Source organism: Brassica rapa, chromosome A01, assembly GCF_000309985.2.
Source record: "Brassica rapa cultivar Chiifu-401-42 chromosome A01, CAAS_Brap_v3.01, whole genome shotgun sequence".
In the NCBI taxonomy this organism is placed as follows: Eukaryota; Viridiplantae; Streptophyta; class Magnoliopsida; order Brassicales; family Brassicaceae; genus Brassica; species Brassica rapa.
The window spans coordinates 11,752,297-11,866,416 of record NC_024795.2 but is presented as its reverse complement, the minus strand read 5'-3'; the positions used below and the strand labels follow the sequence as shown (position 1 = coordinate 11,866,416).

The window sequence follows — 114,120 nt, the reverse complement described above, 5'->3', positions numbered from 1 at the left end:
ACCAAGAAATCCAAACTGAACCAGAATCGAAAAACCGAATGGATACCTGAATATCTAAAATACAATTTTTATACCTAAAAAATATTGTTTATATATGTTTTTGAAATTACTAATACTCTTAAAAATACTACTTAAAAACTAAATTATAAAAAACGAATTACCCAATTATTTTTATATGAAATATTTATAATTATTCGAATTACCCGAAAATTAGATTACATGAATAATTTTAATCAAAAATGTTTAATTTTATCCAAATTACCTGATATTTAATCCGATAAAATCGAAAATCCATTTTTACATGAACTATCCATAATTATCTGAAAATGGAACCGAACCGGAACCGAATTGGAAACAAAATTTTAGTGGATATTAGTAGATTCCTTATATCGTTATCCAAACCAAACCGAAATAGAACCAATTTTTTTTCAATAACCGAATGGTTCCTAAATTTGTAAAATGAGAAAAAACCGAAAGAAGCGAACCGAACCAAACTAAAAACCAAACGTGCTTACATATATGAATTAGTCATTACCATATTAAAAACTTTGCCAAAAAAAGTAACTTTTATAAAGAAAATTGTATATGTGAGAATTAGATTAATGCATGTCATTATTTTTTTTTTATTGAAATTGAATAAGATGATAATACATATGCAAATCAGTTCACAGATAATGTTTAGGGGAGACAATGATCAACTATGGGAAGTGAACTCTAGTCTGGTGTAGAAACTAGAAACCCCGTTTACCAAACCGAATTGAGTTGCCCAATTTAAATTTAAGCACAAAGGCCCATACTTATTAGACCAGCCTATTATAAAACGACCTAAAGGTTGACGACATCGGGGGATAATGGCTTCTTCGGCAACTATCAGATCTGAAATTTACGACCGAGAAGAACGCAAGCAGTTAAATCTTCCTTCTCTATCTCTCCCTCACAATCGATTATGTCTTCTTAGTCTTTTGTTAATATCATTGGTCTCTTCCACAGGCAATACCAAGCGCACATTCGTGGCCTCAACGCTTATGAACGACACAAGAAGTTCTTGAAAGACTACGGTACCCTTCTTTCTCCTTGCTCTTTTGTAGCTTCTTTTCGTATTAGGAGGTTAAAAGGGACAACGAATTGGGGGTAAATAAGAGAGCTTTTCTATTTATCCGAATCCATATTGTCCCAAAATCAAATCTTGGTTGATGAACAGTCTTCTCCTCTGAGCTTGGAAGGAGGCTACAGTCAGCCTTACATCTTCTTCTTTTTTTCTTAGTACCCATTAAGAAAAGATTATTCCTTTTTGTTGCCTTGGAATAGCTACTAGTTGTGGAGTCTCATAGTATATTTACTTTGCAGTTCGTTTCTATGGCAAGGACAAGCCGACAGAAGTCAAGCTTCCGGTTAAAACCGACCACGACACACTTAGAGAAGGTTACCGGTATGGTGCAATCTTGTATAAGTTGTTTCTTGTTGAAACTCTCGCCTCTGTTTTTGATTAGAAAATGGTTTCTTGCGTTTTATTTTTGAATCTTTTCATCTCTTGGAGACTTGTCTGTATGTTTCCTCATAAATCTTGGGGTTTTTACTTGCAAAGGTTTATACGTTCTGAAGAAGATGATTTAAACCCTTCTTGGGAGCAAAGGCTGGTGAAGCGATACTATGATAAGCTTTTTAAGGAGTATCCTTTACCACATTAAGCTGCTGATACGTTTTAGGTATCGATTGATCAAGAGAAATACTGATTATAGATTGATAATAAAAGTGTTTAGAAAGTAACTTTGAGAGAATTGCTTGAGAGTACTCTCACCTCTCCATGAACATGAGTGATCTAATCTCTAGATAAAGCTCTCTCTAACTCTAACCTCTCCTTTTATACGAATGCTTAGATTAGGTTAAACCCAGCCCACATACTCTAGCCCATTAATCAAATTGCCACTCAGCTAAATGGGCCACGTAACAGCTGCTTAGATAGCCTATTCAAGTTACAAGTACTTTTTTTTGTTGTTGTTGTGAGTGTGTGGATGAGTTCATGTATTGTGTATCTCCTTGACTGATTTAAGATACTGTATAGCTGACATGTCAAGATACAAGACTGGTCAGGTATAAAATTCTGGTGTATGGATACTTCATCTTAGCTTGTTTTCCTATAGTACTTTTTGTTCAGTTGGCTTATTCTGAATGCTTGTAGATGGGTTTAAGATGGAGAACGGAAAAGGAAGTTATGTCAGGCAAAGGTTTATATTACTTCAGATTCTAATTTTTTCATGGACGTTTCTTTGATAAGAGTTTTTGAGTTTAAATGCATTGCATCTCTGTCAGGGCAGTTTATGTGTGGGAGCAAACAGTGTCATGAAATAGAAGGGTTAGCGAGCTATGAGGCATGTATCTTTAGAAAATCTCTAAATTACTTTTTTTTTATGTCTCTGTGTGTGTCTGATTATCTCATTAAGCTTGTTGAATATGCAGGTGAATTTTTCTTATCATGAAGCTGGAGAACACAAACAAGCCCTTGTTAAACTCGTAACTTGTGAGAGGTACTAGAGTCACTCATTATACAGCCTGTTCATCTCTGTTTTTATATTGATTGTGAAGAAAAGTTTTGGTGGTGGTTTTGGAGATTAAGTACCTACGGCAATGATCAATACTTATTTTATTTATATGCTTTTGTATACCACTTGCTTGGTCTCAGTAAAGCCTGACAACCCTCTTTTCTATTTCTGTAATGTCACTAGATGTGCTGAGAAGCTTTACTACAAAAGAAGAAAGGATGCTGAAAGATCAGAGAGTAAAGAAAAGAAAAAGCAGAAACGTAAACGGTATGGCTAGAGAAATCAGTATCATAATTACATCTAAAGGTTATGGTTTTCTGTTAAGCTAAATACTTTCATTTGAAACAACTCAGGAATCGGTCAAGCAGTGAAGATGACACAGAGGAAGAGGAAAGGCAAAAAGGTGTGAATTTACCAAGCTTGATATATTATGTTTCTAGTCTATTGAAGGGAGATTAGGTTCAGATTTTTTGATAGGTTATGGATAATAAAAATCTCAGAAGGGAATGAACAAAGTTGTCTTTCATAATGGCAGGAAAAAAGAACAAGTCCAAGCTGGAAGGTGGTGAGAGAGAAGGCAAGGATGATGAAAACTTCGACGAATTCATGGAAGGAATGTTTCCGGGGAAGGGTGATAATTAGAGTTTCAGAAGTTAAACCCTGTTTGTATCATAACCTAAGACTTAGTTTGGGACCATAACATCAATTACTTTTATTTTTATTTTAGTTTGGTGTTGATACCTAAGTATATACAACAATAGGACTTCTCACATTGTGTGATCCATCCGACCAAACCAGAGACGCCGACACAATACCAGAAATTTGTGCAAGACTCTTGCCGGAGACGGTAACAGTGAAACTCTTCTTCTCCCAAGATGACTTAAAAGAGAGTGTCTGTGGCTCAACCGTGATACTGAGTTTAGGGTTCCCAGTCAGTTTTGCTCTGTAAGTGGATATATTTCTCCCAACGTTGGTGACCGTTCTTGAAAATGTGATATCTGAGGATGATGAAGAAGCTGAAACTTTGGCTGTCATTGAAGGGTAGTTGAGATCTCTCATGGTCAGCTTCGATTTCTCGGAACAAGTAAAGTCTACACCGGCGAGAGTACTAATGCCTTTGGCTGAGTAGTCCAAAGAGCAGAGCATGTTTAAGTAATCCTCTTTGGCTATGTCGTAAACAAGCCCTGGATCAACTGCCGCTGTAGGGTTAACATGTCCTGATCCGTATGCAAACTCAGCTTCTGCATTTTTCGAAGCGTTCATCGCCCAAGCTGCAACAAAACAAAAAGGGTCGGTTCAGGTGTCACATCACTTGCATTCTTTCTTCAGGGAAATATATTGATAATTACCAGTAGTCATGATAGCAGATTTGACAGCAGAAGCAGACCAATCAGGATGGAATGTCTTGACACATGCAGCTACACCCGCGGCATGAGGGCAAGCCATAGATGTTCCAGACATGAAATAGTAATCCACGCTTTGTCCAGGAAGTGCAGTTTGACCCAATGGTGAATATGCTGCTAAGATATTCACTCCTGGAGCTGTTATATCAGGCTGCATACATATTCACCTTTTAATGCCCAACAAATGTAGATTTTACGACGCAAAGTTATGTGAATTTTTGTATCGAGTGGTACCTTCAAAATGTCGCTAAAGAGAGTGTTTGGACCACGAGAAGAGTAGGAAGCAACAATCGGAGCATTGTTGTCTTTAACTGTCTCAGTCTTCAGTATAGTTCCTTGTGGGTTTCTATGTTAATTTATATCCGCAAGTGTTAACTATCTTCAAAAGAGTCTAATCACAGAAAGTTATATGGAAAAGATTCTTACGGTGAGGAGAGAACGTAAGATCTGAATGCATCATAGTTGGTATCATCTAAGGTTGCGACCGGAATTGGACCAAGACCCGGAGAATCAACATCAGTTACATGTAGGATAACTCCAACAGCTCCCATTGATTTAGGTTCCATAACATTATCTGGAACATCGCACACAACGATCTTTCCCTGCACCGTGTTCAGGCAACCACTGGCGCAACCCCTAAGCATAGGATACACATATAAATAAAAGAAGAGATTTTCAATTACAGTAAAGTTCCATCTAGTTCTTGAGTCGCAAGTTAGGGTCAATCCTTGAGGTACAAGTTACCGTGCTAGCTCCTCTGTACAGTTATTTGAAGCAGTTTTTCCATATGCCAAAGGATACTTCTTTCCCTTTAAGTCGAAGTCATTGATCGATCTTCCCTGTAAGATTCATATTTTAATCAGCCTGGACATATGTAAGTGACACACTGACCTATGGTTCCTAAATTTTTATGGGTTAAAATATAAGTATAGACCCCAAAATTTCAACAAAAAAAAAAAATCATTACAATTTTAAGTTTTTACTAGATTGTCTTTACTCCCTAAAATGTAAAGACCAACCTGCATTCATAGACCAACTGAATAAATTAAGAAAAAGAAAATCAGTTCTTACATGAAGCGTCTTGCCATCTCCATTAACCACATCAGTAACAAATCTTCGATCAGTTGTACCTGCAGCCACGGATATGAGCCATGGTGCAAGGTTAGACGCTAGTCCAAGTTTAGAACCGTCGTTCCCTACAGCTACCGTGGTAACAATCCCTTTGGTCATGGCATGAAATGATCCAATAGCTATAGGGTCAACATCGACTTTAGTAACACCTCCTCCCATGGAAATGGTTATAACATCGACTCCATCGGCTATAGCATCATCAAATGCAGCTAAAATACCTTCTGCGTTGCAACCTGCTGGCTCGCAAACTTTGTAAACGGCAACTCTACCTAGAGGCACACCACCTCTAGCCGTTCCTTTGGCCACACCGTTTACACTCACTCCTTTTACTTTGTTTCCAGCTGCTGTTGAAGCCGTGTGTGACCCGTGACCATCATCATCTCTCGCCGAGTCTTGTACATAGTGTCGTGCTCCAATCAACTTTCTGTAGAAATTTGGATTAGGGTTAGTTAATCTCTCGTTTAATCTTTGCTTTGCACGCAAGAAACTTGGAGAAGAGGTTAGAATATGTTGTTAACTTGTTGCATGTGAAGTTAGTTCCTCCAGCGCAAGTTCCTTTCCATTTTTTTGGTATAGGGCCAATGCCTTCGTCTGAAAAGCTCTTGGATTCAGGCCATATTCCTCCGTCTATTACACCAACTATTGTATTGGTCTCCACCTCAGGAACTTGCTTGCTCTTGTCACCAAGTCCCATGAACTCGTAAGACCTTGTCGTAACAAGCTTATAAAAGGTGCTTGGGAATACCGAAACCACACCTTCCATGCCTTCACATATATCACACATAACATCATCAATACTGAAATAGCCATAATAGTGAGTTAAATAATCTTTTTTTTTTAAATATATAAACATATATCTCACCAGAAAGGTTGTCTCTTTCAGATTCAGTGAGTTTGGCTGTAAAACCGTTGAAACTTCTTCCATAACTTCTGACCAAAGAATCTTCTACGGAACTGCAGAACAAAAGAGAAAATAAAGACAAGTGATAAACGATGACGTATACAATAAATGATAAGGCTGACAGAGTCTTAAACCTTGATTTGACAACTTCTTGAAGGATATTATGATGGTGAGACATAGGAGTGTAAGAAGCTTTTGAAGGAAGAGCTCCCATGTAAACAATATATACCTGCGTCAAACAAAATGCTATAACGATGAATAGGCTAATAAAAAAAAACATAGATATTTAAAAATATGGTAACGAGACATGGCGGAGGTAGAAACAAAAATCAATGGGGTCAAAATCATATGTGTAGAAATTTATTAGAGATTTCTTAAAGAAACAAGGGGGTCAAATCCTTAAAAATGATCCACTTATTCAATATATTCTAAAGTTATAGGCTTAATTTAAACAAAATTTAAAAATTGATAGGGGTCAGTTGACCCCCCTACTCCTTCACTGCCTCCGTAATATAACAGCAATTGCTTGCCTTTCTATCATCCTCAATAGCTGTAGGAAGCTGACAAAGGCTCATGAGAAGAACCGAGGAAAGATAGAGGATCAAGCCAAGGGTAGCCATTATTCAGACGTTTATTTGCCAATTTGAGTTCTCAATAGGTGAAGTGTGAATATATATATACATGTCTGTATTACATATATGTTATCCAGATTTATGTATTTGATTATGAATTGATATCTATTTCATTTTATGGCCACTTATTTCAGGAGGAAATTTGACTGATTAGTGTTTTCATTTTTTTTAAAGAAAATCTGTTACTGCTTTTTTTAGTAAATCTAGATTTCTATACGTATTTTATATACAAGGAGTTATCCATTTTTTAATTTTGTAATGAACTTTAATTTTAAACACAATACTAGTTACACAGAATGATTTTGGCTAGTATTATAAAACAATATCTCATTCTTAGTCTCTCACAAAATTACCTATAGTTTTTTTTTTTTAAATGGGATAATACCATTATAATTTAGATTGGTAAGGAAATGAATCTTGTGTTTAAGAAGATTATGATATATTTTTATTAATTTCATTGAGATATATTGTTATTAATTGCAGGGTGACTTGGAAAAATGACCCAAAATTTTTGGTCAAATATATAGAAGACTAGGTTAAGACATATATAAATTATTTTTAAGTATTATATATTTTTTTACATATTATGAAATAATAAATATATATTGAATAATTAAAAATTTGGTAGCTATTACATATATAATTAAATTGGTACAAATACTTAAATAAATTTTATTAATCCAGACATACACTTTTCTATTTTATATGTTATAAAATTAAGTTTAAATAATATTAATATTGATATATAGTACATTTTAATATTGACATCTGTTAAAAAATATTTTATATTCATATTATTTTTGATCGTTTGTATTTATTTATAACACAAATTTTAAATCAGTGATAACAATAAAAAAAATTGTGGGATGTTTAATAGTTTTAGTAATTTTTAATTTTAAAAAAATTCAATGTAAAGTTTAAAACTAAATATTAAGTTGTCAATAATTGTTCAAAATGTTTATCAAAAAATTTCAGAGCAAATTCAAAATTGAAATACTTATGTATTTTATATGGTAAATAATTTATTTAGAAAAATATTAATATACATATATATAATATTTATTAAATGAGGCTGACTACTTATGTAATTTCGTTATCATTTGTATCTTGTTATAATACATATTTTAAACCATGAATCACAAAAAATTCAATATGAGATTTTTAACAACTTTAATCATTTATATATGTTTTTTAAAATTCAAAATATAACATATACGAAAAAATCTAAATTTTTAATTAATGTGGTTGTTTAATTTATTTTAAAATGAATTAATGATAGAGAATAAACTGATTTTTATCAAATCTTTATTATTCAAAATCATTAATTGTCATATATACTTTAGCCACATTAGGTAATTCCATGATTTTTATTTAAGAAAACAATGAAGAACATTTATGATTAATTTATGGTTATTCTAATAAAAAACTTATTATATATTTATATGGACCAACATATTTTTCTAAGGATTCTAAAAATGATTGTAGTGATGACATGTGGCTACAAAAATATGTTGTAATGCTTCTATTTTAATATATAGGGGATTTGCCCTTTTTTACCTTACCATATTTTCCTGTTTTTATCCTATATCATCTATAACATATCAACTATTTTTTGGTGTAGTATAATATAACATAAAAATCAAGTCATTTAAGAATATCATTTTGTCTTTTTTTTTCGACAACAAACAAATATCTCAAATAATTTTTTTAATAACGAGATAATATCATTACAGTATATATTTAGTTAACTTACTAAAAAAATAAGGAATTTATAACATCTACAAAAATATGACAACAAAAAATATAAAAATTAGATTTGCCCTTTTTCACCTTACCATATTTTGCTATTTTTATCCTATATCATCTGTAACATATCAACTATTTTTTGGTGTAGTATAATATAACATAACAAATCAAGTCAGTTAGGAAAATATCATTTTGTCTATTTTTTCGACAACAAAAAAATATCTCAAATAAGTTTTTTTAATAACGGGATAGTATCCATACAATATATCTTTAGTTCACTTACTCATAAAACAAGAAATTTATAACTGTAAGAAAATATTTTATAGTGTTAAGGAAATGAATCTTCTGTTTAAGAGCACTACTATAGATTTTTCTTAATTGCATTTGGATATATTGTATTAATTTCAGGGTAACCTGCAAAAATAACCTTCCTTTTTTTGTCAAACATAAGGCTAATAATTTTTTTACCTCACTATATTTTGCCATTTTCAACCTGTATCATCGCTAACATATCAGGCTATTTAAGAAAACCTCATTTTGTCTATTTTTTTTCACGAAACCAAAAGTGTCTCAAATAGCTTAAACACTTTTAATTATGACTTATTCTTAGATTCACCAACCAATAGGATTGTGTTATTTTATATTCGATATCTTTTATAAAAGAAAACAAAATACTGTCAAGTTATATTATGTTTTTAAAATAACAAAGGTAAAAGAAATAAATTAAAATAGTAGTTATAGAAAAAAGTTTTTTAAAAAAAATTATTTTTAATGTCGTCAACAAAACACTAAACCCTAATCCCTAACCCTAAACCTTGGATAAACCCTAAACTCTTGGATACATCATAAACTCTAAATTAAAAACACTAACCACTAAGGTTTACGATTTAGGGTTTAGGGTTTTAGTGTTTAGTGTTTTTTTATTTCGAGTTTATGATTTATCCAAGGATTTAGGGTTTACCCAAGGGTTTATGGTTTACCCAAGGGTTTAGGGTTTAGGATTTAGGTTTTAGGTTTTAGGGATTATGATTTAGGGTTAGTGTTTTGTTGACAACATTAAATATTTTTTTTAAAAAAAATTTCTATAACTACCATTTTTTTAAAATATTTTTATTTAAAAAATATAATATAACTTGACAATACTTTTTTTTCTTTAATAAAATATATCGAATATGAAATTACATAATCTTATTGGTTGGTGAACCTAAAGGTTCACCTGGTGGGTGAACTCAAGAATAACTATTTAATTATGAGTTATTCTTGGGTTCACCCCTAGGGTGAACCTCTAAGTTCACCAACCAATATATTTCATTATTTCAAATTCGATATCTTTTAGAAAAGGAAACAAAATATTGTTAAGAAATATTATGTTTTTAAAATAAAAAGGTTAAAAAAATTAGAAAAAAATAGTAATTAGAGAAACACGAATTAAAAAAAAAAACTATTTTTATCGTCGTCAGCAAAACACTAAACCCTAAATCCTAATCCCTAAACCCTAAATCATAAACCCTATAAACCCTTGGGCAAATTCTAAATCCTTGGATAATTTATACTCTAAATAAAAAACACTAAATATTAAAACCCTAAACCCTAAACCCTAAACCATAAACCCTTGAGTGATTAGTGTTTTTGATTTGAAGTTTAGGATTTATCCAAGGGTTTAAGCTTTACCCAAGGGTTTAGGATTTAGGGTTTAGGGATTAGGGATTAGGATTTAGGGTTTAGTATTTTGCTGAGGACGTTAAAAATATATTTTTTTTAATTAATATATTTTTTTAATTTATTTATTTTACCTTTTTATTTTAAAAATATAATATAACTTATAGCTTGAGAAAATATTTTGTTTCTTTTTTTAAAAGATTTTGAATATAAAATAATACAATCCTATTGGTTGGTGAACCTTCACCCCCAAAAATAAGTCTTTAATTATTTAGGTAAATACCTTCACCATTAATTTTGCAAGTTACTACGAACAACCAAATTTAATGCTCTAAATTATTATAATCGATTTGTTGTCTCTTCTTCTCTCATTCTTTACACACACAACTCTATTATCTTCTATTTATTTTCTTTAATTTCATCCAAAAACCTCAACTTTTTTGTTTTTCAAAATCACAGTTTACTTAAACTCACCATGTTTGAGTTTGATGATTCTTGGTTATTAGCGACTAAGTATCTTTCATTCAGCTAAAATTCAAAATCCGAAGTGCTTGAAGAAGCTTAAACACGAACTCTCACTTGAACTAAATAACTATTAACTTAGTTTCACTTCTTTTTCAGTTATGTATTGCAAAATCATAATTCAAATAAAATCTTCTCCTCCGGAAATATTTCATGTCAAGTATCAAGATAAACATGTATGTTTGTTTTGAAATTGACCATTTTGTGTTCAGTGAAGATTTCACATGAAATTGCTATTTATCATTTCTAAACATTAAAAACCGAGTAGACTTCTTGTAAAGTCTCTGTTACAACGGATTAATTTTGCATATGACCAAAACTTTTATTTTTTGACAGCAGATTTCAGGAGAAGTTTTTTTGAATGGAGACTACACATGAAATTTATTTAGCTACCACATGAAGTCTCCACTATGTCAAAAGAAATATGATAATGTTAATTTTTTGTTTAACAAAATTTTCAATATATTTAACCCAAAAAATAAAAAATCAAATAGAAGACTTCGTGTGAAATCTTCTATTTAAAAATAAAGCATATTTCAGTCGAAACCTTCTGTTAATTTATTTCAAGATTTTAGTCTAACGCAAAACTAATCCCTAGTTTTGAGAGCAGTCTTCACATGAAATATTACATTTTAAAATTTCATGTAAAGTCTGATATAATAAAGTCAATTATTGCTGATTGCAAAAATAATCTGTTATTTTTGTATATACTTCATTTGAATTCTACTCCGGAAAGTCTAATTTTGGTTAAGTCAAATACAAACGTAACATGACTATCATAGCATAATTCATACAAAGACTGCTCATGTATATATACTTAATAAGTTTCCTCAAGTAAGTATTAATTGTATATTTTGGTAAATTTTCATTTTATTAAGTCTCCTCGAGCAGCCTTTGAAATAATTCTTCCTTTTTTATTTTGTAAATTTTCATTTTCTTCATATTCGTAATGAATTTTAAAATTTTGTTTGTTCCTTCATGTATGTGTGTTTGTGAATTGTCTTGCTTATGAATAAATTTTACAAGTTAATAAGTTAATTTATGGAATAGTCATATTTTTTTTATTTCGTTAGACTTTTAGCTAATGAGCGGATTTTTGGTTTGAAGTCTACTTAATATTTACGGAGCAGACTTCGTGTGACAACTGTTTGATAATGTTAGTTATACATTACATGGATGAAATAAAATAATTTTTCTATGTAGAAGGTGATTTCCAAAATAAAGTCAGTCCCAATAACTGAATCATCTTGATTAAATAATTTCATGTTAATGTTTTCGAATGATAAAATTTGAAAGTAACTCCCAATGTCGCGATTAAATATGTGAAAGTTAAATCTGTATTCCTTGAAAAATAATAATATCTTGTTTATCTATTCAATTGATTATTATCCTTCTTACTCTAAATATGAGAAATTTAATTTTTGTTCCTTCACACATAATTATCGCTTATTTATCTACTTGATTGATTATTATCCTTCTTAATTTATTATCTTGATTAGGATTTTTAAACATTTGGATGAAACATATAAAGTTAATGTTTACTAGTAGCCTAAAAAGTTACAAGTCAATATTTAAAAGCACATACAAGTTAAATTCAAAATAACTTGTAATCAAATATTTATAATGAGAATTTGTTACAAAAAAAAAATTGATGTTAAAATATTTGGATGGAGTTTGCTATATTTTCCGTAATCTTGATGACTTAAATAAACTATCCTAGTAAATTCTGCAAATAAATTATGCTAATGAAGTATATTATTGCGGGTTCAAGACTAAATGTTTTGATGACGTGAAATATATATAGAAAACACAAAACACAAGAACAAATATTTCATTTGAAACTAAATTTTAAGATATGATTAAAATTTATATACAAAAATTACAGATATGCAATAAAAGGAAATATAATTGTAACACAAATTTAAACAAATTTAAAGTGAAGAATGAAACTTACCAGTTAGGGCATTATGCATTTTGGACGACAAACTGAGTATGCTAATGAAGTCTGTTGTATCTGGTTAAGATTTGAAAGCTTTGAAGATCAGATAAATTTGTGTATCTTAAAACATTAAATGCAGCATCCATTCTTAAAAGATTGTTTAGAACTATATTTTTCAGCTAAAATAATAATAAAAACTACATCTATAATCTATATATCTAAATCTTAATTTTGGGAGGGAAAGATCAAACAATGAAAATAAAATACATGCAAAACAAGATAATTATGAGGAATACATGAAACATAAAGATGAACTAGAGTTGGATCCGCACACCCGTGCGGGTGTTTGATTTAATTTATATCGATTAGTATTTGTTTTATATAGTTGCTAGTGTATATTTTTAACATTACATATATTAAATTGTTTTTAATATGAAACACAACAATTTTATAGTTTATATGGATTAATTAATTTATTTTCCAAACCATCAATTGTATTATTCATTTTTATAATATCTTTATCTTATTGAATTTGCATTTGATTATTTGTCATACGAAAACATAGATAAAAAAATATGCGTGTGTATGTGTTTCACGAGTATGTAGCTGAAGAAGGAGATCTCAACCAATTATCTGGAATAGCGATATTTAGTAGTTTGCCAAAAAGGGATATTCAAATTGAATTTAAAACATTCTGGTAAAATACAAGCTAGCAATTTATAATTATTGTAGCCGAATCCTATTTAGTTATAGTTGTTTTAGCAAATTGATTTTGAAAAGATAAAGAATAATTAAAAGATTTGTTTATTAATTACTTCAGTGACAGTCACTTGTAAATAATTTGTAAGTCTTTAGGTTAGTTTATATTTGACTTCTATTTTAATAGATTAGATATGTTTGAGTAAAGAAGCTAGATATATATTAGAGACTTTAAATTAAGATAAAAAAACTAGAATTGTGTTCGCCCGTTTAAGAGAGATATAATATCTATATATAAAAAGGAGAGTTATCTCTCTCCTTAGGCTATCCAGCTCAGCAAAGAGGGAGCGGCGTTTTTCGCTACGTGTCGACCCGGTAGGTAGGCAGTGTGTCTCACGCGTTATGCTTTGATGTGTGCGTGCTTTATTGTCCGTTGTTTTTTTTTTGCGTAAGTGAGTTTCACTCAAGTGGCTTTGAGCTTCTTTTGTGATGTGGGTTTAGTGTGTGTTTTATAAATAGCCCAGTCTTAGGCCCAGATGATCAGGGTCGTTTATAGCCAGCGTAGATTTAGGGTTCTTCTGTGTTCTTCTTCTTCAGGGGATTCTTGACATCACAAAGTTTCACCGACACAACCCACTCCCTTTCCTAACCGTAACGTCTCATATCTCCTTTAATATGTAATTTATTTTACTTTTTTCCTTGATTACTCCACTCCTCTTTCATTGAGTTTTCGGCGAGACTTTTCGTTAGCTCTAAAACTGCCTGGATCTGCAGCTATACTCCTATCATGAAAACCTCAGCTCAAACACCAAATCTGAAACTCCAACTCAAAACATTCGATTTCCAAGCGACCGATTCAGATGGCTAATTCGTACACTGTTCTTGCTGATTTGAGGGCCGGGAGATGTTTCAACACGGCGGAGGTCCGCCTCTTGAGGTTCTGGGAGGCGAAAAACATCAACAAAAGGGGACAGCAGATGAGCGTTGAGATGTTATTAGTTGATGAGCATGTAAGTATCTTTTGCCACTATTATAATTATCTTCTCGGTTCAATCTCTTGATATTTAGAAAATTCTTTAAATTTTACAATCACGTAATAAGTATTTCATGATTTGTTAATTGTTCTTAATTTTTGCCTTTTCTTCATATGAACAGTCGACGTTTATCCAAGGGTCTGTTCCTGCGGCTATACAACTTATTAATTACAGTTATAGAGAGACACAATTTTGTTTACTCTGATTCATCCTCTCCATTCGCAGGCTACGCTTATTACAAGGGTCGATCAGCGTTCACCGGCTAAACACCTTCAGACATGTCTTGCAAGAAGGCTCTGCTTATGAGCTAAGTGTTTTCGATGTGGCAAGAAGCAACCCGAGCTTCAAGTTTGGGGATTCTCTTGTGTCTATTAGGTTCACCGAACATACCGTCTTTGTTGAGCTCACTTAAACCAATGAGGCAATGACCTATCCCGAGGAAGAGTTCTCGGTTCTGCAATTACGACCGGCTTTTCGCACTTGCCAACACGAATACTGAGTGGCCAGGTTTAAATCGTTAAACATCCTTTATAAGGGATCCATAATTTTATTATACAATTCATTGGCAGGTTCCATAATGTTGTCTTGGTTGTGACAGATACGTTGGGGAAGTTGGTTATATTAGAACAGTTTACAACAAAGAGACCCATAGTACTCAATGCCATATGGCAACTATAAGGCATGATAGGTATGTCACGACAACCACGACTAGCCTTTTGCAAATTTATTTCCCTCCTTAAACATATGTGTGCTTTCTCCGTTTGGTCAAGTATCAATAACTGGGTTTTCTTCACTCTGTAGGGACACTCCTCTCTGTCTGAGTGTATTTGACGGCTTGCAGCGCTCCTGGATGCTTGGCTCTGATGTTGAACCAAAGGTTGTTCTTGCAAATAATATTAAATCTAACTTAGTTAGAGTTAAGAACCAACTCTACAATGACTAGGGTCTCCCCATTAAGCTGTTGGAGTGTTGGATACATTAGAGGAGAAATTAACATAACTCTACAATGACTTTGAGGAAAGTCATGGCACATGCTATGTTACTGTATATAGTAGCTTGACATCAGTGTTGGTTAGCATAGCCATCACACATTATATTTATTTTATGTTTGGCTTTGATTTCAGGATGCCTCCCCATTTTTATTTTGATCATGACTTTGGAGCCAGCAGCAGTTACCTTAATCACATTCATATCTTCAGCGGCACCTAATCCCTAAAATAATGTTCTCATAGAGTTTGTGGCAACGACGAAGGCTCCTCCTCCGCTCCTACAAGGTATGGTGGGGTATAAAGTTGGATACATTGTGAACCATATTGTTGGCTTCTTTTGTTTTTTTTTCTTTCTTTTTTTTCTGTTTTTGAGATTTGTGGAAACAAACCCAGATTCATAAACCAGATTAATATGAAATACATTTCTAAAACTCTTTAAGCATTTAACGCTGTTAATTCCATCTTAAAGGTCAGTGTTCCAAATATTTGTCGAACAAAGACCCGGGTTAAAAAAGAAACGAAGTGCAAGAAATCACAAGATTCATATCGGCGTCTAAATATCAGAAAATATTTTTAATGAAGTGGAGAATCGTGGGGGTGTACGTTATAAAACGGTGCAGAATTGTTAGTGTCTTATATATTCAAATTAAAATGGCTAATAGGTAAACTTTATTCATCCACTAATTACTCTCCAGTAATTAGAAAAACCGTCTTACAAAAGCAATACCAAGACAAGCAGATATTCTCAAAAACTAATCTTACCATTCTATTCTCAAGCAGATAGGTGGAAAATACAACAAGGGTACGTATTAAAGATCAAAGAAGGAAAAAAAGTTCCCAAATACCCTAGACTGGGAACACCCACTACCTACATCCGAGTGTTGCTGGAGGAATATTAAAAAAATCTCAGTGTGTATCCTATTCAACTGGAGGACGTATATCTAAAAAACATGGCTAGACTCAAACCTTCCAAAAGTTGCGATCTCCAAAACATAAATCACCTAAATAAGAATTGTTACTACTTCTTAAGAGTTGAGAAATTTGTCGATTACATTGCTCATAGATAAAATAAAATATGTCATTATTTCCTTTGATTTTTAAAGACAAACCTCATTTTACATTTCTTCTATCATAAATAAAAAAATCTTTAATTTGTTTTTTCCTTTACTTTTAAAATATATTATTACTCTCTCCTGTACTGACTTCTAAAATTAAAGAAATAAATAAAATCCTTTACATACGTAAACCAAAAATCTGTATCTAACCCATAAGTAATTTTTTTTTTATCATATCCACTCAGCAAGAGTCAGAAACGCATTGACGTAACATCTAAAGATTCTCATCAAATCAATTATTAGTTCAACACCCTCAAATCTTTTTTTTTTTATAAAATAGGCATGACCCTCAAATCTTCATTGGCAAGAACTAACAATTCAGACTCACTTGGACTAACAGATGAAAATGAAACTAATAGAATTCAAAAGAGAAACCAAACGTCTGAACCCGGCGCGTAGCGCCGAAATTCCCCTAGTGTTTAATTATAAGATTAAGTTATGAAGTAGGCTTCAAATAAAGTCCAGTAGGCAGATTTCATTATTACATTAAGACCTCTCAATGTTTTAATCCTCAAAGTAGGTTAATGTGTTTAATTATAAGATTAATGTTTCACTATCTTATAGATAACTTTCGCATTTGATTGAATTAATTATTCAAATTTGTATTTCAAAGAAAATTATGAGTTAATTTGGGAAGTTTTCATTAACTGAATTTGGACTTAATTATAAGAGTCTTTAATATAATTTAAAAGTAACTAGAGATTGCCCCGCAGGCCCGTGCGAATGTTAATTTTTCCTTTCATATAAATTGATATTTTATTTTGCAAACCACTAAAATAGAAAGTTGTGTGTATCTTCTTACAAAAGGTGCACAATTAATACAAAGGGATTGAACTGCAGTAGTCACAATCAAGATCAACATGATTGAGCGTACGCGTAAAGAAACAAACGGTTGGTACCACATGGGTGACTTTGGCTTTCCTGTTGGAGGCGGATCCACGTGAGTGGCCTTATGCGGTGACATAGCAGACCGTGTCTAGCCTTCTGCGATACAAGAGGCATCAGCAACTCTTACCCCCAATGATGCAACCTACATTCGACTATACTACTTATGATTATCGAATAGTCTAGTAACACCCAAACTGTAATTTTCCCTTGACCACTCTCGCATTCGGGAAACAGAAACAGAAGGTTGTTTTCAGAGAAGCAAACAATCAACATTGATAATTTAGAATGACAACAGCCCAGACATGTATATTGGAAAGGTGAAACAGTTTCGATAGTACCTTACAACGCTTCGGTTGATGACCCCGTTTGCGCAGATCTGCAATTTATTGCAGAGGTATGTATCAATTTAAAAAACTAGAGCAGGATTTCGGTGAAAAAGATATTACGGTGGTTTAAAGCTCTTAAATCGAACTTACCTCCCTTGATGCCTTCGCTTTCCCGTCTGAAATCGGCATGCCACGCCACTTACCACCGCCTTTTGTACCCGAAATCCCACCGCAATTCTGCCAAAGGTTAACTCTCTCCAAATATTTCTTCTTTGTCGCTTTGTTAGGGTTAGAAAGCAAATGGAAACTGTTCAGTTTTCTGGATAAAGAAAAATGGAAGAAGCAGTGGGGCCACGCTTGCTCACGCGCAGGATGGGGTATTATTGTCATTATACATAAATATGGTTCTTATATAGTAGCCTAACATATAATATGATTAGAATCTTAGTTTCGTATTTTGCTATTGTTATGCGTTCAAATTTCCCATATAATATATAGGAGAAAAATTATAAAAATGGAGTTTCAAAAAATAAAAGAAATTATAAAAACTGGGGACAAAATAATTTAGAAAGAAAATTGTTGGTGACACAACAATTTTGAAAGATAAGTGCAATGAGATGAATGATGACTAATCTATAACTCCATTCAACGTCTGCCAACACTTCTCAACTTACCCATGAATCGTAAAGCCACGACCAAACCCTCGATTCTCTCTCTATCACCCTCCCAGCCCGATTTTATTAGGGTTAACGTGATTTTCATAAACGACTATGTGATCTATTTTGTTTTTCGGGTCAATGTCGGGTTAACAATTGGATTTTTATCAGGGTTAACGTAATTTTTAACACGTTTTTATTAGTAAATCACAACTACAAAAGAAAAACCAAATTGTGGAATTAAATAAAAAAAATAGTTTAGGGGGTTTTGAAAGAGGTATGAAAAAAAGAGGAAGGATGCATATGATGATCGGTTGAAATGTAGTTTAAATTTTGTGCAGCACAAAGTACAATTTTGTCTGTATAACATTGTTAGAGATGTAACTGTTGTAGCTGTATAATAAAATATTATTTTAGTAAGTTGGGACTTTATAACCAAATTTTATTTTTATGGTTGCAATTTTTTCAAATTAACTTATATCATAATTGACCATTTTAAAGATTATTGATATACAATGGAGCAGTTGAAACTCTTATTCAACAATCGAAACCATTGTAAAAGATAGTTGAATTTTTTTAAATGCATACTTGGATAAAATGGAGTTGAAAAATTCAACTACACATGTCATTTTCTAAATGTTTTTCATATTTTCATATTTTTTTTCATAATTATTTGAAATCAATAACCTGATTATTAATTAAATAATCTATTTTTGATATTTTTATTTTCTAAATGGAGTATAAAAATTAAATGTATATTGAATGATGATGTGAGAAAAAGAGAAGATAATGTAGAATGTTAAGATATAAAAAGATGTTGAATGTTGTAATTGTACACAGGGTCTAAATGGTTCAAACGCAGTGAATACGGTTGCGCTTACGGGAGTTTGCAGATGCGGGTGGTTGCGGTTTCTAGCGGTTTTAAAAGATTTATACGGCTAGTACTGCGGTTAGAAATTGGTGCATTTGCGGGATACTTATGATGGTTAACTACCAAATACATCAGCAGTTAAATAATAAATTAACAATATATATTTTATATAATTATAAAAATATCAAAAATCATAATATTATAATAAATATAAAAATTATATTTAGAAAGTTCTAGTTTTAATTTTTTTTTAAATCATAGAAAATATTTTTTGTTAAAAATTTATAATATTAATTAAATTAGAATTTTTATAATTCCAATTTAAAAATTTTACTGAATGTTTTTTTTTTTTTTTTATATTGTTAAAAAATAGTCACCCTCCTGCAACCACATGCAACCGCAAATGCTAGCTGAAACCAGCTTTTGAATTTAAGAGGTTTTGAGCGGTTTGAATCGGTTTTGAACAGTTTGAGTGATTGTTGAAAAACGCCAACAACCACTACCAATCGTAAAATTTGAGTTTGCGGGTAGTAGCAGAAAAACCAGGTCATGCCCATAGTCTTAATAGTTAAAGCTAAAAAATATCTATAGCCCACCTAATCACTTTGTGTATTCATATACAATAAATGTTATTTCACTCATTTTTTGGCATCTATCTTAATTTCACTCTTTTTGGCATCTATCTTAATTTTACTTATTATATCAATAAATGTTAGTTTCCTTTGCATCCAAAACTTGTGAGAACTCTAAACGTGATACTTGAGTTTTTCTATGCAGCTGCTTGTAAATTTATTATTTTATTATGAACATTAACATTTGGGATTTTAAATCTATAGTTCCTTATTAGGATAACCAAAACCATTGCTCAATGTTTCAAATCTGAACATGTTGTATTTAAAAAGATTTCTTTTTTTTTGGTATTATTGATTATTTACAAAACATATGAGAAGATGATATTTAAAAGTTGCGAGCTTACTAAAAAAAATCATTGACCAAAAAGTTAGTCTCTGCCGAATTAACTAGAACCCGTTGGGCAATTTTTACGTTTTAGTCAAAGGTTTTAAATTAAAAACCATAACTTTTGTTTCTTTCTCAGCCTCCTCGACCTTGTACCCATATAAAACGTTTATCTATCCTCCTTCACAATCAGTTAGCTCTGTATTCCTCTCTCTCATTATTTCTCTTGTTGGTAAAAATGGAAGTGAAAGGTCAAGTGATGTGCGTGTTGTTGATGTGTTACATCTTTGGTCATATAATAACAAGTCATAACTGTGGCTTTATCGAAGCCAGGATCTCGTCTAAATTCGGAGATCTAGAAATCGAGAAGAAGCTAAGGACAATTAACAAACCCGCTGTCAAGATCATCAAGGTTAATTCATAATCTTTTCGTACGTACATATACAAGCATACAGCTAAATTTCATATAGTAAACTCTATATTTATGGTTGGAAATGATAGACTATTCATGGAGAAAAATACGGATGCGTGGATTTCTTCAAGCAACCAGCATTTGATCACCCTTCTATGAAAAATCACACATACCATTACAAGGTACAACTTTGGATCTATCCGCTATAAATGTAAATTCTTTGAAAATTGTATTTGAAGAAAAACACTTTTGTGTCATGTCTTAGATGCGTCCGATATCCCATTCCGTAGAAAAGAGAAAAAGAGAGACAAACAACACTGGATTTGGTTACTTATGGGAGAATGGTGTGGGTTGTCCCATTGGTACGGTCCCTATACGAAGAATCACCAAAGACGATATCTTGGGATTAAACTCGTTAGAGGATATATATACACCTCGTAGTTCTTACAACACTAGTACCGTAGGTACTAGTGACCCGTATTACGACCAACATCATGTAAGTTACTTCGTTTAGTTAAATAACCTAATTACCGAATGAATGTTTGATGTATATATATATTTTTATAATAATTAGTATGTTTGGATACTGAGTGAAATAATTTGGATTAGTTTGCGGTGGGTCGCACACCGAACAAAGGAATGGTCTTCAATGGAGCAACAATGGAACTGTGTATAACCGCCCCTAAGGTTAAGCCTAGCCAATTCAGTAGTGCTCGGCTTCACATTCAGATGGGAGACGATTTCATACAAATGGGTATAACTGTAAGTTATTTACTTTTCCACTATATAGTACGTACGCTACAAGCCCCAGTTACTAAAGCTATTTGTATTTTGTACTTTGATAAATAATTTTTAAACACACTATATATGAAGATGAAGTTGTCAAAATCTCTAACCGTTTTGTTATCTTGTAGAACGGTCCGTACGGGGCCTGAAGATGCAACGGATTTCGTTTCGACGATATTCCGAGGTGTGGATTGTCTATCAACGTCACGATTTAATGTGACTAAGTTTCAACTTTCCGGCTTTGCCGTGAACTTTACTTCGACGCATTCGAGCCTTACTCAGAATTCGCTGTCAATTTATCCGAGAGCTTTCTCTACTCTTATCTTTTCTGTTATATTGTCGCTTTGTACTGTTGGTAGAGCCAGGTTTATTCCTTCAAAGTGTAGTCCGAATGTTTAACTTTTAATGAAAGTGGTGTTTCAAACAAAAAACACACTATATATGTATAATGTATTCAGGTAAATCCATTACTGTACAAGGATGACCAACCTCGGCTTTTCGTCTATACAAAAGTAAGACCCAGGCCACGTACGGCCAGCCCTTGTTAGTAAATTCTCGTTCATATATATGTGACGTGACAAATATGTATATCGATGAGACAGGCCGGTGGACAACAATGTTACAATCACCAATGTGACGTAGGAATGATAAGTGTTCGTCAAGATTATCCAATGGGCCTGTCAATGCTGCCAGCTTCTGAACGTGGTGCTAAGACAAGTTATTTCAGCTCATTCGGCCTAATCAAGGTTGGCTTCATTCTTAGATTATGCTTCTGTCTTTTTATTACATTATTCATTCTCATTAACTTGTTGTTAGCTGTCAATACGATTCATAATTCAGTCTGTATAGTTACTCTGTCTACTAATCATTTTGTTGGCACCAGGACAAAGCAAATGGGAACTGGTGGTTTGAGTTTGGTACAGACGCAGAAGAAATTGGTTTCTGGCCGTCGAATTTGTTTCGCCAAAGCTCTGGAAACTACGTCGAGTGGGGAGGAGAAGTGTTCACCGCATCACTACCTGGTCCTCAAATGGGATATGGAATTTTTCCATTTGAACAAGTACGTTACGATGCATATGTCAAACGTGTCTCCATACTCGATGTTAATTATAACTTTGATACTAAAGTGGATTATATGGAATCATTTTCGGACGATAATGGAGGATACAAAGTGAACGACTTCGTAAAGTCTGAATTCCAAGATGCCGGTCATATAATCTTTTATGGTGGTTCAGGACTCAATCATTAATTAAAAAGTTTGGTCTATATTGTATCTATAATGTATTCTTGAAAATGTAGCATAAAATAAAATTTTCAGAATACTTACTATGCATCTCTTTTGAATCCTAAAAGAAAAATTGCTTGTATACACAAAACTCTCTCCACATTTACAAACTTTCTTAAAAAAAAAAAATCTCTTCAAATTTGACGAATCTATCTATATTATTAAAACTGAAGTATAAATGAAAATTGTTTGGAAACATAGATAGTCGTATAAAAGAGAATCGTTTGAAAACATGACTAGCAATATAAAATAATACTTATCTACTTTTAAGTGATCTTTTAACCGTTTTTCATTCCATTTTAATCACTTCTAACCATTTCATTTATTATCTTTATTAAATAAATTAACATTATTTATTACAGAAGTACAAAACAAAACTTATTTGTTTTCAATTTTTTTTTATCTTTTACATTCATTTCTCACTTTTTAACTACTTCATTAATTATATTTACTATAATAATTCGACATATTTGAATAAATTTACTCTATTTGTGACAAGGATTCAAAATGGTTAACATTTTTTTTTATTTGTTTACATAGTCAGTTAGACATAGACATGGGTAACTATTCAGTTATGAGTTATTTCTTTTGGGTATCATGTTTTTTGAGTTTTGAAACCAAGCTTCACTCTTATTAAAAAAATTCATGTGGGTTCGAATCGGGTCTTCTCAAGTCCAAATGAATTCAGTTTTGATAAATAGAAACCTACAATTATCCAAAAGTAACAATATTAACCGATTTAGTTCGGGTATTTTGAATTCAAAGTAAAATTAACCTAAAAATAATTAAATAACCAAAAGTAACCATATTACCCTACTTGATTCGGATTCGATTCTGATGTATAGAAACCTAAAAATATTTAAATACTTATATGATTAATTGTATTATGACACGTATAAAATATATAATACTAATCATGAAAAAATATCAATTTATATGAAAGGAAAAATTAACATTCGCACGGGCCTGCGGGGCAATCTCTAGTTACTTTTAAAATTATATTAAAGACTCTTATAATTAAGTCCAAATTCAGTTAATGAAAACTTCCCAAATTAACTCATAATTTTCTTTGAAATACAAATTTGAATAATTAATTCAATCAAATGCGAAAGTTATCTATAAGATAGTGAAACATTAATCTTATAATTAAACACATTAACCTACTTTGAGGATTAAAACATTGAGAGGTCTTAATGTAATAATGAAATCTGCCTACTGGACTTTATTTGAAGCCTACTTCATAACTTAATCTTATAATTAAACACTAGGGGAATTCCGGCGCGTAGTTTGGTTTCTCTTTTGAATTCTATTAGTTTCATTTTCATCTGTTAGTCCAAGTGAGTCTGAATTGTTAGTTCTTGCCAATGAAGATTTGAGGGTCATGCCTATTTTATAAAAAAAGAAAAGATTTGAGGGTGTTGAACTAATAATTGATTTGATGAGAATCTCTAGATGTTATGTCAATGCGTTTCTGACTCTTGCTGAGTGGATATGATAAAAAAAATTACTTATGGGTTAGATACAGTTTTTTGGTTTACGTATGTATTAAGGATTTTATTTATTTCTTTAATTTTAGGAGTCAGTACAGGAGAGAGTAATAATATATTTTAAAAGTAAAGGAAAAAAAAAATTAAAGATTTTTTTATTTATGATTGAAGAAATGTAAAATGAGGTTTGTCTTTAAAAATCAAAGGAAACAATGACATATTTTATTTTATCTATGAGCAATGTAATCGACAAATTTCTCAACTCTTAAGAAGTAGTAACAATTCTTGTTTAGGTGATTTATGTTTTGGAGATCGCAACTTTTGGAAGGTTTGAGTCTAGCCATGTTTTTTAGATATATGTCCTCCAGTTGAATAGGATACACACTGAGGTTTTCTTAATATTCCTCCAGCAACACTCGGATGTAGGTAGTGGGTGTTCCCAGTCTAGGGTATTTGGGAACTTTTTTTCCTTCTTTGATCTTTAATACGTACCCTTGTTGTATTTTCCACCTATCTGCTTGAGAATAGAATGGTGAGATGAGTTTTTGAGAATATCTGCTTGTCTTGGTATTGCTTTTGTAAGACGGTTTTTCTAATTACTGGAGAGTAATTAGTGGATGAATAAAGTTTGCCTATTAGCCATTTTAATTTGAATATATAAGACACTAACAATTCTGCACCGTTTTATAACGTACACCCCCACGATTCTCCACTTCATTAAAAATATTTTCTGATATTTAGACGCCGATATGAATCTTGTGATTTCTTGCACTTCGTTTCTTTTTTAACTCGGTCTTTGTTCGACAAATATTTGGAACACTGACCTTTAAGATGGAATTAACAGCGTTAAATGCTTAAAGAGTTTTAGAAATGTATTTCATATTAATCTGGTTTATGAATCTGGGTTTGTTTCCACAAATCTCAAAAACAGAAAAAAAAGAAAGAAAAAAAACAAAAGAAGCCAACAATATGGTTCACAATGTATCCAACTTTATACCCCACCATACCTTGTAGGAGCGGAGGAGGAGCCTTCGTCGTTGCCACAAACTCTATGAGAACATTATTTTAGGGATTAGGTGCCGCTGAAGATATGAATGTGATTAAGGTAACTGCTGCTGGCTCCAAAGTCATGATCAAAATAAAAATGGGGAGGCATCCTGAAATCAAAGCCAAACATAAAATAAATATAATGTGTGATGCCTATACTAGCCAACACTGATGTCAAGCTACTATATACAGTAACGTAGCATGTGCCATGACTTTCCTTAAAGTCATTGTAGAGTTATGTTAATTTCTCCTCTAATGTATCCAACACTCCAACAGCTTAATGGGGAGACCCTAGTCATTGTAGAGTTGGTTCTTAACTCTAACTAAGTTAGATTTAATATTATTTGCAAGAGCAACACTGATGTCAAGCTACTAATCGATATTATAATTATCAATAAATGTATTCTAGGGTCTCTGTGAACATTTGTACACTAGGGTCTCCCCATTAAGCTGTTGGAGTGTTGGATACATTAGAGGAGAAATTAACATAACTCTACAATGACTTTGAGGAAAGTCATGGCACATGCTACGTTACTGTATATAGTAGCTTGACATCAGTGTTGGCTAGCATAGCCATCACACATTATATTTATTTTATGTTTGGCTTTGATTTCAGGATGCCTCCCCATTTTTATTTTGATCATGACTTTGGAGCCAGCAGCAGTTACCTTAATCACATTCATATCTTCAGCGGCACCTAATCCCTAAAATAATGTTCTCATAGAGTTTGTCGCAACGACGAAGGCTCCTCCTCCGCTCCTACAAGGTATGGTGGGGTATAAAGTTGGATACATTGTGAACCATATTGTTGGCTTCTTTTGTTTTTTTTTCTTTCTTTTTTTTTCTTTTTTTGAGATTTGTGGAAACAAACCCAGATTCATAAACCAGATTAATATGAAATACATTTCTAAAACTCTTTAAGCATTTAACGCTGTTAATTCCATCTTAAAGGTCAGTGTTTCAAATATTTGTCGAACAAAGACCGAGTTAAAAAAGAAACGAAGTGCAAGAAATCACAAGATTCATATCGGCGTCTAAATATCAGAAAATATTTTTAATGAAGTGGAGAATCGTGGGGGTGTACGTTATAAAACGGTGCAGAATTGTTAGTGTCTTATATATTCAAATTAAAATGGCTAATAGGCAAACTTTATTCATCCACTAATTACTCTCCAGTAATTAGAAAAACCGTCTTACAAAAGCAATACCAAGACAAGCAGATATTCTCAAAAACTCATCTCACCATTCTATTCTCAAGCAGATAGGTGGAAAATACAACAAGGGTACGTATTAAAGATCAAAGAAGGAAAAAAAGTTCCCAAATACCCTAGACTGGGAACACCCACTACCTACATCCGAGTGTTGCTGGAGGAATATTAAGAAAACCTCAGTGTGTATCCTATTCAACTGGAGGACATATATCTAAAAAACATGGCTAGACTCAAACCTTCCAAAAGTTGCGATCTCCAAAACATAAATCACCTAAACAAGAATTGTTACTACTTCTTAAGAGTTGAGAAATTTGTCGATTACATTGCTCATAGATAAAATAAAATATGTCATTGTTTCCTTTGATTTTTAAAGACAAACCTCATTTTACATTTCTTCAATCATAAATAAAAAAATCTTTAATTTTTTTTTTCCTTTACTTTTAAAATATATTATTACTCTCTCCTGTACTGACTCCTAAAATTAAAGAAATAAATAAAATCCTTAATACATACGTAAACCAAAAAACTGTATCTAACCCATAAGTAATTTTTTTTATCATATCCACTCAGCAAGAGTCAGAAACGCATTGACATAACATCTAGAGATTCTCATCAAATCAATTATTAGTTCAACACCCTCAAATCTTTTCTTTTTTTATAAAATAGGCATGACCCTCAAATCTTCATTGGCAAGAACTAACAATTCAGACTCACTTGGACTAACAGATGAAAATGAAACTAATAGAATTCAAAAGAGAAACCAAACTACGCGCCGGAATTCCCCTAGTGTTTAATTATAAGATTAAGTTATGAAGTAGGCTTCAAATAAAGTCCAGTAGGCAGATTTCATTATTACATTAAGACCTCTCAATGTTTTAATCCTCAAAGTAGGTTAATGTGTTTAATTATAAGATTAATGTTTCACTATCTTATAGATAACTTTCGCATTTGATTGAATTAATTATTCAAATTTGTATTTCAAAGAAAATTATGAGTTAATTTGGGAAGTTTTCATTAACTGAATTTGGACTTAATTATAAGAGTCTTTAATATAATTTTAAAAGTAACTAGGGATTGCCCCGCAGGCCCGTGCGAATGTTAATTTTTCCTTTCATATAAATTGATATTTTTTCATGATTAGTATTATATATTTTATACGTGTCATAATACAATTAATCATATAAGTATTTAAATATTTTTAGGTTTCTATACATCAGAATCGAATCCGAATCAAGTAGGGTAATATGGTTACTTTTGGTTATTTAATTATTTTTAGGTTAATTTTACTTTGAATTCAAAATACCCGAACTAAATCGGTTAATATTGTTACTTTTGGATAATTGTAGGTTTCTATATATCAAAACTGAATTCATTTGGACTTGAGAAGACCCGATTCGAACCCACATGAATTTTTTTAATAAGAGTGAAGCCTGGTTTCAAAACTCAAAAAACATGATACCCAAAAGAAATAACTCATAACTGAATAGTTACCCATGTCTATGTCTAACTGACTATGTAAACAAATAAAAAAAAATGTTAACCATTTTGAATCCTTGTCACAAATAGAGTAAATTTATTCAAATATGTCGAATTATTATAGTAAATATAATTAATGAAGTAGTTAAAAAGTGAGAAATGAATGTAAAAGATAAAAAAAAAAATTGAAAACAAATAAGTTTTGTTTTGTACTTCTGTAATAAATGATGTTAATTTATTTAATAAAGATAATAAATGAAATGGTTAGAAGTGATTAAAATGGAATGAAAAACGGTTAAAAGATCACTTAAAAGTAGATAAGTATTATTTTATATTGCTAGTCATGTTTTCAAACGATTCTCTTTTATACGACTATCTATGTTTCCAAACAATTTTCATTTATACTTCGGTTTTAATAATATAGATAGATTCGTCAAATTTGAAGAGATTTTTTTTTTTTAAGAAAGTTTGTAAATGTGGAGAGAGTTTTGTGTATACAAGCAATTTTTCTTTTAGGATTCAAAAGAGATGCATAGTAAGTATTCTGAAAATTTTATTTTATGCTACATTTTCAAGAATACATTAAAGATACAATATAGACCAAACTTTTTAATTAATGATTGAGTCCTGAACCACCATAAAAGATTATATGACCGGCATCTTGGAATTCAGACTTTACGAAGTCGTTCACTTTGTATCCTCCATTATCGTCCGAAAATGATTCCATATAATCCACTTTAGTATCAAAGTTATAATTAACATCGAGTATGGAGACACGTTTGACATATGCATCGTAACGTACTTGTTCAAATGGAAAAATTCCATATCCCATTTGAGGACCAGGTAGTGATGCGGTGAACACTTCTCCTCCCCACTCGACGTAGTTTCCAGAGCTTTGGCGAAACAAATTCGACGGCCAGAAACCAATTTCTTCTGCGTCTGTACCAAACTCAAACCACCAGTTCCCATTTGCTTTGTCCTGGTGCCAACAAAATGATTAGTAGACAGAGTAACTATACAGACTGAATTATGAATCGTATTGACAGCTAACAACAAGTTAATGAGAATGAATAATGTAATAAAAAGACAGAAGCATAATCTAAGAATGAAGCCAACCTTGATTAGGCCGAATGAGCTGAAATAACTTGTCTTAGCACCACGTTCAGAAGCTGGCAGCATTGACAGGCCCATTGGATAATCTTGACGAACACTTATCATTCCTACGTCACATTGGTGATTGTAACATTGTTGTCCACCGGCCTGTCTCATCGATATACATATTTGTCACGTCACATATATATGAACGAGAATTTACTAACAAGGGCTGGCCGTACGTGGCCTGGGTCTTACTTTTGTATAGACGAAAAGCCGAGGTTGGTCATCCTTGTACAGTAATGGATTTACCTGAATACATTATACATATATAGTGTGTTTAAAAATTATTTATCAAAGTACAAAATACAAATAGCTTTAGTAACTGGGGCTTGTAGCGTACGTACTATATAGTGGAAAAGTAAATAACTTACAGTTATACCCATTTGTATGAAATCGTCTCCCATCTGAATGTGAAGCCGAGCACTACTGAATTGGCTAGGCTTAACCTTAGGGGCGGTTATACACAGTTCCATTGTTGCTCCATTGAAGACCATTCCTTTGTTCGGTGTGCGACCCACCGCAAACTAATCCAAATGATTTCACTCAGTATCCAAACATACTAATTATTATAAAAATATATATATACATCAAACATTCATTCGGTAATTAGGTTATTTAACTAAACGAAGTAACTTACATGATGTTGGTCGTAATACGGGTCACTAGTACCTACGGTACTAGTGTTGTAAGAACTACGAGGTGTATATATATCCTCTAACGAGTTTAATCCCAAGATATCGTCTTTGGTGATTCTTCGTATAGGGACCGTACCAATGGGACAACCCACACCATTCTCCCATAAGTAACCAAATCCAGTATTGTTTGTCTCTCTTTTTCTCTTTTCTTCGGAATGGGATATCGGACGCATCTAAGACATGACACAAAAGTATTTTTCTTCAAATACAATTTTCAAAGAATTTACATTTATAGCGGATAGATCCAAAGTTGTACCTTGTAATGGTATGTGTGATTTTTCATAGAAGGGTGATCAAATGCTGGTTGCTTGAAGAAATCCACGCATCCGTATTTTTCTCCATGAATAGTCTTATCATTTCCAACCATAAATATAGAGTTTACTATATGAAATTTAGCTGTATGCTTGTATATGTACGTACGAAAAGATTATGAATTAACCTTGATGATCTTGACAGCGGGTTTGTTAATTGTCCTTAGCTTCTTCTCGATTTCTAGATCTCCGAATTTAGACGAGATCCTGGCTTCGATAAAGCCACAGTTATGACTTGTTATTATATGACCAAAGATGTAACACATCAACAACACGCACATCACTTGACCTTTCACTTCCATTTCTACCAACAAGAGAAATAATGAGAGAGAGGAATACAGAGCTAACTGATTGTGAAGGAGGATAGATAAACGTTTTATATGGGTACAAGGTCGAGGAGGCTGAGAAAGAAACAAAAGTTATGGTTTTTAATTTAAGACCTTTGACTAAAACGTAAAAATTGACCCAACGGGTTCTAGTTAATTCGGCAGAGACTAACTTTTTGGTCAATGATTTTTATAGTAAGCTCGCAATTTTTAAATATCATCTTATCATATTTTTTGTAAATAATGAATAATACCAAAAAAGAAAAGAAATCTTTTTGAATAGAACATGTTCAGATTTGAAGTATTGAGCAATGGTCTTGGTTATCCTAATAGAATCGATGTTTATAGACATATTTGATTATCTAGAAGAAAATAAACATATTTAAAATTTTCAAAATCATAAGAAACTATAGATTTAAAATCCCTAATGTTAATGTTTATAATAAAATAATAAATTTACAAGCAGTTACATAGAAAAACACAACTATCACGTTTAGAGTTCTCACAAGTTTTGGATGCAAAGGAAACTAACATTTATTGATACAATAAGTAAAATTAAGGTAAATGCCAAAAAAAAAAGTTAAAAAAAATAGAAATGAGTGAAATTAACATTTATTGTATATGATTACCCAAAGTGATTAGGTGGACTTTTAACTATAACTATTAGACTATGTACAACAGTTACAACATTCAATACTATTTTTTATATTTTAATATCCCACATTATCTTCTCTTTCTTCCATATCATCATTAACATACATTCAATTTTTACACTCTATTTAGAAAAAAAATAAAAATATCAAAAACCAATTACTTAGTTAATAATGAGATAATTGGTTTTAAATAACTATGAAAAAATGAAAAATATCAAAAACATTTAGAAAATGACAAGTGTCTGGTTGAATTTTTCAACTCCATTTTATCCAGTCAAATAAAATCTTCTCCTCCGGAAATATTTCATGTCAAGTATCAAGATAAACATGTATGTTTGTTTTGTAATTGACCATTTTGTGTTCAGTGAAGATTTCACACACTACAAGAAATATGTACATTGTTAGCGCGAGAAATATGCTATAGTAGATGTTTGATAGCGAATTCATAAATACTATGTATGCGGCAGTCATCATAGGTACCCCTCCTATAATAGCGTTTTCTGAACGATACGAAATATACCAATAAGATAGCAACACTTATATGATATTATCCTCCTATAACAGCGTTTTCTGAACGATACGAAATATACCAATAAGATAGCAACACTTATATGATATTATTAACTTAACTATAGCTTCTGATTCATGTTATGATGTACATATAATAACAATGATATAATGCTATAACTAGAAATATAACAATTAAAAATTATTTTGAATATTTAATTAGGATTAACTAGTTAAAAGTTAAATAATTATAAATTAAATCAAAAATTATTTTGTAACTGAAAATAAAATAAATTTTATTAATAAATTAAATTTGGTTTACAGATTAATTCTGGTTTACAAAACTAAACCAGAAATTAAAAAATAAAATCAGACCACTACAATTTAGGACACTTAACCAGACCTAAAAACCTAAACCTAAAGAAAAAACTCCTGCCGCCTCCTCCATATCCTTGTCCCTCTTCCAGCAGCCATGAACTTTGATTCCTCCAGCCGCCACGAGACTTGCATACTCAAGCCGCCATGAACCTTGCTTCCTCCAGCCGCCATGAACCTTGGCTCCTCCAGCCGCCATGAACCTTGGCTCCTCCACCTATCTTTACCAAAAACAAAACAAAACAAAATCAGATTCGTAATAGAGGAACAGAGAGAAGGAGATACACAGATACGAAGAGAGAGAGAGAGAGAGAGAGAGAGAGAGAGAGACGTCGACCGTGGTGGTGGTGAGACAAGGGGGGAAAACAGTGGTGGTGAGACGAGGAGGAGACGCGGTGGTGGTGAGACGAGGAGGAGACGCGGTGGTGGTTAGATGAGAGAGGCGTTGAGAGAGATGGGAGAGAGGCGTTGAGAGAGATGAGAGAGAAGATATATATGAGATATGAGAATGAGAGGTTAGACCATCTCCAATGGTTCACTCTATTTTTTACTCTAAAATAGAGTATGAGTTTGCTCCAATGGTACTCTATTTTAGAGTAGAAAATAGAGTGATAAACAAAAAAAACAAATTACTCTATATTTGGAGTAAACGTATTTTTTATTCTATTATAGAGTGAGAAATAGAGTACCATTGGAGCATTCTTTACTCTAAACTCTATTTTAGAGTGAAAAATAGAGTGAAGTTAGAGATGCTCTTAGAGTGGAGAAGAGAGAATTGGAAAAAAAAAAGCAGAGAAAGAGATGAGAACTGTCGTGAGAGAGGGAGGGAGAGAGAGAAGAAAAAAATAAAAATTAAATTGAATAAATCTCTACCTTTAGATCTAAGTTAATCCAATGGTTAAGAGTGTGATCTATGTATTTGAATCTGATTGGCCAGAAATTTTGTCTTTCTTTTTCTATTTTTATTTTTGTTTTATTTTTAAATATTTGATAATTTGTTTTCTAAGTAAATTTTCTTAGTTATATCTTATATAAAATTTTGTATTTTCGAGTTTATAATTTAAGTTTAGAGTTTTCTTTTTTGAACTTAATAAGTTTATATTTATTTTAAGAATTGATGTTTAAGTTTGAAAATATTTGATTAATATCAAGACTATGATTTAAGATTTTGGATCAGAGTATGAAAATATTAGATTTGAATATTAGGTCTAAGATTTGTAGTTAAATTTTTCAAATTTTAGTTTTGAAGTTTATATTTAGAGTATTGTATGTATAGTAAAGTTTAGTGTATATGGAATATAAAGTTTTGAGTAAGGGGATTTGGGTTGAAGATAAGATCTAAAAGTAAAGTTTAATATTTAAAATTTTAAAATATAAGATTTTATGTTTATATTTATGATTTGGGGTATAGTGTTTATGTTTATAGTTTAGGGGTTGGAATATAGTATTTGGGGTTTAAATTATGATTTGAAATTAAATTATGAATTTAATTTTAAGATTTAAGTTAAATTATGAAAAATAATAGAGTTTTAAGGTTTATATTTAGGGTTTAGGTTTTAAAATAATTTTAGGGTTTAGGGTTTTAAGCATGTACAAAAAAGACCGTGGCATTTCGTGGCTATTTAATAAAAACTTACAAAAAATTTCGTAGCTAAATCGTAGCAAGAAAATACTCTTTATAAATTGTCTTTTTTTTCCTTCAATCTTTGATGATTTGTTTTGTAAATAATTTTTCTTACTTATATCTTATTTCAAAATTTATATTTTGTACTTTGGAATGTAAGTTTAAAGTTATTTTTTAACATAATAAATTGATATTTATTTTAAGAATTAATATTTAAGTTTGGAAATATTAGATTAATATCAAGATTATCATTTTGGTCATCATTTAAAAAGTTGTATGTTTACACAGAATGTATAATTTATGTTTGAAGTTATGATTTAGGATATAAAGATTGATTAAAGATTAAGGATATGTGGTTAGGAAATTATAGTTTAAGATCAAGAAGATTAAATTTTAAGTTTAATTTTTAAGATTTGAAGTTATAATATAAAAAGATTACAGTTTTAAGGGTTGTATTTAGGGTTTAAAACCATGTTTAAGGTTTAGGGGTTCAAATAGCTTTTCTTAGCATTATAAAAATGCTATTTTAAGTCTTTCGTAGTTTTATTAAGCCGCTTAAATAATATTTTTGGCGCTTAAATCTAAATTTTCGCTAAGTATTGGTGAAATGATGATTTTATTTTTCCCGCTCACGTAATTCTTAAAATAGCATTAATTAAGTAATATGTTTTTCTCTATCATAGCGTTTATCTAATGCTATTATATAATTCGGAAATTTCTAAATCATTTACGATAGCAGTTCAGTAAAACGTGCTATAATAATATGCTATCAATGTAGACTTTTTTTGTAGTGACATGTACTTGCAATTTTTTTTTTTTTTGAATTTAATGTTAAATTGAATTCAAAAAAGAAAATACCGTTACAAGTTTGTTTTTCGTACTTTGCTACTCCCTTTTAAACAGAAAACTCAAAACTCAAGAACATCTACTCTTTACAATCAATCTATCTGTTCGAAAACCAGAATTGAAGCCCACCCTCAAGCTTCTTATCCTTCCTCCTCTGAGCTATCGAAAATCTGTTTCGCATAGTCTTCTCAAACAATTTGGCTAAGAGATCAGGGGGGGAAGCTGTCTCTCCATGTCGTCTTCTGTTTCTTTCCCTCCAAATTTCATGAACCGATACCTGGAATAGATATCTGATAGTGAAGAGTTGAAGCTTATCTTGCTTCTCATCCATTAAGACCCTTATTATCTCAGACCAGTTTGATGTGTATCTCTCCCTCATTACACTTCGCGCCAGATTCCTCCATATCTGCTCAGAGAATGGACACTCAAAGAAAAGATGACCCACTGTCTCCATAGGTGTTTGACAGAAGATACAAGAGGCGTCAACGTTTGCATTCCATTGAACCATTCTACTCCCGGTTGATAGCCTGTCTCTCATTGCGATCCAAGTCACAAAAGCATACTTAGGCGTCGCACTTTTAAACCAGATAGCCTTATGCCAGTCATATTCTTGGTGTTTTTCTCGGATAACCTGCCACGTCTCTGTTGTTAAAAACTTCCTTTTGTATTTGTCGTTCCCACTCCTCCATAGATATATATCATCCTCTTCAACATTTCTGTTCTCCTTAAACTTCTCAATCTCCATCTCAATCCTATTGAGCAGCACAACCCGATGGTTCTTCCTTCTGTGGTGAATACAATCCTCAACCTTAGCATTCATTGTTATACCCATTCCCATACATCCTCCATTCCCCAATAACTCCTTTAAACAGCCAAGAGATGACCATTTATCATACCAGAATGCAGCTTTCTTACCATTCCTAATCTCCACTTTATAACAACTTTTCCCCAGCTCCCGATACTTGAGTATTTTTCTCCACATCCAAGATCCCAGTTGTGAAGTATCTTTTACCGACCATATTGAGTTTTTCCGAATGAGATATAGCTTAACCCAACAGACCCATAGAGAGTTTGCCGAAAGGATTCTCCAGAGTAGCTTCAGAACGCAGACAATATTCATCTCCTTCAAAGATCTTATCCCCAACCCACCTTCTTTCTTTGTTCTACACACCTCCTTCCATGAGACTTTAGCCTTCCTATTATTCATCTCAACACCCGACCACAGAAATGCTGAGCAGAGCCTTTCTATTTCTTTTATACAACCACTAGGCAAACGAAATGCAGCCATCCAGAAGTTTACTAGACTCATAATGACAGAGTTTATCAGTTGGAGCCTACCAGCATAGGATAGGAAACGCCCCGTCCATGACCCAATCCTCTTCCTTATCTTCTCAACTAGCGGTAAAAAATCAGTCACAGTAATGCTCTTTGTTAGCAGTGGGAGTCCAAGATATCTGACAGGTAGCTTACCCACTTCAAATGGAAACCGGTTAAGAATCTCTTCTTTTCTCTGTACAGAAAAACCAGCCATAAACATTGTTGACTTCTCCAAGCTAATTTTCAGACCAGACATTCTATCAAAATCCTCAAACACTTTCAGAATCCCTTCCACAGATCTCTTTGTACCTTCTGAGAACACCATTAAGTCATCTGCAAAACATAGGTGTGTGAGGCCTATGTTCTTGCATTTGGGATGGAATCCAATAAGACTTCGTGAGGCAGCTTCATCCAACAACTTCAAGTACTTGCAATTTATCCTTTGTAAACATAAAAAAATCGAGTAGACTTCTTGTAAAGTCTCTGTTACAATGGATTAATTTTGCGTATGACCAAAATTTTGATTTTTTTACAGCAGATTTCAGGAGAAGTCTTCTGAATCGATACTACACATGAAATTTCTTTAGATGCCACATGAAGTCTCCACTATGTCAAAATAAGTCTGCTCATGTTATTTTTGTGTTTAACAAAAATGTCAAAATATTAAACCCAAAAAATAAAAATCAAATAGAAGACTTCGTGTGAAATTATCTATTTAAAAATAAAGCATACTTCAGTCGAAATCTTATGTTAGTTTATTTCGAAATTTTAGTCTAACACAAAATTAATCACTAGTCTTGAGAGCAGTTTGCACATGAAATATTACATTTTCAGATTTCATGTAAAATCTGATATGATAAAGTCAATTATTGTCGGTTGCAAAAATAACCTGTCATTTTCGCATATACTTCATTTGAATTCTACTCTTCAAAGTCTAATTCTTGCTTGGTCAATTACAAACGTAACATGACTATCATAGCATAATTCATGTAAAGACTGTTCAAGTAGATATATTTAATAAGTTTCCCCGAGTAAGTATTCATTGTACATTTTGGTAAATTTTCATTTTCTTAAGTCTCCTCGAGCAGCCTTTGAAATAATTTTTCCTTTTTTATTTTGTAAATTTTTATTTTCTTCTTATTCATAACAATTTTTTTTTTAAAATATTGTTCCTTTATGTATGTGTGTTTGTGAATTGTCTTTCTTATGAATAAATATTACAAGTTAATAAGTTAATTTTATGGAAAAGTCATATTTCTTTTTTTGTTATACTCTTAGCTAATGAGCGGATATTTCGTTTGAAGTCTACTAAATATTTACGGAGCAAACTTCGTGACGACTGTTTGATAATCTTAGTTATACATTACAAGGATGAAAGATAAGAATTTTTCTATGTACAAGGTGATTTCCAAAATAAAGTCTGAGTCCCAATTACCGAATCATCTTGATTAAATAATTTCATTTTAATGTTTTTGATTGATAAAATTTGAAAGTAACTCCCAATGTCGCGATTAAATATGAGAAATTTAAATTAGTGTTCCTTGACAAATAATCATCTCTTGTTTATCTATTCAATTGATTATTATCCTTCTTACTTTAAATATGATAAATTTAAATTTGTGTTCCTTGACAAATAGTTATCTCTTGTTTAGCTACTCAATGGATTATTATCCTTCTTACTTTATGATCTTGATAAGGATTTTTAAACATTTGGATGAAACATATAAAGTTAATGTTTAGTAGTAGCCTAAAAGTTATAAGTCAATATTATAAAAACACATATACAAGTTAAATTCAAAATAATTTATAATCAAATATTTATAATGAGAATTTGTTACAAAAAGTTTGATGCTAAGATATTTTGGTGGAGTTTGCTATATTGTCCGTAATCTTGATGACTTAGATAAATTTTTACTCCCTCTTATAAAAACTATTCTTTTATAGAGCTTATGCTGTGTATATAACATTTTATTTGAGAGATCAATAAATTTGAAATTTTATTAAAAAAATTATCCTGGTGAATTCTGCAAATAAATAATGCTAATGAAGTATGTTATTTCGGGTTCAAGTATAAATTTTTTGATGACCTGAAAAATATATATATATATATATATATATACAGAAAACACAAAAAAAAAACAAGAACAAACATTTCATCTGAAACTTAATTTTGAGATATAATTAAAATTTAGATAAAAAATTATAGATATGCAGCAAAAATAAAGATTATTGTAAATCAATTATTAAACAAATATTTAGTGAAGTACGAAACTTACCAGTTTTGGCGTTATGCATTTTGGACTACAAACTAAGTAGGCTAATGAAGTCTGTTGTATCTGGTTCAGATTTCAAAGCTTTGAAGATCAGATAAATTTGTGTTATCTTTTTTTTTTTTTTTTTTTAAATTTGTGTTATCTTAAAACATTAAAAGCAGCTTCCAATCTTAAAATATTGTTTAGAACTATATTTTTTAGCTAAAATTATAACAAAATCATAAATGATTCTATTGTGTCTAAAAATAAAATTTCACTTTGGTCTGCACAAACAAGTAAAAGTACATCTTTAATCTATATATCTAAATCTTTATTTTGGGAGGGAAATAGCAAACCATGAAATAAAATACATGCAAAACAAGATAATTATAAGGAAGACAGGAACCATGAAAAATTAGAATTGTGTAAGGCCATTTGAGTGAGAGAATATGTCTAAACTTTTGATATAAAGAAGTACTAGGTGACCGGCCCGCACCCTGTGCGGGCATAAGAACATGACCGGCCCGCACTCTGTGTTCCCTCTCGATCCGCACTTCACGAGAGGGAACACAGTAACGTTAGTATGAAGAGGCATATATTGTGTGTATGTATAATTGCAACGTCACAAAATATTTTGTGTGTTTACGAAGATACTTTCATTCAAAAAATAGAATAAAGAGTGTATAGTTTTAGAAATAACAGATTTTATATTATCATTAATTAAAATTGTATTGTATATGTGTCGTAATTCTTTATTTTCGGTGAATAATATTATTTTTCTATAAATAATAAACAAACATTTATGTAGACATATTAAAAGAAAATATAATAAAAATCAAAATATTATCCATAAATAATATAAATTATGAAGTACATTTCTCGATAAAGAAAGCAAATTCAATTAGAAACCTGCAAAAAATTATATCTACCAAGCTCTTCTGCTTACATGTATTTTGTCTACCACGTTACTCAATCGAGGTATTTTTTTGGATGTTATTGTTACTAAAATTACATTTTAAATATAAAAAAGAGAATATCTCGGGAGTAGTTTACACTAATGATTTAATTAACAAATCTTGTCCTTAAAGTTTAAATATTAAAGCATGAGATTAGGAAATAAGATATTATTTCAGTAGAGAAAATACCATCCTACTATAGATATTTTAAAAATATAATTGATTATCCAATTTTGATGTACAATAGAGAAAATACCATTCTAAGTGCACATCTTTTGCAGGATCGGAATGGTGAACTCTTAGAGGTCTGAAATATGACCACTTCTCTCAAATCATCTCTGAAAAAAATATAAAACAAAATCACAATCAGCAAACCAGAAAACAAATATGTGTACATATAAGCTTATAATTATAAACAATAATATAAATCTACAAATCAAAAAAAAAAAAATATTCGCAGCACAAAAAGATGCTATTGAAATGATTTAGCTGAGAGATGTTATCAAATTGAGTAAAATTTTTTTACCAGATTGAGGAACAAAGATGTTATCGAAATGATATATCAAAGAGGTGTACAATCAAATCATATATAGCTTCAGTGGAGAAATCGTCATAATAGAGTATCTGCATATAAACCAAAAGAAAAATCAGCTCTCATGAAATATAAAAGCTTAATGTTCTAAAATAAGAAGAAAAAAAAAGTTCAGAACATTATTAACATTAAAAGTTCAGAATACAAAGTTCAATTATTTCGTTTCTTCTACTGTGAATGTCTTATTTATAGTAAATTGGTAGACGTTTCTCATTGATTTAGCTTGCATTATAAGCTAAGAAATAGAATATTCTTTAATAAATTCTCAATAAATCTTATACTTATAAGGTAATATTATTTTTGGAATATCTTGTTAATAAAGCTAAAGGAGAACATCTCGTGAATAGATTGCACCAGAATTTTGGTTGACAAGTCTCACCATAAATATTAAGTTTTAAATGCATGATTTTAGGAGAGAAAATATCTTGTCAATTAATTTCGTTTCTCTAACATCTAAAATATTTAGTGAGTATTTAATGAATTAAACAGAGAAATGATCGCAAAAAGATGTTCTTTGAATCGAGAAAACACAAAAGTTAAGTATTAAAGTGATTTCATTTTTAGTAGTATCGATGATTAAAATAAATCGAAAAAGAAATTCTAAAAAATAATCAACAAAATCAAGAGAATTCTTTCCATTTGTAATAAGGAAACTAATTATTACATGTATTAACTAATATTGTTGCGCAAGTAATGTTAATAGAGGGATTAAATTATTTTTTCCTTTTCAATCAGTATTCAATGTTACTTTCCTTTTATAGGGGATCGATGAATTAAAATAAATTATTTGATTTGATAAAATGACTTTATATTCTAATATATCTATAGACTACATAAAATAATAAACCAAAATATTTACTTGAATTGATAAAATGACTTTATATACCATACTTTCGACAATTAGTTACCATAAATAGTTATTAATAATATTATGTAAGTCATTTAGAATCCAAAATATTTATTTGAATTAATAAAATGGATTTATATACCATACTTTCGACAATTAGTTATCATAAATAGTTATTAATAATATTATGTAAGTCATTTGGAAAGTGATGTTAATTGGTCATTAAATTATGTTTTCCCTTGCAATTAGTATTCAATGGTACTTTCCTATTATAGTGGGATCGATGAATTAAATGATATATCGAAATTACAAAATAAGGTAAGTATTTAGAGGGTTTTCCTTTTTAGTAGTGTCGATGGAAAATATAAATCAAAACGAAATTCAAAAAAATATTTAACAATAAACAAATATTCAATATAAAGTAAATTTAATTTTATTAATAATTTATAACATTCTGTAAATTATTTTAAAATTATGATAAATTTATTCTTTAAACAACGATAAATAATTTAAAAATAATATTAATAAACATGTTTGAATTTTTTAATATTTAAAATATTCAAAAATACCTTCTTCACTGACTGAAAGTTATATTTTTAAATATAAGAAACTTGAGAAATGAAAATTTTAATTTTTTTTTTCAAAATCTAAATATCCGAACCAGATCCGAAATAACCGAATCCGAACTAAAAATACCCAAACCCGACCCGAAGTACAGAAATACCAGAACGGGTTCTACACCTCTATACCGAAATACCCGAAAATCTGAAATACCCGACCCGAACCCGAACGGTTACCCAAGACTAAACTAAATCGATAATTATTATCCTCTAGCTATATATGGGCTTAACGAAATCGACAATAGTTTTGGGCTTGTCTACATAAGTGATTGATTAAAATAAATGAAAAAGAAAAATTCAAAAAAACCAGCCAATATATAACGTTTTTCCTGAGAAGCTCTATATGAGTGCCACCTCAGCAGAAATCACTAAAGTGACTTCTCTTTTAATGTATAGGAGGATTTTTAATTAGGTCAAAACTTTTTCTTCGCCAGACTTCTTAAAGAAGTCGATATAATCAAATATACTTTTTAAAGATATCTACTTGGATAGACTTCACATAAAATCTTCAAAATAATTAATTATAAATATAATATTTTAAATTTAATAATAAAATTATTAAGTATGAACTAATTGTATTAAATTTTCAGTAACATATTTCAGAATTCTTTATATATATGATTTAAATATTTTTATTAAATTATTTTCCTAAATTTAGAATTTTTATATAAATCATGGTTCTTCAAAGTTTCCAATTAACATGATTGCGACACATGTCAATAAATGTTCTAAGATTGTGACATGTATTCAGAATTATTTTATACTATTATTTACGAAGTAAATTTTTGGAATCGAGCTCTCACGTTAAAAGTTAGAGTGGTTAATATCGTTTATACCCTTAATGAATAAAATGTATAACTAAATTCAAAAATAAAAACGAAATTTTAAGTTATTTGATTAGATAATTAATTAAAATTAATAATAGTATGAATTATTCAACATCTGAAAATATAATTTTAAAAGAGATAATTTATGTATATATTGTACTGTTATATGAAAAAGTCTTTTAGTAAAAAGTTAAAAACATGAATTATATATAAAAATTAAAAAACATGACTATATAACTAATTATTAATTAAATAAAATTCTTAATTATATAATTAAAATAGAATATTGAATTATCCAAAATCTAAAAATATAATTAAAAAAGATAATATATATATATATATATATATATATATATATATATCGTATTGTTATCTGAAAAAGTATTTTAGTAAAAAATCAAAACATAAATTATATAATTAAATATTAATTAAATAAAATGTATAACTAAATTAAAAAATAAAAATGAAATTTAATTTAAATTTATTTGATTAGATAATTAATTAAAATTAATAATAGTAAGAATTATCCAAAATATGTAAATATAATTTAAAAAGAGAGATAATTTCTGTATATATTGTATTGTTATCTGAAAAAATCTTTTAGTAAAAAGTTAAAAACATGAACTATATAACTAAATATTAAAAATATGAATTATATAAATAAATATTAATCAAATAAAATGTATAACTAAATTAAAAAAATAAAAACGAAATTTTAATTTATTTAATTAGATAATTTATGAAAATTAATAATAGTATGAATTATCCAAAATCTGAAAATATAATTTAAATAGACATAATTTATGTATACATTATATTGTTATCTCAAAAAGTATTTTAGTAAAAAGTTAAAAACATGAATTATATAACTAAATATTAATCAAATAAAATTCTTAATTATATAATTAAAAATATAATATTGAATTATCCAAAATATAAAAATATAAATAAAAAATAGATAATATATATATATATATATATATATATATATATATATATATTGTATTTTTATCTGAAAAGGTATTTTAATAAAAATTTAAAAACACAAATTACATAATTAAATATTAATCAAATAAATTTTTTAATTATATAATTAAAAATATAATATTAAGTTATTTTAAGATTTATTTTAGTATAATGAATACAGTGTACAAATAACTTTTCAAAAATTATGAAAATGTTTAAGCCCGCATCGCGGGCAAAACACCTAGTCTATACTATTATTTGTGAAGTAAATTTTTGGAATTGAGCTCTCACGTTGAAAGTTAGAGTGGTTAATATCGTTTATACCCTTAATGAATAAAATGTATAACTAAATTCAAAAATAAAAACCAAATTTAATTTAATTTATTTGATTAGATAAGTTCTTTCAATTAATAAAAACAAATATATATATATATACTATTATTTGCGAAGTAAATTTTAATAACGAAGCTCTCACATTAAAAGTTAGCACGGTTAATATCGTTTATACCTTTAATGAATAAATTAAATAAATTAGATAAAATAAGAAACAAATTTTGTTTATTTGATTAGATAAGTGCTTACAATTAATAAAAACAAATATCCATAATTTAAAAATATATTTAAAATAAAAAGATAATTTCTATATATATTGTGTTGCTATCCTTTTTTGAAACAATATTGTGTTGTTATGCAAAAATATATATTTTAATAAAATGGTTAAAAGTTTAAAAAGAGAAAATACATTACTAAATATTAAGTAAAATTATTAGTTCTAAGAGTTAGTATTAATAAAGAAAAAAATTGTATATGGTTTGATGAACATAAGATAATTCTTTTTTAAATAAGAACGTGTTAAAAAGAGAGTTAGTGTTAATAACGAAAAAAACATGTATGATTGATATGTGTTTAAAAGTCATCAAAGACGAAGACTCATAAAAACAAAAAGTGAAGAACATAGTATACAAAGAAATCTTCTACCGCCTCCACTCCCATGAGAGTAAGTAAAACTGAAAACTCAGGATCTCATGGAAGGTTTCTTAAGTGGTTATCTATCTAATAGTTCACATTTATCTGCTATGCAGTACACCAGCTATCAACATTCAATGGTTTTTTTTTCCCTAACACTATTTTACATTATACAAAATTTAGACAAACTATATTTATATACTTATGATTTTCTGCTTAACCATTTTCACAGTCAAAAACCCGGGCGTAGCCCGGGAACACACCTAGTTTTAAATTAAAATATCAAAACTCCATGCAATGCACAGGACCACAGGTACATATCTAGTTTAATTATAAGATTAAGTTATGAAGTAGGCTTCAAATAAAGTCCAGTAAGCAGATTTCATGATTGCATTAAAACCTCTCAATGTTTTAATCGTCAAAGTATTTTTTTTTTTTGCATTAGTTTCACTATGTTGTAGATAATTTTTGCATTTGACTGAATTAATGATATAAATTTGTGTTTCAAAGAAAATTATGAGTTAATTTGGGAAATTTCCATTAACGGAATTTGGATATAATTAGAAGAGTCTTTGATATAATTTTAGAATTAATAGATTCGTCAAATTTGTAGATTTTTTTCAGAAAGTTTGTAAAGTGGAGAGTTTTGTGTATACAAGCAATTTTTCTTTTAGGATTCAAAAGAGATGCCATAGTAGTATTCTGAAATTTTTATTTTATGCGACAATTTCAAGAATACATATGCCAATAACAGTAAAATTATAGATACAATATAGACCAAACTTTTTATTTAATGATCGAGTCCTGGACCACCATAAAAGATTATATGACCGGCATCTTGGAATTCAGACTTTACGAAGTCGATCACTTGGTATCCTCGATTATCGTCCGAAAATGATTCCATATAATCCACTTTAGTATCAAAGTTATAATTATTATCGAGTATGGCTACACGTTTGACATATGCGTCGTAACGTACTTGTTGAAATGGGAAAATTCCATATCCCATTTGAGGACCAGGTAGTGATGCGGTGAACACTTCTCCTCCCCACTCGACGTAGTTTCCAGAGCTTTGGCGAAACAAGTTCGACGGCCAGAAACCAATTTCTTCTGCGTCTGTACCAAACTCAAACCACCAGTTCCCATTTGCTTTGTCCTGCGGCCAACAAAATGATTAGTAGACAGAGTAACTATACAGACTGAATTATGAATCGTATTGACAGCTAACAACAAGTTAATGAGAATGAATAATGTAATAAAAGACAGAAGCATAATCTAAGAATGAAGCCAACCTTGATTAGGCCGAATGAGCTGAAATAACTTGTCTTAGCACCACGTTCAGAAGCTGGCAGCATTGACAGGCCCATTGGATAATCTTGACGAACACTTATCATTCCGACGTCACATTGGTGATTGTAACATTGTTGTCCACCGGCCTGTCTCATCGATATACATATTTGTCACGTCACATATATATGAACGAGAATTTACTAACAAGGGCTGGCCGTACGTGGCCTCGGTCTTACTTTTGTATAGACGAAAAGCCGAGGTTGGTCATCCTTGTACAGTAATGGATTTACCTGAATACATTATACATATATAGTGTGTTTAAAAATTTGTTATCCAAGTACAAAATACAAATTGCTTTAGTAACTGGGCTTTGTAGCGTACGTACTACATAGTGGAAAAGTAAATAACTTACAGTTATACCCATTTGTATGAAATCGTCTCCCATCTGAATGTGAAGCCGAGCACTACTGAATTGGCTAGGCTTAACCTTAGGGGCGGTTATACACAGTTCCATTGTTGCTCCATTGAAGACCATTCCTTTGTTTGGTGTCCGACCCACCGCAAACTAATCCAAATTATTTTCACTCAGTATCCAAACATACTAATTATTATAAATAAATAATATATATATATATATATATATATATCAAATATTCATTCGGTAATTAGGTTATTTAACTAAAAGAAGTAACTTACATGATGTTGGTCGTAATACGGGTCACTAGTACCTACGGTACTAGTGTTGTAAGAACTACGAGGTGTATATATATCCTCTAACGAGTTTAATCCCAAAATATCGTCTTTGGTGATTCTTCGTATAGGGACCGTACCAATGGGACAACCCACACCATTCTCCCATAAGTAACCAAATCCAGTGTTGTTTGTCTCTCTTTTTCTCTTTTCTTCGGAATGGGATATCGGACGCATCTAAGACATGACACAAAAGTATTTTTCTTCAAATACAATTTTCAAAGAATTTACATTTATAGCGGATGGATCCAAAGTTGTACCTTGTAATGGTATGTGTGATTTTTCATAGAAGGGTGATCAAATGCTGGTTGCTTGAAGAAATCCACGCATCCGTATTTTTCTCCATGAATAGTCTTATCATTTCCAACCATAAATATAGAGTTTACTATATAAAATTTAGCTGTATGCTTGTATATGTACGTACGAAAAGATTATGAATTAACCTTGATGATCTTGACAGCGGGTTTGTTAATTGTCCTTAACTTCTTCTCGATTTCTAGATCTCCGAATTTAGACGAGATCCTGGCTTCGATAAAGCCACAGTTATGACTTGTTATTATATGACCAAAGATGTAACACATCAACAACACGCACATCACTTGACCTTTCACTTCCATTTTTACCAACAAGAGAAATAATAAGAGAGAGGAGAGCTAACTGATTGTGAAGGAGGATAGATAAACGTTTTATATGGGTACAAGGTCGAGGAGGCTGAGAAAGAAACAAAAGTTATGGTTTTTAATTTAAGACCTTTGACTAAAACGTAAAAGTTGCCCAACGGGTTCTAGTTAATTCGGCAGAGACTAACTTTTTGGTCAATGATTTTTTTTTAGTAAGCTCGCAATTTTTAAATATCTTCTCATCTGTTTTGTAAATAATATCAATAATACCAAAAACATAAATCTTTTTAAATACAACATGTTCAGATTTGAAATATTGAGCAATGGTCTTGGTTATCCTAATAGAATTGATGTTTATAGACATATTTGATTATCTAGAAGAAAATAAACATATTCAAAAATTTCAAATCTATCTATCTATCTATAATAATAAAACACCTTAGCCCTCCATATCTTTTTTTAGGAGTGGGCATTTGTTGACACGTGTCGCCTAACCAAGCCCCCGCGTTTTTTCCTTCTATTCGGTTCTCGACATATGCTTATTTGAACCGGGCTTTTGTTACAATTTCATATTGAGTCCAATTCTTTAGTCCAATCCCTAGAACAATTTTTAGAAGCCCCCCTGGCATCATGTTTCTTCTTGCTTCTTCCTCTAATGTCTGCGACCTCCCCGACGAAAATACACCGAAACTTAAAAGCGTCGATCGATCTCCGTAAAGTCCCCACCATCCATAAATCCATTCTGTACTCTGAGTTTTTCCTTGATTAATCAACTCCTCCCACCTGAAGCATTCAATCTATCTACCTCTTTGTATCCTACAGTAACCGGCGGAAGCATTCAATCTACCTCTTTATTTAACAATCGATTCTTTTTCAGCTCGCTTCGTCTCTTTAAGCGATCACTTCCTTTTCCCAATTTCCTTTTTCAGTTACACAGATTTCATTTCACTTCGTCTCGCTTAATAATGGAGTTAGAAAGGCAGATCAAACGATTGTGATGCTCTTTTTGGCTGCTGAATCTCGTGCTCTGTCTGGAAATTAAGGGATCTATTCTGCAAAAGCATCTTTAGCCATGCACATCACCGACCTAAGTGTGATAAGTAAATCTATATCTGATAAACAAAGCTCATTTTCAATCGCTAATTGGTAAGCATATATTATTTGTCTCATCCCGCAACTAAGAAAACCTTCTCTTCAAAGAATCAGGAAAATACCGGCTGTTGTTGAATGTGTATTCAGTGGAGAGACGCAGCTAAGCTATCTATGTAATGAGACGCAAACTCATGCAGAGAGATGTCGAGGTAAGGAAACACAGCTAAGCTTACATCTCAGGTTTCTATTCTTCTCTATGGTTTGTTAAAAGTACTCTGTTATAACCTAATAGAGATTGAAGTTGAAACCGTGGATTGAATCGGTACGTTCTTGGATCAATGTGGGAGTTGAAGCAACTATTCTTGAACAGGCAGAGAGATATGCTACAAACCAGAAACTGAAGGTGACAAGCAATACAAATGTCTTTAGTAAAAGCTAATCTTCTGTTTCACAACGTTACTTGCTAAATATTTTGTTGACCATTTACAGATTTGGGAGAATTATGTTAAAGGACAAGAACTATCAAATGGAAGTACAGCCTTAGAAACCAAACAAAAAAGAGACCTCTGTGAATATCTCTCTTCAGCACTACTCAGATAGTTTTAATACATGTATAAAATAAGCAGCAATCCATTCAAGTTTCCTTACATTGTGTATGATAATAGGTTGCTGTCACAGATGTACTTGGCGGTGGTCGATTCTATGTTCAGTCGGTTGGAGACCAGAAACTAGCTTCGATTCAGAACCATTTTGCATCCATGTGTGTTAAACATGATCCCATCATCGCATCCTTCAACTCTAAGAGAGGTGATATCGTTCTTGCACAGTTTCTCCTTGACTACTTCTGGAACCGTGCAATGGTAATTTCCAGTCCATCTTCTTAGTTTCTGTGCTTTGTTTTGCTTCTGTTTATTCATTTGATTGATACCTATTTTCAGATTGTGAGTGCACCACGAGGAGCTGTTGAGATGATAAATTTGAAGTGTTCTACATCGATTATGGAAACCATGAAGTAGTCCCTATAGCGCAATACCACCACTCCACCAGTAGACCCTTCGGTATCATTAGCACCAGGGCTTGCTTAGCTCTGGAGACTTGTCTACATTAAGGTTCCAAGCTTGGAAGAAGATTGTGGTCCTGAAGAAAAAAGTATCTTCACTTCTGATTTTGAGATGAAGAACCGAGACGCCGTAACCTTTCAGATGATACCCGCTTCGTCTAATGCTTGCTGCAATCATTCACATGTTGATTGGAATGTTTCACCGACTCGCCCCTCATTGGCCATTAGTGACTTAGAAAAATTGTGAAAACGTTTAAAGAGTAAATACGAGCTAAAGAGAAAGCAGAGTAAACATAGTACTTTTTTTTAGCACATAATAAACATAGTAGTTTATTCTCTTTACGAAGAAGCTCTCCGTAATTACTAATAGACGAACAAATGAAATATCTATATTTTCCCAAAACTCTTTCGATGAAGAAGGCTGATTTGGACTTCTCTCTGCTCTAATGTATTTAAATGGCGTTGGGTTTCTTAGTATTAAATAATTATACATATCATAGAAAATAGCATGAACTGAAATCTTAAAGAAAAATTCCAGCACAAGTTGATCCATTAATAAGTATTTGAAAATAAATTCTGCATCAAAGTTTTTTAAGATATAGAAAAATAGTAAAATGATTTAAGATATAGAGAAAATGGTCAAATGATTTAATGTGGTAAACTAGATTTTGACCTGCACTTTGAAAGCGCGGGATTGAATTTTAGTTTAAATATTTTTATGTAACAAAATTATAATTTATATAATTTGTTTTTTTTTTAGGTTTGTATTTAGTTATAAAAAAATTATATGTACAATTTATTATGCTTTTTTCTTAGGTGAACTAAAATTTAGTAAATTTAAAATTATTCAAAACCGTATTATAAGTAATTTATTTATTTAATTTTTTCATTGATTTTGTTTTAATAACTCATACCTTTTATTAATCAGTTTAGATATTTATTTTATAATAAATGTTGTGTTAAAATGTTGGTTCAATCCGTCTTAATTTAAATATTTTTATTAAAATGCAATCTTAGAATTAATATGTAGGAGTCCTTTTTAATTATTTTATTTTGAGTGATCGAAATGTTTTGTGACCAAGTTTAATATAACAACAATTCAGATGAATACATGGAAGTATATTTTCAAAGTAATAGATCTTAAATTTCAAATAATTCAGCTAATTAAATAACATAAAATACAATTCAATTAAAAGTAACATCTAACATCCGTATACATACAGTGTAATATAATATGTATACAAAATAATATGTTATTTCACTCTATGTCTATAATAACTAATTGTTATACATGAAAGAAAAATAATAATTATTATAGTAAAATATGTGTAATATACACCCGTAACAAATGTTTTGATTAGGACCCATTTTTCTATTGGTAGTAATGTATTATTTTCTTATATGTGGACGTGAGATCTTGATAATAGGTGTGTGAATTATTAGGCATTTGTTTAATTAATGAATAATTATGTTGAGATTTTACGGTTAATGAACAATCGGTTATCCCCTATATATTATTTGAGAAGCATTACAACTTCTTTTTGTAGCCACATGTCATCACTAGGATGATTCTTAGAATCATTAGAGAAATATGTTGGTCTATCTAATTATATAATAGGTTTTTTTATTAAACTAACAATAAATTCATTATTAATATACTTCATTATTTCCTTAAATAAAATTTACGGAATTGCTTAATGTGGCTAAAGTATATATGACAATTAATGATTTTGAATAATAAAGATTTAATAAAAATTAGTGTATGTTCTATCATATTGGTTTAATTTTAAACTATTAAATAAATTAAACAACCACAATAACCATATAATAAAAATTTAAGATTTTTCTGTAAACGTTATACTTTGAATTTTGAAAAACAACTATAAATTACTAAAACTGTTAAAAGTCTCACATTCAAATGATTACAAAATTATATAAGTAAAAAGTATAATTTAATTAATTATTAAGATTGATATATATATATATATATCGTTTTAAATTAAACTATAAACCATATAAAATACATAAATCTTTTAGTTTCAAAATTTAGTTTGAACAATTTTTTGGTAAAAGTTTTGAACAAACATTGACAACTTATTTTTTAAAATTATAAATTATTAAAACTATTAATCTCACAATGAAAATTTTGTTATCAGTAATTTAAATTTTTTTCTATAAAAGATACAAATGATAAAAATAAATTATATGAGTAGAAATCATCATTTAATAGACATTAATATTAAAAGTATACTAAAATATACTATGTATGTTAGTATCATTTAAATTTAATTACATATCCTATCAAATATTAAAACAAAAATTGGATTAATAAAATTGATTTATATTTTCAGACCAATTTAATTATATATGAATAGTTACTGACTTTTAATTATTCAATATATATTTATTATTTCATAATATGTAAAAATATTTAATACATAAAATCATTTTTATATATAATGTTCATCCCGCGCAAGGCGCGGATCTTAACCTAGTAGCCATTATTTAGGAATATTCTTTTAGTGAATTAAAGTGTTTTAGGCAATATAATTAATTATATTAAACAAAAATTTATGAGTGGCACACTATTGTAAATATCTAACAAAATAAGAGCAGAATCCTACGAGGGATTTTGCTTTAATAGTATAGATTATCTTTTTCTTTTTTGTAACAAAAACTTTCTTGGTGTTTTCGATTATGACAACAAATATGTCCAATTGTAATTAGATTAGAGATCTTGATTACGTTTAAGGCAAAAAACCTGCTCTGCTAAAATACAAGTTCCACTTTATTGTTAAACTAATCTTTTTTTTTTGACAAAATGCATTCTATTTAAAATATAACAAAAAAGTAAAGCCATAGAGCTTGAGAAAGTTTTGAGAGCAATGCATTGTTAAACTAACCGCCAGTTTAATGATTGCAACTTCTTCGATTCTTTCTTTCAAACCATGCGTGTATATGATTCATTTTGTTTCAACAATTTTTTTTTGTGAGAAAAACAAATAGTATTTTATAATTAGTTAATAGAGAAAAGGAAAAAATTGTTTAACTCATCTAACAAAAAAAACATAGAAATGAACAAAAAAATGGCGAAATCATTTTAACAGTAATAAAAAGGTGAGGAAACAACCAAACTTATGGTGTCTACGAAATAAATATTAGTCCCACCCTTTACAACAACATTATACCTTTTTTTTTGTTAAAGCATTTATATTTAATTTTGATATATACTTCCACCGCTATAGCTTAAATTTGCCAGCATGTAATTTTTTTCAGCATGAACAACTGTCCTGTTACGGATATACATGAAATAAAAAAACCTTTAATAAAATATCAATTATGACCACTTTATTTGACAATACCACAGATCAAATCTAAACAATGAACGTGGATTTCAATGTTGAGTACACAAACATAGTGAATGAAATGTAAAGTAAAATATAGTATAGTAGCTTAAGCAATAACAAACTCAATACCAACCTATAGAAAGAAAATAAGAGTACCAAACACTAAAACAACACACACATATGACTTACAATTTCTTCACCAAGCATCATAATTTTTGTCTAACGTTGATATTTATCTATACGGTATACTAATATGAAAAATATACCATGATTCTTTTATTAAAATGGAAGTAAAAAAATTAATATTTGCATAGTTTGGATGAACTAGGAAAAATACAATAACCAGACAAAAATACATTGTTCATAACTTAAAGTAAAAGAAACAAATAAAATTAGTTTTTCCATTATTTGTTCGTTTATTATATCATTTTCAATCTACACTGATTTTTAAGAGTTAAATAAATTAATATATATATTTATAAAATAATTTTTAATATAACTTCCCGTCCGTAAGGCGGACCAAACTCCTAGTTCATAAGAAACTATAGATTTAAAATCCCTAATGTTAATATTCATAATAAAATAATAAATTTACAAGCAGTTACATAGAAAAACTCAACTATCACGTTTAGAGTCCTCACAAGTTTTGGATGCAAAGAAAACTAACATTTATTGATACAATAAGTAAAATTAATATAGATGCCAAAAAAGAGTGAAATTAAGATAGATGCCAAAAAAATGAGTGAAATAACATTTATTGTATATGAATACACAAAGTGATTAGGTGGGCTGTAGATATTTTTTAGCTTTAACTATTAGACTAAGGGTATGACTGGTTTTCCCGCTACTACCTGCAAACTCAGATTTTATGACTGGTAGTGGTTGTTAGCGTTTTTCAACAATCACCCAAACTGCTTAAAGCCGATTCAAACCGCTCAAAACCTCTTAAATTCAAAAGCTGGTTTCAGATAGCATTTGCGGTAGCAGGTGGATGCAGGAGGGTAATTTTTTTAACAATATAAATATAAACATAAAAATATTCAAAAAAATTTTAAATTGGAATTATAAAAATTAATTAATATTATAAATTTTTAACATAAAATATTTTCTATGATTTAAAAAATTTAAAACTATAACTTTCTAAATATAATTTTTATATTTATTATAATATTATGATTTTTGATATGTTTATAATTATATAAAATGTATATATTGTTAATTTATTATTAACCGATGTTGTATTATGTAGTTAATCATCATAAGTATCCCGCAAATGCACCAATTTCTAACCGCAGTACCAGTCGTACAAATTTTTTAAAACTGCTAGAAACCGCAAACTCCCGCAAGCGCAACCGCATTTGCTGCGTTTGAACCATTCAGACCCTGTGTACAGTTATAACATTCAACATCTTTTTATATCTTAACATTCTACATTGTCTTCTCTTTCTCTCACATTATTATTCAACATACATTTAACTTTTATACTCCACTTAGAAAATAAAAATATCAAAAATAAATTATTTAATTAATAATCAGGTTACTGATTTCAAATAATTATGAAAAAAATGAAAATATCAAAAACATTTAGAAAATAACATGTGTCTGGTTGAATTTTTCAACTCCATTTTATCCAAGTATGCATTTAAAAAAATTCAGCTATCTTTTACAATGGTTTCGATTGTTGAATAAGAGTTTCAACTGCTCCATTGTATATCAATAATCTTTAAAATTGTCAATTATGATATAAGTTAATTTAAAAAAATTGCAACCATAAAAATAAAATTTGGTTATAAAGTCCCAACTTACTAAAATAATATTTTATTATACAGCTATAACAGTTACATCTCTAACAATGTTATACGAACAAAATTGTACTTTGTGCTGCACAAAATTTTAAACTACATTTCAGCCAATCATCACATACCCCCTTCCTCTTTTTTTCATACCTCCTTCAAAACCCCCTAAACTATTTCTTTTATTTAATTCCACAATTTGGCTTATTTTTGGTAGTTGTGATTTCCTAATAAAAACGTGTTCAAAATTACGTTAACCTAATAAAAATCCAATTGTTAACCCGACATTGACCCGGAAAACAAAACAGATCACATAGTCGTTTATGAAAATCACGTTAACCCTAATAAAATCGGGCTGGGAGGGTTTGGTCGTGGCTTTACGATTCATGGGTAAGTTGAGAAGTGTTGGCAGACGTTGAATGGAGTTATAGATTAGTCATCATCCATCTCATTGCACTTATCTTTCAAAATTGTTGTGTCACCAACAATTATCTTTCTAAATTATTTTGTCCCCAGTTTTTATAATTTCTTTTTTTTGAAACTCTATTTTTATAATTCTTCTCCTATATATTATATGGAAAATTTGAACGCATAACAATAGCAATAGACGAAACTAAGATTCTAACCATATTATATGTTAGGCTACGATATAGAAACCATATTTATGTATAATGACAATAATGCTCTATCCTACACGTGAGCAAGCGTGGGCCCACCACTTCTTCCATTTTTATTTATCCAGAAAACTGAACAGTTTCCATTTGCTTTCTAACTCTAACAAATTCCATTTGCTTTCTAACTCTAACAAAGCAACAAAGAATAAATATTTGGAGAGAGTCAACCTTTGGCAGAATTGCGGTGGCATTTCTGGTACAAAAGGTGGTGGTAAGTGGCGTACGCATGCCGATTTCAGACGGGAAAGCGAAGGCATCAAGGGAGGTAAGTTCGATTTAAGAGCTTTAAACCACCGTAATATCTTTTTCACTGAAATCCTGCTCTGGTTTTTTTAAATTGATACATACCTCTGCAATAAATTGCAGATCTGCGCGAACGGGGTCATCGACCAAAGCTTTGTAAGGTACTATTGAAACTGTTTCACCATTCCAATATACATGTCAGGGCTGTTGTCATTCTAAATTATCAATGTTGATTGTTTGCTTCTCTGAAAACAACCTTCTCTTTCTGTTTCCCGAATGCGAGAGTGTTCAAGGGAAAATTACAGTTTGGGCGTTACTAGACTATTCGATAATCATCGAATGTAGGTTGCATCATTGGGGGTATGCCTCTTGTATTGCAGAAGGCTAGACACTGTCTGCTATGTCACCGCATAAGGCCACTCACGTGGATCCGCCTCCAACAAGACATCCAAAGTCACCCATTTGGTACCAACCATTTGTTTCCTTACACGTACGCTCAATCATGTTGATCTTGATTGTGTCTACTGCAGTTCAATCCCTTTGTATTAATTGTGACCCTTTTGTAAGAAGATACACACAACTTTCTATTTTAGTGGCATACTCTACTATATAATTTATAATATAGTATAGTTTATCAAACATGCATACACGACATTTTACTTTGTGTACTAAAGTCATCTTTAGTAGATTCCAACAATTTGGAGCTCTTTAAGTTCGCAAGTTTTATGGCCATACCCGCCATTTTGTAAAATGGCCATACCCACCATTTTGTTTGTATACTAACGTCATTTATAGTATATTCAACCAATTGGGAGCTCTTTAAGTTCACAAGTTTTGATATATGCTTCATCTATCTACAAATAACACATTTACATACCCGATATACCCCATGCGTGATTACTTTTTCTCCATATGGACTGGAGTTTCGTAGGTGAGATGTGATGTTATGTTGGTAACTATACTATGCACTGTATACATATCATAGTTTGTTTGCCGTTAGAATACACCGTTGGTTAGTGTACAAACGTATCCAGTATAGTCACCTCCACTTGAACCACTTGTTATGCCTTCTACAACAAAATGTTTTCCTATAGCACCCTCGGCGGACTATACATCACATATAGTATACTAAAATTTTCATCCTTAATGTCCTTATATGTCATGTTAGCATATAAATGTATCATATATAGTACAGTCAAACACTTTCAAGCCTTTTATGGTCATCACTGCTATAAAGTTTATCTTATTGAATTGGAGTCCACCTTCGCGCCCCAGAAACACCCAGGCTGATGGTCTATTTAGCTTTTTGATGTGCGTATACTGCATCATATATATAGTATAGTGCCTATCGTGTAATACACTTACAAAAACGTTGCGTTTCCATTTACGTGAATATAGTAAACTAATGATTACGATAGAAATGTGCTACTCTCCTTATCTTCATGCGCACGCGAGTTGCAAGGCGAAAAATGTCAAGAATTGGCTTTAATTGTCACATCCCATGACTTTTACTTTACTATGGCTATATTCTTTATTTTGGGGTCTCTTATGAATATTGATCAAATTCACCCATATTATATTGTCTCAGATGTTTCCATGCAAATTATGGAACTTTTATTTGGCTATCCACTGTATTTTTCTCCACGTTTGCTTCTTGTTCTCCACGTTTGCTTCTTGCTCGGATCATTGTCTCTTATCATCACTTTCAAGTTTCAACTGTATAAGTTGTTTCAACAAGTCAAAGTAAATCACGTAGATGTCACTTGAAATAATGAGATAAATGATATACTAATATGCAGGCCTACTAATATGTGCCTTTCTGTCCTCGACAGACAGCATTGAACTCTTGTCTTGGTTCCTCCGCGACGATGGAGTAGTGAAGCCTTGCCTTTGGCGATGGAGTAGCTTTGCCTCTGGTGATGGAGACTGAATCTTCGTCTATTGCGGTGGAGAACAAAGCCGGCTATTGTCCCTCATGTTATATGGTGGGTGATTATCATTCACTTTGCTTATTTTTTCTAAATTATAAATGTAGTTACCAAGAATGAAGGTTTGGTTACAAAGTGAATTGTATCCACAAACTTGATCTTATTGTGTTATTAACTTCAATATTTCTCTTGATAGAAGCTTGGACTTAATCCATTTATCTCTTAAGAGTTTCTTTATAACTTTTTGCTCTTAAATGTCATTCACTTTGCTTAATCATGCAATTTTGTGAAAAAATGAGTTTTGTATGAATGTTTGTTGATTATTGTATGAATAGTGAGAATGAAAAATATTGAGAACAAGAAGAAAAAGAAAACGAGAATGGAGTTGGCAATAGGGAAGAGAATGGAGATGACAAAACAGAAGTCGTGAATAGTAAATAGGAGAATAGCGATGATGTGGATCGTTACTAACATGAGATTGAGCAATCTGTTGCTGAGTTTGTTGATGAGGAGTTCATTGGACACAAGACAAACCCTGGAAGTTCAGATGAAGAAGAAGATGTGTTTGTTGCAAGATAGGATAATTAAGGGAAATAAATATGAAGGCAAGCTAGCTTTTTTTTCGGAACACAACTTTTTCATTAAGTTCAAATTGCTTGATTACAAATGATAGAGGGAAATATCCATCTTTTTTTATTGAAAGCATAAACTATAATATCATAAAACAAAAAGAATAGGTCTTCAAAAAAAGAATATGACAGTGAACTCAAGATGGTGCTTGAATGCGTCAGTATAGCCTTCACAACATGGTTGGACAGGAGAGAGATAGTCACCTTAAATTGTGACGTTGGTATCCAATCCGCACTTCGGAAACTCATAAACGAATCCTGCTGCATCTTCAGTCCCCGAACAAACCGCCCCACAAGATAGCAAGAAGGTTATAGATATGGACAAACACCTCCACAAGATTGGAGGGAGAACACTCCTTAAATAGGAAGAAATGGATGATAATGATGGTCCTGATGAACCCACAGGTAAATGAAAAGATAGGCTACTTTTCCAGAGGATTCTGTGAGTACAAATTTGTTTCAGTAAAAAACTTGTTGATCCCACCAAAAATTTTCAGCATAGTCAAAGAGGCTACACTGTGAAACCCTAGGCCTATGAAACTGGCACATTAGCTTTTGTGGGCTTTCTTGACTCAGATCCAGGTCAATGAGGCTCAGCCCAGTGAGACCCTTCCGGTTTCATCGACAGTAGTCAAATGCGGCGAAGGTGAAAACGCGGCGTAGAGGAAGGGATCCGATGGTTGAACTGCAACGAACAGGGGCCAAACTCTGATCTGAAGAAAACGAGTTGCAGGAAGGCGGAGCGGCAGTAAACCTGAGAGAACCTTGGTTCAGTTGAGAGGTGAGCTGACAGACGATGGTCTGGGCTCTGAGGAAAGAAGCGGTGAGACAATCTAGCCTCGGAAGAAGGCGTACCACTATGGTACTTGTGTCTGGTGCCAGAGAAAATCCAATACCAGATTAAGGACTTTGGAAATTAGTTGCGTCAAGGAATCAATGCCAACGAGGAATACTACTAGCATTGAAAATGGCTTAAGGAGTATGCAAACCAATTTGCTCATCTCACAGGCTATGTGAAAGAGGTTGAGAGGAAAACCCAGGGTAGCAGCGACGTAAATTCGTTGTTACACTTACTACGAATTAATTAACGAACTAGGAATTAAAAAAATAGACTACCCTTTCTCTATAGTATATGTTTCGCTCGAATGCGGATATACTCTGTCGACCATTATTATATATTTTTTACTAATTAAAAACTGTATAAATTATTATTTATGTCTTTTTAACCAATTATTATTTATGTTTTCATTTGAAAATTCTTAATAATCTGTCGACCATTATTAATAGATAAATCTTAAAAAATAATACAATATTTCTTTTCAGTTATACAAAATTAAGAATTTTACTTTATTATTATTTAGTAATGAGTTTTCTGTTTTTCAAATTTCAATTTTTTTGTTAAAAGATATTTTCATATAACAATACAACTAGATTTTGACTCGCGCTTTAAAAGCGCGGGATTATTCTCGTTTCAATTCTGTTTTTTTTTTTTTTTTTTTAGTTCAATTTTTGGTTTCATTTTTTTAATCCAAAATATAGGAATCGTTCGCTTATTTATGTATTTGAATTTGGTTTCAGTTTGATTGTTTTGGTTAGGGTTGGGAAAAAAAACTTGAATCTGAAGAACCAAACCGAATCCAGTCTGAAAAAAATAGTACCAAACCAAAATTGGTTAAATATCCTAATAGGTTCAAAAATTTTGTAATTAGAGAACCGAAACCGATCCAAACCGAAATATTTCAAGTACTCAAAAGTATCCAAAATAAATTTATATACTTCAGTATAATAATTAACTTTAGATTTAAAATATAAAAAATATCCAAAATATATATGATATTTGAAAATTTTCAAAAGTAAATGTCTAAAATAGCTAAACAATACTCAAAACACCAAAAATATTTGAAATATCTATCGATTATTTATCTAAATATTCATCTCAAACCAATTTATATGTTAATTTTAGATATTTTGGCATACATTATTGAAATTTATGTAATATATTATTTTTATTTTTAGATTTTGAGAAATTTAAAGTATATATGAATTTTTAGTTTTTAAAAATAATTTAAACGGTTTATCTAAACCCGAACCAAATCCACAAAAATCTAAAATATTCGAACTGAAATTTATAAATTAACTGAAATCTATAATTCTGAAAATCCGAAACCGGAATAGACATCGGATCAAACTTGAATGCGTACCCGAACGCCATCTCTAATTCTTGTTTTTTTTGCTTGGTTAGAATAATGATGCGAAGAATATTCGGTAGAATAATAAACAGATTTAGTTAGTTAATGTATATAGCATCTTAAGATTCTTAACAAATCGGACATGGCAACAATGTGTATCTAAGATTAAACTTTCCTTTTTTATTTGTTTATTTTATTCAAGAAAACTCTAGGTGGATAACATTAACATTGTAATTATAAAGGAAAATTATAGACATGGAAGAGGTCATTGTTATACAATTGATGTATTATAAAATTTTGTTTAGATAATTTTAAATAATTAATAAATATATTCTGAAATTTGATAGAATTCAAAATTATCAGTGTCAATAATAATAAAAAAACTTGATAGACATATATGAAATATCCTAATTAATACTAAAATTTTGGTTTGATTTTCAAAACATAAACATGGAAGAGAGATACTTGGATCTTCATTGTTATACAATTGATGTATTATAAATTTTGCTTTAATGATTTTATATACTAACGCCACATAAACATGGAATAAATATATATTTAATTTTCATTCAGTTATTTATCTAAGATTCTATGTCTTCCACGGTTTTTTGGTCAACGTTAATTAGATTGGTTTTGTGATAATATTAATTGTCCATAAATAAAGAGAAAACACACTTTAATGAAAACTCCTTAAATACATTTATTGAAATTAAAAGTAGATGATGACATGTTATTGTAAATAAGTTGTAGGGATTATGCTTTAATAGTATAGATAAATAAGAATAATATTTTTTAAAAATATTTTATTTTGGATAATTCGTCATATTATTAATTTTAATCACTTATCTAAACAAAATAATTTAATTTTTTTTTTATTTTGTAAGTAATTTATATGTTTTATTCGTAAAATGTATAAATGATATTAACCCTTATAATATTCAACGTGAGAGTTTAAATGCGGAAATCTTTTTATTTGAAAATATATTTTTGATTTTGGATCGTTCTTATTATTAATAATTTTAGTCACTTATTTAATTAAAATAATTAAAATTCATTTTTATTTTGTAAATAATTTATATATTTTATTTATTAAGGGAATAAACAATATTAATCATTCTAACTTTTAATCTGAGAACATACGAAAAAATCATTTTGTAATGAATAGTATAATAAATAGCAAGTTGTCAAACTAATCGAGACCTTTTTTTATGGGGAAAGTGGGTCTTGAAAAGGTAATGAATCAATTTCAATATCCGACTAATAGGGACTAACAAGTCTAAAACCTTGCAAGTTGCATGTCAATGACAATCACCAATAAATCATAAACTTAATTGCAACCTCACGTTATAGAACCGGAATCTAGAAAGGGGAAAAAATGGAAATAGCTTCCTTGTTTTTTAGTAAGAATATAAAAAGGAAAATCCATACAACTACACGAGCTAATTTTTATTTGCTAATAAAATACACTAACTATTTTGGATCTATGTTTAATACATGAACTAATTTACGTTGTCTAATAAATACATAAATTTTTGAAATTCGTAGATTTTATACATCGATTTAGACTATGTCAGTTATGTTTAACAGAAGTAACGACAACGTTAGTGTTTAATTATACACGTGGTCAAATTGTGAAAAAAAAATTCCTTGAAAATACAAGAATTAATTTTCATTTGCTAATAAAATACACAAACTATTTTGGATCCATGTTTACTAAACAAACTAAATTTTGTCTCTCATTAAACACACAAACTTTTGAAATTAACCTTGATTGACTAATAATCAATGCAATCAAAGCGAAAAATAAAAATCAGAAACACATAACACTAAACTCGTTTAAAATTATTTAGTTTCTTTTTTCCTTTTTCACGACATGGAAATCGGCGATATAAAGAGAAATCAAAGCGAAGAAGAAGGAAAACGAAAAATCTGTAACGCCGTCAATTAAACACTTACGCCGTCACCACCATATTCTGTTAAACATGTCGTTTAAATAGATGTATAAAATCTGTAAATTTCAAAAATGTGTGTATTAAAAGGAAAACGAAACTTAATTCGTGTATTAAACAGGGTTCCAAAATAGTTAATGTATTTTATTAGCTGTGTGCAATTAAACACTAACGCCGTCAATTAAACACTAACGCCGTCACCACTTCCATTAAACATAGTTGACGCCATCAAAAGCGATGTGTAAAACCTGCGAATTTCAAGAATTTGTATATTTAATTGGCAGTAAAAATTAATTCGTGTATTTTTTTTTTTTTTTTTTTTTTGACGTCAAACGGCCATTCTAATTCGTGTATTGAACTGGATCCAAAATAGTTTATGTATTTTATTAGCAAATAAAAATTAGGTAGTGTATTTTAAAGGAATTTTCCCAAAATAAAATTATTAGAGGACCAAATCTTTTTGTTTCCCCTAGCCCCAAGGCCTTAAAGATATAACAGCCGGCGTGAAGACAATTCAATATTTTGCAGTCTTTTTTGCTTATGTTCGTGCTTGGAGTTTGCCAAGATATGGACAAAATCAGTCAGCTGCCTGATGAATTTCTCTGGATGTGGCTGCCTATTGTTTCTTCCAACTAAAGTTGCTGTAAGCACAAGTATTTTATCCAATTCCAAGCGATGGGAGTTTCTCTGGATGTGGCTGCCTAAACTTGAGTACGATCACTCAATGGATGAACGCAAGAGTTTAAGTCGATTTATTAATCTGAATATGCCATTACATAGAGCCCCGGTCATAGAGAGCTTGCGTCTCAATTTTAGTCATGGATACACGGGATCAGTTACACCTGAAGATGTCAGACAGTGGGTAGCTCTTGCAGTAACTCGCTTCCTTCGCGAGTTGAGTCTTGACCTTACTTCTGAAGACAATCCTACTAAACTGCCGAGTAGTTTGTATACTTGCAAATCGCTCGTGATCTTGGAACTGAAAGGGAGTAATCTCGTTGATGTTCATCGGACGTCTTGTCTCCCTTCCCTGAAAACTTTGCTTCTTCAAGGTGTGCTTTACGCAGATCAAAAATCTCTTCACAAACTTCTTTCCAGTTGCCCTGTTCTTGAGGACCTATTTGTGGAACAATATGGGTGTGAAAGTGAGCATTTTTTAGAAGCAGTGAGTGTAATTGTGCCGTCCCTGCAGAGACTAACCCTAAAGCTATGTAGAGGATATTTTTTTCACCGGCTTGTGATAAACACTCCATCTTTGAAGTATTTCAAAATTGAGGATTATACTTATGAGCATACTAATGGTATTGATGATGATGATTACTCCTTCTATTCTGATGATATGCCTAAGTTGGAGGAGATGGAAGTCCATTCGACATACCTTGACATACAGAACTTTGTTAGTTTAATCACACATGTCAAGCGGCTTTCATTATGCCTACCAGACCAAGCCGAAAATGTAACATGTTTCAACAATCCATATGTCGATCTCATTAAGAACATCCTCCTTATTCTTTTTTTTTAATCGTGTGCAGGCTTTATATCGTGAGGGTATTGTCCTCAGCCAGCTTCGTCGTCTGAAGCTATGTTCATGTACTATAAATTGGTCAAAATTACTTGTTCGTTTACTCAAGGATTCTCCTAATTTACAAGAGCTTGAGATCCATCTAGATGGTGTAAGTTTCTTCGAAACATATCTATTATCTATACTATGTTGGCATTTAACGTACGTGTAAGCCAGACTGTCTGTCTCTTTTTATCTCAGGATCATACAAATATTTGTGAGGATCCACCGGTTTGCTGGGAGAATGAACTGGCCTGTGTTCCAGATTGTCTGTTGTCGAGTCTCCAAACTTTCAAGTGGACACGGATATATGGGTCCCCAAAAGAGGTAGATCTGGTTAAATATGTGTTGAGAAATGCTCGCTGCTTAAAGACTGCGACAATCTTGTTTCGATCAATATCGTATAGTGCACTGGAAGAGGATGAGCTTGAAATGGTTATACAAGATTTATCACTTTCTTCTCGAGGTTCAAAAGATGCCAAACTCGTATTTGTTTGAGTAGCTGAATCATTTGATATGATGCTTTAGTTTATATAATAAGATTCAGACTTGCATTTATATAGTGTATTGACGGGTTCTTTTTTCCCGAATTGGATTTATAGTGTTTATGGTTTTATTGGTTTATATGCAAATCTGGAGGTTTTCCCTCGGATTTGAATCTTTGTATTTTTAACAAAAAAATCTAAAAAAATTCATTCAAATCCATTATAAAATCAAATATATTATTAAATCCGTACGATTGAATAACACTTGATTTGATATAGAATTTATGAATCATTAAACCAATAACATATGATTTTAATACAGATTTTAAAATCATAGAACTAATAACACTAGATTTAGTTTAGATTTTCAAATCCATTAAAATACAACAACCAATAACCCTTACTAAGATGAAGAGTTTCATGGATTTGATTGGAGAAGTTTAGAGAGTTATGTAGGATTGGAGAAACCGTAGGTTGCAGACGAAGTTGAAGGAGTGACGACTTCCAGACTTTTTTGGGTCAGTTTATTAAGATAGGCTTAGGCTTTATATCAAATTAGAGTTTAAGTAATAGGTCCATAAATCAACCAGACCCGAACACGTGAATATAAACAACTTGAATAATTATGCGGGTCCCACATAAATAAGCAAAACTGATGATGTGGATAGGCTTAGGAGAGACTCTCTCATTATAATATAGATTTCTGATATTTAACTCTTGTTCAAGTTATAATTTATCAACTAGATTTTGACCCGCGCTTAGAAAGCGCGGGTTTGTTTTCGAAATTAAATATAAATTTTTGATGAATTTCTATATAAGGTATAAGTTTAAGTACATTTATTCGAAATCTCAAATCGAATTGTATCAAACTGAAAAAAAAAACTGAGCAGGTCATATATCTTTAGAACCCAAAATTAAAATCAAACCAAAAACTGAATGGATACCGGAATATTTAAAGTACAAATTATATATTCACAAATATTAATGATGATGACTAATAGTGCATCAATACCATTTAAATTGTGAGAAGAAATTACTTTTAAAAAAAAAAAATTATTGAACTCTTTTTAGTGGAGTACATATGTGATTTATAAACGAATTAAGATATAAGAAATGTTTTTATATCCGATCCTGATCTGTGATCGAACTGGTAAATATAGTGGTCGTATATAATCCGGACTGGTTTATGTTTTTCATGTAGCATTCTGTCAGATTTTTTACAAACTCATATGTTTCCACAAAATTTGTATTCAATGAAAACTTATTAGTTAAAATCCAATAAAACCAAAAAATTCGCCATTAATCCGTGGACCGACACCGATTAACCCGGTAAAACCATAATTTTAATACTTTTTAAACATTTCATATACTTTACAATACTACAAAAAACTGAATAAACTATTTTATTTGTCATATAAATAAATTTATTGTATTTATGTTATGCATTTTAATTTATAATTTTTGTATTGATCAATACTATTACAATTTAAATGTATATTGTTTATTTATTTTGTTTAGAAGCATACAATGGGTTTACACCTATTAATAAAATTAAAATTAAGATTGATACAATGAGAAATTTTTAATAGATCATGAATGCAAAAAATTAAATTAATTAATGGGTATGTATAGTCTTTATCCCAAAACCCAAAATACCAAATTTTCATCAATGAGAATTAATTTTTTTTTGTAATTTTAAGAACATTTTGTAAAATAGTCATTTTCATTAAAAGAAGAAAAATAATATTATAGGTATTATTTGTTAGTGTTTCAAAAGGTACTATTTGTTAACTTATATTTTTGTAGTTGTTAGTATATTTAAGAGTCATTAGATTTGGTAATCATAGTTGGATTAAATATGATTGATCTTGTTTAATATAGTATTCTCGTATAGTTTAAGAAGTCGTTACATATTATTTTGATTTTTTCATCACAATAATCGTGATCCCACTATATTAGGGTTTTAATTTTGTTATGGTAACAGGAAAAAATAAATATGCATAGTTAGTTATTAATGGCATATAGTTAGAATAATTAATTGTATAACTAAAAATATAATAACTTGTTATAGATAGGTCCAACAACCTTATATATAGGGGAAGACCAAAATATAATAAAAAGAAAGGGTTCAAACAACTTTAATAGGTAGATTTCTCAAGACTGATTCCCTTTTAATAGAATAGATGCCTACAAATCTTCGTATAGAATACTTAAGGTTGCAATAGCCTCAATACAATGGTTCTATACCCAAAGATTTAATCATCAACAGTTTTAATGGTTTATCACCAAAGGCTGCAATAATTTATCACTAGTACTTACAATCATAAAAAGTTGCAATTGTTCATCTAGACAATCGTAACGACTGTAGGGTTATATGTTCAAGTACCTACCGGATACAAGGTGTACGAGAGCAACTGCACAACGCAAAACTCACTTAAAGAAGAAGAGATTAATGCTAAGAATCTAAATCAAGTGGTTCCCACTGAAGAACTCTCTTGCTTAAGAACCTCCCTATAACCTTTGGAATCAAAAATCTTAAGAGCTCCTCCAGATGTAACACATCTTGGTGTCTTTATACTGATTCACTGACGATCCTTGTGAGATACTAAAGTCCATTAAGGCATCAAAGGTACCCAAACTCACCAATCTAATCTCCAATGCACCAACTGATTTATCTTTGTTCCTTCACCTCCTGTACACGTAATTTTGGGGAAAGTGAGTCTTGAAAAGGTAATGAATCAATTTCAATCTCGGACTAATAGGACTAACAAGTCTAAAAACCTTTCAAGTTGCGTGCCAATGACAATCACCAATAAATTGTAAACTTAATTGCAACCTCACAATATAGAACCGGAATCAAGAAAGAGAAAATATTGGAAATAGTTTCCTTGTATATTCATTAATAAAATAAAAAGGAAATTTTTCTAAAAACATATGGACTAATTTCTATTTGCTAAAAAAAATCCTCTATATATTATTTGATAAGCATTGCAACATTTTGTTCTAGTCACGTGTCATCACTAGAATGATTCTTAGAATCTTTAGAGAAATAGGTTGGTCCATCTAAATATATAATAAGCTTTTTCTTAAACCACAATAAATACATTATTAATTACATTATTAATGTGCTTCATTATTTCCTTAAATAAGATTATGGAAATTGCCTAATGTGGCTAAAGTATATATGACAATTAATGATTTTGATAATAAAAATTTGATAAAAATAAGTGTGTATTATAATTAGATTTGTTTAATTTTAAGCTATTAAATTAAATTAAACAATCATAGTAACCATATAATAAAAATTTAAAAAATTATATACATTATATTTTGAATTTTTAAAAACGAGTATAAATTACTAAAACTGTTAAAAGTTTCACATTCAAATTTTGTGATCTATGATTTAAAACTTTTGTTATGACATGATTAAAATAATTAAAAATAATATAAGTTGAAAATCTCATTTAATAAGTATCAAAAATAAACAAAATATAAATATATGTATCATTTTAAATTAAACTATATGCCATATAAAAATACATAAATATCTTAATTTTGAAATTTACTTTGAACATTTTTTTGATAAAAAAATGAAAAAATATTGACAACTAAATTTTTTAAAATATTATAAATTACTTAAACCATTAATCCCACAGTGAAAATTTTGTTATCACTAATTTAGACTTTTGCTATAAAATACAAATGATAAAAAAATATAAGCAAAAAGCATCATCTAATAAATATTAATATTAAAATATACCATATATATGTTATTATCATTTAAATTTAATTATATATCATATCAAATAGAAAAAAATATTTTTTTGATTTATAAAATTTATTTATATGTTCGCACCAATTTAATTATATAAGTAGTAGATAATGACTTTTAATTATTCAATATATATTTTTATTTCATAATATGTCATAAACATATAATATATAAAATAATTTATATATATAATGTTCATCCCGCGCAAGGCGCGGGTCTTAACCTAGTATACTAACTATTTTGGATCTATATTTAAAACACAAACTAATTTACGTTGCCTAATAAATATACAAACTTTTGAAATTCATAGATTTTACACATCATTTTTTAGACGACATCGGTTATGTTTAACGGATGTAACGACGGCATTAGTGTTTGATTATACCTGAATTAATATTCATTTGCTAATAAAATACACAAACTATTTTGGATCCCCGTTTAATAGACAAACTAAAATTTGTTTTCCCATTAAACACACAAACTTTTGAAATTTGCAGATTTTAGACATTGATTTAGACGACGTCAACTATGTTTAACAGGATTTACTGATTTAGACGACATCAACTATGTTTAACAGAAGTGAAGATGATGTTAGTTTTTAATTAAACATGTGGTTAAACTATGAAGAGATAATTTCTTAGAAACCCTCATGATAGATAATATTGTTAGCTTTCTTTTCTATTAACCTTCTATGATGTAAATTAACCTTGATTGACTCATTATCACTGCATTCAAAACGAAATAAGAATCAGAAACACATAACACTAAACTAATTCCAAAATCAGAAACTAGTTTAAAATTATTTAGTTTCTTTGTCCTTTTTCATCACATGGAAATTGACTCCACTTCGAAGCGATATAAAGGGAAATCAAAGCGGAAAAAAAGAAGAAAAAGAACAAAGTTTAGAGAATAAGAGAGCTTTTGGCTGACGATGAGTATGTTTTTCATAGTTTAACCACGTGTTTAATTAAAACTAACGTCATATTCTGTTAAACATAGTTGACGTCGTCTGAACAGATGTGTAAAATCTGCAAATTTCAAAAATTTGTATATTAAATGGAAAACAAAACTTAGTTCGTGTATTAAACGGAGATCCAAAATAGTTAGTGTATTTTATTAGCAAATGAAAATTAGTTCGCGTATCTTTAAGGAATTTTCATTTCACAGTTTAACCAAGTGTGTAATTAAACATTAACGCCGTCACCACATAGTTGACGCCGTCAAAACAATGTGTAAAACCTACAATTTTTAAAAGTTTGTGTATTTAATACATAACAAAAAATTAGTTTGTGTATAGATCCAAAATAGTTTGTGTATTTTATTAATAAATAAAAATAAGTTTGTGTACTTTTTAGGAAATTTTCCCAAAATAAAATTATTAGAGGACCAAATCTTTTTGTTTCCCCTAGCACCAAGGCCTTAAGTATATAACAGCCGGCGTGAAGATAATTCAATATTTTCGCAGTCTTTTCTGATTCGTTGCTTCTGTTCGTGCTTGGAGTTAGCCAAGATATGGACAAAATCAGTCCGTTGCCTGATGAATTGCTTTTGAAGGTACTATTGCTTCTTCCAACAAAAGTTGCTGCAAGCACAAGTATTTTATCCAAGCGATGGGAGTTTCTCTGGATGTGGCTGCCTAAACTTGCGTACGACGACTCAATGGATGAACACAATAGTTTACTTGATTTTATCACTCTGAATATGCCACAACATAGAGCTCCAGTCATAGAGAGCTTGCGTCTCAGTTTTAGTTACGGATACAAAGGATCAGTTACACGGGAAGATATCAGAATGTGGGTAGCTATTGCAGTTACTCGCTTCCTTCGTGAGTTGAGTCTTGACCTTACTTTTGAAGTCAATCCTACTAAACTGCCGAGTAGTTTGTATACTTGCAAATCGCTTGTGATTTTGGAACTGGAAGAGGGGATTCTCGTTGATGTTCCTCGTACGACTTGTCTCCCTTCCCTGAAAACTTTGCTTCTTCAAGGCGTTACTTATGCAGATCAAAAATCTCTTCACCGACTTCTTTCCAGTTGCCCTGTTCTTGAGGATTTATTTGTGAAACACAATGGATGTGAAAGTGAACATTTGGAAACATTTAGTGTAATTGTGCCGTCCCTGCAGAGACTAACCCTAAAGATATGTAGAGGATCTTTTTTCAAAGCGCTTGTGATGAACACTCCATCTTTAAAATATTTCAAGTTTACGGATTATACTTGTGAACATCATGACTTTAGTGATACTGATATTGATTTTGATTTTGATTATAATGGTTACTCCTTCTATTCTGATGATATGCCTAAGTTGGAGGAGATGGAAGTTGATTCGACATACCTTGATACAGAAAACTTTGTTAGTTTAATCACACATGTCAAGCGGCTTTCATTATGCCTACCAGACCAAGCCGAAAACGAAAAGGTAACATGTTTCAATCCATCTGTCGATCTCAGTTTAGAACATCCTCCATATTCTTTTTTTTTTATCGTGTGCAGGCTTTATATCGTGAGGGTATTGTCTTCAGCCAGCTTCGTCGTCTGAAGCTATGTTCATGTACTATAAATTGGTCAAAATTACTTGTTCGTTTACTCAAGGATTCTCCTAATTTACAAGAGCTTGAGATCCATCTAGATGGTGTAAGTTTCTTCGAAACATATCTATACTATTTTGGCTTAGTTTTAATGTACGTGTAAGCCAGACTGTCTGTCTCTTTTTATCTCAGGCTCATACAAATATTTGTGAGGATCCACCGGTTTGCTGGGAGAATGAACTGGCCTGTGTTCCAGATTGTCTGTTGTCGAGTCTCCAAACTTTCAAGTGGACACGGATATATGGGTCGCAAAAAGAGGTAGATCTGGTCAAATATGTGTTGAGAAATGCTCGCTGCTTAAAGACTGCGACAATCTTGTTTCGATCAATATCGTATAGTGCACTGGAAGAGGATGAGCTTGAAATGGTTATACAAGATTTATCACTTTCTTCTCGAGGTTCAAAAGATGTCAAACTCGTATTTGTTTGAGTAGCTGAATCATTTGATATGATGCTTTAGTTTATATAATAAGATTCAGACTTGCATTTATATAGTGTATTGACGGGTTCTTTTTCCCGAATTGGATTTTTATAGTGTATATGGTTTTATTGGTTATTTGGGTTGCTTGGATAAAGACTGGAGATCACTTTTTTAAAAGAGTATTTTTTTTTATCTTATTTCAATTCTTGGGTTACATGAATTTTTTTTGTACAATAAAATAATCAAAGTCTCATTTTTGTTTTAGATTAAGATACATAATTAATAAAGCTTTAATGTTTATATGTGTTTTTCGAAGATTTTTGATGATAGTTGACAATGAATCTATTTCTCTCTTTTACGATTAGTTTCTGAAATTTAACTCTTGTTCAAGTTATAATTTGTCAATGCCTACAAATCTTCATATAAAATACTTAAGTTTGCAATAGCCCCGATACAAAGGTTCTATACCAAAGGATTTAATCATCAACAGTTTTAATGGTTTATCACCAAAGGCTGCAACGATTTATCACACAATTGTTCATCTAGACAATCGTAATGGTTCACTTAAACGGCTGTAAAGATTCACTTAAATTTTTAACATGGTTATATGTTCAAGTACCTACCGGATACAAGGTGTACGAGAGCAACTGCACAACGCAAAACCCACTTAAAGAAGAAGAGATTAAAAAGCTAAGAATCTAAATCAAGTGGTTCCCACTGAGGAACTCTCTTGCTTAAGAACCTCCCAATAACCTTTGGAATCAAAAATCTTAAGAGCTCCTCCAGATGTAACACATCTTGGTGTCTTTATACTGATTCACTGACGATCCTTGTGAGATACTAAAGTCCATTAAGGCATCAAAGGTACCCAAACTCACCAATCTAATCTCCAATGGACCAATTGATTTATCTTTGTTCCTTCACCTCCTGTACACGTAATCTAGACAAACCTCCAACTCAGAGCAGCAATCCTCCAGCATGTTCTCGTCTAGCTTTGGTGGGGACTCGTTGTCGTGAGGGGGCTTCAGCTCCCAGAAGAGCACGTAATGCGCTGGGACTGATGATGTGTCTGCATAGCTCGTGTACTCAGTGAGCAAGAGTCCTTGGAGATGGTTCAGTTTGGCTTGTGTCACTGCCTTCATGAGACATTCTTCGCTAGTTTTGTCTGTGTCGATGCTTAATACAACGTTTCTTCGCTCCACGAAACTGAATTGAGATGCCTCGGTGTGGAAACCGGTCACTTTAAGGATATTGCCGGCTCTGTATCTGTATACATGTTACTCTAATAACTACGTAAAATAAGTAGGGACATACGTAAATAGTGAAAACTCTAAAGCTCTTGGTACTAATGAGTTAATGTTCACTAATTAATGTACGTATAAACATTGGATGCAGCTCGGGGACTCGTGGTGGAAAACCGAAACTAATGCCTTCTTCTACAGCTGAAGAATTGAATAGGAAGACGTTTTTGTACAACATGCTTGTGCTCGCCAAGGACATGTAATAGTTAATGTTCGTTTATTCCTGCTTGAGAATGATGGACAACCAATAATCTTAATCTTAGATTTTATTATTTAAATGGTTTATTTGGTGTTTTGCTTTCTTTGCAGTCTTTCACTACCTTGAAAACGGTTCATCTAAACTTATTTTATCCTGTAATCTCAAATCTTTTAATGCATTATTTTATAAATGTATTATATCAATTTATATGAACCTCGTAGGATTAGTTTTTGCACATAGAAAACCTTGGGAATCCTTACGGTTATAAAAAAATTATATTTAATTTTCACAAAGTCGGATCATAGACAGATTGTTACATGTTTTATTTACCCTATTCCGAGTGAGATTGGATCATTGACCGGACCGGCTCAACATTTATTTAGATTGCTAATTTTTTAAGCTTTTAATACTTATATTTATCTAAAAGTAAAAAATATATAAAATTTGTAATGAAAACAAATTATGTACATGCAGTAAAATATTTTAGGACTTTTTTCAATCAAAATTGGTGAATATTTGAAATTTTTATAAATAAATATATGCTAGGCCCCTTTAACTACGTGGACATTGGTTTGGACCCGGACGGTCACTGTTTATCCCTATGTTAGCCGGCCCTGATCATTGGATCTTTGAATACATAATTTAGCTAGAGAGACGAAGTGACTTTAGGTTAACATTGAACCGAAGGATGTTATAATCTGCTGCACGATCTGTTTATATGTAAAGCTATATCTCGGTGGGGGAGGGCATCAGTGGCTGCTACAAAGTGGAGGAAGAGAAAGTAACGGTTCAGGAAACAGGTTATGTAGACTGTATCCAGAACCAAGATGTAACTTTGAACAATGGCTAATTCTCTAAAGTAATGATCATAAAATTAAGAGGTTAGATTCATGGAGTCATACAACAAACTGGTCCTTAAAGCGAATACGAAGCAATGAAGTAAGAAAGGCTAAACCCGTGGAAGAAATGTTCACAAAGGATTCTACTTTCTGCCTCATTAAGTCCTCCGCAAACCTCTCAATCTCAAATACTCAAAAGATTCAATCAACCCCCATTAGACTTTCCTGTAACTGCTGAGCGAACTCCATGAGTTTTGACCGTCAAACAGCTACATGTATGTCCTTAACCCTGACAGTCTCAGATCGATGAGAACATAGTCCTTGAAATAGTTATTGGTTTCTACTTGCGGGTACCCACAGGAGCAAACACCGGAAGCTGGTTTGAGGTTGTGTCTCTTCTGAATCTAGCTTCCCGAGGTAATGCCAATGTCATTCTGTCTTGCCCCTCTCTTCCCGAGTCACCTTCGTTTCTTAGGCCATCTCTGTTGGGGATATTTACCAGCGGACCTCCAAAGAAGATAGAGTCACCTGTATACATTAGTCTCTCTCCTTGCTGCGGTGGAGGATGAAGAGGGGCTTTCCCTGATGAAGAATCTTGAGGTGGAAGAACGGATCTTGGATTCTGAGCGTGTGAGCTAGGAATTGGCTGGTGGTGTGAAGCTAATCTGGTTCTTGCCTCAGATGTTGTTGCAGGTACTGATACATATCTACCTGCTTCTTGGTCCCAAACAACTGATGTTCTTCTCACATCTCTCAGAAGAGAAGCTGCGGGAGCAGGAGCAGGGTGTAGCACTGGATCGGCCTTGTTTCCTTTCTGCATTATCTTTTCATCAAAGGTTGAGTGGATCATTCCTGGATTGAGAGGTGGCCGGGGAGCATTCGATGAGGCCCCTGCAGCAAAGCGGTTGCCAGCAGTATGATACTGAGGGAGAGGACTAAGCGAGACAGCCTCGTGAACATGGCTTGGACTGCTGAAACTGCTCATACTGTGGGTCTCCGTCTCGTACTCGTCCTTGCTACCATGGCTTGGAGCAAAAGAGTTTCTAGAAAGAGGCAACCTTGGATCATTGTTCCTCATCGCAGCCGCATTTGCATCTGCGCTTACACTACTGACGACACTGATGGTGCCACTGGAACTAAGTTCATCGTCTTGTGCATGACGGTTTTCTATTGGCCGTAGAACAGATGATGACGCCCTGGCTCTGGCTGCTGCCCTTGTGGCTTCATTTGAATTCAGCTTTGCGAGTTTCCAAGCACTGAGTTTGACAGGTCTCTTTGGGATCTTGTTGCCCCTCTCTGCTGATTCAGTTGCATCTGGATCTACCGTCGACGGAACCATTCCAGGGTCCAAATGAGGAATCACTTCATCCTGCAACCAATGTAACAAGTATATCAAGCCCACACATCTATAAATGAATAGATACTCAATGCAAGCTTGATGTATTTAGGGTTCTTGGGAAAAGAAAATGATACCTGATAATCAACAAACACTCTAGGCGGAGTGCACCAGGCTCCTTTGTACGATAGACCAAGGGAGCTTCCACCACTAAAGCCAGTCGTGGCAGATCCAGAAGGAGAGTACAGCACATTAGGCATTTCCTCATCAACAGAAGCTCCAGGTGGAACCTCACTCATTGCTCTCATTGCCACAACGTACTCATAAGTTGTAATGCCCTATCAGTATTAAACAGGGAAAATGAGTTCACGTCACTTAGAACATATATTATATACCATAACCACAGCTTCCGCACTCACCTTTTTAATGAGAAGCATGTGGAAAAAGAAAAGTTCACCCAATGGAAACAATGCGAGCATGGAAACAGCAGTGCAGAGACCCTGCATAAGTTGCAAGAAAGCATCAGGAACATCAAGAGGCTTACACTCACACTATTCCAATTTCTTTACACTAAGAATACTTACAACAACCGTAGCAAAAGGTGTCCGAGAAAATCCATTTCCGAGTCTATTGACAATCTCTGTTTCCATTTCCCTTTTGTTAACAAACACACGCACTATAACTGCGATCCCAACTGCAGCTTCAATAATGAGCTGAGAAGGGGAGAGATTAATTGATTACTGGTTAAAGCAAAGAGTGAGCTTGATGAAGAGCATATACGTACCCAGAGAAGACTGGCAGCCATCAGCAATATAAATGTGATATAGTTCTTGCGACCGACACAATTGTTAAGCCACTGTAACAGTTAAACATTCGATCTTTAAAACTCTAGCCAAACAGCTTCAACATTGTAACAATGGTACGAAGACTTACCCGGCAATGATGATCAAAACAATCAACACATTTGTCACAACTTCGACAATGCTTGCTAAACTTACGTACCTGACACAAAGAAGGAATCAACAAAAGGATTAGAAGGCAGTAAAGAAGCATGCAAATGTAGCATCATAATACCTCAGCATTGCACAAGGTGCAAAAGAGAGCTTCTTCCCTGTCCCCTTGCTGTTCATCTATCTCTTCCTTCTTGCGACAATCTTCATAAACAAACACGCCGCACAGGATAGCCAAAGGATTATAGCAAGATTTCCTCGGAACAACAGGCTCCACTCTCTGAGCGTCTCCAACAGAGCCTTTGACGCTAGAGTTTGCTGGTAAAGTAGAGGTCCTTGAGGCAACAGAAGGAGAAGACTGCAGGTGACTGCCCGCTTCACTAAATCTCCTGGCGATATCCTTGGAAGGTAAGTCATGATGTCCAATGTCACCACCACCTCCTCTTTCGAATTTGGACATGATTCCTGGATCCGCAGGATTGATTGCAGTACACCGAACATAAAGCACGAAAACAATGAGAGCCTGCAAAACAAAGAGAAACAAAACTTATATAAGCTCAAACTTGTGATTCAGAAGGAATGGATATAGTAAAGAACATACCACAGGAGAGTAAAGACCGAGGAGAATGAACTCCCAGATGCGTCCACCAACAAAAGGAGCGAAGAAAGCATAGTAGGCTACAGCCAACAAGCAGAACACCGTGATAGCAATCACCTTTTATTACATATAAAAAGAAACAAACTTTACATAAGCAAACCCCATCACTATCAAGTGTCAACAACAAAAAAAAAAACCAAAAATTGAAATGACAAATCAAAAGAATCAAAGACCTGAAATTTGTGAGCGGGGAGTTGCCAGCCGTGTGTCCTCACCATACTGACGGATTTCAAAAATCGAAAACGGAACCCTAAGTCTCAGACGGCGGCGCTGCAAATCGTCAAAGAGAGATTTGGTCGATGTTACGAGAGAGAGTCAGGGGAGGAGTAAATGGACTGAGAAAATATCTTCTCTCTTCTCTCTCTGAATCTCCTCTATTAGTCGCGCTCTAACTATGGTAGGTCAGTCATAGTCAAGTGACGAAAGAGGAAAGTAGATTGAAGTCTATTTATTTTAATTAAATCGAAAATACTATATATTAATGCGAGATTTGAATTGACCTTTAAGTCAATATTCAAATTAGCTGCAAAAGGTAAAGGGCGAGAAGAGCTTACAGAGGAAGAAGAGCAGGCATGGCCTCCTTAGTCCCAAACTCCAAGCAAAGAAAGAGAGAAGAAACTGAAAGGAATTTTTGGAAGAGAGAAAAATGACAAAATAGAAAAACGTTGACAGATTAAAAGGCAGAGACAGACAAATGAAAGTGGTTACCGGAGCTTTTATTCTTCGCTTACGTGTCTTTTTCCATCTCTTTGATTTTTTTCTTTTTCTTTTATGTCAAAACGATATTTATGTAAACCCTCATTTCTTGGGAAAAATAAAAAATTGTAATCCAACCGTTGAGATTAATGTTTTATTTAATCCAAGGGTTATTATTATTTTTTAACAGACAATATTTTGTTTATTAATTGCAACCAGGTCTCTCTTTTGGAGAGGTTTCCTATCCCAATCTCTATCATTCCTTGATTTTTTCGTTTCATTCTCTATCTCGATTTTGTATAAACAATAATCTTTTTGAAATAGTTTACTTTATTAAAATAAATACAAAAATATAGATCCAAGGTTAGGTTGGATATCTAAATTAATTAACCATTTCAAATCACAACTATAAAAATTATTAAAAAATATTCAAATAATTTCAAAATTCCTGAAATTTCTTTAAACTATCCAGAATGTCTACGACGTCTAGTTAACCTTTTCCAAATTACTGATTTTTTTATCTCTGATTTTGATTAATAATATCAAAGGAAAAAAAGTTGGTATATACTTTTCTAGCGAAAAATGTAAATATCTCTGAAATTTTAAAGCCCAACTGAGAAAACATTCAAGGGAAACAGATATTACAAAACGATTCTGAAAAACAAAAGGATAACAACAAATGAACCATTGGCCCGATATCGTTTGAAAAGGTGGACAAAAGATTCTAAGAGTGGAGAGTTCAACTTTATAACGATTTGTGTAGTCCAGCCCTTGAATTGAGTCAGGAAGGTTGTCTCAGAAGAAACCTACGATAAGATAACACTGGTTGAGACCCTATAAAACTATGTTAATCTGAATAAGGCTAGAAACATCACTAAGTCTAATAGCCAGCTTAAAAATTGTGCTCACCAAGAAAAAGAAAAAACAGGTAATGGCCGGAGTACAAGCAACCAAAAGAAAACTGTTGTTAGGAAAAGAAAGTACATTCTCTGCAACCTAAAACCATACGTATTTGATACTCATACATTCTCTTAGTTTCAAAGATGTAAGAAAGTACTCAAAATAACCTTGTGCAGGGACAACCAGAGGCTAGTCAAATGCTTGAATCTCAACAGAGCTTGCAAAACCCAACGGGTTGTGCTTTGTCTGAATCTTCTCTTAATTCATTTGATTAACAGTGCATCTTTATATATGAGATAGAGTAGGATGTGTTGCTGCTGGTTTTTGTGATTGTTTGTGCGGGAAAATATAACTTCAGAGGGAATCAGCAACAAAGGTTAATACGGTCCTCAACTGAACGTTCAAGGATTTGTATGCTTGATTATTACTAAACATGTTTTAATTGTGGATATAGTTATATTTGATGGAACCACCTCAAGAAGGCTACTATGTAAATCAAGGAACCATCCAAGGCCTGGCGGGTTATATATACACATATATGGTTGAATCAGAGAAAATAACACCAATGATCCATCACCCAAATATGTGCTGAGTATAAGTTAATGTGAAAGGATCAAGATTTGTCATGTGGTTCGTTATGATTTCAGGGACAACTAAGTTCCATTGCACCAGTGCATTTTAGCTTCTTCACGAAACAACAAGCCATGCCTTGGCTGGTACACCCTGCCTTACATTATAAACTCCTCCACCAAAAAAGTGATTTTAGAAGTGTGTTATGAGTGTGATCTTACCAAACAAATAAAAATCCTAAATTTGCTCTCACATTCTACTATTATAAATATGATTTTATTCTAAATGTATCAGTTTTCAAATCTGTGTGGTAAATTATGAAGATACATTAATCCAGAGCTTGTAAATGTTAATATTGGTCCGTGACGAAGTCACTGATCGTTAATACAAAAGGAATATGAACTGGTAATACCACGTTGATGTTGAGTTAGAGAAAGATAAACCTGAAGTTTGATGCAAGTTGTGTCGGACAATATTCAAAAAGCATGCGGAGTGGTGGATACTACGTAGTAGATGCAAGATGTTGAGTTGGAATAAAGTAAATTTGAGGAGAAAATTTATGGGTAAGAAAAAAAGCAAGACGATACACTTTGTGAGTAAGTTTATGCCTTGAAAATATGAATAAAAATAATTCTAAGAAAAAAGGTTGTACTTATTAATATGGAAATTTCAATATGCATGGATTTCTTGAAGATCCTTAAACTAGAGTTTTGGGAACATGGAGATTATTTTAAAATAGCAAGAGGTCAATGAGGAATCGACAAGGCACTAAGACTGATTTTATAGAAGAAGAATGGGAATCTCTTGAAAATATTTTTGGGATTGCTCTGAGTTAGAGGTTAACGTATCATGCAACAGAGAGACATAAGTTGGGTAACTTAGGCATATTTCAATAGCTATTGTTAGGGTATTAACAAATCGTATAAAACTGATTAAATATGTCATATAATAGATTGTTTAAGTGATTTCTAGTAAAACAAAATGTGATTGCTTATATATTACTAGGGGTCAACCCGCGTTTCGAGCATGATTTATATTTTAGAAGTTTGAAATGATATTTGTTTGTAAATTTAAAGAGCTAATTATTTACTTTTTAAAATCATTTTTTCATGATATTTTTGTGTATATAGAATCTGAAAATATTGATAGTCCAAGTCTCTACGGTTGACTAAATTGCATAATGTCACAATTGTGATATTTGCTGACATATTTTTTTTTTTGTTTAGACGATGTAACTATTTTATTTTTTTTGTGCCATCCAGTGTTAATTATGTCTACTCTTATGTGTTCTTTGTCGATTTGTTGTGTACTCATCCGGACGTTGCAACTATTTATTTCAATTTATATTGTTGCAATCAGATTACGATAGTATTTTAATTTGAAATATTTTTTTTTTAACTTTTCCATAAGTAATTGCACATAGTAATCTTTAGGGGTGGGCATTTTACCCGATATCCGAAGTGGCACCCGAACCCGATCCGAAAAACCCGAACCGAAATCCGAACCGAAGTAGCAAAATACCCGAACGGGTATTGAATAAGGAGAGATTGGATATCCGAATCCGAACGGATAATACCCGAACCCGAATGGATATCCGAAGATAACCGAACATATGTATAGTTAACCTTATATTTCTAGTTTACATCTCTCATTTTATATAAAATATTTATATTGATACTACACATACTTTAAGTTCATATGATATAAATACAATTAAGGAAAAAAATGATTTGCTACTCACTTAAAATGCATGTCAAGTTTTTTATTTCAAAAATTAACAAAAAGTTACATTCAAAATTTGAAAAAGAATAACTAAATTAATATCTTTTTAGTTTTAAAATGTTATGTCCAAATCTATTAACCATTCAATCTATTAAAAATAAAAAATTTGTTAACTGAAAGTTACATTTTTAAATACAAGAAACTTGAGAAATAAAATTTTTATTTTTAAAAAAAAAATCTAAATATCCGAACCCGATTCGAAATAACCGAATCCGAACTAAAAATACCCGAACCCGACCCGAAGTACAAAAATACCCGAACGGATTCTACACCTCTATACCGAAATACCCGAAAATCCAAAATATCTGACCCGAACCCGAACGGATACCCGAACGCCCACCCCTAGTAATCTTACATCTCTTTCTTAAATTCTGAAAATAAACTTTTCATCTATTTATATTAGTAGCCGGTGCTACAATTATTTTCCATGTTGCTAAGGTTACTGTCATATATAGATGAATAGTAATGAAGAAAAAAAAATTGGTTTTGGAATTGACTTGAAATTATATGTTGTTGAAAAAATCCCCATAAATATTATGTTTTAGTTACAAAATATATATATATATATATATATTACGTTTTCGGTAAATATAGTCATTTAAATACTAAACTCACACATTTCACTCAAAAAGTATGTATTAATTAATAATTCACAAATTAGCAAAATTATATATATATATATATATATATATATATATATATATTTGATCAACCGAAAATTACAAACTTTGGTTAAATATAAAAAGTAATACAAAAAGTGTTTTTGGAATGAAAGAAATGTGATAAAAGTGCGTGATGTAAATGACTCCTAAAGTTACTGAATGTCGGAATTACATTATGCGAAAGAATAAAGAAATGCAAATCGACAACCTCAAACATTATGCGACGACAACTTTCAGCTGATCCACGTGTCAAAAAAACATACCAAAAGCAACGGCAACGATTCGTATAGATGAACTTCTTTTGACCAAGCCGAACCAATTAAAAAACCAAGAGAAAAACTTTTACTCCTTTATAAAACACGAAGAGACTAGAGGGTCTCCACAAATACATAACCAAGAGGGATAGTCTATAATAGTATAATCTCTCGCATAATAAGAAGATGGCCAACCCCAACAACGACTGGTCTCAATTCTACAACAAACAAACCTTCTTCCCCACCACAAGCACCACCACGACCACCGCTTCCACGTCAGCTGATTCTTCCGTTAACCCTGAAAGCCGCCGTGTTTCAAAGCCAACTCGTCGGAGGTCTAGAGCCTCCCGCCGTACACCCACTACACTTCTCAACACCGACACAGCCAACTTCAGAGCCATGGTCCAACAATTCACCGGCGGTCCATCCGCCATGGCTTTCGGTTCACCGTCATCTGGTTTTAGCCTCACCTCGTCGGGACCCACAGCCGGAGCTTCTTCGGTCGGCTATCAGTACGCTAATTTCCAGAACCAAGTTGCTCACCACGAAGTATTGCAACAACAACGACAGTACATGGTCTCGTCATCAAACCACGTGAGTACTCATCTTAGCTATCCTAACACAGTGGTTTCCGATGGTTTTCTGGCTGTGGATGAAAGTAGAGACGGTGGAAGAGGAGGAGGAGGCTATGCTCCATCATCGGAGATGAATAGCAATAGTACTACTTCATGGTTGCAATGAGGATCGGTGGATCATTCTATATATTTTATTTCTGTAACTTATTTTCTGAGGAAAATAAACATAAAAGGAAGAAATGTTAGGTACTGACTTTGTTTGTAGCAGAATGAAAACTTTGACTATCGTAATTTTTGTTTAAGTTGTGTTTTTCTTTAGGATTTCTCTTGTAATCACTTTGTGAACGCATATACATAGACTGAATAAATTAAATTTTCATTTTCCATGTTCGAATAGAAATTAAATAATGTAAATAAAAAAAACCTCATTTACTTTTTTTTAACTTTTTTTAATCATAAAGAAAATTATCATACAGAGAAAGAAATAAACATAAAGAAATTCATTTTCATTTACTTTCTTCAAACATAAGGAGAAAGAAAATCAACTGTAAACTCAACGTGATCTCTAAAAAAAAATTATTGTTTTCGGCTACATAATCATACATTATGTAGTCATACATTATGTAGAAAACATTATACTCATATACTATCCAAACAGCTTGCTCAATCTAAATTCGTGTTGGGATAAACGGTAGGTAGCTGTACTTTTACTAACTATCATAGTCAAGTTTTATAATAAAAGTTTATATTGAGATGATGTTGGGAAAAATTCATGCAACCTATCAAACTGATGTTTTAAGATGAAATGATCTTCTTCTTTTTTTGGAAAAGAAAAGAAAATTGAAATGATGTTTGGAAAAAACACAAAACTAAAATTAAACACGCACAATGTAATTACATCCTGACTAATATGTATTATATATATATGTATATTTCGATTGTGAAAAGAAATAGGAGATGCGAATACAGTTTCAATATTTCAACATGGGATATGACTAATATCATAAAATAGATATACGTAAGTTCGATTATATGGTATCCTAATCTATTGATATACTTGATTCTTTGTTTAACTATGGGATCCATGATTTGGGAGTGGTGGGGTGTGTGAAAATAACTTTTGAAAACTATATGAGAATTTAATATAGAACTTCTTTTCTTTTGGGAATTGTTTCGAGTATCATATGACTTCTACATGGAAACCTGTGAGCGTATTTTTCTTTCTTTCTTTCAATGTGGCTAGCTTTAAGAAAATTATTAGTTGCAAACGAAGAATTTTCTCTAAAGAACAAAGAAAAGAATTAAATATTTTACTTCGCCGTTGCTTTTCGTTTGGAAACAGAAGAAAGTAAGTTGGTGAAAGTAGGCTACCAGCATGTGAAGACACTCACGTGGTGGTTTTTCTTTTTAACTTTTCCCCTTTTAATCTCCCAATTTAGAAGTAATTATACTGGAAGAATGAGTGACAAGAAAAGGGTCGAAATAACATAAACATAATTCGAGTTTTAATTGAAACTAGATTTTGATTCAAAGCGCGGATTTTTTTTTTTTCAATTGATAAATATTTAGTAAATGTTATATCTTATTTTATACAATAAAATTGCATTGTCTCTCTCCTTAGGTGTCCACATCAGCACAGAGGGAATGGCAAATCATGACACGTCAGCACTCAATCCACCACTTTCCCGTTTTGTCAAAAAAATTACTCTGAGATGGGTTTTTCTTTTTGATGGCAAAGTCCAATAATACTGAAGCCCATACTACTCTGAAAAGTCTCCTCCTGCATTTCCCTGCAGTGTTCACGATCCTTCAAATTCTCAGATTACAATTTCAGATCTGTACTTTCCACCATTAAATCAGTGCTTCAATCTCTTCCAGGACGCTTTATTTAATCAGCTCTTTCCGTAAAGTTCAGATGAAAACCATAAAAGACATATATATAAACTGCCTGCTAATTCTTTGGCTCAAGGTGTTTGCAGAGAAGATCATGTTTTTTTTATAATGCAACCTGCAACAAGGGTGGCTTCTCAAACTTTCCAACAATGGCGGCTTACCAATCTTTTTTCTCTGATGTTAGCATTGGACGGTGTTCCGGTACGGTCGTCAAGCGCTTCTATGATTCTGGGAAACCTGATATCTCAACAAGGAAGGGGAACTGATTAGAGTGGACATGCTCCTTTTAGATGAGAAGGTATGAACCTTACAGATTCTCATAGATTTGAAGAGTTCTGATTTTGTTTGACTCTTACTAGGTAAGGCTTATTGATATGTGGTGTTTTTAATACCAATACATGTGCACTTTGAGCTCATTTTTAGTCCTAATTCGTGTTTAATTTACATCATTCCATGTTGGGAACAGGTGAAAGAGTAAAGGAGAGAGTTTCAGGAAGTCAGATGCCGTTTTGAAGGATTCAACGAGGAACAGTCATTTAGAACAACCCAAGGGTTGCTCCCGAAGAGATCAAGCATTAGACTGCTCCCGATCATTAAGGCAACTTCCTATTCTTGGAGTTTGCCCTAGTTTCGACTTTCTCTTTCTCTTATTCTCCTATCACTAGCGCTTCCCTATAAAAGGCGGAGGCTATCGTTTTCTTTTGGACACACTAGTTTTTACAAGAAACCTAGATTGCTCTTTTGGATTTTACGCAACTTGTAAGGGAGAAGGCTCCATCTCTCATTCTCACGAGAAGATTACCCTGAACCCTTTGTCTTTCTACTTATTTTATATGCAGTATTATTCAGAAATCTTGCCTGTGTCATCCTGCTTTATGATTGAGTAGTAGGCTAAGCTTTCTTAGGGTTGTAGGGTGTTAGCCGCATGAACTGAACACAAATAAGTGATCTCATCTATCTTCATTCATATTGATCTTACTGCCTGCATTGAACTGATCACTTAATGTTGGATCTATGATTTAATCCTCTAGCTAACCGTTAGGAGATAAGTCGACCTATATTGAATGAGCTTAGTATCCCTAATCAGCGAGAGTAGATATTAGGGTATTAAGTGAACTAATCAGATCTCGTATCTAAAACTTGCTTTCGCGTCTTGTTCCAAGCGAGAGCTTAGGATTCAAGACCGACACGCATATGGAATAAGATCACGATAGTGAGTTGTTCCAGCTGAGTGATCTGAGTTCTAGACCGCATTTCATCGCACTTGAATAGTTTTCAGTTCTGCAATTAACATCCGATCATTGACCCTAAGCCAGCTTCATTTAAATTGAATTCAAATTACCTAGGCATTCTTGTTACTTTTGTCACAATTAATTCTCAAAACCCACTTGTTTCTCAGCTTAACATTGAACTCATAAGAGTAAAGAGTAAACTGGTCCTCTGGATTGAATCTCAAATATTACAATTACCACTGTTAAAGTGTATCACTTATTCAAGGGTTTATTGGTGAAAATCTGCTTAACACTTTCCGACATCTTCAAATCAGAAAATCCACCATGGGGAAATCGCAGGTCTCGCTTTCTGAATTGAAACTTGGGCGTTCTCCACAGAGTGATGTCACCAGGTTTCTTTGATTTTGGGAGGCGCTAAATGTGAAGAAAGGTCAGTATCGTTGTCATTGTTTACAACATATTCTGTTTTAAAATGCATTGCTTTTTGCAAAACAAAACTTGAAAATCTGTAACACCTACGTACACTTTTATGCATCGAATTCGAATCTATTGTGTGTCTTAATGTGTTTGACAGGCTCACAGTCCTCCTTCACGAGAAGTTAATTATATTAGATGTCGATCCTAGGATCATCATAGCCACTAGCATCAACCCAGAACCTGGTGGAGGTAACACTATGTCTCGGTTATTTTGTTACTTGCCAAAATTAGAATTTTTTTTTATTTTGTAAGGTGTTGAGCTTTCATATAGTTTGTATAGTGTATAGTCCCGAGTATAAACTACATGCTTATGTGGATTTTCTAACATGTGAAAGTTCTGAGTGGAGCTTCAGTTTCGGCCTTATGATGCACTCTTAATTTTTTTTTCTACTTTTATACTTCCTCCATTTGACAACATGCACCTCATTTTCACAATTCCTATGAAGTAATGTCAGATTATGTTTCTCGGTTGACAACTACTAAGCTTTGAGCTTACCTCGGTATCGACATGGCTTTGAGTATACAAAATTGAGTTTGTAGGCATTGTGATTGATTTTGTTAATTGTTGGATACTCACAGGCAGCAAACAACCGTAAATTGAGTTTGTAGGCATTGTGATTGATTTAACAGGTGATGCTCGTCCAGCCCCACAAAAATATGAGGAGTGATAGCAGCTGAATATTATATGAAAACTCAGAACCCGTGAGGTAATGACTGATATTGCGTTTCATCAATTTGTTTTGCTGCATCAACTTCTTACATCTCTGATCTCTCTAGCTGGCCTCTAGGTATTGCTTGATTCTATAAAACGGAAATCATATGACAATGAATTAAAAAGGAAGAACTACTGAACGACTTTGGGAGGTTTAAGAAATATTCTCAGAATGTATGTTTATAGTTGTCTGGGAATACATATTTTGTTTCTGAACATTTCATTTTCTGTTTCTTTCAGTCTTTGCTTAATGCCTCAAAATTGTCCTTTTGGGAGCGTGTATTTGGATTTCTGTCTTTTCATTATATGCTGCTAACGGAATACATCATCAAGAACCAGAGATATGGTTTCTCTACCTCAATTTTGGAAGCTCGGGAGGAAAGAAGTGGATATATTTAGAGATTTTAAAATGTGAAAAATTCCATGCCTGATTTCTAACTAAAAGATCGAAATCTAAATCAAGATGGTGAAATATTATGTGAAAGCTTGAGTTTATTCATTCCATACGATGAGTATATATACAAAGTACAATATCCTAAGTTAACTAGTACAAGATCCTGATAAGGATGAATCTAAGTTATAATAGGAATAGGAAACTTCTTCGTAGTTATCCCTTTACTCCCCCTCAAGTTGGCAATGAGGTATCACGAATGCCTAACTTGAACAACAGATATTGAAATGTAGGTGTAGGGAGAGCTTTAGTGAGAAGATCAGCTGGCTGTTCTTTAGTAGAAATATGCTCAAGACGCAGAAACTTGGCTTTGACGGCATCCCGGGTTGTGTGACAATCATTTTCCACATGCTTGGTGCGCTCATGAAACACTGGATTGGTAGCAATATGTATAGCGGATTTACTGTCACAGTGAAGAGTAATAGGTTGATCATGAGTGAAGCCGAGCATAAGAGTTAGTTTCTTCAACCATTTTAACTCACAAGTAGTATCTGCCATAGCTCTGTATTCTGACTCCGCCGAGGAACGCGAGACCGTGGGCTGCTTCTTAGTACGCCACGAGACAAGGGAATCACCGAGAAAGACGACGTAAGCACTTAAGGAGCGGCGAGTAGTTGGACAAGAAGACCAGTCCGCATCACAGTAGGCCGAGATATGCATATTGCACGTAGCTTTGAGCATAATCCCTTGGTCTGGAGTTCCTTTAAGATAGCGTACTACCCGAAGTGCTGCAGACCAATGTGCCTCTAAGGGCTTCTGCATAAACTGAGATAAGATATGTATAATGTAGCTCAGATCTGGGTGAGTAAAAGTAAGATATATGAGACGTCCAACCAAGCGACGATAGGGCTTTGGGTCCGTCAGAAGCGTGTGTGAGTTGGTTTTATCGGCCGGGACCAGTTTAGTATTAAGTTCTGTAGGTGTAGGAGAAGGCTTGGCGCCAAGAAGACCACATTCTGTGACTATATCCAGTGTGTACTTCCGTTGAGAAACAAAGATCCCCTCTGGCCCTCGTGCGACTTCCAAGCCAATAAAATATTTAAGTTTTCCTAAGTCCTTCATCTTGAAGCACTTATGTAGATAATTCTTAAACCTCTGTATGACGGAGATATCATTCCCAGCTATAATAAAGTCGTCAACATACACCAAGATATGGAGACACACATTCCTGTCGTGATTGACATAGGAGAACAGAGAGTAGTCTTCACGACTTTGTGTGAATCCAAAGTGAAGTAGAGATTTACTCAATTTTGCAAACCAACACCGAGGAGCTTGTTTTAAACCATAGAGAGATTTCCTGAGGCGGCACACCTGATTAGGCTTGTCGGTTTTAAAACCTTGAGGTAGCTGCATATATATTTCCTTTTCAAGGTCTCCATGTAAGAAAGCATTGTGGACATCCATCTGATGGATTTCCCAGCGTTGAGCTGCCGAGACAGCAAGTAGAAAACGCACTGTATTCATCTTTGCAACTGGTGCGAATGTATCTTTGTAATCAATACCAGCCTTTTGTCGGTTTCCTCGGGCCACAAGACGTGCCTTAGGACGTTCGACTGTGCCATCAGAGTTGTATTTGTTGGAGTATATCCATTGACACCCGATTGTTTTCTTGCCTGGCGGAAGTGTAGTGACATCCCACGTATGTTGTGATTCCAAAGCCGCGATCTCAGACTTCATCGCTCCATTAAACCGTGGGTCTCTTACTGCCTCAGAGTAATTACGAGGAACAGCCTCGGTTGTAATAGTAACCAGAAATGCCTGGTGCTGTTTAGTAAATGCAGAGACAGATAAGTAGTTAGCAATAGGATACAGTGTCTTACCTGGAACCGCTATCGGAGAACTAGAATCAGAGAGTGAGAGATCGTGAGGGGGGGTCGTAGTCGTAGCTGCATGGGTAATATAATTCTTGAGTAGAATAGAAGGCTTCTTAGTTCTCTGTCCTCGACCAAGAACTTCCAGTAACCCTGGAGAAGTAACCTTTTGTTGTTCAGTATCTGAAGAAGTAGGGGCCACTGGTGAAACATTTATTGGAGTCGGAGGCAGAGATACCGACGGTAGTGATGTTTCAGCCGGAGAAACCATATCTGGAGGTGGCAGTGGATTTGTAGAAGTCTCAGTAATTGCAGTAGGCGGAACAGAATCAGTATGTGGGACAGGATCCGAAGGTGGAGACTGAGTACTCCCCCTGGAGTCAAGAATCGGGTCGAGCCAGTCATCACCAGGTTCATTCACTTGTAAAACTGGTGGAGAAACATGAGGTGTATCGTCAATACCAGGGAATTTATCTTCAAAGAAGATCACATCTCTGCTAACAAAGAATTCATTCCGATCTATATCAAACAGTCTCCATCCCTTAGTGCCAAAAGGGTAGCCCACAAAGAGACACTTGCGACTGCGATCACCAAACTTATCTTTATCTCGACCGCGACGGTGAGCAAAACAAAGACATCCAAAGACTCGTAGTAGATCATACGCCGGCGGCTTGCCATGGAGTACTTCATACGGTGTCTTGCCATCCAAGAGAGGTGATGGTGTTCGGTTAATAATGTGTGCCGCAGTCATAATACTTTCACCCCAAAACTCAACTGGAAGACGACCTTGAAAGAGACAAGCACGTGCAATATTAAGAATATGTCGATGCTTACGTTCAACACGGCCATTCTGCTGTGGCGTATCAACGCAAGACGTCTGATGCTGAATCCCATTCTTCTGGAAGAATGACTTAAGAACCATAAACTCAGAACCGTTGTCCGTGCGTACTATCTTGACATCATGACCAAATTGTTTTGCGGCCATAGCACAGAAGTTCTGAAGTAGATTAGAAACCTCAGACTTTTCCAACATTAAATAAGTCCAAACTGCTCTCGAGTGATCATCGACAATGGTTAGAAAATAATTTGCACCAGAAGAAGAGGGTGTTCGATAGGGACCCCAGACATCACAATGTATAAGAGAAAACGGTGCCTCTGCTTTATTAGAACTATCAGGAAAAACCTTTCGTGTTTGTTTAGCACGAAAACAAATGTCACACTGACTAAAATCACTAGGATCTATTTTAAAACTATCAAAAACCGGTAGAGTAGATAGAACTTTGTAGGAAGGGTGTCCAAGACGACGATGCCACAGAACCGTTGAAGATGATTTCGACGTTGATGCTGCTTGAACCCGTGCGACTTTGACCCCCGTAAAGTAGTAAACCCCCTCACGTTCTTCACCTGCTCCAATCAGAGTCCTCGAAAAACGGTCCTGTAAAACACACAATGTATCAGTAAAGATTGCTATGCATCCAGTTTGCTTTAATAATTTAGAAACTGATATCAAAGTGCAGTAGAATTCTGGCACGTATAGAACGTTGTGTAAAGAGTAGTCCTTGCTTAACCGCAAGGTACCCTGTTTTGTTGCTTGCGAAGCTTTTCCGTTCGGGAATGTTACTGATGCGGGGTGTATATCAGATACATCATGAAGAAGTGATATGTCTCCCGTCATGTGGTGAGACGCTCCTGTATCAATAATAGCATCAGTAATATATGTTTTACCCGACAGACGTTCCGAAGAAAGATTGGATTGCTGGTTCTGAAGAAGTGTGATTAATGAGGCGATCTGTTCATTGTTGATGGAAGTCGTGGCATGTGAAGCTCGACCACGACCACGTCCCCTGTTCCCACCAGAACGACCTCCTCTTCCTCCGCGGGAGTTTTGCGAAGATTGACCAGACAAGTTGCTGTTCGATCGTTGATATTGTTCTTGATACCAATCCGGAAAGCCGTGTAGTAGAAAACACTCTGATTTTTCGTGTCCTGTACGTCCACAATGAGTGCACGAGCGGTTAGGATCACGAGAACGATAAGATGAAGTATCAGTAGTAGAAGAAGAAGAATCTTTTGTTGGTTCTGTTTTTGCAGAAAACCCTAGAACATCAGATCGTTGTTCCTTTGCTTTGGTGGAGATCATATTCTGTTCTTCTCGTATCACACGAGAATAGACAGGGTTGATATCTGGCAAAGGTTCTTCATCAGTAATGCGAGAACGAATTGAAGCAAAACGTGCATCATCCAAGCCAAAGAGAAATTTATGGACACGTGAATCTTCACGTTCCTTTTCTATCTCAGATGCTGCATCGCAGGTACACGGGCGAGTTGTTTTAAGATTTTGTAACTCCTCCCATAGCTTCGTTAGTCGACCATAGTACTCAAGAACAGGTTGTCCATCTTGCTTGCAGTTTGTGATTGCATCTTGAAGTTGATGAACCCGGGTTCCGTTCTTGACTGAAAAACGTAGACATAGTGTTTCCCAAAGCTTGTGAGCATCCGGGACAAAGGTAACAGTTGAACGAACTTTCGCATCGATTGACGTTCGAATCCATCCAACAATCATAGCATTAGTAGTCAGCCAGCGAGAGAGATCTGGTTCAGAGTCGGGTTTTGGTATAGTTCCGTCAATGAAACCAGTTTTTCGTTTGGCTTGAAGCGAGTTACGAAGTTCTGTTGACCACTCCGAATAATTCTCGCTATTAAGCGTAACAGAAGTAATAAGAGCCCCTGGATTATCCGAGGGGTGAAGATAGTAAGGTGACGAAGCATTGATAGCTTGTGGAGTCACCGAAGTTGTATCAGTATTGATCGATGAAGATGAATTATCATCAGAAGATGAATTATCATCAGCCATTGTAGAAGTAGAATGTATATGTGTTTGAGAATTTTAGGTCAAAGAATCTTATAGCTCTGATACCATGAAATATTATGTGAAAGCTTGAGTTTATTCATTCCATACGATGAGTATATATACAAAGTACAATATCCTAAGTTAACTAGTACAAGATCCTGATAAGGATGAATCTAAGTTATAATAGGAATAGGAAACTTCTTCGTAGTTATCCCTTTAGATGGTGACCTTTTTTTTCCTAATCTGAATCTGCATCTTAGAAATACTAGATATTTACTCCAATGAAGAAATTTTTGAGGCATTAATAACAGGAAACTGGACATGGTCGGTGCTAGACTACAAAATTCAGTCCCCAAGTAATTGTCTACTGCCATATACATGAATCCAAGGATAGGCTCCTCAAAGTACGTAAGTTTACTCCCCTGCCTTTTTGTCTTCAAGTAAATCACCCGACTAAAAATGATAGTAAACTAAAGCTACTGGTGAATTTCATTCCCGACAGGTCAAAAGATTTTCGTCACTTTTGAAAGAAGCTCTAACGATCATGGAAGACAGAGCGTCATATATAAGTGGCCGGAGTTGCAATTAGATGCCTAATCAGAGATCGACACAGTTTCGTGGTTGGGAAACTGCAATTACATGCCGATTGTTTAGCTCGGTTATGGTCGGTGTCGTTCAGACCCGGAATAGAATTTTATCATGATGTCTCGGTTTACGACTACATCACAAAATATGTCCTGCTACCTCTTTGTTTGTGTTTGTTTTTGCCCATCACCATGTATGCCAGAGCTCTTGACTATCAAAACAAGATTTGGAGCGTCTAATTGTGAATTAATGTGTTCAACGGTGAAATAATGAGCGTTAGATAAACTCAAATAGTAAAACAAAGCCACTATGTTTATATAGTGATGACATATCAGATAAAAAAAAAGCAAAAACACAAGATGACAACCATTGTCATGTGAATATCAATTTCATAAGATTGAACAACATTTGTATTGTATAGTAACAAGACCATTTTAACTTATAGAGTAACGGGAACATACCCCCTTTTTTTTTTGAGAAACATACCCCGTTGCTTAAAATCATCTATTTATTCCTTTTAAAAAAAAATTGGTGGGTTAAAATCAAAATAATAGAGGGAGTTTCAAAAATGGACGTGAGGTCCATGCTTATGCAATTATATTTTAATTCAATAAATCAGCAGAAAACAATTATCACAAAAACAAAATTAGTAAAGATCAAATAAATTTTTTTTTGTAAAGAAGAATAATCTTTTTCCTCATAACTGTTTCATGGTGTAACAAAAATTTACATCTCATTATAACTTTTAGAAAAATTTAAATTGTTTTTACATTTCATGATAAGAATATTTAGTAAAGATCAAATAATTTTTAAATATGAAATTTATCACTAAAAAGTAATGGATTAAGAAAAACTGAATAACTGATCTACTACCTAACTCAATAGTTAAGAAATCATCTTCATAATTAATATAAGGGAAACTGTCACAAATACCACATTCGTAGTACTATTTTTCATGTTTATACTAATCATTTTTACCATCACTTTTAATGAAGGATAAAAGACATTTATACCTCTAGGATTAATTAATCTAGACTTAGGGTTTAGAGCTGAGGGGTGAGTAGGGTTTTTGAAATGTGAAATTTATGATTCTAATAAATATATAAATAAATATTTAAAAATGTAAAAAAAATTAAAAAATAGTTTCGAACATAATTTTCAATTTTCAAAAATAAAAAAAAATTCAAAAAAAACAAATTCAAAAAAAAATTATAAAAAAGTTCGAATTTGAAAAAGACTAATTCGAAAACATAAAAAAAATATTATATTTATTTTTATTTTTTAATTATTTAAATAATGATTTATTATATATATATAATAAGAGTATAAGAGTCTTTTACCACTTAATGAAAAATGTATTTTTGAAAATATCTATTTACTAGTGATAAAAATAAAAAGTGGTACCATGAAAGTGGTAAACATAAAATTTCCCCATAATATAACTAGCTAATCAAAATCTATGTAAAGAAGAGTAATCTTTTTCCTCATTATAACTTTTTAAAATGTAAACTCTTTTTAACTCTTTGTTTTTATATTATTTAAATATATTAACATAATATGTAATAGTTCATAAATACTTTTTATATTAATGGTATATTGTTAGCTTAGCCAAAATTTTAATTTTAACATATTCGTAAGAAAAATATATTAGTATAAGCTAATAATATAATCCACAACTTGAAAACAGATAAAATTTTCATAAAAACATGAGGTTCTATTTAGGATCATATTTTTCTCACGTTGTGTTGAATAAGCACAAGAAAAATGAAAAGAAGAGTAAAAAAATTGACAAAATGATGGATAGCCAAATTCAGTAATAAATAAATAATCAATTTATATTTTCATTCACCCGCACGTAGGGCGGAGCCAAACCCTAGTTTTCATATATTTGTGTTTTATTTTATAAAAGACTTAAACTTTTTATCTTTATTTATTATATTTCATTTTAAATGACTATTTATGTTTTAAAAATTAAACTTTATTTATTTTATGAATTAAGTTGGTATAACTCTGATAAATTAATTTTATTATGTGGTTAATATTTTAATAAAACAAATTATATACTTTTAATAAAGATTTATACTTTTCAATGAAAAAATTCAAATTTTTTTATGAATGCTTAAATTATATTAAGAGAAGAAAAAATAATAATAATTAAGAATAGTTGAAAAAAATTATTTGAACTTAGACTCAATGGCCCAAAGAAAAAAAAATGTGAGAACTGGATCTGATTTTTTAATCGGCCCAAATGGATCTGATGTGGGCTGGATCCGAAATAAATGACCTAATAAAGATGTGTTATTAATATTACTTGATTGCCCTTAATGAAACATGCAATGTTAGTAATGAAAAGGGCATGTTAAGGTAAAAAGAACAATAGGATCCTACTTTAATAGTATAGATTCAAACTCTAGTCAATTTTGGCATGGTTTTTATTTTGAACGTGTTGAGAAACAAGAAGCAAGAGAACCAACACAAACCGCACCAGTGGCGGAGCTAGGTTTATGTTCCACATGGGTCAATATTCATTTAATATATAGCTAAAATGATAAATGAGAATGTTGAACTCAAGACATGGGGATCATAAAAGAAGAGTTTAACCAATAGACGACAGCAATTAGTATGATATTAAGCCTAAAGTTAAGATTTTGTAGATTTGATATGGGTCAGATGACCCCTTAGTATAAGGTGGCTCCGCCACTGAAAAAACTATTTGTCTACTCATCTTAGTTATGGATTGGTCAGGGTATTTGTCTACTCATCTTAGTTATTTTTATTGAACAGTAAGAATTAAATCCACTTCATGGACGGTTAATTAAACAAATGAAATCATATAAATATATTTTAAACTTTAATGGAAATTTTAAAATATTTAACTTAATTTTGATTGAAGTTTTAACTATTTTTACTATAACTTTTACTGTTTGTATTATTATTACTATTTAGAAATAATATATATGTTTCACAATTTATAAGTTCATGAAATATAATTGTTTTACTTTGTTTTTAATATTTGTTCTACTTTAATTTTGATCGTAAGTAAGATGATTGTTTTTACTTTAACATGTCGTGATTGAATTTTAGACAAAACCAAACTAAAATTAAAGAAAACAGTTTTTAGTTTTTTTTCGTATTGAATCAGTAGACAGAGTTATCATCTACTTGATGGATGGACCGCAAACCAGTGGTATTGAAAACATAATTCCATTTTATATCTTGTGTCAAAATTTGAGCTCAATCACACCATATCCATTGCTAAATTTCTTATGCATCTGCACAATTTTGCATTTTCAATTTTTTTTTTGCATCGACTATTTTGTTCCAAACATACCTAAATCCTGTATACACTAAATTACACCCCTAAAAATCTATAACACATACTTTGACTCAATAAAAAACTTAAAACATATGTTATAAACTAGTAGAAACACTGAATATCAAGCTTCTCCTTTCTACAATGAAATATCAACCAAATCTTCTTTAATCTTGGCAACAAATATATTTGTTCTTCAACTTTTCTTATGAATAAAGCTCTATATGAGCTATCTTATCGTCTATTTTCCATTTCATATATTTTCTTAATAAGACTCTAGAAGTGTTAATCTATCACTGCGTTAAATCAACTATCATCTTTATGCTTTGCTTTCATGAGGGACGAACGTAAGTTATCCATGTATTCAGACAGATTCTTCACTGAATCGGAACGTTTGACCTTGTAGTTGCTAAGTTGTTGCCAAGTCCGATTCTTAACCGAAACCTAACTTCCTTTAAAGAGAGGAGAGATTTTACAGAGAGAGATTTAAAGAAGTGGTTCTTACTGATAATTTGGTGAATATGTTACATATGAGGAACTTGCCCCTTTATTACATAGCCACCTCTTCAACGAACGGTGAAGATCAAACTGAATCAACGGTTGTGATCTTTTTCTGGATTTTTCTACACCTCTCTTATTTCTCTCTAAAATTTCTTACTCCTTAAGATTATTTACAAGCTTCCATGGCTTCCATAACTTTCTAAATTTACCCAGATCAAATATTTTTATAGAGAAAACATCAAAGTTTGAGAAGCAAAAACATATTTGTCAAAACTACACAGATTTCACTAAAAAGGAGGCCAAATCAATTAGGATACGCCCGGTCTTCCTATACCTGCCTTCTCCTTTTGAACAAACTACTTACCCCCAGCCACTAAATAAATTCATGTTTACTAATCTTGTGGTAAAATCAATATTAATTGGAACTGTGCAGAAGAATTGTCAAGTATTGTTTACTATTTACACATGCTTTAAACTTCACAAACAATCTACTCTAAAAACTACATAAAGACGTCCACGAAGTACTATCAAATTTGATAATTTATCAAGAAGAAACATGATAAACGTTTACTAGTGAAAATCGAAAATTTAAAACATTTGCACCACATTCTCAATTGTTGTTTAAGTACAGTAAACAAAATAATATCATATCGTTAGTTAATTATTTTTTGGTCAAAACATGGCCAAAATATTATCATATCGTTAGTTAATTCAACCATTGAATTTTAAGTACAAAATTTCAAAAAAGGAATCATTTGTATTTTTGACTTTTGGTACATGTCAGTGTTCGAACATGGCCAACTAAGCTCACCATCTATCTCCCCCCCATCTCAGTTCTGTCTGAAAATGAGAGATCATTATTTATTTAGAAAATTACGTGATTGGAGGGAGACCCAATAGAAAACTAAAGAAACAAGGAGAACACATTTAAGAAGAAAACCAAAAAAGAAAAAAAAATCAAGAAAGAAGAAGAAGAATGGCCATTAACGGTGACGATAAGGTTTCAGGAGAAGAAACAGCTTCGTCGAACCGGCCGGTTAGAGTCTACGCCGATGGAATCTATGATTTGTTCCATTTCGGTCACGCTCGCGCCATCGAACAAGCCAAGAAATCGTTAAGTACCCATTCATTTTTTTTTTCTTGTTATGATTAGATGATTCAGTTCCTAATTGAAACGGAAACAAATTAGGTTTCCGAACACGTATCTGCTCGTAGGATGTTGTAACGACGAGATCACAAACAAATTCAAAGGAAAGACCGTGATGACAGAGTCCGAACGCTATGAATCTCTCCGACATTGCAAGTAATGTGGAAACACACACACACACCACTGAGATTATGTCTTTATCTTGTTGAGTTTTTGTTTTGTTTTTGGGTTTAAAATTATTTATATGGTAAACAAGGTGGGTCGATGAAGTGATTCCAGATGCACCATGGGTTCTCACCACTGAGTTTCTCGATAAGCATCAGATCGACTACGTAGCTCATGATGCTCTTCCGTAAGTTTAAGGTTTAATGCTTTGAGTTGTTCTGTCTTTAGTTTTTAACTCTTATGTCATGTTTTTTTTCCTCAGATATGCGGATGCTAGTGGAGCTGGAAACGATGTCTATGAGTTTGTAAGTTTCTTCCTCTGGTTATCTCTTCTCATTCATATTGTTTCTTAGGGAGTTTGGGCTTGGTATCTGCAGGTAAAGTCGATTGGGAAGTTTAAAGAAACTAAACGAACAGAGGGGATATCGACATCAGATATAATCATGAGAATTGTGAAAGATTATAATCAGTATGTGTTGCGTAACTTGGACCGAGGATATTCCAGAGAAGAGCTCGGTGTCAGCTTTGTTAAGGCACGCTCTCCATTCTTTTTGATGTGCTAAATGGTAATGGTATTATCCAACATGACACTAACATATTATGATGGGCTTGTTTAATACAAACAGGAGAAGAGGCTTAGAGTGAACGTGAAACTGAAGAAACTACAAGAGAAAGTGAAAGAACAACAAGAAAAGGTGGGAACTGAGGATTCTTTAATTTGTTAATGATGTTGCTTCTGATGCCCTGCTTGGTATAGAGTAAATAACTTTTAAAATCTTGAATATTTTTTTCTTTTTTGTGCAGATACAAACCGTAGCAAAAACTGCTGGGATGCACCGCAATGAGTGGGTTGAAAATGCTGATCGTTGGGTTGCTGGGTTTCTTGAAATGTTTGAGGAAGGTTGTCATAAAATGGTAAGCAAAAGGATTGATTCTCTCAACTTTTGAGATTTCAAGTGTTTCCATACATCACTCATGTCTAGATGAATGTTTTTTTCTCAGGGAACAGCCATCAGAGATGGGATCCAGCAACGGCTACTGAGGCAGGAATCAGAAGATGCCGAGGATGATGAGAGCGAAGAAATTTCTGATGAGGATGAGGTTGCAGAAGGGGATGAAAACTATCATGTCAGGAAGGTTTCTTAAATGAGAAGGGCAACAAAGAGAATGGGATAGTGAAGAAATGAGAGTTTTGGTTCAGCATTCAAGAATTTCCAGATGCGGAAGACCAAAGTGTAACAGATTCCACAGTTATGGACTAGAATTGTTTGTTATGTTCAAGTGAATACATGAAAACTGTACTTCCAAATCTCTACTTGTTTCTATGACTCAAATGTCACTGATGTAGAATTTATGATCAACCACTCCCAATTATTACATGTAGACCATACATAGAAATAGATAACCGAATAAAACATGAAAAACAAATTCAGCCCAAACAAAAAGTATAAAAAAAAACTCATATGTCCACCAAATGTCTCTTAATATTATGATTTGAAGCTTTCCAAAGAAATTAAAAGTTTACAAGACTATGTTTTTGAACTTTTGGATCACAAAAATTAACACAAAGTAGAGGAGAGACTAGCGGGCAGAAACTTAGAAGGTTGAATCGTTGTCCAGAGAAAGTATTGACAAACATAGCTAAAAACAAACAAATCAGATCGAGAAATAAGAGATATAGACTATGCATGAGGAACAAAAAGAACTTTAGCCTTTTCCTCCTCAAGCTCTTCTATCTCTTGGACCTTTTGAGAAGGTTTTAACGGCTGATCCGTTAAGATCCTTTGAGCCAAAGCTCTCATTTTTTTCATTCTCATGGTTTGGGTCAGAGTATTAGCTTCCATCCCTTTGACCAACTACAATATCATAGTGAGAGAGATATTACCTTCAGAAAATGATGCATGGGCAGTTGACCATTTTTTAACTGATTGGGTTTTTGTGACATCCTTTGAGAATAATGTAGTGGTTGAAATATCATATGCGGCTTTTGGGACATTTTTAGAAGTAACAACCTCTAAATAATTTTCAGAAGATGAAAGTATCGGTTAAAAATCCAATGCAGTAGCAATCGTTGGAGTAGTCTCCTTTGATGATAAAAATCATTGGGTTAGCGGTGATGGTTAATGGAAAAAGATGGTCTAGTTGTTTCAAAAGTGTTTGGAATAGTTGTGAAAAGGTTTGTTATTTTGAAACCTGTACGATTGATGCTAGGTCGAAGACAACACCCAATACATCATGTATCAGAAACTAACACCAATAGAGCATGTATCAGAAACGACAGCAACATAATTACTTGCGGTCTCAAGCGCATAGTCTTTTGACCATTGTTCCAAATGAAGAAAGTTTATTTATTTTATTTTTTTACATTAAAAGGTTATTATATTACTCAAAGTTTAGGTGCGCTGAGCCAGACCATGATGTAATAACCAACAAAACAAAGACCCCAAAGAAAATACCTAGCAGTTATATAGCTAAAAAATCAGCAGTCTCATTTTGTCCCCGGAAATATATGATAGCTTGAAATCGTGGAATCTTCTCTCGAGATTTTGTATCTCCTTCAGCTCTGTCGGAAAAATCGGACATGCATTAGATTCCTTTATCATCTCGATGAAATTATTACAATCTGTCCAAAAATGCTGACATGTCAAATGGTGCAGCATGCTGTCCATTGCCTAGCCTAGCGCTTCCGGCTCTGAATGCAAGGCAAATTCTCTTATTCTTTGGTTTCTTGCACCCATGAGTCTTGTTTGTCCAGAGCTATCTTTCCAAACCTATCAGCATCCACTGAAGATCAATGTAGAGATCCAAAAACCATTCACCATGCATATACTCTTAAAGCATATTTATTCTTTATGATGAAGCTGATCACACCTTTCACACTTAGTAGAGAGACATGAGTACTCAACTGTCATAGTGGGAATTGTTTTTATTTTTTTATCTGCTGCAGTTATCAAAGCCGGCTGAAGCCCACGCTTCCAGCTTTTATTTAATAAAGTTAAATTCGACACATTTTAAAAATTTTGTCTTTGGTTCAGTGGTTGTTTTGAATGATAGTTCTCTTCCCCACAACCCCAGTTTAAAATCACATCCTTTAGCAATAATTTATTTTTCTTCTCTCAAAAGTGACCACATTATTTATTTTTTTGCATCTAATCTATTAATTCTGAAGATCGGCTATGGCTGCAATTCTTTGTGGATATGGTTGTCAAGCATGATTTCCACCATTGTCTTAGCTTCGCCTAACATAGTGGTATATATGCTTTTTCTTTTGTCCATGGCTTCTTTATGTATGGTGCCAAGTATCTTGGGATAAATATGTATTGGTCGAATTTTCGATATGTTTCTCCGCTTGAATGGATAAGTGCAGAGGGTCTTTGAAGTATTGATAGACTTGTCACTCTACCTTACGGTTAATTTTTTCTTATTGTTCGTCAATAAATTGTGTCATTATAAATTTTCATAATCATTTAAGTTCTAGTAGGTATCTCAAACATTCACTCTTCAAAATACTCCTCCATGGCCATGTTTTGTTGTCTAAGAGTATACAATGGTTTTGTAAATCTCCATGGAAATGAAGATTAGTGTATATATATGCCTCATATGGTGTTTCATAGGCCTGGGCCTTCGGTCCCCCATTCGGGTTCGGTTCGGTCTAATCGGTTTTTCGGTTTTTCGGATCTTAGCATATAAGTCCCATTCGGTTATTGTAGAATTTTGGTACGGGACCGGTTCGGAACTAACCGGGTTCGGATCGGTACGGTTTTATAATTCAAAATCCGCTTAAACCCGAAACCGTATTAAAATCGATTCGGTTTCGAATTTTAACCAAAGATAACCTAAAAAAAAATAACCAAAGAACCGAAATAAACTATATATAACCAAAGATAACCGATAAAACCCATACGTATCCGAAAATTTTTCATTGAAAGCAAAATGGATAGCAAAGCTATCATAGCATAACATAAGTTCAACTTGAAACACACCAAACTGAAAATAGATAGCATAAGTTCAATAAGAAACAGAAAGCAAACTTAAAACAAGAAACAGATAGCAAACTAAAACAAGATTCTTCAACGGATGAAAGCCATGAACTTCTCCTCTCATGCTTCATGAACTTCTCTTCTCATGCTTCACGCCATGGCATTGTCATCTTCTGGAATTGTGTTGTCCCCAAACTCTGAAAAGAGAGTAAAAACCATTATTACACAGTCAAAGTAGTACAAGAATTAAAGATAGAAATTCTTGATATTACCTCTTTCAAGCTTGTCCATGTCTTCAAGATCAGCAAGTATCTGCGCATTTGAAAGCACTCTTGACTCCATCTTGATGTCTTGCTTCAGCCACTGCTCAGTACACATTAGAACCTCAACCATGTAATGTGTAAGACAACTCCTATGTGGTTCAAGAAGCCTTCCACTAGTGCTAAATGCACTCTCCGAAGCAACTGAAGAAACCTGTAAGGCTAACACATCTCGGGCAATCTCAGACAAGATAGGGAACTTAGACGTGTTCTTTCTCCACCATGAGAGTACATCGTACTCCACTCCAAGCATCAGATCAGGGGTTTCCACAGATTCTCTGAGGTAAGTTTCCAACTCATCCTTCTTTTCTCTAACTCCCATTTCGCTTAATTTCTGCTTGTACCTAACATCCATCCTCTTGTAACCCACATAATCATCAACAAGCTACATCCTCTCAATACTCTGGTTCCTACTCTGAGTCTGAACTTGCTCGGATGACTGAGATGCCTGATCATTTGGATGTAAACCGCCTCCATGTCTTGCACTGTACTCCTTGTACAAACTTCTCAACAGAGTGATCAACGACTCCAACATGTCATTATAATCAATGCTATTCAGCCCATATAACTCCTCAAAACACATCTTTGCAAGCTCCAACTTATTGTTTGGATCGAACACAGTAGCCACAATTAACATCTTGTTAATGTTCTTCACACCATCCCAGTATTTGTCAAACTTCTTCAGCATCTCTGTTGCCTTTGACTTCAAATCAGGATCATGGCTGGTAGAGAGACTTCTGAGATTGGTCGCGATAGTCACTATCTCACCATAGCACTTATGCGAGTTGAGTGAAGTTGAAGCTGAAACCACCAACGTCGAGTTGTAGAAAATCATGAGAAACCGACACAGCTTATCAACCGCATTCCAATCCCTTGGCTGAGGAGGTCCTGTCCTTTTGACTCCATTATCAAGCTCATAGAAGTGATCATTGTAGAGCTTGTCTTCTGTCTCCATCCTATTGAAAGCCACCTTGAACTTCTGAGCTGTTGTCAACATTAGATAGGTTGAATTCCACCTTGTCTTCACATCCAATGGCAAGCTTCCTCTTGTAATCTTACCGGCATCAACTTTCAGCTCAAAAGACCTCAATCTGTTAGTGTGTGATCTAACGTAGGAGATCGCATTACGGATGGCCACCACATTCTGATCTATTTCAGCCATTCCATCTCTAACTATCAAGTTAATGATATGAGCACTACAACGCATGTGTAAAAACTCTCCATCTAAAACAAAAGCCTCATCTGAAACCATAGCATAAGTAGTCTGAAACTTCCTCAAAGCAGAACTATTGGCAGTAGCGTTATCTACTGTTACGCAGAAAACCTTATCTATTCCCCATTCAGACAAACAGTCGAGAAGAACAGTTGATATAGTCTGACCTTTGTGATCCATGATATGTTTGAATCCTATGATCAGCTTCTTCAAACGCCAAGAAGAATCAATGAAGTGCACTGTCACAACCATATAACTCGCACCTAAATAAAATTTACAAAAAATAATATGTCAGTTTCAGATAACAAATAACATGTCGTAGTGATTAAAAGATTATAGCTAACCTGTTGTTTGGGAAACCCAAATATCTGTAGTCAGAGATACTCGTTGCTGGCTAGATATGAACCATTTCTTGAGTGCTTCTTTCCTTGCCACATACATCTTCACAATGTCTTTACGTGCGGTTCTTCTTGAAAGAGGAGTGAACAAGGTTGTCTACAAACAGGAAACATATTATATTAGTTACAACAAATGATAACAGAAAAAAAACATAAAGATTAGAGAAGCAGGGAATTTACCTTCTCTACGAAATGTTTCCATGCTGCACTCTCAACAAATGATAAAGGCAATTGCCCTATTACCAGCATTTGATTGGTAGCTTCTCTAAACTGAGCTTCAGTCACCTTTGCCTTCTTAAGTTTCCCCTCATCATCAATAACGGGCTGCTTATTTTTCTGTCCAGCTAACCAAGCATGATGGTTCTTGCATACTTCAAGATGTTTCTTCAGATTTGATGTTCTTGAGGAGGTGAGACACGAGAATGAGTTCTGGCAGTGATTGCATATACACCTATCTCGATCTTCTGGAGTTCTTGTGTAATGTTCCCAAACATCTGATCTTGTCGGGAGGAGACGCTTCACTTTGATCGGTTGAGATGATGCTCCACTGGTTGGCGGAGTTTCTTTCCTCTTGCCCACACTAGTCGGTGTTTGAGTTTCTCCTTCATCATCTTTGTTACTGCTTTCTCGGCCAAGAGTTGATGTTGAGTCCATCTGCAAAATAAAATTAATGAAACAGACAAAAAATCAGTCTGAGTTCTAAACTTTGTTACAACAACTCTAATAGATCCAAACTTCAAACAGAATCAGTTCCACAAACCAAACCGTATCCTAAACTAATTTAACTCCACTAAGTTCAATCACATAAACTCGTAACTAGCCTACTCGTAACAAAGAAGAACAAGAGTAGAAGAAAGGGAGGGACAATACCTCTGATTTGATCCTCGAATGGTCTGATGAAGCATGAGATGGAGAGGAGAGGTGATTTATAGTAGCCAGTTTGAGCGGCTTAATGATGAAAATCAAGAATCGAGGTTGCTTTTTCGTAACTAGGGTTCGTCGCACTCGCCGTAAACAAGTCCAGGAACCGAAGAAATTCTCAATATATGTGTAAGTGTATTATGAATGTATGTATATACGCGACATGTTATAAATGCTCGGTTTAAACGGTTACCTACTATGGATATCGGTTTACAACCGGTCCCGATCCGTAGTCCAAAATGTTGGGCCTTAAAACCCATTCGGTATTTTTAACGGATCCGTTACCGATCCGGACCCACGAGTTCGGTTCGGACTAGGGTGTGGGCTTCGGGTTCAGTATAATACGCCCAGGCCTAGTGTTTCATATCAATACAAGATTCAATGGCTCGCAAAAGGTTTCTATTTTGGTCTAGGATCATTCTATCCTTTTAAGATGGGATGTAGTTAGTGCAACTCCTTTGGTCAAAGAATTTTGTAGTAAACAAAGATGTGGTCCATCCTCTATTTCAATCGAAGTATGCTTATGGATGGACATTTTCTTTTGAAATGTGGAGTTGTTAGGTTGATGTGGATATATTTTTCTCAAGGTGATGGTTTATATTTATTATCTTCTTCCTCTCTATGTTCAGCTTGTGGAAAAAAATCTCCTTTATACTTTTTAGTTGATAGGGGTGATCTAGTTCATCTTATGATAGCGGAAAATCATCGTCCAAAGGATTTGAGGCTGATCGTTCATTGACATGAATCCAAACTTACCTTGGTATCGATCCGGTTTGTTGTTGTGAACAAATTTTTTCCTGTATTCTAACACAAACATTCGAGATGGGTTAGTTGTTCTTGGTTCTTGTTCTCCTCGAGGCAATTAAAAGCATAACTCGTGTCTTAAGGACCTCACTTCTTCTCTGATATCTTCACTGTTGAAACTCTATTTTAAAACATACTAGGGTTTAAACCGCACGCCCGTGGGGATTGATTTTTTTCATTTTTATAAATTCATTAATAACACTAGAGTCTTTGTCCGCGCTACGCGCGGAAAATGAGTTTGAATATATTATTCGATAGCCTCTTTTACTAATATTAAGAATTTATTTGCTAAGTCCAATTATGTTTTGATTTGGATGTTGACATTTTATATAATTTTTTCCATAGGTGGATAGATAAAATTGTCAAAAAATAGAAAATAATAAATTAGTTTAAAGGAAAAAGACAGATGGAAAAATATTTTGTTTCTTTTATTACAGTCGAGTCAAACAAAATGTAATACTTGGTAGGACATAAGAAAAAGAATAGAAACAGGGTGCAGTCTTTTTTTCACTCTATAACTTTGGTTGTGTTGGAGTTTCTTTGTATCTCAGCTAATTCTGTAGTTAATATGGTATTCGTTCTTTAAAATGTTTGATGTATTTGACTGAGCTGTCAAAGTAAAATTTGGTTGCTAGTGAAGAAGCGAGTTCCAATTTTCATGCACCTGAATATTTAAAAATAATTGTATGAACAATATGTTAAATATAAAACACTTACCTTTAGACTTTTTTGGGATGAGAGGAGAGAGACGCTGAGAAGCGTTCTCAAAAATAAACGCGGGTGGATGGTGAAAGACAAATTCCAATAACTAACTCTCCTTTCGAAAATTCTCTAATTATTATTTTTTTCAATTAAGATTATTAATAATTTTTTTGATTTTATTCGTTTCACTTGTACTCTTGAGATGATCTATCTACTAATAATTATAAATCCGGATTTACTTCTTTTGTTTTCTCAAATAGTAAATTCATAAAATTGCCTAGGAACGTTTTTCTCTATTTCTTACTTTCTTTAGACAATTCTAAAAAAAATTGTTTTCTGATTTAACTAAATAAAATAGAATATCCAAAATTAGTTTAAAATGACGGTGAAAAATGAATCTTACCCCAAAAGAAAATCGAAGTTGTATAGGATATCTATGTAAAAAAAATCAGAAATGTCTTTTCAAACAAAAAAATCAGAAATGTACGTGCATGTATGTTTTAAGAAGAAACTAAATAATTGGAACTAAACAATTGCCAACAGGTAGACTAAACATTAGACTTAGGATGGTGCTGACATTATGATGTGCACGATCAGCATTATATACTTTTCATCAAATCTTTAAATTAGTATATCTTCACTTCCTCTGTTTTTATAAAATAAAAACTTGTATGATAATTAACAACTGTTTTTTTAACACAGTTAACAATCGTTTAAATGAGCTTTTCAATATACTACATTACTACTGACCTCTTGACAACAACTATAAAAGCCAACTTTTAAGTTTCAAAAACATTATACTTGTATTTATAAAGTGGAAACAACAAAAACTAAAACACAACAGATAATGCTCTCTCTGTCTCTGAGTCTTAAAATGCATATGAGAACAAACAGAGCTAACACGTGACAACAGCTATGCTAAGCTTCTCTCTAGTAGATAATAACCTCTGTTCTGATTGTTCAAGTTCATTAGATCTCTTTTGTAACTCAGATCGTACGGCCAGAAGGGACTCCTCTGCATCGTCATGTGTAACTCCCTTCTCGGTATCTGCAGGGTCAGACGTCAAAGAATCTACTGCGCCAGCCGCTCCAATGTCGATACTCTTCACATTCTCTTCTTCCGTGGACAATGCTACGCTGATATCATTTTCGGAATTCGCAACTTTTTTTCTCGGTTCATCTCCACTATCAGAAGTTGCTGTGGTGTTTCCTGGCTGAAGCGTGTCAACTGAAACATCACTGTTAGCTGCTGCATTTACAGAAGTCGGTGGAGGATCAACAACCTCCTCACCAATATTCACATGAGATGAAGCTCCTCCTACAGCCACATCAGACGGAGCTTCTGCCTCGTCACTGACACCACCAGTGTCAGGTTTAGGCTCATGCTTCTTACCAGATTTTTTGGAGGATTTCCTTGGCTTGTACTGCCCTTGGGGTCCTTTTTATGATCAGTGTTTTTGTCAGCCTTCTTTTGACGAAACTGTTGAAGCTGAAAATGAAGTTAAAAAAACTCAGCGATTAACCAACGCAAGAAGAAGAGCCGACCTGTCGTCTTAGAATCACCTGACATGGTCTGAAAGCCTCTCAAGGAAATACACATAAATGACATGAGGCTTTAGCCTGATTGGAATAAGGAATCAATGAATGGAGACAAATAAAAATGGAGAGGCGTTACAGAACCACTGAGAGGTTCCATAGTAGAAACGACGGAAGACATTGACACTAAAAGACCTAAAGCTCGAACTCTTTATTTCAATCTCAGGAACCCTAAGAGTTAAATCATAATCTAAAACTCAAAACCCTAGAATAGATCTTCAAGAAATAAAATATAAAAAAATCAAATCTTTATGACCTGTGGCAATAGAGGACATCTACATAGTCCATATCGAGTCTTTTGAGAGAAGCTTTGGTTCCTTCGATGATATGTTTCCTCGAGAAACCTTTATCGTTAGGACCAGGACCACCCCAGAAGATCTTGGTGGAGACCACGATGTCGGATCTCCGCCAGTCCAGCTCGCGAATCGCCAGACCCATGATCTTCTCAGCTCGGCCATTGGCGTAAACCTCGGCGTTGTCGAAGAAGTTGACTCCGTGATCATGGCAGCACTGGAGAATCAGACGTGAAACGGAACAAATAAGAGGAAGAGCAAAGGGGATGTCGAAGAGTTAGGGTTTGAAGAAATGAGAAAGGGCGAGATCTCAGCATACATACTCGGCTAGGTATCAGATTTCCGTCTCTAAAGTCTGATGGGCTCCATGGCCCAAACGTATACACAGCAGATCAAAGGAGAAAAACGCAAAGCCCAAACGAAAACGCCAAAGAATAACACGGGCAACAAAGAGCTTACGTGGCAAAACATTGCAACCTGATTGGTTGATTTTTTTGTCTGACGTGGACACCCTCCCTACTCCTCATATATCCCTTTTAATATAGTATAGATTTTTAAGCATATATGTTATTTAGATATTTTTAGTGTCATACAAACTTACCCGGACCGAAAGTATCCAAATTGAACAATGTCCGAAAATTTTGTAATATCCAAATATAGTTTAATTTAAAATCCAAAAACTCGATTCCCATAAAAATCAATATGTATCCGAACGTATACGTGAATGCTCATATCTAATTGATTATGTAAAAAAAAAATCGTTAATAGATTTGATTCTTGTCATTATTGGAGCAATTTCATTTAAACACGTAAAATTATTATATTTAATATGTGAAATAAATGACATCGAATTATTATGGTAAATGCAATATGTGAAAGATATGAACATAAGACTGTCTCAAGGCATGTAGAATTGATGGAATAAAATGTTGGTTGCTCTATTTGATGAGTGGTTCAAAATGGCCGAGCTTCTCTAACAAATTGAGCTGGATTTTTTTGGAAGCATTGAGGATGATGGGTGGATATATTGTTGTATATCACGCAAGTTGTGAAAGATTTTTAATAAAACGTTAGTTTTTCTAGTCAAGGTAGTAATGTCCCAATTAAGTATACGTATGAATTCAAGTTTGTCAGAGAACTCAAGTTGAAGAAAACAATTTAATTTCTTTTTCAAAAAAAGAACGATAAAAAGTTAATTTGATTATGTAAAAATCTACATGGTTACAAATGGACCTTATATAATGATTTTTATGCAATGACCTTTGGCTGAATTTTCAAACTTAGAAAATCAAAACATAATGAAAGCAACAATCTAGTTTATTACAAAGTGATTTGAGTACAAAATTTACAAAGACAAAAAATCAAAGAGGTTTTCAAAATATAATGAATTGATGCAGTGTGTAACTTAAATTTCTTACATTTGATTGTGGATGGATTGATGGTAGTAGGAATTGGATCCTTTCATATTGTCTTTGACTTTCACTTGTCTTCTCTTATGCTTCTAAGCAAATTTGATCTTGTTTCTTTTCTTTTGGTTTCTCTTATGTTAAAAAAAAAAAAAAAAAGAAAACTGCCTTTTTGTTAGCTCATATAAAGATAAAGGGGAATTTCAACATCTTCAGATACCAATTCCGCTAGAGCTGGTTCAACTAATTGAAACATCTTATTAGAACAAAGCTTGGTATATTCTACTTCGAATGAAACTTGATTCGGCTTTAGTTCTTTGCTTTGGATGGGCTGTCTTCATCACGCTGATTTGGAAATGAAGTTAATCTCGACAATTTTGGATTTGATTAATAACTTATATTCTGGCCCTTGGTTTCAGCACAAATTAACAATGGTCTGCTCACATGCGATCCATGTACGTGAATTGTGATCATTGTATATATACAATATAATTCCCACTCATATACGGTTCATTCTTCCTATACGTGACATTATCACACTCTCATTTGAAAAGACAAAACAAAAAAAAAAATCTTAAATTAAAGGAGCAGATTCACGGGTTACACTATTTTTACTACACGCCAAATCGACCCGCAAGTCGCAACCTTGTACCCGCGTCAATACATTTTTCACATTAAAAACATATTTTTAAATATTTTTGATTGAGCTAACTTATCACTATTTTATATTTACTTATCAGTTTCATTATTATTGTGTCTGCTAAGTGCTAACGACTCTTAATCTATGCCATAACAGGACAACTTTATGGATATGAAAATAATTCCAAGGATAGTCATCAATCACGGACTCGATCACTTCTCGTGGGAAGCTAAGATCTTAAAAGGAGCGTGGAAAAAGGTCTAAAGAACGTAAACCAAGATTTAATTATATAAATGTAATATCAGTTTATCCTACTATATAAAATGGACTAAATTCCTCTTTTCTAAGTCATGTCACATGGATAAAATATTGTCAACCAACCAAGATGTCATGTCATCCAGACTAGACTTGAATTAAAAAAAAAGAAGCTATTTTCAGAACTCATTCGACCTATCTCGAAGCCCATTCTCGAGCCACTCTCTCATAAGTATAATCCCGTGTTCTAAACATTTCGTGTTAAATTTTTTAAAACACTCATATCTTAGAACTAATTTAGAAAATATATTTATATAAATGTTTTTTTCTTGAATAATATTTAATTATAATTTTTTGTATCTTTTTAACTTTTTTAATAAAAATATTGTTTTCAGATAGCAACAAAATATATATCAAAATTATCTTATTTTTAAAAATTTTGATAATTTTATTATATTATTTTAGAATCAATTATTTAATATTAATATAACATATAAATTTTATATGATTAAAATAAAATTCGTTTTTAATTATATATAAAATTCATTAAAGGTATTGTTTTAATTAACACATTAGCGAATCAGTTAGAAATTAAGGATAAATCAATAACCTATCTAAAAGTCTAAAACCTAATAAAATATGACAAATAAGAAAAACTAACTAAATTTTAATATAAAATAGAAATTCAATATTACTAAAATAAAATTCATTTTTAATATATATATAATATTAATTAAGGGTATTTTTTAAATTAATAAATTAGTGACTTAGCTAAAAATAAATAATAAATCAATGATTTTGCTAAAATCTAATAAAAACATGACAAATAAGCAAATTTACTAAAATGGATAATATAAAATATGATTGATTCTTTAATACAAAATTAAAATAAGAGTTTTGTTAAATAAAACATAAGTTTGCTGTATCAGTGTTACAAAAAAACAATGATTAATAGTGTCGTAGGAATTATGTCTTTCCCATTAGCAAATAAAATTGAAGCAAAGTGTTGGAGGATAGCTCAACGTATAGACGAGATTATGACGATTGATATGGAAGTTGAGGTAACGGACATAACTGTTCCTCCGCAAAGAAACGCTTCTGCTAGACATCATGGATAAATGAAAGAGACATATCTGGACTCTGTTTTGTGTTAATGGATGGTGACTTTCATGCTGTTTGGAGCAAGGACCGATATACACGCACCAAATCACCACTGCAAGCGGAAGCTGAAGGTTTTCTATGGGCAATGCAAGTTATACTGAAGTTTGGACACAGAGAAATGGTCTTTCAATCGATTGTGAACAACTGGTTATACTCATTCAAAAGGAGGAAGATTGGCCTGCATTGGACTCGGAGCTCGACGAAATACAAGCTGTATCCAAAGAATTTTCTGAACTTTCTATTGCTTATATTCCTAGATCTTTAAAATTCTATACGAATAGCCTAGCAAAAGGTGTCCGATCACGCGCATCTCGATCAGCTTTTGTAAACCCTTTTGCACAAAGTTGGCTAGCCCGACAAGCTAGCATGAGGGTGCCAAAAAAGAGAATAAAGTTGAAAGTAAAACTAAATATCCCAATGAACAAATTTATCAGAAGTCCATATTTATGTGGATGTGTATATGGGACAAACAATTTTTTTTTAGACAATTATAGAATATAGTCACGAAAGTCAATCCTAAAATATATAATTTAAAAAAAAACCATTTAAACAAACCATCAAAATTTCCAATATTACACCAAATAAGAATATAAAGACCAACTATATTCTCTTCATGTATAATGTGTTGTGGTAAGATTCAAAAAAATTAACTTACTTTACAGCAAGGGGAAAATAGATTTTTAATTCCAAATTTACAGTAAAAACATAATATTTTATAAAACTAAACAATTGACATAATAGTACAAAATTATGAAAAAAAAAACAAAATACTATCTGCGCGTAACGCAGAAAAGGACCTAGTTAGTATAAACACAATAATTATGAACTGGGTGAAATGAGTCCGCGGTGATTTTTCAATATATTTGTAATTTGTTAGATTTTGAATAGTTGAATATTCCATATACAGTCTAACATCTCTTGCATGTTATCTTTTGACATATTAATGAAAGCTTTTGTGACAACGCTAGTGAAAACTTAACTTGGTTAAAACGTAACAAATGGTTATCTTGCGAGTATGGTAAGACGACCACGAGGGCCATCATAGTTTGCAAATTTGCACTAAAATTAACCATCCACGGAATCCTACTAACTTTGTACTTGGAAATCAGCTTATAATCTCATTTTAACCACACAAATGTGGTAAACTGGTACCGCATGAAAAATATTAAACACCTCGGGTTCAAAAGCTACAAACTTAGAATATCTAATTTCCACTACAGATAACCGGATAAGATAATGAACTTGTATACTAATTTCCAGTACAGATAACAGCTATTTTACAATTTAGTTATGATAAGATAATGAACTTGAACTTGGGAAAACCCTCTCTCTCTTATAACTTTCCTCCACCTTCTCTCCTCCGGCAGTGATTTACTAAAGCTTCCTTGCTCCATCGAAACCAGCGGTGGCGCGCGTGGTTGCCGGAGGCGTCTTCCTCTCCTCTCCCTCTTTCCTTTTTGCTCCGATTTATCTTCTGCTGTTTGTGCTGTCGATATGCTCGGGCCTCTGGGTCGTGCTCTGCCACGGGATCCTCTGCAGCTGCTCCGGGGGGTTGTAGATCCGAGGTTGGTGGCCTCCGTCCTGGAGATTCAGTGAGGCAGTGTGGCGCGTGCGCGTTCGAAGTCGGCTTTTAGGGTAAATACCTTCTTCGATCTAGTTTTCTCTTTTAGATCTGGAGGTGTGTTTGTGTGGTGGAGGCGCGTGCTGTGTTGGTGCGCTCTCTCCTTGTTCTCGATGGTTTGTATCCGAAGATTGTCTTCACGTGGAGAGGTGCGTTTTACTTTTCGTCTTGCTGACGCAAGGGTCTTGTGTCATCAAGCGGGCTGGTTTCGTTCATGGGAGACGGCAAGTTTGTTGCTTGTCGGTTCGTGCACAGGGTTTGTGTGGTCGTGTGGCTATCGTTCTCATGTGGTTCTGCGTCTGCATCCTCGGAGGTGTGGTAAAGGTTTGTCGTCTATGGCTTTCTCGTCTCCGTCTCATGAGGGTGCTCTCCCTTTGCTCTCTTCTCTTATGTATCTGGTTGAGCTTCTGTGGCTTTGCTTCGTTTCGTCTTAGACGGGTCCGAAGCGCTCAAAGACCAAGACAAGTGTTCTGTTTCGGATCAGGTCGTCGGCTTGTAGCGCTGGTTGGGTCAGCCGGTTGCGTGGACGGTGAGGTCACCTGGTTAAGGAATGGTCATCCCAGTGCTTGGACGGCCTTTTGGTTTTCTCAGCAGGTCGTTCTTTTTCTTTTAGCGGCCTCTGAAGTGTTCTATTCAGGTTTGTCTCCATCACAGCATGTGTTCGTGTTTGTTTTGAATAAGGCTCGGCGGTCTAGCGAGTGTGTTAGGTCTCTGGTCTGCCAGTCTATTCATGTTGGACTCGGATTAGGAGGTCATTAGCGAGCTGTTCTTAGATGGATCTTATCTTAAAGACTTGTTCATCGGGTACGCCAATTTTACCGGGCTCAAGATCTCGTTTTCACAGCGAGCCATCTTTTTGCGGCAAGCGAAATGTACCAAGTCTGATGTGTTCAGCGTGTTGGTCTTGTAGCCGGTTGTATATTCCTCTGTTTTTCCAGTTAGAGCTTCTGTTTAGTTGCATTTTAATTTTCTGTTTCTTTGTGATCTCTGTATTCTATCAAAAACTAAAATTGGTAATGATAATTTTAATATTTTTACCAAAAAAATAAAAAGATAATGAACTTGTATACTAATTTCCGTGTCCAAGGAAAAGTGATCAGATAGTTAAGTTTTGTTTAAATGGACAAAATAAATTGGTGTATGATTTTTATATGTTTTGGTAGGTCTCTTGCCTTTGAGTTTTTTTTTTTACGCTGATTTATTATCTCCGGGACTTGAAACCTGGATTTCCTGTAATCTGTGCAATAAATTGCATAGTTTGGGATTCGAACCCCAGACCTAGGTGTAGAAGCCTTTAAACCTTACGGTTCTTCCACAATATAAAAAGGTAAGAAAATATTAGGACCGCTAAATCAATATGCTAACTGATGACAAAATTAAACGCAGTCATGTTATTACTTAAGGTGTACAGTTAATTCATCTTATTTTCTGTTTCAAATCAATGGCTTGTGATGAACGTTTTATCCCAGCTAAATAAAAATCTACTACGTAGTTGCAAAAAGAATGACCTTAATCGATAACATTATTTTCTTAAGTCTTAGCAAACACTACTATACTAGGATAAGACTTGCGCCTTATACAGGGTAAATTTATATGAAAATTATTTAAGAAATATCGTATAGAAAATAAAATTCATATTATTGATCAAATTAAAAATTTTGGCCCTTAAACAATTTTTTTAATTATTTTGTTAATTACATAATTTGTTTACAAATGAACTGATCTCAATTTTAAAACTATTTTAGGTCACAAATATATTTACCGCATAAAAACCTAATATTTAGGCCAAAAAATCTCATGCCTACTATTTGGTTACAATGAAACTATGTCAGCTCGGTTTTATATCATGATTTAGCAATTTAAAATTTAATTATGGTTATGAGAAGTTTACGTTCACGTGCCAATTCTGTTTATCTTTGATATTTTTTCTCATTTTTGTGTCATTTTGGTTATTGCTCGATATAAATATTGATTTTTGAGTTTATTCTCATTTCTTTCTTTTAATTTGGTACGGGATTTAGAAAATATTTAAGATTCAAAATTATTAAAGAGATACATACTTAGGTTAAGATCTGCGTCTTGTGCAGAATAAATATTTTATATTTATTATTTATTTTATATTTTTCTGCATATTATAAAATAATAAAATAATAATTATATATTAAATAACTAAGAAATCAGTTACTATTATGTAATAAATTGGCTTGCACATATAAATCAAATGACCACTCTTATTTATTCGCAATCATTTTAGGATAAATAAATTAAAACAATCAATCTTACATATCTTATATAATATATAATTAAATTTAAACGATATGATGTATATATATATATTAACATAAACACCTAATAAAATAAAATTATTTATTTATATGATTTTATTATCATTGTATCTTATTATAGAAAAAAACTTTGACATTGATCACAAAAGTTTATGTGAGACTTTTAACAGTTTTTTACTAATTTATACTCGTTTTGAAAAATTTAAAATACAACATATACAAAAAAAAAATCTAAAATTTTAATATATGATTAATGTAATTGTGCAACTTATTTTAATAATAAAGAATTAAATAAAAATGATAGAAAGTATACAGATTATTAGCAAATCCTTATTATTTAAAATCATTAATTACTATATATATCATAATCACATTAGGTAATTCTGTAGGTTTTATTTAAGGAAATAATATATAATAAATTTCAATTTTAATACTGAATGGTCCATAATGTACATACTATATAATACAATATTTTCTAGCAATTTAATTTTTGACTAACAAAATTCTCAATTGATTTTAAAAGCCGCCACGTAAACAAATTAACATTCCAATTACATGACAACTCAGCATGACACTTTTTTAATTAGTACAAGCTACAGGTTCTAAACTTTTTAAATGTTTCTCTATTAATATATAAGGGATGTTAAACCATTGATCATTAATTTTTAACATAATAATTTTAACAATTTTAGTAATTTTGTCGTTATTTTTTAAATTCAAAATGTAACA

At 32.6% G+C, this 114,120-nt stretch overlaps 13 protein-coding genes across 31 annotated transcripts; 7 read left to right on the top strand and 6 right to left on the bottom strand.

The window, feature by feature from the left end:
- Positions 1-755: 755 nt before the first annotated feature.
- LOC103871407 (protein FRA10AC1) lies at positions 756-3,285 on the top strand. The gene is made up of 11 exons (XM_009149651.3): positions 756-907; positions 991-1,058; positions 1,348-1,429; positions 1,586-1,669; positions 2,052-2,091; positions 2,180-2,225; positions 2,311-2,369; positions 2,458-2,525; positions 2,724-2,807; positions 2,894-2,943; positions 3,076-3,285. The coding sequence occupies exons 1-11, from the start codon at positions 852-854 to the stop codon at positions 3,180-3,182; spliced, it is 744 nt and encodes a 247-aa protein (XP_009147899.1). The 5' UTR covers positions 756-851; the 3' UTR covers positions 3,183-3,285.
- LOC103871417 (subtilisin-like protease SBT4.2) lies at positions 3,221-7,318 on the bottom strand. 2 transcript variants are annotated; one of them, XM_009149664.3, is made up of 9 exons: positions 6,110-7,318; positions 5,937-6,028; positions 5,593-5,839; positions 5,015-5,498; positions 4,688-4,782; positions 4,370-4,579; positions 4,178-4,289; positions 3,890-4,094; positions 3,221-3,811 (listed from the first exon to the last, which is right to left on the bottom strand). In XM_009149664.3, exons 1-9 carry the CDS (start codon positions 6,253-6,255, stop codon positions 3,282-3,284), a joined length of 2,121 nt encoding a protein of 706 aa, XP_009147912.2. In that variant the 5' UTR covers positions 6,256-7,318; the 3' UTR covers positions 3,221-3,281. The 2 variants fall into 2 exon arrangements, with proteins under 2 accessions (XP_009147912.2, XP_033140824.1); XM_033284933.1 differs by having other exon boundaries at positions 5,937-7,318.
- A 12,886-nt stretch (positions 7,319-20,204) lies between these two features.
- Positions 20,205-22,535, top strand: LOC103871388. Its single transcript, XM_009149632.2, has 7 exons — positions 20,205-20,420; positions 20,510-20,602; positions 20,686-20,916; positions 21,030-21,182; positions 21,665-21,718; positions 21,809-21,952; positions 22,090-22,535. Exons 1-7 carry the CDS (start codon positions 20,247-20,249, stop codon positions 22,453-22,455), a joined length of 1,215 nt encoding a protein of 404 aa, XP_009147880.1. The 5' UTR covers positions 20,205-20,246; the 3' UTR covers positions 22,456-22,535.
- A 5,715-nt stretch (positions 22,536-28,250) lies between these two features.
- Positions 28,251-30,231, bottom strand: LOC103871163. Its single transcript, XM_033292711.1, has 7 exons — positions 30,002-30,231; positions 29,819-29,911; positions 29,505-29,735; positions 29,239-29,391; positions 29,063-29,116; positions 28,829-28,972; positions 28,251-28,691 (listed from the first exon to the last, which is right to left on the bottom strand). Exons 1-7 carry the CDS (start codon positions 30,173-30,175, stop codon positions 28,326-28,328), a joined length of 1,215 nt encoding a protein of 404 aa, XP_033148602.1. The 5' UTR covers positions 30,176-30,231; the 3' UTR covers positions 28,251-28,325.
- Positions 30,232-44,230: 13,999 nt separating this feature from the next.
- Positions 44,231-46,242, bottom strand: LOC103871136. Its single transcript, XM_033274974.1, has 7 exons — positions 46,031-46,242; positions 45,848-45,940; positions 45,534-45,764; positions 45,250-45,402; positions 45,074-45,127; positions 44,840-44,983; positions 44,231-44,703 (listed from the first exon to the last, which is right to left on the bottom strand). Exons 1-7 carry the CDS (start codon positions 46,202-46,204, stop codon positions 44,338-44,340), a joined length of 1,215 nt encoding a protein of 404 aa, XP_033130865.1. The 5' UTR covers positions 46,205-46,242; the 3' UTR covers positions 44,231-44,337.
- A 768-nt stretch (positions 46,243-47,010) lies between these two features.
- LOC103871091 (ribonuclease TUDOR 1) lies at positions 47,011-48,701 on the top strand. 15 transcript variants are annotated; one of them, XM_033274978.1, is made up of 6 exons: positions 47,011-47,243; positions 47,404-47,508; positions 47,592-47,702; positions 47,789-47,867; positions 47,978-48,159; positions 48,238-48,701. In XM_033274978.1, the coding sequence occupies exons 2-6, from the start codon at positions 47,476-47,478 to the stop codon at positions 48,313-48,315; spliced, it is 483 nt and encodes a 160-aa protein (XP_033130869.1). In that variant the 5' UTR covers positions 47,011-47,243; positions 47,404-47,475; the 3' UTR covers positions 48,316-48,701. The 15 variants fall into 15 exon arrangements, 11 of the variants coding, with proteins under 11 accessions (XP_033130869.1, XP_033130882.1, XP_009147584.1 ...); XM_033274991.1 differs by having other exon boundaries at positions 47,011-47,245; positions 47,408-47,507; positions 47,621-47,702; XM_009149336.3 differs by having other exon boundaries at positions 47,011-47,245; positions 47,408-47,508.
- A 2,448-nt stretch (positions 48,702-51,149) lies between these two features.
- On the top strand, positions 51,150-65,141 carry LOC103871084 (putative F-box/LRR-repeat protein At4g15060). 3 transcript variants are annotated; one of them, XR_004457413.1, is made up of 3 exons: positions 51,150-54,438; positions 54,540-54,577; positions 54,797-55,057. XR_004457413.1 is itself a non-coding variant. In XM_033289973.1 (3 exons), exon 3 carries the CDS (start codon positions 61,704-61,706, stop codon positions 62,631-62,633), a length of 930 nt encoding a protein of 309 aa, XP_033145864.1. In that variant the 5' UTR covers positions 51,150-54,438; positions 54,540-54,577; positions 56,249-61,703; the 3' UTR covers positions 62,634-65,141. The 3 variants fall into 3 exon arrangements, 1 of the variants encoding a protein (XP_033145864.1); XR_004457412.1 differs by having other exon boundaries at positions 54,762-55,055; XM_033289973.1 differs by lacking the exon at positions 54,797-55,057 and adding an exon at positions 56,249-65,141.
- A 1,820-nt stretch (positions 65,142-66,961) lies between these two features.
- On the top strand, positions 66,962-72,444 carry LOC103871266 (putative F-box/LRR-repeat protein At4g15060). Its single transcript, XM_033289967.1, has 2 exons — positions 66,962-69,562; positions 69,649-72,444. The coding sequence occupies exon 1, from the start codon at positions 68,442-68,444 to the stop codon at positions 69,465-69,467; it is 1,026 nt and encodes a 341-aa protein (XP_033145858.1). The 5' UTR covers positions 66,962-68,441; the 3' UTR covers positions 69,468-69,562; positions 69,649-72,444.
- LOC103871074 (probable protein S-acyltransferase 19) lies at positions 72,290-75,979 on the bottom strand. 2 transcript variants are annotated; one of them, XM_009149300.3, is made up of 10 exons: positions 75,774-75,979; positions 75,393-75,489; positions 75,163-75,276; positions 74,686-75,084; positions 74,545-74,613; positions 74,396-74,467; positions 74,196-74,324; positions 74,031-74,111; positions 73,749-73,949; positions 72,290-73,644 (listed from the first exon to the last, which is right to left on the bottom strand). In XM_009149300.3, exons 2-10 carry the CDS (start codon positions 75,435-75,437, stop codon positions 72,616-72,618), a joined length of 2,139 nt encoding a protein of 712 aa, XP_009147548.1. In that variant the 5' UTR covers positions 75,438-75,489; positions 75,774-75,979; the 3' UTR covers positions 72,290-72,615. The 2 variants fall into 2 exon arrangements, with proteins under 2 accessions (XP_009147548.1, XP_033145853.1); XM_033289962.1 differs by having other exon boundaries at positions 72,616-73,644; positions 75,393-75,611; positions 75,774-75,905.
- Positions 75,980-79,341: 3,362 nt separating this feature from the next.
- Positions 79,342-81,039, top strand: LOC103871066 (VQ motif-containing protein 22). The gene has a single exon (XM_009149291.3). The coding sequence runs from the start codon at positions 80,270-80,272 to the stop codon at positions 80,822-80,824; it is 555 nt and encodes a 184-aa protein (XP_009147539.1). The 5' UTR covers positions 79,342-80,269; the 3' UTR covers positions 80,825-81,039.
- Positions 81,040-93,242: 12,203 nt separating this feature from the next.
- Positions 93,243-97,175, top strand: LOC103847616 (choline-phosphate cytidylyltransferase 2). Its single transcript, XM_009124701.3, has 8 exons — positions 93,243-95,597; positions 95,674-95,787; positions 95,888-95,983; positions 96,059-96,101; positions 96,174-96,329; positions 96,423-96,491; positions 96,601-96,711; positions 96,799-97,175. Exons 1-8 carry the CDS (start codon positions 95,461-95,463, stop codon positions 96,940-96,942), a joined length of 870 nt encoding a protein of 289 aa, XP_009122949.1. The 5' UTR covers positions 93,243-95,460; the 3' UTR covers positions 96,943-97,175.
- Positions 97,176-98,907: 1,732 nt separating this feature from the next.
- On the bottom strand, positions 98,908-108,715 carry LOC117126537 (zinc finger BED domain-containing protein RICESLEEPER 2-like). The gene is made up of 2 exons (XM_033274868.1): positions 105,987-108,715; positions 98,908-105,623 (listed from the first exon to the last, which is right to left on the bottom strand). The coding sequence occupies exon 2, from the start codon at positions 101,559-101,561 to the stop codon at positions 100,482-100,484; it is 1,080 nt and encodes a 359-aa protein (XP_033130759.1). The 5' UTR covers positions 101,562-105,623; positions 105,987-108,715; the 3' UTR covers positions 98,908-100,481.
- Positions 105,031-111,958, bottom strand: LOC108869447. Its single transcript, XM_033275412.1, has 6 exons — positions 111,926-111,958; positions 105,987-106,240; positions 105,815-105,901; positions 105,698-105,754; positions 105,616-105,623; positions 105,031-105,572 (listed from the first exon to the last, which is right to left on the bottom strand). The coding sequence occupies exons 1-6, from the start codon at positions 111,956-111,958 to the stop codon at positions 105,031-105,033; spliced, it is 981 nt and encodes a 326-aa protein (XP_033131303.1).
- Positions 111,959-114,120: the final 2,162 nt, after the last annotated feature.

What these genes read in the sequence shown, in the direction of transcription:
- LOC103871407 (XM_009149651.3), top strand. Translation starts at nt 852, where the DNA reads ATGGCTTCTTCGGCAACTATCAGATCTGAAATTTACGACCGAGAAGAA. An exon ending in ACACTTAGAGAAGGTTACCG is followed by an intron (nt 1,430 to 1,585) that starts GTATGGTGCAAT and finishes TTACTTGCAAAG; the next exon opens with GTTTATACGTTCTGAAGAAG. An exon ending in GGAAGAGGAAAGGCAAAAAG is followed by an intron (nt 2,944 to 3,075) that starts GTGTGAATTTAC and finishes TCATAATGGCAG; the next exon opens with GAAAAAAGAACAAGTCCAAG.
- LOC103871417 (XM_033284933.1), bottom strand. Translation starts at nt 6,255, where the DNA reads ATGTTTTTTTTTATTAGCCTATTCATCGTTATAGCATTTTGTTTGACG. An exon ending in TGAAAGAGACAACCTTTCTG is followed by an intron (nt 5,840 to 5,936) that starts GTGAGATATATG and finishes ATATATGTGAAG; the next exon opens with GCATGGAAGGTGTGGTTTCG. An exon ending in ACTAACTTCACATGCAACAA is followed by an intron (nt 5,499 to 5,592) that starts GTTAACAACATA and finishes AAATTTCTACAG; the next exon opens with AAAGTTGATTGGAGCACGAC.
- LOC103871388 (XM_009149632.2), top strand. Translation starts at nt 20,247, where the DNA reads ATGGAAGTGAAAGGTCAAGTGATGTGCGTGTTGTTGATGTGTTACATC. An exon ending in CCGCTGTCAAGATCATCAAG is followed by an intron (nt 20,421 to 20,509) that starts GTTAATTCATAA and finishes TGGAAATGATAG; the next exon opens with ACTATTCATGGAGAAAAATA. An exon ending in TCATACAAATGGGTATAACT is followed by an intron (nt 21,183 to 21,664) that starts GTAAGTTATTTA and finishes TAATGTATTCAG; the next exon opens with GTAAATCCATTACTGTACAA.
- LOC103871163 (XM_033292711.1), bottom strand. Translation starts at nt 30,175, where the DNA reads ATGGAAGTGAAAGGTCAAGTGATGTGCGTGTTGTTGATGTGTTACATC. An exon ending in ATCACACATACCATTACAAG is followed by an intron (nt 29,736 to 29,818) that starts GTACAACTTTGG and finishes GTCATGTCTTAG; the next exon opens with ATGCGTCCGATATCCCATTC. An exon ending in GCTCATTCGGCCTAATCAAG is followed by an intron (nt 28,692 to 28,828) that starts GTTGGCTTCATT and finishes TGTTGGCACCAG; the next exon opens with GACAAAGCAAATGGGAACTG.
- LOC103871136 (XM_033274974.1), bottom strand. Translation starts at nt 46,204, where the DNA reads ATGGAAGTGAAAGGTCAAGTGATGTGCGTGTTGTTGATGTGTTACATC. An exon ending in CCGCTGTCAAGATCATCAAG is followed by an intron (nt 45,941 to 46,030) that starts GTTAATTCATAA and finishes GGAAATGATAAG; the next exon opens with ACTATTCATGGAGAAAAATA. An exon ending in CGTATTACGACCAACATCAT is followed by an intron (nt 45,403 to 45,533) that starts GTAAGTTACTTC and finishes AATTTGGATTAG; the next exon opens with TTTGCGGTGGGTCGGACACC.
- LOC103871091 (XM_033274978.1), top strand. Translation starts at nt 47,476, where the DNA reads ATGAGACGCAAACTCATGCAGAGAGATGTCGAG. An exon ending in CTACAAACCAGAAACTGAAG is followed by an intron (nt 47,703 to 47,788) that starts GTGACAAGCAAT and finishes GACCATTTACAG; the next exon opens with ATTTGGGAGAATTATGTTAA. An exon ending in CAAACAAAAAAGAGACCTCT is followed by an intron (nt 47,868 to 47,977) that starts GTGAATATCTCT and finishes TTGCTGTCACAG; the next exon opens with ATGTACTTGGCGGTGGTCGA.
- LOC103871084 (XM_033289973.1), top strand. Translation starts at nt 61,704, where the DNA reads ATGAATTTCTCTGGATGTGGCTGCCTATTGTTTCTTCCAACTAAAGTT.
- LOC103871266 (XM_033289967.1), top strand. Translation starts at nt 68,442, where the DNA reads ATGGACAAAATCAGTCCGTTGCCTGATGAATTGCTTTTGAAGGTACTA.
- LOC103871074 (XM_009149300.3), bottom strand. Translation starts at nt 75,437, where the DNA reads ATGGTGAGGACACACGGCTGGCAACTCCCCGCTCACAAATTTCAG. An exon ending in TCCCCGCTCACAAATTTCAG is followed by an intron (nt 75,277 to 75,392) that starts GTCTTTGATTCT and finishes ATGTAATAAAAG; the next exon opens with GTGATTGCTATCACGGTGTT. An exon ending in GCACCTTGTGCAATGCTGAG is followed by an intron (nt 74,614 to 74,685) that starts GTATTATGATGC and finishes TCTTTGTGTCAG; the next exon opens with GTACGTAAGTTTAGCAAGCA.
- LOC103871066 (XM_009149291.3), top strand. Translation starts at nt 80,270, where the DNA reads ATGGCCAACCCCAACAACGACTGGTCTCAATTCTACAACAAACAAACC.
- LOC103847616 (XM_009124701.3), top strand. Translation starts at nt 95,461, where the DNA reads ATGGCCATTAACGGTGACGATAAGGTTTCAGGAGAAGAAACAGCTTCG. An exon ending in GAATCTCTCCGACATTGCAA is followed by an intron (nt 95,788 to 95,887) that starts GTAATGTGGAAA and finishes ATGGTAAACAAG; the next exon opens with GTGGGTCGATGAAGTGATTC. An exon ending in AGGAAGGTTGTCATAAAATG is followed by an intron (nt 96,712 to 96,798) that starts GTAAGCAAAAGG and finishes TTTTTTTCTCAG; the next exon opens with GGAACAGCCATCAGAGATGG.
- LOC117126537 (XM_033274868.1), bottom strand. Translation starts at nt 101,561, where the DNA reads ATGGTTGTGACAGTGCACTTCATTGATTCTTCTTGGCGTTTGAAGAAG.
- LOC108869447 (XM_033275412.1), bottom strand. Translation starts at nt 111,958, where the DNA reads ATGGCTCGCTGTGAAAACGAGATCTTGAGCCCG. An exon ending in AAAACGAGATCTTGAGCCCG is followed by an intron (nt 106,241 to 111,925) that starts GTAAAATTGGCG and finishes CTGATTCTCCAG; the next exon opens with TGCTGCCATGATCACGGAGT. An exon ending in TACTATGGAACCTCTCAGTG is followed by an intron (nt 105,755 to 105,814) that starts GTTCTGTAACGC and finishes TATTCCAATCAG; the next exon opens with GCTAAAGCCTCATGTCATTT.